At 42.2% G+C, this 144,179-nt stretch overlaps 2 protein-coding genes across 2 annotated transcripts; one reads left to right on the top strand and one right to left on the bottom strand.

The window, feature by feature from the left end:
* The first annotated feature begins 22,311 nt into the window (after positions 1-22,311).
* On the top strand, positions 22,312-47,146 carry LOC137381623 (galactosylgalactosylxylosylprotein 3-beta-glucuronosyltransferase 1). The gene is made up of 4 exons (XM_068054326.1): positions 22,312-22,429; positions 26,102-26,616; positions 38,819-39,115; positions 47,060-47,146. The coding sequence occupies exons 1-4, from the start codon at positions 22,318-22,320 to the stop codon at positions 47,144-47,146; spliced, it is 1,011 nt and encodes a 336-aa protein (XP_067910427.1). The 5' UTR covers positions 22,312-22,317.
* Positions 47,147-67,935: 20,789 nt separating this feature from the next.
* Positions 67,936-143,361, bottom strand: LOC137381382 (beta-galactosidase-1-like protein 2). The gene is made up of 19 exons (XM_068053886.1): positions 143,152-143,361; positions 117,734-117,931; positions 117,297-117,365; positions 116,103-116,198; positions 112,454-112,562; positions 111,311-111,403; positions 109,638-109,719; positions 108,925-108,986; positions 104,758-104,839; positions 102,657-102,794; positions 97,614-97,694; positions 96,542-96,648; positions 91,400-91,546; positions 86,967-87,038; positions 84,654-84,732; positions 78,492-78,579; positions 76,170-76,281; positions 69,983-70,099; positions 67,936-68,591 (listed from the first exon to the last, which is right to left on the bottom strand). Exons 1-19 carry the CDS (start codon positions 143,274-143,276, stop codon positions 68,508-68,510), a joined length of 1,941 nt encoding a protein of 646 aa, XP_067909987.1. The 5' UTR covers positions 143,277-143,361; the 3' UTR covers positions 67,936-68,507.
* Positions 143,362-144,179: the final 818 nt, after the last annotated feature.

Raw genomic sequence — 144,179 nt, 5'->3', positions numbered from 1 at the left:
TCTTCTCTGCTTCTTTACCAGAGATGCTGAATCTTATATAATATAAAATAGAAACAGAAAGTTCTGGAAATACTCAGCAGGTCTGGCAGCTTCTGTGGAGAAAGAAGCAGAGTTAACGGGCTGGATTTTACCTTAGGTGGACGGGAATTCACCATCGACATAAAAATCGGTGGCGAACCCGCTTCCGCCTGGCCTGGGGATCCGTTCCATATTTTACGGGTCCCCGGGCTTTAGTCAGCTGCGGGCCAATCAGCGATTGTCAGTTCTTAGTCCCAGCAGCACCACTGGAAACGGTGGCCACTTCTGGGACTGCAGCCCAGCCGACCAGATGGAGCCAGGTAAGTTGGGCATGCCTCACCAGGGAGATCGGTCTTTCCCTGGCGAGGCTGGAGTGGTCGTTTGGAGGAAGGGGGCTCCTTGGGTCCCGGGGGTGGGTTGGGAGGCGGGCGGCCCTCAATCGGGCACCCTGTGCCCGACTGCCATGCCCACGGCCCGGCACACGGCAAGGCCGGCAGCTATCGCTGGGCGGCCTTTCACGTCCCCAACACGCCTGCTTGCCACGGGTAAAATACCCGTGGAGGCGGGCGAGGACCTTTATGTGGCTGTTAAGTGGCGACTTAAGGGCCTTGATTGGCCTCGGGCGGCGGGCCGTTCTCCCCCCCGCCCCCCCACTCCCCCGCCCGACACCGTAAAGTTGACCGGACGCAGGAGCAGGGTGGGTAGACCTCCATCCGACCGGCTGGGGCAGCGTAAAATTCAGCCCAACGTTTCAGGTCTGTGACCCGTTCATCAGAACGGGCAAAGGTTAGAAATGTAATAGACTCTAAGCAAGTAAAGCAGGGATGGAGGGGGAAAGAGAACAAAAGGGAAGTTGTGTGATAGGACAGGGGGCCGGAGAGATTAACTGACAAAAGGTCATGGGGCAAGGGCAAAGGGAGTGTGATAATAGTGTGGTGAAAGACAAAGCATTAGCACAGAGAGAGTGTTAATGACAAAATAATGAACAGCCCTAGCCAAAAGCACAAACATGAAAAACCCAGTTTAAGGCAAGAACATGGTTAAAAAAAAGATAAAACAAAATAAAATAAAACAATAATAAAAAATCTTATCTGAATCATATGCCTAGGACTGTGCGCGAGTGATCATTCTTCATATGTGAAGATAGAAGCAAGTGCTCGCAAGACACCGAACCTCTGAAACAACAAACTCAGACTTCACCCTTTCCTTGCCTGTTCTCCACACATGCAAACTATGTGGTAATGGATGTTGATTCTGTGCAGGAATGCCGGCCTATTTTCCCTTTGGTTGCTCCTGGGCACGGAGGTCAATTATAGCACCCTTGTCACTGGCTGGCCTGCTGTCAACTAACTCACCACACACCAAGGATCAGACATGGATCTGTCTGATCTATATGGATAAGTACCACCGTCTGTCCAGTGAATCAGGGAAGCAGTGAAACATCAGTTCAGTGAGTGTTCATTGCAAACTTGGCTTTAATCTTCTGCTACCACACCTCTTAGAAATAAAATCTGCTTTTTTAGTTTCAAGATTGTTTCATGAATTCAAAATGGAGCAACTGATATACAGCAATCTGAATGTTCTAACTGATTAACACAAAATATGTTAGCTAATTGCTTCAAAGGTTTTTTTCAAGGATTTTCTATTATAATTATAGTTTGCTGTGACCCGATTTACAGCATTTTGTTGGAATTTTACCCCTCTGTTTTATTTAAGCAAATGTTACAGGGACAAACAGATGCATCCCAATAAGCTTTACCATTTTATATGAATGAATCTTGTTTTTAACCCCATATATACCGTGATAGAAAGAAAAAAAGTACAATATAAACAAAAATATTTCATATCATTCATTAGAAAAAGAAACAAATTACACACGCATCACTTGCAGTTTAAAGGGCTTTTATCTCTGCTCTGGTATTTTCTCCGTGCTTTTATAGTGTTTGGGATAAGTTCAGTTGGGCTGGGTCCTGGTGTGCTTCATATCTTTTCTCAGTGTTGCTTTGTGCCAGTATTTTGTGCGCAAGGGTGTGCGTGTGTCTATCTGTGTGAGTGAGTGTGTATATATGTGAGTGGGTGTCTATGTATGAGTAAGTGTGTGTATCTCTATATGAGGGTGCGTGTGTGTGTTTCCACCCTCAGAAGCTCCCTCCATGATGCTCGCTATCTTGTGGCAAAAACAAAAAGTAGCAGAAACGTAGAGGATGAATAACTATGAATGTAAATCAAGGCTGGAATTCAATTTTGCACTGAATTGGAGTCCAACACACTACTGTTAAAATTCCCTACCTAATATCATCATGGGGTACGAGCACTTCAGGGACTGTAGCATTTGATGAAAAAGGCCCACTACCACTTACTCAGGTAAATAAATGTAGCCTCGTCAGCATTGCCCACATGCCAGGAATAAATTAGAAAAAAGATCATTGTGTTGCATCCACTTTCCAAAGGCAAATGTTTGTGCTTGTCCTGATACTTTGAAAGTGTATGGAACGATGGATCTCTGCAAACACTGAGAGCTGGATTTTGTGTTGGAGGCAGGGTTCCCAACGCCAAGCCGAAAAGGTGGGGGAAACCCTCCCCTCGGCCTTTTGCGCACCCCCTGGAGCAATCCTCTGGACTTTTAACCTCCAAATTTCACAAGCTGGGATCCCCAACCCGTAAAATACAAGGATCCCGCCTCCAAGAACTGCTGGCCAATCAGAGGGCTGGCAGCTCAGTAGCATCGGTAGCGCCACCAGGAGCTGTGGCCACTGCTAGTACTGCAGGGACCATGGACCCAGGCCCAGTGCTGGAACCCTGGATCAGAGGTAGGTGAGGCAGGGTCACCGGGGCCAGTCTGGAAGGCCCCAGTGAAGGGGGACAGGATGGGTGGTCATGCAGTCCAGGGGGCGAGGGGGGGGGGGTTCCGGAGGGTAAAGTGGTTTCCGGCGGGGGCTGTCCGTTGGCCACAAATTTCCCATGAAGGAGGGACCCCCACCTTGAGCCCGTAGGGAGGGTGCCTCATGTTGCAAGGCATCCTCCCTGTGTGGCGGAGGCACCCCCCCGCCCCAACCTCTGGTAAGATCCTAGTGGTGATTGGAAGAGGCTCTTAATTGATTGTTAGTAGGCCACTTAAGGGCCTCAATTGTCCTCTGGGCGGGAAGACCGTGATCAACCTATCCAGCCCCCGGGAAGATCGCTTGGCAATCAGGAGGCGACGGGCTCTCCATGCCCGTCCCCTCCACCCCCTGCACCGCCTACCACCCATCGTGATACTCAGTGGCCCCCTACCTCTGAACCTGCCTAAGAAGTCACATAAAATACTGGCCTGTGACTCCATAGCTAAGGCAAGTTATTATTCTGTAATCTATTTTCCGTCTTAGGGAATACAGATCAGGTAATGTGGAAAGAAAAAACATCAGGTTTTTGACATTTCTTGTATGGGAGTTTTATCATGAAATACAAAGTTCTTGTGGGTAGAAAATCAGAAGAAAACATATTTTGTTGAAATAGTTCACAATAGAGAAATGTAAAGAAAAATCTTTGGATTCAGGTTGACAGCTATCTGATGTTTCCGATGTGAACTACCTCACTTCCAAGACTAATGACTACCCTTAGAATATTCAATTGGGTTGCCAAATCTGGTTGGAGATATTCCAGAAGATTTTATAACATGACTTCCTGTCTCCAATCACTACATTCGCACACTCCTGCCATGGGTTGTCTGACATGCCCATCCTCATGGCACACTATCTTCTCATGCCAATTGGAATTCCAACAGACTCTTTGTTGCATGACTGAATGATACTTGACTGCCAGTCAAACTATCCTTTTTCCAATTTCTCACTTTATTTTATGCTCCAATGACTTTTCTCGCAGGTTGTTCGGAGCAGCATACAGGAGATTAATCTTTAATTCCTGGAGCCTCCAGGACAATGCAGGAGGGCTGGCAACCCGATCTTCAACCATCATTTTAAAGTTCCCAATCATTCTTATTTAATGGAAAATATCGCACCATCCACAACATGATCTTCAGGTGCCGAAATGTTCCGCACCAAGGTGGCTAACACTAATGGGTAGAAATACATGTGGAGCACATCATTGAATTCCCAATGTGCATTCCTGGTGAACGAAGTTCTGTGCTGGGAGCAATATAGACAAAAATATAACCTCCCACCCCATCTGACAGCCCCCGCACTGTTTGGTTCCACTGGTACAAATTTTCCAAGCTGATTTTTTCTCAGGTGATCTTATTGAAACATATAAGATCCTGAGGGGACTTGACAGGGCGAATGTTGAAAGGATGATTCCCCTTGCGGGAGAGACTAAATCTAGGGGGCACAGTTTAAAAATAAGGGGTCTCCCATTTAAGACAGAGTTGAGGAGAAATTGTTTTCTCTCAGAGGGTTGAGTCTGTAGAACTCTCTTCACAGAGAGCAGTGGAGGCTGGGTCACTGAATGTTTTTAAGGGAAAGGTAGACAGATTCTTGATAAACAAAGGATAAACAAGAGTATCTGGGGTAGGCAGGAAAGTGGAGTTGAGTCCACAAAAAAATCAGCCATGATCTTATAAAATGGTGGAGTTGGCTCAAGGGGGCAAATAGCCTACTCCTGCTCCTCGTTCGTATGTTCGTATGGATGTATTTTCAATTATGTGAATTTATGAACATAAGAAAACATGGAACAAATACCAAATGCCAAGTGCTGCTCTCATAGGTAATGCTTAGTCCACTCTCACAAACTCTACCTGATCTATTTAATCACCTCAGGAAAGATGTGACCCCTGACTGTTGTGCTGTCATTGGCTACATTGACTTGAAGGGCTGAATTTTCAAAATGGGGTCAGGAACCTGAGGCCTGGATGATTTCAGGGTCCTGACCCCATGCCTCAGCTGCATTCCTAATGTGATGCAATCTTTGCATGTTAATGCCCTAATTGGACAGAAGACAAGCACAGCGCCCAATTAGTGGCAATGAGCGTATGCAGGAGGCGGGCGCTGCCTGCAGATCATGAGCAGCAAAGGCAGGCAGAAGCTATGATGGGGCCTGCTGCTGCCAAGCCGAAAAGAGCAGGCAGCTCCTTGGAGGTCCAGCAGAATAAAAGAGGCAGCCCTTCCAAAATAAAATGCCCTGCGCTTGGCCCAGCGAAAGATCCACATGGGCCCAAAACATTTCATCTTCCAACAATAAAGTTTGCCCTCTGCCCGCTGTGAGCCTGACAGCTGTGCACTATTGTGCGCCTGAATGGTTTGGCCCATTGGAATTCTAATTGAAAATTACAATGCGGACACCTCCCCCGGCCCCTTAATGAGCTCCTCCATGAGATTAATAGGCCCTTGATTGGAGGAGAGCTGCTTCTCCATTCACTACTAGAGTAGTGTTCATTTATTGTTCATTTGACATGTAGTGTATTGTTCATTTGAGGCTACCGTATATGCTTGGTGTACCATGCACAGTGTGTCACTAGAGGGAGTTGATAATAAAGTTTCAACTAACAGCAACAATCCAGAAAATTGTGGACTGTTCCAGAAGCGTGGGGTTCCAGAGATGACCTCCAGGACCGCATCCACACGTAGTCCCAATCCCTCCAGTATTTGAATATTCGGCCAGAATCTCACGCCCATTCAGATACTGCATGTCCTTGCTAAACCACTCATTCAGCAGCCTAACTGTAACATGGTTAATTAAAATCAGCATTTTACACTAGAACTGTCAAAAATCAGCAATGTTTTAAATATATCTCCATCTGCACAGGAAATATGGGAAGTTAAATAATATTTTTGTGTATCTTTGGTGCACTTATGCTGCATGTTTAGTATTGGAACAAAGTTTAAATATAGAATCAGGCCTCAACATGACTCTGGTAAGAACTGGCATGATGTTTTCTGAAGACTATCATTCACAGCACTTCAGCTTGACACAACATGGAAGGTAAATATAAATGCAATGTTGAACCTGCTTTACAAAAATGCTCAGGAATCCAATGGATGCTTTAAGCCCACCTGATGTTCAGCTACATATTTAGAGAGATAGAGCGCTTACCTCCATACACTCTATGCATCTAAATGTTAATTGTCTGGTGAGGGATTCTGTACATGCGTGTGGGTATGCATACTGGCTGATAATTGGAGTTTCAGTCAGGCAATATATAGGGAACCCTGACTGCCTGAAGACCATACAGCAGCTGCCAGTGGAAGGCCAGTTGTTGTAGTATAAATACAGCCCCAGTCAACATATTCGCTCTTTGTTACAGACATCTCAGTTCCCTTCTCCTGGATTCCAATCTTTTTCCTGTCTCTGTGCTGTGTAAATGCATAAGAGCAGATGGTAATGAAACTTTTATGTCCTCAGTTCATAACAATTCCTCTTGTCAAGTATAATCAATTGAGAAAAATAATTATGCATAATAACCCTTTTATTTAAGTTGAAGCTAGCCATGTGTTGCTGATGTATAGACACAAGAGTCCATCCTTATTGCTGTCTTTGGCAGCTATACAAAAAGCTTATTATGGCAAAGGGCAAGTTGGTGAATGGGTGATTTTCTTGATTTAATGAGTGACCCATATGCAATCAATGTTACAGGAGAGAGGCCATAGTATGGCAGAGAGTCATTGTGAAAGGAGAAATCATTCATGTTGATCTTGAGAACCCAAAAAATAATCCTTTCATTATCCAGTTCATTCCGGTCACGATGCTGTGTTCAGAATATGACATTCCTGTCCTTTCACCAGAGCCCTTCCATGTTTTTCCCCTTCAAGTATTTATCCAATTCCCTTTTGAAAGTTTCAACTGAATCAGCTTTCGCTGCCCTTTTCAGCAATGCATTCCAGATCATAACAAATCACTCAGCAAGAAAACAATTCTCCTCACCTCGCCTCGGGTTCTTTTGCCAATTACCTTAAAAGTGCTGGAAGATTTATGCACATTACCAATAAAATAAAACTGGCAAAGAGCATTAGTGAATTCTTCACATAAATTATAATATTTTTAGGGACCCTTGCACAATTTCCTGAGCCCCATCTGGTCTAAATTACTGCCAAGGGCCCATTTTGCAAAGCGAACAAAAAGTAAAAAAAACTGCAGATGCTAGAAACAAAAATAGAAATTTCTGGAATAACTTATACATCAGTCAGTATCTGACATGAGAACAGAAGATGCTGGAAATACTCAGCAAGTCTGGCAGCATCTGTGTAGAGAGAAACAGAGTTAACATTTCAGGTTTGTGACCTTTCATCAGAACTGGCAAAAGATAGAAATTTAACAGCCTTTGAGCAAATGAAAGTGGGGAGGGGGGTAGAAGAACAAGAGGGAAGGTTTGGTATCTGTCAACATCTATTGCGAGAACAGACAAGTTAAATATTTGCGCTTGAACCCTTATGCATTGAGATCATTGTGAAAAATTCATTCACATTTCCCAGAAGAAACCCATACATTTTACAGTGGCTAAACCTTCTCCCTCTCCCTGGCATATATTGAATATTTTCTTGATTTTTCTTTTAGGTTCTCAGTGACAGGTGGTGGATTTGTATAAGTGCAAGCTTTGTGAGGAACAGATCTAGATAGAAGGGCTTGGAAAGTGGTTCATGCACAAGTTGGTCCTGTTGAGTCATTGGGACATGACTGGCATGTTGGAGTTGTCAGTCTCACACCATTAGGCAGTACACTGGGTGTGAAGAGGAGAAAAGTTGACTGGCAGGGACATTGGCACTGGGACAGTGGGACCGGGAGAGTGGGGAGATTGAGATGGGGCAAGGTGTGAGTGGTGGCTGACAGTTTTAATGTGGGATCAGGAGGAGCATTCAGAAATGGAACATTTTTTTAAATAATCTTTTTATGGCAGCCTCCAGTGGTTTGGCTGCTGTGGTCAAGTGCAATCCTCATGGGCAAGAGCCTTGGATTTGCACAGAAATTGAGCCCAGCGCTGGTTTCAGCTGTGCTCCTTGATGACTTTAGGGTATCCTTACTAAGCTGGCGTGCGGTGCTCCCCTGGTGTAGAATGAGTGCATGCCATATCGCACATTTTCACCCCAAAAAATGGGCGTTATGCGATCCAGTTTCTAAGCCAAGATATTCAAGAAAACTTTGTACAAATATTCAGAACAGTCAAGTTGTAAGAAAAAAATGAGAGAGAATTGAAAAGGTGATTAACTGAAGGAGATCAGTTATAAATGGAATTTCAAGATTCATGGGTCAGTGATTGAACATTTGTCGAGCTGTATTTTAGAATATATTACACAGTATGTTATGTACTAGTAAAAAGCATCAAAGCAAACAAGAAGTGTCGTGATATTTTGAAATGGGATCTGAATCATCCTATTACTATTAAAAAAGTCTTCATATTAAACCTGCAGTATGTTGTTTCTCTGTGGCCTGTCATACGCACAATGATTCTATTCTTATACAGAGGAAAGGTAATAACACACATACTGCAAAAGCTATGGGCCCTGACAATATTACGGCAATAGTACTGAAGACCCGTGTTCCAGAACTTGCCGAGCCCCTAGCCAAGCTGTTCCAGTACAGCTACAACACTGGCATCTACCCTGCAATGTGGAAAATTGCCCTGTACACAAAAAGCAGGACAAGTCCAACCCGGCCAATTACCGCCCCATCAGCCTACTCTCAATCATCAGTAAAGTGATGGAAGGTGTCATCAACAGTGCCATCAAGCGACACTTCACAATAACCTGCTCAGTGACACTCAGTTTGCGTTCTGTCAGGGCCACTCAGCTCCTGACCTCATTACAGCCTTGGTTCAAACATGGACAAAAGAGCTGAACTCAAGAGGTGAGGTCAGAGTGACTGCCCTTGACATCAAGGCAGCATTTGACTGAGTATAGCATCAAGGATCCCTAGCAAAACTGAGGTCAATGGGAATCAGGGGGAAAACTCTCCGCTGGTTGGAGTCATACCTAGCGCAAAGGAAGATGGTTGTGGTTGTTGGAGGTCAATCAACTGAGCTCCAGGACATCACTACAGGAGTTCCTCAGGGTAGTGTCCTAGGCCCAACCATCTTCAGCTGTTTCATCAATAACCTTCCTTCAATCATAAGGTCAGAAGTGGGGATGTTTGCTCATGATTGCACAATGTTCAGCACCATTCGTGACTCCTCAGATACTGAAGCAGTCCATGTAGAAATGCAACAAGACTTAGACAATATCCAGGCTTGGGCTGATAAGTGGCAAGTAACATTTGCGCCACACAAGTGCCAGGCAATGACCATCTCCAACAAGAGAGAATCTAACCATCTCCCCTTGACATTCAATGACATTACCAGCGCTGAATCCCCCACTATCAACTTCCTAGGGGCTACCATTGACCAGAAACTGATCTGGAGTAGCCATATAAATACCATGGCTACAAGCGCAGGTCAGAGGCTAGGACTCCTGCAGCAAGTAACTCACCTCCTGACTCCCCAAAGCCTGTCCACCATCTACAAGGCACAAATCAGGAGTGTGATGGAATACTCTCCACTTGCCTGGATGGATGCAGCTCCAACAACACTCAAGAAGCTCGACACCATCCAGGACAAAGTAGCCCACTTGATTGGCACCCCATCTACAAACATTCACTCCCTCCACCATCGCGCACAGTAACAGCAGCGTGTACCATATACAAGATGCACTGCAGCAACGCACCAAGGCTCCTTAGACAGCACCTTCCAAACCCACGACCTCTACCAACTAGAAGGACAAGGGCAGCAAATGCATGGGAACACCAGCACCTGCAAGTTCTCCTCCAAGTCACACACCATCCTGACTTGGAACTATATCACCGTTCCTTCACTGTCGCTGGGTCAAAATCCTGGAAATCCCTTCCGAACAGCACTGTGGGTGTACCTACCCCACATGGACTGCAGCGGTTCAAGAAGGCAGCTCACCACCACCTTCTCAAAGGCAATTAGGGATGGGCAATAAATGCTGCCCAGGCCAGCGATGCCCACGTCCCATGAATGAATAAAAAAAGCACAGGGGACTGAATTCTAATTTGGTGTTATGAGACAGGACGTATCAGTGTTGGGTGGTAACATGCATTATGCAAGTGTATAAGTGAACATTGATGCAGACATTTTTGTAGAAATTTTTCTTTGGGATAGATGCGACATTTGAAAACTGGAAAATAGCCAATGCTATTTCACATTTAAAAAGAATGCACAGGGAATGATAGACCAGTTGCCTTCACCCGAAGAAGTCACTTGGGATTTCAGCTCACTGCCGCTAGCCTGTGTGTATTATTTGTTGCTGAAGTTGTTTATAAATAATACTTTTATTCAAAGTCCATCTTTTAATTTTGTGCAGTGATGTGATACAGATGTACATGGTATTACTGATAAGTTTGGTGTACAAGCATTGACTACAACACAAATTGTTAATTAACCCTTAACAAGTTTGCAATGTATGCTTTACACTTCTTTGGGTTACTTGATTGCCATTTTCTGCTGCACTCAAGTTTTAGATGTGGAGTGATACATATGGTGATATGTCCATGATTGACACTCGCATCGATGTTTTTGGCTCATTTGACAGATTTCTGCATCACTGAAAGAATCCACTGTGTCACAGGGAAAAAGCACGGGTGTCACCTCCTGGAAGCACGGGTCATTGTCTAAAGACTACATAGGCTGTAGTAATGGAAAGTCCTAGTATATATTTTTTTAGTTCCTTGGATGTGCCAGCACATCCACTAGTTTGGTTACAAAAAATGGCAAGGTTCAATGGAGTACATGATGAAGCAATTGGAACTCTTTGAATTGTTTGTTGTGTTTGCTTGGGAGGTGCCTCTTTCTGGGTGGATTTTTGTGTGGCACAAGAATGTTGCCATGGTGACTCGCACAGCTAATGCTTTTAGCCAACGTTACATAAAGAGTCATTTTTGGCAGGATGAAAAGTAATACGCTATCATTTGCTTCATACGCAGGAAAGTTAAATGTGACCGCATAACCCAGTTTTAGCTCAGAAGCTACGGAAAGGATTTGCTTATGGAAGTCACAGCTTTGGACAAAATTCCTGCAGAGGCAATTTCATCAGGCAATGGTTGGCTGAACTATTCTGTTGGCTGCTGAAAATTATGTGAACTAATAGAAGATTAAGGAAAGAAAGTTACTTTCCTGAGAGGGTTCCGATGAGCATCATAGCGAGTTCCAGCCAATTCTCTCATCTCAAGCAATAATGTACATTTGAATAAAATGACCCTGGGGGAGAAAGAGACAGAATTTCTCTGTACACTGGATCTAATGAAGTTGTAACATCACTTATATAAGAACTGAATTGTAATTGCATCGCACAGTGCAGAAGAAATATTGCCCACAAGAAAGGTAGCAATTTGAAATTGTGCTGCTCCTGTCGTTTTCAGGAACCGATAACATTTCTGATCTATGAGGGCTTCAGAGAATGAGAGATGTTTGAGTTTGGACACTGAATGAGGACAGGTTTAGGTTCAGCTGTGTCATCCTCAACAATTGACTATTCTTCTAACGTTCACTGTTTTGGTTTATACATGAAGCAGGGGGCTAACCGGCAATGCAATTCACTGGGAGAGAGTGGGAGGGGTGAAATCAGGCGATGCAGAAGTTATTAATGCCCTGCTGCTCACCCTTAAAGGAGTGATGTATTACTAATTGTTGTGTTTGGTTGTGGTTTCTGGGGATTAGTTAGATATGGATTTAGGGTTAGGAGGGCAGGAATGAGGGGTACGTGGAAGGTAGACTTACAAGTGGTCATATCAGTGGAGTTCTTTCTCCTTTCATGCTCAATGGGTGGCTAGCTGTGTTTGGTGTCTAGGCCAGTTTGCTCTGAATGAGCCTTCAAGAATGGACCCTAGAGTGCTTGTTATATTTCCAGTTCCAGACCGAGGTGGAAACTCGTTCATTCTGGTTGGATTACGCCCCACATGTACCTTCAGCCACATGTTTGTTGTGGGGAGGGCTGTACTTCACCCCAGCGTGAAAGCATCTATACACAGCTAGTAGCAAGGGCTAGGCAAGCATGCTCTTTCCACTGGAGTCCTGCAGCAAGAGTTTTACTGAAGTCTGCCAGATTGAGTTAGAGTCTTCACTGGGCAGAAATTGTTTGTAGGCCTCTCTCCACTACCAACAGTAATATGTAGGTGTTACAAATTTCAGGTCTGCTCCAGATATTTTCTCAGATTCAGCATTTCTACTCACTGCCTTAAGTGGATCCCATGTCACTTACAACAGGACTTTACTGCCTAATATCTAGTCATACGATAGCATGATCCAACAACAACTTGCATTTATATAGCAGCTTTAACATAGTAAAAATGTCCAAAGGCACTTCACAGAAGTGCAATCAGACAAACTTTGACACCGATCCACATAAACAGATAAGCTGAAGCTGGGACAGAGATGGGCGGAGGCTGTCCCAGGACCATAACAATGAAGCCCTTTGTTAAATAAAATGATTACTATAATCTCACATGTGCGTTTTCCAATCTTTTCAAAGGCCGACTGATTCACATTTCAATGAGACAAGGCCAAACACAAGTCGTGGATTCACACAGTGCAGAAGGAGGCCATTTGACCCACCGCACCTATGCTGGCTCTTGAAAAGCTATCCAGTGAGCCCCACTCCCCAGATCCCATCAAATCAACATTAACAAATTGGTTTGATTTGCAATTCTTAAGTGAACAAATAGTGAACATTTCCAATACATCCCACTGCACTTTGCATTGAGAGCAACAAAAAAAGAAATAAGTCCCTATTCGCGGGCTAAAGATTCACTTTTCTGGTTGGCCATTTCTCTGCATCTAACAGAGTCTATCTTAATGAAATGGGACTTGGACCCAGTCTGGCTATCTCTTTCCCACAGCAAACCTCCTGGAACTGACACCAAGCCATGTGTTTATCAAACTTTGTGCCTAGCTGGACAGCAAGCCAGCAGTTTGACCTCTTATTCGCTCTCTGTCTCCAGGTTGGCCAGTAAGGCAGCCAACTAAAATGGCTACTGTGCCTCTGGGCAGAGGTTCCCTTAGAAACTATCTCCTGCTGTTCCTCAAATTAATAATATCATCCAGACATAATGAGCAATGATAGCTCAGAGAAAAGAAGTTAAATCAGCATAATCACCCAATCTCTTATCTGGAATGAGTTAATGACTGTTACAGTCTCAGAGGGGAATGATACATTAGTAGCACCACTCCATACACTGGTTCTTCTAGCTTTACATACATATCTTCCAGGCTTCCTGCTCTGAATATTTAACTACTTGAGGACAAAATTTCACATCAAAGTAGCATTTTAATATAAATCAAACCAAACCTTTTCACTCTTTCCTGATAGTTATACCCTTTCAGTATTGGTATTATCCAAGGTGCAACAAAGATATACAAGGATGAGACCAAAACTGGGAGGCTCTAACTACCAGGAAAGACTGAACAGGCTGGGGCCCCTTTCTCCAGAAAAGAGACAACTCAGGGGTGATCCAATAGAGGTCTTTAAAGTCATGAAGGGGTTTGATAAGGTAAACATAGAGAAGGTGTATTGACTTGTTGAGGGAGACCAAAATTAGGGGTCATAAATACAAGGTAGTCATGAATAAATTCAATAAGGAATTCAGGAGAAACAGAGAGCGTTTATCATGTCAAACCTCATGAAGTAGATGAGGTGAAAGCATAGATGCATTTAAGGGGAAGCTAAATAGGTACATGAGGGTGAGAGAAATAGTAGGATATGTTGATAGGGTTAGATGAAGTAGGGTGGGGTGGGGTGGGGAGGTTGGTGCAGAACATAAACAAAGGCATTGCCCAGTTGGGCTGAATGGCCTACATTCATATTGTAATTTCTATGTTTTTTTTTCTTTGGCCTCCTTGTCTCGAGAGACAATGGGTAAGCGCCTGGAGGTGATCAGTGGTGTGTGGAGCAGCGCCTGGAGTGGCTATAAAGGCCAATTCTAGAGTGACAGACTCTTCCACAGGTGCTGCAGATAAAATTGGTTGTCGGGGCTGTTACACAGTTGGCTCTCTCCTTGCGCTTCTGTCTTTTTTCCTGCCAACTGCTAAGTCTCTTCGACTCGCCACGCTTTAGCCCCGCCTTTATGGCTGCCCGCCAGCTCTGGCGATCGCTGGCAACTGACTCCCACGACTTGTGATCAATGTCACAGGACTTCATGTCGCGTTTGCAGACGTCTTTAAAGCAGAGACATGGACGACCGGTGGGTCTGGTACCAGTGACGAGCTCGCTGTGCAATGTGTCCTTGGGGATCCTGCCATCTTCCATGTGGCTCACATGGCCAAGCCATCTCAGGCACCGCTGACTTATTAGGGTGTATATGCTGGGGATGTTGGCCACCTCGAGGACTTCTGTGTTGGAGATACGGTCCTGCCACCTGATGCCAAGGATTCTCCGGAGGCAGCGAAGATGGAATGAATTGAAACGTCGCTCATGGCTGACGTACGTTGTCCAGGCCTCTCTGCCGTAGAGCAAGGCACTGAGGACACAGGCTTGATACACTTGGACTTTTGAGTTCTGTGTCAGTGCGCCATTTTCCCACACTCTCTTGGCCAGTCTGGACATAGCAGAGGAAGCCTTTCCCATGCGCTTGTTGATTTCTGCATCGAGAGACAGGTTACTGGTGGTAGTTGAGCCTAGGTAGGTGAACTTGTGAACCATTTCCAGAGTGGTAAAATTATGTAATTCTATGTTAGAGATGCTTTTGTGGTAAAAATGGTCAGAACTTCCAAAGCTTACAACCTTTTCCCATCTTTCGCCAGCATTCCAACAATCATTGTCCTTTACACCAGCATAGATCAGACTTAATCATCAAGCCAAGCACCTTTGCTTAAATGCTCCTGCCTATTGCTTCAATATCCGATCAGCACAGAAATGTTGAGTCGCTTCATGTAACCATGGTAAACAGGATATGTCTTGGAAAATAATTTACCTGCTTAATGCAGAATGATATCACGAAGCACAATTTAAAAAATTAGATGATGTCAATTGAAATGAAAAGGTTGATTTTCTGACTCAGCACAGCTGGTGGAGAGACTTGATTATAGTGAGAGAGCACGCAACCAAAATGATTGGAAAATAATGGGCACTACATATCCGAATTTCCAATATTCTCAGCAGGCAAGACTCCCTGCCAGCAGCAATGTCAGAAAATGTACCTCAAAGCTTCACTTTTAAAGTAGAAGGTGAATCTTCACAGTACAACAGAAATAACATCTATTGCTGTATAATTCGTGTTACAGTCGTTGAGATAGGTTCCTGCAGCCAACTGTTTCTGGCTGCTCCAGGAATTAAAAAAAAATCTTGCATTTATAACCAAACGTCCCCAGTGAGATGACAATCTTTCTTTAACACCTCAAAATTACTTTCTCATTAAAACAAAGTCAAAGTCAATTAGAACCATCACTTCCAATGCACAGACTAATTATGGGGCAACCTTGTTATGGCAAAGCCTATTGCACACACCTCCCATGTAACAATTTCCTTAGCTTCTGCTATAGACAGAGGAAGGATTTCAATTTCAATAAGCCGATTAAAACTACTTTACCATCCCCAGAGCTCATAATAATCTCGCTTCAGTGTGATATAGCAAATAATATAATACACTTTCTATTAGTTGGTGTCACCTTGGCTCAACTGCAGACCTTGAGCTGATAAACAAATATGACACAGCAGAGTGCTGCTTTGTTGGAGGTGAAGTTTCTCGCATGAGATGTTAAATCAATGCCCCATCTGCCTGTTCTCGTGATTCAGGTGGATATGATAGGTCCTAGTAACTTGACTTCCCTTAATGACACCACTAAAATAAAAGGTGATTTGAAGATAAGAACATAAGAAGTAGGAGCAGAAGTAGGACATACGGTCCCGTGAGACTGCTCCACCGTTCAATAAGATTATGGTTGATTTTCCACCTCAAGTCCACTTTCCCACCCTATGCCATATTCCTTGATCCCTTAAGTGCCCATACACTGAAGTGTTTGGCCATTCATGTTATGTTTGAGGTCTCTCATTGAGCTCAAAATGCTATCATTTTTCTCAATGCAAAATGTTAAAGTGCATGGGGAAAGCACAGGGCAATGGAGCTCTTGAAGAGAGTTGTCACAAGAGTGATGGGCCAAGTGACCTTCTTCTGTTCTGTACACACACTCACACTTATAATAATAGCCACTAGATACAGAAGGAGAGCAAGAAGTGAGCTAATTTTTCCTTTCCCTAACTGTGGAAATATTTCAAAAAGATTTTTCTAAAAGAAAATTGCTCGTGCCATTCTCAGAGGACAAGACTGTATAAAATTCCAGTAATACTGATAGAGATGTTAAAACCTATTTTTGAGGTGGATTGGTTGGGTATAATAAAGTGTGAGTTTTATTTTTCTTCATCAATCATTACAGATGAGATACAATACAAGAGTAACCATTAAGCTAGTGAAACAGTACATTGCTAATATGGTTCGAAGCACAGGTTAAACATTTCACTCTTGTATGTATATCAGTATATGAGCTTTGCAGTTGTAAAACTAGAATCCTGTGCATAATATAAATTGCTACTATTTCTTCTAAATGGACTGTGGAAAAAGTCCACTTCTGCAGATGAGTAATGTGATCCCACAGAACAGTGGCATTTGTGTCTGTGCTCTATGTGGATTGCAATCTGAGAGGCCCGAGCAAGTGTGGGGGAGAGGGGTGTGTGGTGTGATTGCCTTTAAGAGTGATATCCCTTTAAGATCTTAGTAGGCTAATGAGCTGAGTACCAGGATGCAGTCATGTGAATACATGCCAGTCGCACTCTACTACTGTAACACCTCGAGTAAGGTCTGTAAATAGTTATCTCTGCACTATATATACTTGTTACATATATACAAATTAGGAGCAGAAGTAAGCTATTCAGCCCCTCTAGCCTGCTCCGCCATTCAATAAGATCATGGCTGATCACGGTTAATAAATCTGTTTGAGATCTTCAACAACTTGGACTCCACGCATCTCATCTATGTTGCATCAGACAACATAAAAAGCTTCTCATTACAGGGTGTTGGTGGGAGGAGGGGTGTGAGAGGAGATGAAAAAACATTCCTGCTTTCAGAAATGACAGCTTCTGAAAAAATTGTTATTGCTGTATAATCTGGTTGACTGAACTCTTTATGGCTCTGAAAGCTGTGCCTGCAGGATGTGATTTTCTCAATGTATGTTGGCAATAAAGGGACCTTGCCTACCATAACTACAAAAGGGAAAAATCCCAGGCCCACTTCCCATCATTTCCCACCAAATCATTTTAATGCCTATAAATTCCCTAAATGCGCTCCCGGCAGTGGAGGCTCCACATCTGGAGTAACCATCTGAAAAGTCACCTCTTTCCATTCATTAAGTTAACAGAAGTTCTAAGCTGAAGTTCAGAACTCACTTTTGGTTTATATTTCCCCGAACAAACAGCTGAAAAGTCTGTTATTGCTTTCTGGAAAAATAGCTTTTTACAAACCACTACTTTTTCATCCATATTATCATACTGAGAAAAATAGTTCCCTGTGTCAACACAGATCTGTCCCAGTGGACAAATGATTTCATGATGGTCTCAGCTGATCCTCAGTTAAAACATTAGAAGAGTTCAAATGTTAATAAAGGGCCGGAACTTATTGGAGGGGGCCATCTGATAAGAATATAAGAGCTTAAGAAATAGGAACAGTAGACCATTCGGCCCTTCAAGCCTGCTATGTCATTCAATATGATCATGGCTGATCTTCCGCCTCAACTCCATTTTCCTCCAAACTCCCCATATCTCTAAAATAAAAGCAAAATACTGCGGATGTTGGAAATCTGAAACAAAAACAAGAAATGCTGGAACCACTCAGCAGGTCTGGCAGTATCTGTGGAAAGAGAAACAGAGTTAACATTTCAGGTCAGTTCCGAAGATGCTGCCAGACCTGCTGAGTGGTTCCAGCATTTCTTGTTTTTGTTCCCCATATCCCTTGATTCCCTAAGAGATTAAAAATCTATTGATCTCAGCCTTGAATATGTTCAATGATGGAGAATCCACAGCCCTCTAGGTGAAGAAATTTCTCCTCAACTCAGTCCAAAATGATCAACCCCTTATCCTGAGTCTGTGCCCCCATGTTCTAAATTCCCCAGCCAGGGGAAACAACCACTCAGTGTCTACCCTGTCAAGCCCCTTCAGAATCTAGTATGTTTCAATGAGATCATCTCTCATTCTTCTAAACAGATACCGTTAGTTAAACTTTTCTTGCACCCTTCAGCTCAAAAATGTTTTGCATCGTAACTTGCTGGAAGCAATAGCTGATAACGATATGGCGAGAGCATCTAAACTGTTGACTGATTTGTGCATTAATAACTGTGTACGTTGCTAACACGCCATTATTTTTCCAGCAAGATCCAGCCCAATATGATTAGTATTCTTTTATCAGGCCACGGGTTTGTAGCAAAGTTGCACTGTATCTTTTTGTATGATTACTGCACAATATGAACAGTGAAAGATGGAAATTCAGCTGCTAACATTATAAGGTCATAGGATTTGATCCCTCATCATATTTTCACCACATTTCACGCATCCTTTCCTTGAGGTGCTGCAGTACAGTGCAACACACAACAGCAGGCTTTTGTTACTTCATGTCAGTGGCCATTCTTCATGAGTGAATATAGGCAGTGAGTGCCAGCAGGTCATTCAACTGTGGAAGGCATCACATTTGAGTCTGACTTTGCATTGATCAGACACCCATTACACAACCTTTCCTACTTGAGTCAATGCACAACAAGCAGGAATGGCAGATTTTCCTCCTCTCTAACTTGGGTCATTGTGACCAACATCAGAATCACAGCCTGACAGTTTGCAATTGTTAAAAAAAAACTGCATATTAATCCAGTTGCTTTGATCTGGCTCACCCTAATGATTGCCTCACTCAGTGTCTTCCGTCCACTAGCAGAAACCACCTCATAATGAATTAAACCCAAATGAGAGAATGCAACCTGGCATTAACTTTCACTCTGCCACTTTTTCTGTAATTTAACAATCAGTCATCATAATATGCCCAACCTGACCTGTACCTTCATTGTACAGGCTGGAACTGCTCATTTCCCAAACCAGCATTCCCTGCTCTAGGTAGTTTTAAGTTGTGGATGTGCTTCCATTGTGAACTCGGTTAAAAAACATCTACTGTAAATCTTAATTGAGTCTTGTTTTTGTATGTTCTGTGGTGTAGATGTTCCAAAATATACAGCTTAATAATTTATTGGTGTTTTGAACAAATTAACCTTATAATCAAACACATAGGTTTTTTCTTTATAAAAGCAAAATACTGCAGATGCTGGAGATCTGAAATAAAAACAGAAAGTGCTGGAAATACACAGAAGGCCTGGCAGCATCTGTGGAAGGAGAAAAACAAAGTTAATGTTTCAGGTGTTTGCTGCAGTCCCTGAAACGTTAACTCTGTTTCTCTCTCCACATAGGTTTTTATATTTACTGAAAAAAATAGCATGAGTTTTCATTAAATCTTCATCATACCTATCACATTAACTTCTACATTCACATTAATAACCCTTTCTAAAGTTCTGAGTGTGTTTGCAGTTCCCTTCTGTTTGTACGTGTGTAGTTGCCCTTGCGTCTGTGCGTGTATGTGGTTGGACAGGAATGCAAGTGAATTAGTGAGAATTCAGCAATCTGGGGCTCAATTTGATAACCTAACAGCACACAATGAAAAGTAATTCAGACACTTTTTCAAAGGTTTTTCAAAAAGATATCTAACTTCGAAGAAAAATTCCCTGTTTTCTGTGGGATATTGTTAAGAATTTCCTGGAATAATATCATTCTGGAGCTCACTTGATTGAATACTGCACAGTTGTACATAACACATAGAAAGTGTTTTGTGCAGTAATACGATGGGCTAGACGTTTTCTCGGCAGGGGTCCCACCGATGGACCCAAAAGTGGGGGGTGTTATGTTTATGCTGGGTTGCTGGATATATTATATTTATCTGATTTATCCCAGAGCAACTGGTTTATTTACAGCATTTAGAAATATCTCAGCACTAACAAGATCTCAGTACAATATCTTTTCAGAACAGTCTGTTTTCTATAGGAGACACTAGTAATTACTAGAACATTCGAGACCTGTTTCTTTTTAGTTTCAGTTTCAACCAGGCTGAAGTAATCAAACAATGAACGTTGACCAATGTTCAGAGTAATACAATCAAATCCAGATCAATCAAGCACTACAAAGGAGTGGGTGGGGTGGGGGTTGGGGGTTGGGGGGTTGGCAACTCTGCTTCAGCAGTCTGTGGGACCCAGAGCCACATCTTGTCAGCGGTAGCTAATTAATTCACTGCCGCCAGAGCAGATGTCTCTATAAAAGATGGCCACCTGCCCCGAGGAGCTACCGGCCAATCAGAAGGCAGTAGCTCAACAGCCTCAGGAATGCCACTGGGAGTGGTGGCCACTGCTGCGACTGCACCTGGAAGAAGAGGACTCCATTGATGGGCAACGCCTTCACAACCAGATGTGAGGTGAGGCAAGCCCCAGCAAGGGGAGGGAGTTGTTGAGGGCAGGCAGTGCTGTTGTTGTGGGAGCGGCCAATGCCGCTGGACCGCCCCCCCCATCAAGGGCCAAAGAGTGCCTAAGTAGAAGGTCCTCCCCCCACCCTTCCGAGCCCGCTGGGAGACCACCAGGGTTTACCTGGTAAAATCCCAGCAGCGGCAGGAGAAAGCCCTTCATTGGCCACTTAAGCGGCTCAATTGGCCTTTGGGAGGGAGGGCTGTCTGCCACCTTCCCCGCTACTGACAAGATGGCATGGGGGCAAGAAGACGATGCAGACTCCACCCCTGCCTTCCCTCACCATTTTATTGGACTCCCCACCTCCCAGCCTATCCCCAGAGAGCTGGTAAAGTTCAGCCTGATAAATCTGTTCTTTACAAATACACGTAGCGCACAGAGGAAACTCCATGAGGTGTGTAGTCACCCAAGTGCATTTAGGCAAAAAAATGAAGTGGGTGGGGAGAGGGACTCCTCCCAATATTAGTCTTACCTTACTTGGAATTCATACCTGAAGCAGTCTAACTGCAGCCTGGGGTAAAGTGAAAAGGTTCCCTGTTGGTTCACTGAGAATTGGTCAGTGGTTTAGCTCACTGTATGGCAGCACTAACAAACAGGCAACCTTCATTGTTTTATAGCCTTCAATGTTTTATAGTTAAAGGAGTCAGAAATGAATAGGTCTAAATGTTGAATATAATTCTTATCGTAATTAAGCTGATTTTTCCATAGCTATGATGACAGCAGCTACAATGCATTATTTAATGAGATGTAATGTATTTTACGCTAGTTCACAATACTGGCCCATTGTGTCCTAAATCTTCCAATAAGCATTAGGTTGTACATAAATAAAAACAGAAATGCTGGAAATACACAGCAGGTCGGGCAGCATCTGTGGAGAGAGAAACAGAGTTAACGTTTCAGGTCAATGACCTGTTGTCAGAACTCTATTAACTCTGTTTCTCTCTCTACAGATGCTGCCAGACCTGCTGAGCAGTTCCAGCATTTTCTGTTTTTATTTCAAAGTTCCAACACCCGCAGTATTTTGCTTTTGTATTATGTTGTACATATTGTATGTATGTTAGCTCACCCAAGCAATTGGGAAAAATAGCACTTAGATACTCTTATTAAATCATTTATTTATAATTATGTCAAGAGAATCCAAGATTGAGAAGTATGAGACATCATTGTAATCTAATATTTGAGAACAACGCTCCCTTAAGGCACATACTCTCCTGACTTAGCATATCATTCCTGCACTGATTTTGGTTTGGAATTTACAAAGGTTGAAACTGCCCCCGGTATTCCCCTAAGTTATTTTCTCCAGTTCGACACAGCATTGAGAGTCATAGAGTCATTTACGGCATAGAAGGAGGCCATTCTGCTCATCGAGTCCATGCCAGCTCTCTGCGGAGCAAACCTGTCAGACCCACTCTTCTAAAGCTTTGTCACTGCTTCTCTGAAGTGATCACTGGGAATGCCTGGACTAGTTCTTGTCCTGATTTCCCTTTGGCCTCAACTTTCAGCTTACATGAGAAACCAGGAATTTACCTTATGGGAAGTGTGGGTGGAAGACTACACCCCAGCATTCTGTATACTCCATTATGCTGCCATTGTTTGCCCCAAAGTTAGATAAGCAGCATCTCACCATTCTGGAATAGGAACTTCTGCAATGAAAGTCTTACATTAAAGAGCGTAGAAAATAGGAATGTCTTGTATACCTTGTGTAGAACATTTTGAACTCTACTTTCTGTTGAATGTACTGTAGTTCTGAACCTTATGGGGTTTGTGATAGGTGATGAAGAAATGTAGGACCAGCCCTGGAGATGCCGAAGAGACGAGACATCCTCGCAATTGTATTGATTGTATTACCCTGGACTCTGCTTATTACAGTTTGGCACCAAAACACTGTCTCACCTCTGCTGGCCCTGAGAAAGGGTAAGTGACAACCAGGCTTACTAATTCACCAAAATGGCTGTTCATCATTTTTAAAACAATTCTTAACATGAAGAAAGATGTTCCATAATATCCTCTTGATGTAGGAACCTCAGAATCTGAAAAATATAAATCTGGAGATGCTATATGAGAAAGCAAATAGTTAACATGTATGTACGACATTGCTCTGCCCACTATTTTAAAGGAGGCATTAACTGCATATCTTACCATATCCACTAAAATAGCAGATAGAGTAACGTAACAGGTAATCGAGAAGTATCAATAGCCATGATATTTTGTTTAGATTAAAAGTGAAATAGTTGATTGAACATTTAGAAACTGAAAAAGTTACAGAAATGTTATTAGATTTTGTATGGATATTTTGCTTTAAATAAACTTTTATTCAATTTTTCTAAATTATTTTGTTAAACATCATCCAGAGGACAGATTTTCGTCTTTACTGCCTATTTGTTAAGCATTGCCTTGGTGAAGTGCAGTGAGGAAAATGGATCACATGGCACTAAAAAAAACACCAGATTTTCCTTCTGTTTAAATTATTGGAAGAAAGATCAGACAGGTTCAGTAACAGGTGTGAGATCCTCCCTGCTGGACTTTCCGCTTTGTGCTCGATCCAAGATACGGGAAAGCTGAAAGTATCAGGCAAATGTCAGATTAATAAAACAACAGATTGAGGTGAATATGAATAAGGAAACAGTAACTGAATGAGAAAGGGATGTAGTATTGGAGAGGGTGTGCAATTGAAAACATTGGAACATAAATAACCTATCATTAGTTGTGCGACAGAGTTAATTAGAAAATTTATTAGACGCAGTCAAACATTCACAACAGAAAGAAAGAGAAAAGCAATGTGGCTGAAACTCTAGCACACTAGAGAATATTAAAAGATACAAACAGATGAAAAAGAGCAGCTGACTCATTGTCGTGTCCTATACTGTCATCTGCTCATCATCATCCTCATCCCCTCCAGGCCCTCCCCACAGCCAGGGAATCTCTTGGGAGAAGCAAAAAATCAGTGATAAAGGATCTTAGAACTACTTAGGGAGTTACAGCTGATAACTGGGGGAACCTCTGCTGAAATTCAACCCCAGTTCTAGGTGAGGCCAGACCAAGGCCTTGTACAGGGTCAGAATAGTACTTCCTGGGTTTTAATTAATTGACTTGGAAATATTTTCTAACATTCCACTTGCTTTTGCAATAGCCTCACAGTACCAGTCATGGACCTTCAAAAACTCATGCACTCTAACACCCAGCTCCTTCTCCCTTTGGGCGCACAACTTTGTTTGGTGTAAACATGCTTCGCATTGCCGCTAAACAAGTGTATAAAACAACATCTATCTTAAATTAAAACATCAGCCAGATATTGGCCCATTTGCCCATTGCATCTAGATCTGCCTGCAATCTATTTTTCTCATCTAAGCTCCTACACCTGCACATAACTTTGTATCAACCACAAACTTGTCAACAGTTCTCCTGATGCTGCCAACCAGATCATTGATAAAGATGGTGAAGATCATCAGCCCTAATAACAATCTTTGTGGGACTTCACTATTAACCAGTCCCCGCACAGAACCACTACTATTGATAACTACTCTTTTGTCTATGAGAATCCAACCAGTTCCTATCCCACCCAAAATCTGGCTGTTAATCCCATGGGACTCAACCTTATTTAGTAGCCTTGAAGACTAACCTGCTCTAAGAATATATGAGACCTACACATTGCTTACAATGAGTTTAGAGAAGCAATTAAAGCTTCCCTTAGACCTGAGTGCAGTTTATACAATATTACAGGGTTCAAATATTTGCACAATATTTGCAGGCCATCCTTTGACTCCTCAGTTGCTGCTACTTGATGGTCCAACCTGCTCATGTTGTACTTTTTTAATACATACATACATACACAGACATACCTAATAAGTACATCATATTTCATTTAGTAAATCTCATAATCTCTGGCCTGGAGTTGGATGAAGTTCATTACATGTATGAAAAAAGGCTGAATCTGGCCTCTGCCCAGTATTTAATTTTGCTGCCATGTGAATTTTGGATATACATTCATTTCACCTATTCTGCAGTTTTCCTTGGGAATGTTGACATTGCCGTAGATATAACCAGAATATTCAAGTCTCAGTTATCCTCTTGAATGGAGACAATGATTAAATCTAATTTCTATTAATCTCTTATCAAGTCTAATTTTGAAATGAATGTATATCCAAAATTCAAATATCAAGTATGAGGTATGAAGAATTCATAATGCTCTTTTATTCATTTAAATTAGCCCCTCAACTAATATAAGTATTAATCACTAAGGCCAATATTAGCTTGCTAGATATTGAACCTGCTCTGACCCGTCACATCCCTCCACTCTTGAAATGCACTTTGTAAAAAGTCCCATTGCTAGACAACATGTGAGGTAAAATGTAGGAATTCGTACCTGCCTGGGACAGTGTGGCTCAGACATGAATCAATGGAAGCTCCCATGCATGCAGTTTGTATGGTTGAAGCTGGATAAGTTGTATGATTGCCACAGAGCAGTTGATACTTAAGTACAGACAAGCAGTATTAGTGACGTAGGAGCTGCTATATTTTTTGTACAATCATTTGGACACATATAGGGTCTGCACAAATATATGTTTCTTGTAGAACAGTGTTAATGATCCTCTGCAAATGGGTTACTCCATATATCTACACAAATTAAATGTATCTGTGTTTTTTTGTAACAAGTAATAATTATTTGCCCTTTTTTTCCCAATACATCCAAGCCATCCACTGCCCTTGATCAAGGAGGTAGGGAACTGGGTCTGAAGAGTCTTCGAATGATGTTCTGTAATTAGGCTCCACAAAATTCACAAAACCCAGGTTGACTTGTCCTCAGATTATTTTATCATTTGGGCTAGCTCTCTATCTCGAGTCAGTTCCTGAAACTGAAATCAGACACTAGCTAGATGCAGAATTGTGATTGTCAATCCTTGTTCCTGCACTCTGTGGTGCCCTAATTTACCTGTTACACTTCAGAATTGTAAGTGTATTGGACACATCATTGTGTGTCAGCTTGGCTCAGTAGTAGCCTTTGGGTCAGAGGTTATGTATTCAGTCCTGCAACAGCACTTGAGCATATAAAGTGAGCTGACACTGCTGCGCAGTACAAACTGAGTGCCGCACTGTCAGGAGCGCCATCCTTTGGATGAGTCATTAAGGCAAGGTCCAGTCTGATTGGTTGAGTAGATGCTAAAGATCCTATAGCATTATTAAAAGAAGAGTATGAAATTCTCCTGGTATACAGGCTAATATTACCAAACCAAAGAGCTATTTATTTTATTTCAATTACCCCTTTGTGCAGAATAGCTCCTGCTATTAGTGGTTGCATTCCAAAGTAAGTCATTTGCTGAAATACTTTGATTTTATTTTGATCAGATAATATGCTATATAAATGCAAATGTACTCAGTATATATTATATCACAGAAACATGATACAGACACACGACGGGATCAGTGGATGGAGTAATGTGGAGCACCGTTTAGTGATGGAGTCTGATCTCCATTTTACTAGTAGCGAAAGTCATGAGGCAATTACCAAGAACAAATCAAGGCCAAGAATGTACCCAGTCCCTGTAAATTTTAGAAAAACAAAACTAAGTTTTACCATTTTTCTTTCAGATGATGGGAGTGAGAATGGCAACCGCCGAGATCTTGGTCAGTCATCAGACTCCAAGGAATATTGTCCATCAGATAAGGATATTGTGGAGGTGATCAGGACAGAGTATGTTTATACACGGCCTCCCCCCTGGTCAGATATCCTCCCCACAATTCATGTCATCACTCCAACTTACAGCAGGCCTGTACAGAAGGCAGAACTGACAAGGGTTGCTAACACCCTACTTCACGTGCCCAACCTCCACTGGATAGTGGTGGAGGACGCACAGAGAAGAACAACACTGGTGACCCAACTCCTCAAGGAGATGGGCCTTAACTACACACACTTGAATGTAGAGACACCACGCAGTTACAAGCTGAGAGGGGACATTCGGGATCCTCGTTTCCCACGTGGCACCATGCAAAGAAACCTGGCATTGAGGTGGCTTCGGGAAATGTTCAATTTAAACAACACACAGCAAGGGGTCATATATTTTGCAGACGATGACAACACATACAGTTTAGAGTTGTTTGAAGAGGTAAGTTATATCTCATTACAATGAATAATGGTGATTAAAGTAAGTGTCAAATATATGTTCTGTGCAACGGGTTCAGATGGTGTCTCACCCACGGGCAGAAATTAGGTTTTATGTACCAACATCTGAACCCTCAGGTTACAGACTTTAACATCCAGCTCATTTGTTCATGCAATCTCTCAGCTGCATACATCAAGTCTACAAATAGCATATGTCTATTGTCTAAATAGGTAGATATCCTGCATTCTCCTGTGTATACACTCTGGGGAGTAATTTTCTGTGCACGTGATTGTATCAGGAAACCTCATATTGGAAAGTCATGGGCAGGATGCCTGCAATTTCTCAATATTAGAGCAAGGTTCCGTACTGCCTGTACATAATTAGAAAATTATCCCCACTTCATACATATGCCATTGTTATATATCTCCCTAGATTGATCTGTTTATGAAAATCCAGTGCACATCAGCAGCCAGTAGATGTAGTTTACCTGAATTTCCAAAAGAGATCCAGCAAAGTTCCTCAATCCTCAGGGATTGTCAATGATTATGAAATTAGAATTTATCTAGATGTACTAAGAACTGGTTGACAACAAAAGACAAAAGCTGGGGATAAATGGGAAAAAGAAATAGCTAAAGTATGCCACAGAAGTCTCTCTTGGGTCTCTTGGCCATAGTGTTTGTGAATGGTATCAAACAGGGTATGGGTAGAATAGGTTTACTAAATTTGTAGATGGCACGAAACTATGTGGATGGATAACAAGAAGAAACAAGAAACAAGAAGAAAGAAAGAATCCCTTCAGAGAGACTTGGCTCAATTATATTGATGGTCTAAAATAATGTAGATAAATGTAAACAAATGTATTTCTATTGTTATGTAAGAGATATGGGTCGGGATTTAACCCTGGGCAGATGGGAGCCAGCCACCGACTGAAAAGTCAGTGGCGAACCTGCTTCCACCTCACCTGGGGATCCGACCCATATTTTGCGGGTTGCCAGGCTTTAAATGTTGTGAGGCGGGACTTCCACCCGCTTGAGGTAGGAAGTCCTGCCTAATAGATTTGCCAGCCAATCAGCGGGCTGGCAGCTAACTGTCCCAGCAGCACCACCAGGAGCGGTGACCACTGCTGAGACTACAGCCCAGCTTGGAGAAGAAGACGTCGGGGAGCCCAGAACAAAGGTAAGTTTTGGTTGCCTTGCCGGCAGTGATCGGACAGGCCCCAGTGAGGCAAGGGTGGTTAACTGGGGGGACAGGGGACGGTGGGGGGGGTGCGTGTTGGGTGTTGGGGATGGGTGGGGCAGCGGAGGCGGCCCTCCATCGGGCACAGGGTGCCAGATCATGAGGCCCCCCCCCCACTGGGCCATCAGAGAGCCGCCTGCTTTTGTCAGTCGGCTTCTCTCGGGCCTCAACCGGCTGATTAGGCATGGGTAAAATCCCGTGGAGGCAGGTGAAGGCCCTTAAGTGGCCGTTAAGTGGCTACTTAAGGGCTTTGATTGGCTGGGGCAGGTGATCCATTTTTCGCTGCTGCCACCCTGCATAAAGTGGCCGGAGCGGGTCGGGAAGGGCTCCCGGAGCCTCCCGCTCCATTTTATGCCACCCACCCCCCCACACCCGCCACCATCCCACTCTTTGGGGGGGCGTAGAATTCAGCCCATTGTAGTATAATGGTTATGTTACTGGACTAGTAATCCAGAGGCCGGGACTATTGATCTAGAGACTTGTTCAAATCCCATCATGGTAGCTTGGGAATTTAAGTTCAATTAATTAAATAAATCTAAATTAAAAAGCTAGTATCAGAAATGGTAACATGAAACTACCAGATTATTGTAAAAACCTATCTGGTTCACTAATGCCCCTTTAGGGTAGGAAATCTGCTGTCCTTACCTGGTCTAGCCTATATGTGACTTCAGTTAGCAATGGGATTGACTCTGAACTGCCCTCTGAAGCAACAGTTGTACCAAACTGCTTGCAGTAATTCAAGATGTTGGCTCACCCCTGCCTTCTCAAGGGCGATAAATGCTGGTCTTGCCAGTGACACCCACATCCTGTGAATAAAGAAAAGCAGTTAAAGAGTATATGATGATAGAAGCTGAAAACATCAGTTTGAAGCAATTATCAATAAAGTAAATTAGGTAGTGGGTGCATCAGCAAGATGTTAGGTTACAAGTCAGAACAAAGCTATAATTTCTATTTTTTCATGGGATGTGGCTGTCACTGGAAAGGCCAGCATTTGTTGCCCATCACTACTTGCCGTCGAGAAGGTACAGATCAGTGCTGAGGCCCGTCCCGGAATACAATATGCAGATTTAGTAACCCAGTCTCATAAAACTTAATTTAAAAGGGAAGTATGGCAAGAAAAATTCAACTTATATTTTTCTGGAGAAAAGGCTGAAGGGAGACAAGACACAGTCTTCAAAATAGTGAAAGTTTAGAGTAAATCATTAACTTGAATGATGAGCAAAAGACCAGAGGACAGAAGTACAACATTCACAAGCCTTAGAGGTGAGAAACTATCAACCCTCCCCCAACCAATCCTTGGGGCAATGGATACATGGAACAGAATCCCACAGAAGGTAATTAATTCAGGGTTGATTGACACTTCTTAAGAGGTTCTGGATGATATCTGTTGAGAAAGGTCATAGAAATGCTAATAACACTACTTGATTTTGTTGGGAGAGGTAGCAGAAGGAATTTAGTATTCCTTACAGACAGGTGATTGTGGGTCATGGGGAATCCATATTAGGATAATCATATATGGTGTCTGGATTGATCAGATTGCTGGGCCAAATGCCCTCTAGTCAGTCAGAATCTCTTATGCCCTCAAGTAAAATATATCATTGCTATATTTGGGAAAGCATCCACTTCTTATTATCATTATGTATATACAATGATATATAACCAGGAGTGAGTCACAAACTCGAAATGACTGGAATGCCAGATACCTGGGAGAGAGATGCAAATATCAAATTTAACTGAGTACCCCTGTTGATTATAATGCAACTGTTGCTTAAAGAATGACATATGAAATCCATGCACAATTTTAGTTAGCAAGAGCTTTCTTGTCAACACCTCACTATATTGTTACGACCAGGTGAGAAAGGTGTCTGGGGTTCCCTCTCAGCCTTCATCTGGTCTTACCGTAACAGGGTTTAATTTTAAACACACCATGTTTTTAGCTCCCCCTTGGTGAATCCTTGTTCACCACTTTCCAATTATAAGGCAAAGGAACCAGTGCCAACAGGTTTTCTTAGGTTTAAAGAAGAAAAGTTTAAATTTATTAAACTCAAACTTTAAACTCTAATTCGGTTAACGCCTTCAGATACACGACGCACCCAAGCTAGCATGCATACGCGATACGCACATGCAGATAGAACAGAGCAGAAGAAATAAAGTGGAAAGGTTTGAGGAAATCTCTGAAGAGGGTTTTTTGTTACTGATCTTCGAGCTCACTGTAGAGTCCTTGATTGTAGGTAGATCTTGCTTTTTTTTGGGGCCCAGTATTCTTCTTAAACCTTGTTCGCTGTAGGAGACTTTTCTCTCTTGGGATTCAGGTGTGTTCAGTGGATTCAGTGGCTTGTGGGAAGGAGATGGGAGCAGAGAGGAGAGATCTTCTCAGTTCAGGAGCAAACAGTCTTTCTGAGTTCAAACTCTCTGTGGCCAGTTCAAAAGAAAACCCTGGAACAGCCAGTTAGTCAGGTGACCAGCTGGTCTAACCAGTCCTGACCCTTGTGGATTGTATCCTCCTTAGCAGGCCCTGGAATGCACTTCCTCACCTTCGATGTCTGTTAGTATGTAAATGTTTTTTCCAGCCACGGCAGATCTGTTTAACAAGTCATTTCCTCATTCCAACAACAGTTAAAAATCAATGTTCATGACAAAATTGATATGCCTTATTCTTGGCAGGTGGGGGCCTAGCATGACAATATAAATGTGTATTTGCATGTTTTACACCCTCAGGTCCTTGCACTTTTACTCATTAAGTGCTATATTCCCCTGCAACCTATATCATTCTGCGGTGGTAATAGCAGCAATGGAAGGAGTCACATCTAAAAGGAGTGGGTAATTTGGGTCCGGAGATGGAGGATGTACTGCAAAACTTTTTAATGTTATTTGATGCAACATAAATGAGATGTGTGAAGTTCAATTAATTGAAGAGTTCAAGCAGGTTTATTAACAACTAACAAGTACATGCAATGCAGAGCTAACTATTTACATGACTTGCCTCTTGGTGTTCCAGTTACAGAGTGAGAGTGGCATGTAGTCACTTGACTGAATCCTGGCACATAGCTCATTAACATACTAAGATCTTTAAGGGACATCACTCTTAAAGGCAATCACACAACGGAGGAGGGTTCAGTTCTTTGTCTGACAGCAAAGCATCAAGGTTAAGGATATCTTCAATTTGCTCCAGTGTGGACAAATTGGGAATGGGTCTTGTTATTCATTCTTCACATACAGACTTGTTCAGACCTCATCTGGAGTATGTGTTTAGTTTTAGGAATACCTCAGGAAGGATATATTGATCTTGGAGAGGGTTCCGTACAGATTCACCAGATTTACACCAAAGAGGGCTAATTCGTGATGACAGTTTCCAGAAACTTTCATTCCATTGAGTATAGAAGATTTACGAGTGAGGGGATTGAGATGTTAAAGATATTAATGCATATGGTATAAGCTTTTTTCACACAAAAGGTAGTGGAAATCTGAAATTCTCTCTTCCAAAGAGGAAGCTATGACAATTGGAGCTTTCAAGACTGAGATTGATAGAATTTTGTTAGGTAATGGTATCAAGAGATATGAAACTAAGGAGTTAAGGTACAAATCAGCCATGGGAGCAGGTTTGGTGGCTGAACAGCCTACTCCTGTTCCTATGTGAACACAATGTACAGCCAGAATTACATGCTTGTGGTTTGTGTTGCCAAAGACTGACTTACAAGCAAGTGCCCATATGATTCATCCAATTTTTATGATAGTTTAGTGTCTATGTATCCTCCCTCCCAATTAGTTTGATGTTAATTTGCTTCATCTGCTTATACTTTTCTGTTAAATATTAATAAACTTCTTTTTCTCCTATCATCTGCAGACTTGTAATATTCAAGCTTGGCATCAAGTACACATTATTTATTGAATTGCCTAATCATTTCATCTCTTTCTTTTAGTTTTGGTAATGCCCTCCACTTTGCCAATGATGCTCTCCCAGGTTTCTCAGTAAAAGAACAAGATACATTTTTTCCTATCACAGCCTTATGTAGTTTTTTTTAATTTGCTGTTGGGATGTGGGTGTTGCCGGCAAGGCCAGCATTTATTATCCATCTCTAATTGCCCAGGAGCAGGTTGTTGTGAACAGCCCTCTTGAACTGTTGCAGTCCATATGGTGTGGGTACACCCACAGTGTTTTTAGGGAGAGAGTTCCAGGATTTTGATCCAGTGATGGTGAAGGAGCAGCAATATAGTTCCAAGTCAGGATGGTAAGTGTACATATAAGGTCATTTTAGAAAATCCTGTAGGCCGACTGACTTCCAAGCCCAATTCCTGACCTGTGCTCCCAGCACACAGAGCTACATAAAATCAATCTTCTGAGTCCACCATAAAACTGCAGATACTGCCAGCTACATCTCCATTCAAATGCTAAAAGCCATTATGTTTTCTACTCCTGCTCTTGTTTCCCATGTTCCTATGTTTCTCAAATGGTTATGCATTGTTGCATTACAGATGACTTTTATTTTATGATGACATGCAGGAGTATTTTACCTCATAAGAACAGAGCAAGTCAGTGATAATGCTGCCAGGCTAGTTTTTGCAAGTTCTTCTGCACTTTCTAAACGAGTACTTTGCATCGGTATTCACCGAGGAGAGGGACATGACGGATGTTGAGGTTAGGAACAGATGTTTGATTACTCTAGGTCAAGTCGGCATAAGGAGGGAGGAAGTGTTGGGTATTCTAAAGGGCATTAAGGTGGACAAGTCCCCAGGTCCGGATGGGATCTATCCCAGGTTACTGAGGGAAGCGAGAGAGGAAATAGCTGGGGCCTTAACAGATATCTTTGCAGCATCCTTAAACACGGGTGAGGTCCCGGAGGACTGGAGAATTGCTAATGTTGTCCCCTTGTTTAAGAAGGGTAGCAGAGATAATCCAGGTAATTATAGACCGGTGAGCCTGACGTCAGTGGTAGGGAAGCTGCTGGAGAAGATACTGAGGGATAGGATCTATTTCCATTTGGAAGAAAATGGGCTCATCAGTGATAGGCAACATGGTTTTGTGCAGGGAAGGTCATGTCTTACCAACTTAATAGAATTCTTTGAGGAAGTGACAAAGTTGATTGATGAGGGAAGGGCTGTCGATGTCATATACATGGACTTCAGTAAGGCGTTTGATAAGGTTCCCCATGGCAGGCTGGTGGAGAAAGTGAAGGCGCTTGGGGTCCAAGGTGTACTAGCTAGATGGATAAAGAACTGGCTGGGCAACAGGAGACAGAGAGTAGCAGTAGAGGGGAGTTTCTCAAAATGGAGACGTGTGACCAGTGGTGTTCCACAGGGATCCGTGCTGGGACCACTGTTGTTTGTGATATACATTAATGATTTGGAGGAAAGTATAGGTGGACTGATTAGCAAGTTTGCAGACGACACTAAGATTGGTGGAGTAGCAGATAGTGAAGGGGACTGTCAGAGAATACAGCAGAATATAGATATATTAGAGAGTTGGGCAGAGAAATGGCAGATGGAGTTCAATCAGGGCAAATGCGAGGTGATGCATTTTGGAAGATCCAATTCAAGAGTGAACTATACAGTAAATGGAAAAGTCCTGGGGAAAATTGATGTCCAGAGAGATTTGGGTGTTCAGGTCCACTGTTCCCTGAAGGTGGCAACGCAGGTAAATAGAGTGGTCAAGAAGGCATACGGCATGCTTTCCTTCATCGGACAGGGCATTGAGTACAAGAGTTGGCAGGTCACGTTACAGTTGTATAGGACTTTGGTTCGGCCACATTTGGAATACTGCGTACAGTTCTGGTCGCCACATTATCAAAAGGATGTGGATGCTTTGGAGAGGGTGCAGAGGAGGTTCACCAGGATGTTGCCTGGTATGGAGGGTGCTAGCTATGAAGAGAGGTTGAGTAGATTAGGATTATTTTCATTAGAAAGACGGAGGTTGAGGGGGGACCTGATTGAGGTGTACAAAATCATGAGAGGTATAGACAGGGTGGACAGCAAGAGGCTTTTTCCCAGAGTGGGGGTTTCAATTACGAGAGGACACGAGTTCAAAGTGAAAGGGGAAATGTTTAGGGGGGATATGCGTGGAAAGTTCTTTACGCAGAGGGTGGTGGGCACCTGGAACGCGTTGCCAGCGGAGGTGGTAGACGCGGGCACGATGGAGTCTTTTAAGATGTATCTAGACAGATACATGAATGGGCAGGAAGAAAAGAGATACAGAACCTTAGAAAATAGGCGACATGTTTAGAGAGAGGATCTGGATCGGCGCAGGCTTGGAGGGCCGAAGGGCCTGTTCCTGTGCTGTAATTATCTTTGTTCTTTGTTCTTTGTTCTTTTTTTTACATGGATCATTATGCCTCAACTTGAAAAACAATGTTCAGCCCATTAGGATTGTAACAATATGTAATGTAGCTTGTATAAATCACAATGCTTTACAGCTCTTGGTACCAGTATAATGATAAATATGGTAATGAGACAGTGACAAATGAAACATTCCCATCATTTGTTTTTCACCAATATTGCACTGAAGTTTGCATCTTTGACAGTTATAGTGTTCTTTCAAGATCTTGAAGCTGAATATCACTCAGGTAGTAAGAGTGAAAACTCTAGCAAAAAGCAAGAAACATAGTGCCTGTCGTTATGCAGGTGAAGAAGGCAGTTTATTTGTGTACAGCAAATTTCACAAACAGAACATGAAATGGATGACAGGTTTTGGTACTTTAAACTGAGGAAAGAGTGCTGGCCAGAGCACATGGGGAATTCCATAATCGTCTATTGAATAGAGCCAGAGTAGATCTTCTGCCTCCATCTTTAACATCTCCCCAATTGCTCTTGGGGACCATAGCACAAAATGGGCAATGGTGTGTCAGCAGCCCATTTTACAGCCGGCCTGATTTTATTTTCCAGGGAAGGTGTAAAACAAACTCTCAATGCACTATTGCTATGTTACGCTACTAACACCAGCTTCAACCCCCAGGGCGTCTGATAATACAGCTGTCCCTCAGTATTGCATTGGAGTATCCTGATTTGTGATATGTTTGTTCCTCACTGTCTCACATTGTTAGGGTGACATGTCCACGCCCGGCCTTTAGAGAGTATCCATTGTGAAGCATGTTTGTTTGTATTGGTTATTTAAGGTTTTGGTCTTGGCCCCTTTTCCAAGCCAAGACACCCAAGGATCAATGGAAAATCTTCCCTGGGCATCAGCACACTTGGTGTGAGCCGTGACATTGGTTGGGCATCCACCAGCAGCTCATTTGAGCAAAGACTTTAAAGTTGGGCTTTTTGTCACGACTTGGCATCATCAATACTGTCACACCTATTTCAAAAGTGGGTTTACTTCACTTTTGCCAGGAAAAATATAAATGACATGCTGCTGGGACAGAAGTTCTGTCTGTTCTTAATGCAGTCAAACACATCAACCATTTTATTTTGTTATAAACATATTTGAATAAAAAAGACGAGTTTCTGATTTCATTAGGAGTGATTTATTAAAAGAAAAGAAAGACTTGCATTTATATAGAGCCTTTCATGACTTCAGGATCTCCCAAAACACTTTGCAGCCAATGAAATACATTTTGAAGTGTAGTCACTGTTGTAATGTAGGAAACACGGCAGCCAATTTGCAGACAACAAACTCCCACAAAGAGCTACATAATAATGACCAGATAATCTGTTCCTGGGATGTTGATTGAGGGATAAATACTGGCCAGGACACCAGAGATGACTCCCCTGCTCTTCTTCAAAATAGTGTCATGAGATCTCGCCGGTCCACCTAAGAGAGCAGACTCATTTTTTTTTTAATGTCTCATCCAACAAATGGCACCTCTGACAGTGCAGCACTCCCTCAGTACTGCACTAGAATGTCAGCCTAGATTCTTGTGCTTGAGTCCTGGAGTGCGACTTGAACCCACAACCTTCTAAGGGTATGAGCTTAACTTTGATTTAATCCTATCGCATAATATGAAGAAATTCAGGTTACAGTTTTTAAAAAAAATCATATTATAAGTGAGCGTAGGGAGGAACATCCCAAGTGGTAGAATGAATAGTATGCATTAAGCCACAGGCTTTGCCCAGAATTACCCAGATAAACTACTCTGATTGACTCTTCAAGGGATCCATAGTGATTCACCAGCAGTTCTTCAGACAACTTGATTCCACTTTTGATCCTCATAAAAGGGCCGCTCACCATTCTAAGAATAATTCATGCAGCAAGTTGGTTGGCACTTTGTGCTCCCATGGACCTGATGGGCTGAATGGCCTCTTTCTGTGCCGTAAATAACTCTATGACTCTCTGTTGTTTCCTCAGCAATAAACCAAGCTTCGTTTAATGCTGCTCCTCCCCTTACGAAAAAGAAATCGCGCTTTTAAACAAAAAACAAATATATTAATTTAATGCGCAATTTCATTCAAAGTGTCATGTGAAACAGTATAGAATCTAAAACTATTATCGTATTGTTTAGTATTTTTTGATTGTGGGCAAAACACACAAGCGTGTGATCTGACCTCAGTCCCAAAATAACAGTGCAGAAATCTGCTATTAGTCCTTCAATATGCCAGCCATGACAGTTTTATGCTGAGCGTGGTTCCTGTTTATTCAGCTGTGTAAAGTTAATAGGAATATCCAATAAGTTTTCTTTATTTCTGTGAATGTTCCTGATATGGTCATATTTAGCAGTATGGTATCGTTAGCAGATATTGTTAGTTCAGAGATGCCCCCACATGTTTCATTGGAGTTCCAGAATCTTCACTCTGAATCTTCACCAAACAGTGTTCAAATCCACAACTGCAACTTTACGAGCCAATAATCTTTTCAAGACTTCATTTTCTGCTGAAATGTGAAAGTTTCTACAAAAACTAAGGATATGGGAAGAGGTGGGGAAGGAGCCTCAACTGAAAGGGGAGTAGCTGAAGACAGCACTTGACACTCCTTCCGGTCTGGACAGTTAATTAAAAGGGTCACTGACCCGAAACGTTAACTCTGCTTCTCTTACCACAGATGCTGCCAGACCTGCTGAGTGGTTCCAGCATTTCTTGTTTTTATTTCTGGACAGTTAGTTCTTCGTTCTGCAAGCTTATGACCCTTTTACTGAGCACTAAAAATTATTTTAAAATATCTACTTGTCAAATTGTGGAACTGAAAAACTATCAAACATCTTCAGCTCCTCTGATGCTTGAATGAGAAAATACACAATGAGGTGTGACATTGAGTCACATTGGCTGGGAGGTTCAAAAGCTCTGTTATCAGTCAGCATGGTGGTGGGGACACCCGGATTACTTTATACATTGCAGGTTAGAGAGGAATATAAGTCAGCGAGGTTTCACTCTCTTGATCACTGTCCACCAGCTACTGATCTAAGTGCATACACTTGTGGACATTGTGTGAGAACAAATACGGGTTCAGTTACAATGACTCTGACTGTTGAAAAGCCCGTTTCCACTTACTGGGCTGAATTTTATTAGTGCGCTGCAAATCGTGGCGGCATGCTTTGAAATTGACGCTTTTTAGACACGGATGCACCATCGCTGAGCCCCCACGGTGGCCCCCGATGACATAGAGGGGGGCGGTCGCTCTGTCCCAGGCAATGGCGTCCGGTGCCATCGTGTGGGTGCCAGCGCCATTTTTAAACGGCGTCAAGCCCTTAGAAAAATTATGAATTTTTAAAGGGAACGAAATGTGAAATTAAAATTATACATTAAATAAGATCTTCACTCCACTCATCCACACCGCCAAGGAATAATCTATTCATTAATAGCCCATTCCCCCCAAAATATACTTTTATTCAGATCCCGACCTTTCACCCGACCTTTAAAAACTTTAACCCCCCCAACCCCTTCCCACCATCCCCCCACCAATCCAAAGAGTTTTTCCCGCACACCCCTCACCAACTTGAAAATTTCACTCCTCCCCGCTCCCCATCAGTGCCACGCCTCGGAATTCCGAACGGAGTTCGGAAGGTGCAGGACTTCCTGCTGGCGGCCGTAATATTGGCGTGGGACAGCCACCGGGACAAGGTAAGTTGATTTAAATTTATTTCCATTGATTTTAATATGTAAATGAAGTCCCTGGGGCCGCACCTAGGCCTTGCTGCCGCCAGTAAAATGCGGCGGGCCCTTCTCAGCATCAGGGGTGGTAGCAGGCCTCTCCCGGAAGAATTTTCCGGGCCCACCTGCCACAAACGCCAACGCCAGAAGTCTCATAAAATTCAGCCCATTGTCTCACTCATGAAGACTGGCCATTTGGATGATGTCATCAGCACCTTCAGAGCAATACCCCAGCAAAGATCAGCACCTTTAGAGCAGGTAGATATAGAGAATAGTATGAAGAAATAGAAATATTAAATATTGAAAATTGATTAAAATATGATTTCACATAGGAAATAATCAATGTTGGCACATTTTTACAGATGTCCCTATAAATTCAGGCAAGGAAATTCATTATTATGATTTAACTCTTCAAGACAGATGTGGTGTAGTGATGTAGTGACCTCTAGGAAGGGTGAACAGCTTATGTTATAGTTCTTTATCGTAACTGAATAATAAACATTGACTGCTTCACATAGCGACACTTACCATATAGCACAGGCGTATCAAGTGGTCATTGACACTGTCATCTTATGTAGCCATTTTATTTTTTTCCCTTTTTTGGTTGGTGAAGCCAGAATTTTGGATGTGTACTGTTCAAATAAAACCGAGATGTTGGACATCTGGTGAACAATGCAACTGAAAGTCTTTACTTGTGTGCCTGGATAGCTGGCTCCGTTCACAAGTGTAGATACAACATATCCACAGTGAGAATGTTCTGACCTCTGGTCCATCTCTTCCATCCATGCTGATTAATGGGAGATTTTAAATTTGATGGGAGTGTTTGATAGCATGTTAAATCCTGTTAACATACACAAAGGACTAATCCTTTAGATGTATTTTTATGGTAATTCTGCTGTCTTGATTTCAATGAACAGAACTTGATACCACTCATTTTTTTTTCACTTTCCATTAGATGCGCACCACGAGGAAAGTCTCAGTCTGGCCTGTTGCCTTTGTGGGCGGACTCCGATATGAATCTCCAAAAGTGAATGCAGCGGGAAAAGTTTACGGATGGAAAACAGTGTTTGATCCGCACAGACCATTCGCCATTGATATGGCAGGGTTTGCAATAAACCTTCGGTTAATTCTACAGAGACCTCAAGCTTACTTCAAGCTCCGCGGAGTCAAGGGCGGCTATCAAGAAAGTAGCCTCCTACGGGAGTTAGTGACACTAAATGACCTGGAACCTAAAGCAGCCAATTGCACTAAGGTAGACCTTATGTATAAATACCACTTACTGCAGGAAGTTGACAACAAAAAGATATGTTTTCAAAGAAATAGCTTGATTTATATAGAAGCTTTCACTTCCTCAGGACATCCCAAAGCCAATTAATTACTTCTTGAGGTACAATCACTGCTGTTTTGTAGGCAAACATAGTAGCCAATTTCACACAGCAAGGTCTTACAAACAGCAATGTGATCATTGACCAGTTAATTTGATTTTTGAAGTGTGCCCGAGGGATAAATGTTGCACAGGACACTAGGAGTACTCCCCTGCTATTCTTTGATTATTGGAATGGGAATTTTATAACCACCTTAGAGAGCAGATTGAGCCTTGGTTTAACATGTCATCTAAAAGATGGTGGGGTAGAGTTTCCTCTTTGGGCGCAATCACCAATCCAAAATTGCATTTGAGAAGTGCTTTTTTTCCTCAAATGTCCACTCAAATTTATTTGCATATCACCAAACTTAAAATCTGCCAAGAACCAGTGCAAGTGGACAGTTTATAAGTTTTTTTTTTCTAAATTTCGCTTTAACAATATTCCTTGATATTTAAGAGTGGTAACTTAGCACAGTTTGATTATCACAGTTGTAAATAGGTTTATCACAAAACAATAAGTATTTAATCGGAGTGTCTGGTCAACCACCTGTGAGTAACCTGATTTTAAATTACTGAAAATGACTTTTGAAAACTATACAGAACCAGTTATATTGGTCTACAGCGGTCAGTTTCTTAGTAAGTTAAAAAAAAAAGTTCAAAAGCTTTTAAAAAGCATCCAAAAGAATCAGCTTAATTTTAAGAGCTTCCTTGAAGGCCCGCAAACTGGCATAATTAGTGGGAACTTGCCATGGCGATCTGGAGGGCTGTGGCCAGTTGTGTGGTTTCTCGTGCAATGCCTTTTTAAACAAGTGCCAAAATCCAATTCACCCTGGATGTAAATGTAATTCTGCAAACTTTTGTGCTGGTTTGGAAGAATTGCACTGAAAGAAAATAGCACAAGCTAGTAGAAAGTCCAGGCAAACATCTTGATTAATGCAATACTCTCTCAGCACAACACCAAGTATCAGCCTGGATTATGGAGTGGAATTTGAACTCATGACCATCTGATTTAAAGGCAAGAGTGCTACCACTGAACCAACACTAAATCAATGACACATTCCCCTTTATACAGAAAGCACTGCAGTTCAGCCTAAGTGTGCTAATGTGTGCTATCATGAGGGGTTTATGGAGAGTAATTCTCATGATTGCTCCATAAGTTAACTGGTGTGTTATAATTGGATAGCAATTAATGTACCTCAGATACCTCATATCATTTTTAATAGTATTAGAATATTTCCCATGCGATGTTATCTAATAAAACTTTAATACAAATTACAGTTAATCTCATGTAATACTATAAAATCATCACTGCCAAGTAATCTAAAGAATTTTAACCACCAGAATACCTTATCCCACCATACATGCAACGCCTTAGCGTACAGAAGTCTATTTTTAGTTAAGCTTATAAAACAGTGACATTATCTGCCATATTAAGATTCACAAAACACCTTGGGCTGAATTTTATGAGGCCTCCGGAGTCAAGGGTCATGGCAGGGGGCCCAGAAACTTCTTCTGGGAGAGACCCCCCACGACCTCTGATGCCGAGAAGGCCTCGCTGCATTTTATTGGCGGCGGCGAGGCCTCAGTGCGGCCCCCACCTGCCGCTCAGCGGTGGGGCCTTCATTTCAATATTAAAATGATGTTAAAAACATTCAAACGAACCAACCTTGCTCCAGCAGTCATCCCACGCTGATATTCTGGCTGCTGTTCAGAGTTCTGAGGTGTGATACTGGTGGGAAGGGGGGAGCAATGAAATCTTCAGGTCAGGAGGGGTGTGGGAATGGGGAAAACCGCTCTGATTGGTTGTGGGAATGGTGGAAAGGGGTTGATGGTCAAATGTTCTGAAGGTGCGGGGTTACAGTTTGTCATTTAAAACATTGTTTTTCCGGGGGTACAGGTAATTTTATTTATTGAGAACTCATTGTGGGGGAGGATGGGAAAGGGGATGCAAAGTTTGAATAAAATGTTATTCCTACCATTAGTGCGGTGGGACCTTTAAACATATAAATTTACCTGAAGGGCTTGAAACCCTTTAAAAATGGTGCCGGCGCCTGTGCGGTGGCGCTGGATGCCGTTGCCGGAGCAGCCACCCCCTCTACATCATCGGGGGTGGCCGCTCTGCCCCCTCCATTTAAATGAGCCCCCGTGTAAAGAGATGTCTGCCATTTTCTTCATGATTTATTGCCATTTGCCTCACGATGGCATCGTGGAAAAGTGGCATGACAATGCCCTCTGACATTATAAGATCAACTGTGTTAAAAAAAGGGTGGGCTCATCAACACAGCATTAATTCAAATTACAGAATTCCTTTTTTTTTATATTCATTCATGGAACGTGGGCATCACTGGCCAGGCCAGCATTTATTGCCCATCCCTAATTGCCCTTGAGAAAGTGGTGGTGAGCTGCCTTCTTGAACCGCTGCAGTCCATGTGAGGTAGGTACACCCACAGTGCTGTTAGGAAGGGAGTTCCAGGATTTTGACCCAGTGACAGTGAAGGAATGGCGACATAGTTCCAAGTCAGGATGGTGTGTGACTTGAATTAGCTAAAAGGATAATGTCATCTTTTAATGATGCAGAAATGCTACAGCAGTTGGCGAGGAGAGTGAGAAGGCAGAAAGGGCCTGGCATCAATCTCTGTGATTTTTGCATTACAATCACAAAGCATTTTGCGTGAGGAAAGTTGTAGGGCAAAAACGAAAATCTTTTTTTCCCAGAAAATGCAGTAGAAAAACTGGCTTTTTTAATACAATCACTCAAACACCTGTCAATTGTCCCATCGTTTTCCTGAAACTAAGGAGATGATTGCAGCCAAATACTGGGGTGCTTTAAAGTTCTACAGTTAATTACATGGTTTATTCCCTTCACCATCCCATTGTGTTTATTGAAAAACTCTTATTGCTGCACTAAGTGGCTGCTGTCAAGTCACGCTAAAAGCTTATTTGTTCATAATTTGATTATTTTTCCTGTAATAATTTCGTATGGCTTATATCCTGCTATGTCTGTCAGGCATGTTTTTTTCATTGTTTAGTGGCTTACTGAGGTTGTGTTTGGAATGATATTTATACCTCATCAAACCACATCTGCTCCAAATGTTATTTGTAATTTTTTTTGTATGGAGCCCATAAAGCTTGCATTAAGCTGATATTAAGACAGAATGAATAGTCTAAGAGGGAAGGGCAATCCCTAAGGCACAATACAGTGGTGAGAAATGGCATCTGTGTTATATGGTCCTGCTGCTGAGGCAACAAAGAAAACCTTGAAAACACGAGAGATTCAGTTACTGACTTTGTCTCACTCCTGGCTCAGTTCACGAAGCAATGTTTCAGGCATTTGCACAAGGGCACTCTGCTGGGTCAGTGTGGAAGGTTTCTCAGTATGAATAAAATCTAAGTGAAGAGTCGCGGTCCATTGTGCAGAACAAAATGGGAAAGAGGAATATTTGTGTGATGTATATCAACAGTGAGGTACATGTCAGGAAAATACTGGTAGCCCAATAACACAACATGCATTGACAGTAGCAACATTTTGTTCCATGTGGAATGTAGTGTAATTAGCACATAAAATAAATGATCTCCATCATTTACTTTGAACGTTCATACTTCAAGATGTTACACTTCAGACATCATCTTTCAGAGTTTCAGTATGTTCCTGGAGGGTTACCTACACATGTAGAAATATACCCCAAAGAGGTCAGTGGCCTCCCGAAAAAGCCTGTCCATACCTGTGAACGCTCAAGGTGGTAGAACTGCATTTACGAATAACCTATGGCTGCAACAAGTATTAATGTGTTGCCTCTGTGAAAACATTTGAAGTGCTCTGCTGGCTAAGGCAGCAAGCAGCTGATCCATACAGAGAAGGTAGGTCTTTTACCTGTATTGTGTTAGCTGATCTCATCTGAAAATACAGTAAGGACAACAATTGGCTCCAGTGGGTTGAGCCAGATTTTCATTCCTAATCACCAACACCAATTGATGCAAGTGCACTTTTGAGAACATTGGGTGAGGTCTGGCAGTGATGCCTCCTGTAGCCAGGTGGGTATAGGTTCACGAATTCAAATGGCATTTTAAGTGAGGGCGGCGCCCTGCTCGTGGAGTACTCCAGCGCCAAATTGGTGCCCGCAGGAGAGAAGGAAGGAGGGGAGATAACTGGTGGAAGAAAAGAGAAGATAAAAGAAATATTGAAAGGAAATAGAGGTTCCCTGGTGCTCCTTGCAGTTAAACCTACATATCCACCAAAGGATGAACTTTCATTCTTATAGCTCCCCGCATAGTCAGCTCAGCCAGAAAGGCACCTTTCTCTGGTGTGTGTATTGATTTAACTGCCTCACAATTCTTAATGCATAAATACAGTACAGAATCATTGAAGGGAGGAAAAAAAGCACAGGAAAGAGATGAAGGTGGCTTTGGGGAAAGATGAACTGTAGAAAATGAGTTATCTATTTTAAAGATTTATGTAAAACACTGTGTGGTAAAATTCAATTTTTGCAGTTCACATCTATGATATAATTTCTAACAGAATACTACAGTGATTCATGTTGCCACTTTAAAGCATTAAATACACAATATAAGTCACTCCAACATGGCTTCAGTATAATCAACCATGTCTTTTCTATCAAACAACACCTCTTCCCTTGCTCACTTTTCTACTGCAACAATTCCTTCAAATTTTGTTCCATTTCTCTTCCAATACTGAACTGCTCAAAGCACCCGAAATCTGGAGTCAGATGCCAGGAAGCTTTCTTTTGCCTTACACTGTAACTTGTCAAAATGAAAATGTCCACACTCCTGTGGTAGATACACTACAAGGAAGAAATAATTATTATGTATGCTGCTGAAGAATACATAACCATTTATCTCAACTAGAGTCTAGTGACATTAGTACATTTTAAAATTGGTGCTATTTGTGTTTGTGCTGGTTCTGCAATATCAAGACTCAAGCTTTCCTTTTATCTTTCGTCGTGTTTCACATTTAAATAATTTTCATAATGAACTTCATTCTTATTTACAGAAAACTGTAAACATGAACAGCTTGTGAAAGAGAAAGACATCTTAATGCTTTGCAGGGGCTCATTTACTCAAACTCTTTGGATGAAGGGTTCCCCACAAATTGTCAACTTGTCTTTCCTATTTCTGATTGACCTGCCATATATAATGGCTTTTGAAGTTTTTTTTACTCGTTTGCATCCAATTTGTGTTAATTTTCCAATGGCCTTTCTCCAGTAAAAGGAATCAGACTAGGAATCAGGGGCAAATTTATAACGCACTCTTCAGGGTTAAGTGGTTGTATGAAATATTGAGGCCTTGATATTGGGCATGACATCTCAGTTTAGTGTTGCATCTCCCAGATGTTATCGAGCACCTTGTTAGATGTTCAGCCAACAATTCTTATGGAATAAAAACAGCTATGTCCTTTTTCTCTTTAATCTTTTCCCCTCTTTTAGTTTCTCCTGTCTCTTGAGGTCACACACAATTTCTGTAAAGACGTAACATTAATATTTAGAAATACTCCTTTGCTTGGTTCAGACCAAAAGGGACAGGGGCACTGCCAGAACAGCTCCAAGTATCCCCCTGAAAGAACAATGTCACTAATGACCCATTGAAATTAAAATGTGTGGCAGTGATTTTAAATGATATTTTAGTAATTGCAGTTAATGAAACTGTTGATGCCTTTGGCTCCCACCGGTTGGTGAATGCTTCAAATGAACTACATGTTTCTATTCCATGGCCACCTGGGGCAGTACTATAGTTTGAGACATGGGTAAGCAGTTGGACAGCAAACCACCAGAACAAAAATTGCCTCCGCCAACTAAAAAATGTCTATCCCAACTGAACAGCTTTGGTGGTCTGTTTAGATAACAATTTGATCATTTTGCCATATAAACAATCCATGTCCTGTGACGGCCATCAATTGTGTAGGGCTTCAAGCAACCCTATGGCTAACACGTGACTGTAATCTGTTGAATATGTATATTGGAGACAATCCTTTACAATTAGTTAATTAATTTAATCAAGTGCTTTGAACCATACTACTGCAGACAGCGGATTGTAAGATGCTTTTCTGTTAGCAGAGCCTAAGAGCTGCTAGATGTTGCTGCATCTTATGTTGTTTCAAGACACGAATAAAGTTATTCCTTTATTGAATTACAAAGACTGCTGAAATCAGTTCAGAACAATAATTTATTTTCCCCAGCCGAGAGGATAGGTTGACAATCTCCGACTGGGCCTCTGTATGTGGCATTCGGTGACCCACTGCTGGTAGATCATAACAGTTTCTTGGCTTTGAATTTCTATCCCTCCAGGGGTATAGAGGAAGGGGTTGGCCTACACATGATACCTCCTTTGATGGCCCAGTCAAGTACAAGAACCCATAGCCTATTGCTATGTACCATATCACATTACTACAGCAAGTCATTGTACCAAACCATTAATAAAATCTTGGAAGGCAACTTACCTGAATTGATCTCACTAGCATGCAGGTCCTAATGATGCCAGATTATTGAACAATTTACATCCTATTAACACATCATAGGGTTGGTAATTGAAGGATACAGACTTAAGATAATTAGCAAAAATTTCAGGGGGAAAAATGAGGCAAAAATTAAATTACGCAGCAAGTTTTCTTAATTCATGGGATGTGAGTATCGCTGGCAAGGTCAGCATTTGTCGTCCATCCTAATTGACCTTGAGAAGGTGATAGTGAGCCACCTTCTTGAACCACTACAGTCCATCTGACGCAGGTGCACAACAGTGCATTTAGGAAGGGAGTTCCAGGTTTTTGACCCAACGACAGTGAAAGAATGGCAATATAGTTCCAAGTCAGGATGGTGTGCGACTTGAGCAGGAACTTGCAGGTGGTGGTATATCCTTACGTCTGCTGCCCATGTCCTGCTAGGTGGTAGAGGTCGCCAGTTTGGAAGATGCTGTCAAAGGAGGCACGGCAAGTTGCTAAAGTGCATCTTGTAGATGGTACACACTGCAACCATGTGTGCTGGTGGTAGATGAGGCACCGATCAAGTGGGCTGCTTTGGCTTGGATGGTGTTGAGCTTCCTGAGTGTTGTTGGAGCTGTACTCATCCAGGCAAGTGGAGAGTGTTCCATCACACTCCTGCCTTGTGCCTTGTAGATGGTGGACAGGCTTTGGGGAGTCAAGTGATGAGTTACTCACGGCATAATTCCCAGCCTCTAACCTGCTCTTGTAGCCACAGTCTAATCCAGTTAAGTTAGTGGTCAATGGTAACCCCCAGGATGTTGATGTTAAGATTCAGCGATTGAATGCCATTGAACATCAAGAGGAAATGTTTAATTCTTTTTTGTTGGAGATGGTCCTTACCTGGCACTTGTGTGGTGTGAATATTATGACCTGGAAGGCATTGCCTGAAAGGTTGGTGGAAGCAAATTCAAGAATAAATTTCAAAAGGCAATTGTATATACATTTGAAAAGGAGAAATTGTCAGGGCTATGGGAAAAGTGTCAGGGAGTGAGACTAATTGGACAACTCTTTCAAAGAGCAGGCACAGACATGATGGATTGTTTGATTCTATGACTCTATTGCCTTTGTTTTTTGAAAATACAAATTAAATCTAATTTTCCATGGATCCTTGATGCCCATAAACTTACACAATGTATCATAGAGAAATTACACAACTTAGTTTCTGTAATCTGCACTATTGGCACAGCTCAATGGTTCTGCATTGTTTTGACTAGGAACAGAGATCAAACCCAGTGCTTTGAAGGTAGAATTCCTATTGGGTGTTATGTTATTATGGATTCTTGTATTCTTATTATTATAAGAATTATTATTGTATTCTTATCTTCATCTTTTCTTTTCCACAGATACTAGTTTGGCACACACGGACTGAGAAACCTGTGCTGGTGAACGAAGGCAAAAAAGGCTTCACAGATCCAAATGTGGAAATATAAATGCACAGGTAAATATTAAGAAAGCCAAGGGACCAGGGGAGTGTATATTTACAAATCCTTGAAGGAGGTAGGTCAATTTGGTAAGGCAGGTAAGAAAGCATATGGAATTGTTGGGTTTGTAAATAGGGACACAATGCAAAAGCAAGGAAGTCATGCTAAACCTTTAAAATCACTGGTACTCCCTCAGCCGGAGTACTGTGTACAATTCTGGGCACCAGACTTTAGGAAGGATGGCAAGGCCCTGAAGAGGGGACAGTGGAAGTTTACCAGTAGGATACCAGGAATGAAGGAATTCAGTTATGTGGAGAGAATGGAGAAGATGGGATTGTTCTCCCTAGGGAAAAGAAGGCTAAGGGGAGACCTAATAAAGATATTCAATATTATGAGGGGTTTTGATAGAGCAAGTTGGTAACAGCGGTCATACATTTAAAATAACTGGCAAAAGAGCTAGAGGGGAAATGTGAAATTTCTTCACACAGAAGGTTGTTAAGATTTGGAGCGCTCTACCTGAAAGCGTCAGGGAATCATGTCCCATAGTAACTTTCAAAGGCCAATTACAAAGAAATACAAAGCATTTACAGCACAGGCCATTCAATCCAATTGGACATGTGCTTGAAGAGGACTAATTTGTGGTGTTATGAGGAAAATACTGGGAAGTGGAATTAATTTTATAGCTCTTTCACAGACACAATGGGCCAAATGGCCTCCTTCTGTGTTGTAAGATTCCACGATTCTATGAAGTGTACTTTAGCACATGTCTTCCCAGGATGCTGTATTGTTAGTCAGACACACTATATAAGTGAAGAATTGTTAGGATCACCACAGCTGCCCAAAGTCAAAAGACCAGGGGGCAGGGCAAGAGATAAGACCATCACAGAATCATACAATGAAGCAGCATCAAAGGAGGCCATTTGGCTCATCGTACTTGTGCTGGCTCTTTGAATCATGGGCCTAAATTTTCCAAGTGCGTATTGACAGGAAAGAAAGTTATACACTGTAAAACACATTGTGGTACGTTGCCTGTGATTGTTCAATATGCAATGAGTAAGATTCTCCCGTGAACGAGATGCCATCAGGAAATGTAAGCCATGGTTTTGAGTTCTAAAATTTGCTTTCCCAGTGACGAAAATTCTTTGAAAACATGATGCAATAACGAGTGTCTCCACATCATGAACAAAGAAGTTACTAGGAAAACTGAAATGTCTATTTTAAAATCAGATTTTTGTGCCCGTCCTACGCTTTAGAAATCTCCATAATGCCCAACCAAAAACTGAAGTACCTGACAAAAGCATACTGCAGAAGCTACATTGTCCCCATATGCTTGAGTAATAGATGAGAGAGTTTCTTTTCCAGTTGATCATACTTTCAGATATAAGGACTAACTTTGTGAGTCTGCATTGCTGACATGTGGGTTAAAGGTGAGGTTGTGCTGCTGATTCTACAGCTTGTGCTCATGTCTAACAAGGAGCTACACTAGCAAAAGAGCCTTACAAATTACCCCTATAATGTACCATTTGGTTCCTGAATTTGACACGATGCCTTGAAACCCATTTCTCATCACACTGCATGTTCTTTGCAACGAGTTAACAGGTAGCAATGTAGCAACCCAGACCTTGAGGCAGGTACATCCAGGTGATTGCATGGGGCAGAGGTGAATGCTTCAGTCACCTAATCTGCTGGAGCCCAAAGTATAACGGCCATTGAGGGCTGTGATGGAAAGGTCCTCTGCATTTATTTTTCGATTGAAGATCCTGCTGCCATCAGTGGTATGGGTGCTGCACACCATTTACATAGTGGTGCTGTTGCTGGCTGTGGCACAAATGACAAAACTCATGGTCCACTATACAAAACCTTGCATTTATTTGGTTCTTTTAATATAAAAATGTCGCATGGTACTAATATACTTATGCGGAAAGCAGACTGCAAGTCAAGAAGAGAGACTGCAAGTCAAGAAGAGAGACAGTTGACCAAAGCCTTGGTTGAAGAAATAGGTTTTGGAAAGGTTTTTAAAGGAGAAAAAGGTGAAAAGATTTAGCAAGAGATTCCACCCTGACTATAAAGACCCTGACACTAGTTTATGGGTGCGGGAAGTGAACGAGTGCATTAAAGGCCAGATTCAGAGAAGTAATTCTGCAGGAGAATGGAATATAGAGGTGGAGGAAAGTGCAGAGATAGGGTGAGGCAAGGCAACAGAGGGAATTAAAGATGGACTTGAAGGTTTAAATTTGATGTATTGAAGGAAGTCAGTATAGGTCAGTGAGAAGAGCGTTTATGGGGGTGAGACTTCAAGAACAGGATGCATGAAACTAAATGGTGTTTTTATTGTCTGCTTTCAACAACGCTCAATTTGTGTTCCATCTTTCAATCAGAGTGCTGTAAAATTTAAGATTTTTGGTCATTTAGATTTACTCTGATAAAAACATCAACATATTAATACACAAGAATTAAAGCAAGTTCACAAGCATTTGCGTTCAACTTATTTTTTTTCTTGCAGACAAATTGACCTTAAATCTGGCTACAAGCTGATTGCTCTGTTCTCTCACCACACATGCAATGGATAAAATGGTAGTGGTTTTATTTTTAGCAAAAGCAAAAATTTCAGATTATGTACTTAACGCGACAAGATAAAGAACAGGTCCTGTTGCCAGATAATTAAACTGGACAAAGCACAGAAGATATTCCTGAGAAATGAACCATAATAATTGAAATAGAGATTGTGTTCTGTGACTTCATTTGGCAAGGCTCTATGACTTATGATTGAGGAGGATAGGTTTCTTTGTATGTGTGAGTATATGCCCACAAAGGTGGCTCCGTTGCAATGCATTCTGTTGCATGGGAAAAGGAGGATGCATGCACTCAGTGTGAATACCAAACCAGAAATAAATACTGGCCTTAAAAAGCTTCCTACAAGATACAGGGAAGCAGTGAAGAAGATTGGGCCGTAATAGTGAGTTAACACAATGAACTTTTTCTACCATTTACCTGAAGAGACCTAAGGGATGGAATGTTCTGGTTTACATACCTCGTGAGCCTGTACCTACTTGTTTATTCCTTATATGTGTGCATATTGTATTCCACCTTCATTTAGACCACATGGATATTGACTCAAGGTTACCATGAAGCGTGTAACACTCTGTGAACTTGTCATGTTCATCCCCCTTTTTGAAGGGCTCTTTCAAGACTTGGTAATTCATGAGCTGGCACACCCTTAATGAACAAGGCTCTTATTTCTTCAGCTTGGTTCCAGTAGTACATATTCATACTTGGAAGATCACTGCAGTTTGAGAGGTACCTGTGTGAACCTTGTGAAGTTTAGCTTACTGGGCCAGATTAGCAAGAGAAAAGAGATCGTACACAAGGGTGAATTGTTTAGCTCGGCTGAGTCATCAAGGAATGCTACATTCAAAAGGAATGCATCAAAGATGCTATGTTTATATATTATATATATATAGATGAAGGCCATACCTAGTGGATGTGATACACGTACATAGACAGAGCAATGCTTTATATTAAGTGGACCTAACTAGTATTATAGGACCACATTTTTACTGCTACTTGTGAGTGATAGTCTCCCTGCCATTTCAGTAAGAAAATTATGGAACACATGGGTAATCTGCTTTTAGTTTTTTGTAGGTTTATGTGCACAAGAAAAGATTTCAGCAGATTCAGCATCATCTCTTCTAAGTATGGAAAGATGGATGATACGGGAACTGCAAAGGACGCCCTACTTCAGTACAAAATGATCCTAACCTGAGGTTACAGTATATTCACTGCGCAGAGAGGGACTCAGAATCACATCAAACCCATGATTAAATAGTAATGAAAAAAAATGCTGGAAATAGCAAGGCAATCAGAAACAGGAAGAAAAGGTTAATGCTTAAAGTACGATACAGTTTTGGAACTGGGCCCAATCTGATGAACAGTCCCAGCTGCAACATTAAACCTTTCATTTCTCCTTAGACATTATTGTAAGTAGCAATGTCATCTGTTAGTTGGCCTGTCATTCAGTAAGCATTCCCTAGTTCGGCAGGACTAGCCCAGCTAGACATAGATCAGAAGGTTCACACATGCATCTCAGAATGTGGTGTGCTGCAGCATTTTTGTGTGCCTTTGTTCTAACAATATTAGTGAATTTAACTATACAAAAGGTGCCCTGTAGGAAGAAGTGTAGCATATGAGTCCAAGGTCAGAACCAATGTAAATTTGGGTGCATCAAATACTCCAGTAAAAATTTAATTTGAGGCTCCAAACTTTAAGTCTGGCCCAAGTCCATGGAAATCTGAAAAATGGATTCCAGACGAAATAAGGAATTCTGGTCACATGATGAGATAAGCACCTTCAGATACCTGGACACTAAGCAACACCAAGTGATATTAGTAATAAACATGTTCATAGATTTGTATGAGATTCTAGTATTCTCTATTGTACTGAGGGTGATAACTTGTTAGCAATTATGCATAGTGTGATTTTAGTCCTGTTATGCCTTACTGATTGCATGTGGTTTGCTTATGTGACCATGGATTTGGAATTGGTGGGTTATCCCTGCTCATTCTGAAACTTATCCTGCCTCAGTAATCCTGGAGCACTTGTTGTGGACAGTCTAGTTAAAAGTAATATAAGAAAGGAACGATCCCTCGTTAAGCACTTCTTCAAATGAATAGAGCAGCTTCTCTGCATCTAGCCAATATCCAAGATAAAGCATTCTCAGTAAGTACTCCATGTTGGGCAGCAAGGTTGAGCACAAAAAATAGCAAAAAAATTGCAAAGTGTTCCAAGTCACATATCCATGTATTTATGACTCCATTTCAGCACACAGAAGCCAAAGGAAGTGTCAGCTTGCCTCGGTTTCATTCTTTCTTGTGAGTTTAAAAAATTGTGCATTGAAACTCCACCTCAGGACCAAAGCCCTTAAGTTAGAATGACACTTCATTTGCAATACTGAGGGAGCGCTACACTGTTGAAGATGCTGTTTTTGGATGAGATGTTAATCCAAGAACCGTTCTTCCCATTCCAGTGGCTCAGATGGTAACAATCCTATGCTATCATTCGAGGAAAAGAAACCAGTTTATCCAGTCAATATTTTCCGTCAACCAGTGCCACCAAAACCACATTAACTGGTCATGCATTTCATTGCTGCATGTCATATCTTGCTGTTTGCAAAATAACTGCCATGTTCACCTACCTAATAGTGATTGCACTTCAAAGTAAGTCCTTGTGTTTGGAAGTGTTCCTAAAGGAATATGATAAGGAGCTATACATCAATGTAAATGCTTTCTTTCAAGTTTCTTCCTTTTCTAGGGCAATTATAGTTTGCATTTAAGGGATAATTTCAAAGCTGTGCTGCCAGTGTGGAGCCTCGGCTGGTGATAGGGCCTATCAGAAATAGGCTTATGCTATTCACACCATTGATTCCAACAGTTAGAAAATCACATGCCGCATGTATCTATATTTCCAATCCTCATTCCTGGCAGGCCAGGGTGCCCATTGGGAGCGCAGTCAGAAAAGGATTCCTTAGAATGTCACCATGAACCAGTTTTCGTTTGCAGTGATAAAAAATGTGTAGTATGACTGAGGCAAAACCTGTGTTAGTTCAGCTTTCAGCTTTAGAGGCAAAATGAGCTGGCCAGGCTTCAAACTAACTGTTTAAGGTTGCACTGGACTGTGATTACAATTTCCAATTTATATGTTAGTACAGGGCTGTTCACTGGCATCAAAACTTTCACTTCCAGTTCACTTTCAGTTGGCAGAACTTCATCCATGAAGAACCTTCCTCCTAAAAACACTGTTGTGTTAAAACAGAGCACTTTAAAATATGCCTCCAGGCTCTGCAGTTATAACAAGGTATGGCTAAAGACAGCAATAGGCTGTGTGATATCAACAGCACACAAAAATGTTTCATCATGACCGTTGTGACTCAGAAATCAGAAATATGATTAGAGCAAAGTTCAAAGTTCATTTTCCTGAAAAATAAGACATCTCAGCCCATTCAGTCAATGTAATAAACAATAAGAAAGGGTGCAGTAGATCCTTGAACCTCAGATTGTTTTACTACAAGCTTGTAGATTTTAGTTTCCCAAATATCCATTTGTGCCCTTCCAGGATCAGCTACAGCAAAGCCTTTTCATCTCTAGGAGTTCTACAAGAAATGTGTTATCTGGATTAGCAGTCATAACCAATACCCATCATAGGAGACAGCCTTACATTGTTGTTTAATATCCCCTCATTGAATGAAGAATGTCCTATCAAGGTTTTGTTGTATATGTGCAGTCACTTATAAGCAATAATGGATAACAAGGAAGATATTTGCGCTGACACATTCCTTTATGGAATATCTGATGTCATCTATATGTTTCAGAATTTCCTACCTGCTTCCATCAAATGTTGTTACGCTGTGGCTTTTTCACAAGACTTTTACTACTTTGGACAGGCTAAACTCCTTTTCATGGACAGAAATGAAAAATAAATTATGTCACCACAAAGCATCTATTCTCAGGAAGATGCAATTGGTACAAATGACTTCCCCTCCTCCACCTACCGATGGGTCAGTTGGTAAATGCATCACATGGTGTAGCTTTAAGCCATGTTGACCCGGAAAGGTGAATGTTTGATCCCTGATATGTCATCAAATCTCTATCAGAATAGCAACTGGTAGTGTTACAATTGACTTCAGTGCCTCCTGGCAAAGGAAAAGAAAATCCAGCCAGAATTCCTATTCCCCATCACTCTTCAGTGGATGTTAATGTAAGACAGGGTTGGTTTTGGCATTGAGGCCTATTATTAAAATAACTATTAGACCAGGAGAAAATCAAAAGGAAATACTGAAGGGGAAAAGGAATCTATGGAAGCGATGATGAAGATTCTTAGAATAATTCTAACCATTAAAGGAGGTTGATTATAATAACTTTAGCTCTTGGAGAATGAGTTATACCTTCTCAAATCAGGAACAGTTCACCCTGCATTATGAACAGGGAAGGAGATCTTCCAATCTTACCCAGTCTGGCCTAGATGTGACTTCTGTCCCACAATAATGTGACTGATTCTTCACTGCCCTATGAAGTAGCCTAGCAAGTTACTCAGTTGGCCCACCACCACCTTCTCAGGGTAACTAGAGATGGGCAATAAATGCTGGCCTTGCCAGCAACATGCACATTCCAAGATTTTTGTTTTAAATCTAGCACTTATCCATTGTTAATTCTACTGGAACAATATATTTTTCGGTTTGGATGAATTTCATTATAAATTCTACCCCTCATAAAGAAAAAATTATTGATAGGATACGATATCAAGAACAGACAAGTCTAGTATCAACAAATTAACCACTAAGAGCAAATAACCTTTAAAGAGAGATGTCCTCAATCAGTACCTCGTCTTCACTAGCCAAGATGGTGTCATTCATGGCCAGCAACTTATTATTTGTGCCAAGTAATCCCTAGCTGTGTGTATCATTCTAAGGTACAATTATGCAGTCATGTGTAACATACTAACTGGAGGAGCATTGTGAAAGTGTATTACATTGACTGAAGGGGCTGTGGGTGACAGGAAATCAAATACACTGGTCTGCATGATCTTTGAATTATGCAAATAATTGGGACCGGCAGACATCTTGCATCCTAAATGAAATCTGCACGTTGGTAGAGCCTCAGGATGTGACATTACAATAACTGATGTTTACACACCTCATGGGGAGATAGAGCAACATCTGGACAAACAGAACATGCTGCAGATAATATTGTGGTATCGAATTTGAAAATGAGAAGCACAATTTTACTAGACGTAATCCTCAACACTTGACAAATTACAGCTTTTTCTTTTGTCCTCTTAGCACAGCTGATCAATCTCTTCTCATTTTATATGCTTTCTTTAGAATTAACTGAAGTTATCTAACACAATTGCTGTTTGCTAGCATCTGCTGTTTAATTTATTTCTATTTATAATTTAAGAAAATTGTTTAATGAAATCCTTTTGTTTAAAAGAGAAAATCTCTGAGTAATACCATATTTTACATTGTGATTCAAACTTGTGCTGGAAAATATATGCAGTCCTTGTGATGGAGGCAGAGATGATTGAGTTACTGTCCATGTTGTAGCAAGGTATAGACAAACTCCAGAGAAGGTGAAGACAAGTATAATTAAGGCAAGTACCAAAGCCAAACATTTGCTACTGTTTCAATACTCTGACAAAAAACAGGGCCTGAAATAATCCATAGCACACAAGGAGACATCATTGGACAACAACCCTCCAAACAAAGATTTAGTACAACCCAACAACCTCTCAACGTTTCAGCAAAATGGCAGAAGAAATCAAAAGGAAGAATTTGCTGAGGCATTAGTGAATTTTTTTCTTTTGATCTGAAATGTGTTTGTATTAATGGAATCTGCTAAACTTTCAATCCTTACATAACTGTATCTATTCAAAAGCAGTCTTCTAGTTCACAGTTGTTTTCTTGATTACAAGTCGATGTCTTATCAAAAGCACCAAAATAGTTGCACTGTTATTACTAATATGTTGGATTTGGCTTTGCAGTCTGTCCAATAGTGAAGGTGGTGTTACCTTTTACCAGGAACAGAGCTGACCCAGTGATAGTGCACACATTAGCACCAATGACATTGCGATACAGTTAGTTGCTTTTTGAATAATATTAATGCTAGTTTACCAATCACCCTTATCCAATGGAGATTATTTTGCTGCTTAGTCCAGAGTGGCTTTATATAGTTATATAAGTGGCCTTGTATTTCTCTTTCTCCTTTCACTATCATGATCAGCTACAGTTATGATACAAACAAAATCAGATTAGAACAGGAGAAAATGAAATATTAATGCTTAATACATAGTAAATTGCGTCCAGTAGCAAAAATGAATGAGGAAGACTGACTACTGACCATTCAGTGGCAGTGTCCAGTTCATGTTCTCAATAAGACTAACCAAACGTTTGGATATAGCTTAATCATTAGTTGAAAAGAAGCTATTTTAACTCTGTCACTCATTGGCAAGATGACCCTTCAAATACTGTGTGCCGTTCTGGATACTCCACCTTTGAATGGACGCGGGAACATTGGCAAGTTTAGAAAAGAATTAGTAAGCTGATTCCAGGAACAAAGGGCTCTAAGCCAAGTTTGTCTAACATACAACCCACGGAACAGAATCCGGTCCACCAAAAGTTTCCATCCATCCCCTGGATGTAAACTGTACCCCGGCCATTCCTCATCCTCGCCTGGGGTCCATGACTGGAGATGGGAAATTTCTCTTTGTCAGACCAACTTTTAAAAAAGATCACAAGTCAGTTTGACAGCTGCTGACAGCAGGAACAGCAGTTTTCCAAAACCCCGAACCTGCCCGAGGTTGGGAAACAGCTGTTCCTGATGTCAGCAGCTGTCAGCTGTCAAACTGACTTGCGATCTTTAAAAAAAAAACTGACCAACCATCTGCTGAGCGTACCCGCTCCCTGCAACTGTCACAGAGAAAGAGAAAGGGGACAGAGAGAGAGTAAAGTGGGGGGGGGGGGAGGGGAGACAGAGATAGAGAGAAAGGGGGGACAGAGAGGGGGAGAGAGGAGGGGACAAAGAGATGGAGGATCAGGGACAGGGGAAACACAGACAGCGAGGACGACACAGAGCGGGGAACAACACAGAGAGGGGGGACACAGGGAGGAGAAAGAGACGGAGAGAGAGTGATCAAGATCACTCCTGACAGAATTACATCTATCTGGAATACTACACATTACTACATCAAGTGTGTAGGCAAACATTGACTACTTGTGCAAGCAAAAAAATGCCAGATATCTCACTAAAACAGCATCCAACATAGTGAAGAAAAAGTAAGTCAATAAATTAGTCTTCTCATTTAAAGCTTCTTCACAAAAATGTAAATTTTTTGTTGTTTTGATTAATAGCAAGATACATTTTTAATGCCTTTATAGTTCCAAAATTATCTCACCGGCCCCCTTTATAAGACAAAAATGTAATGTGGCCTCCCCCTTGCAAAAGGTTTGGACAACCCTCCTCTAAGCTATGAGGAGAAACTCACAGAAATGAACTTATTATTGAAATGAAAGAGGACTGATTGGAGATCTGTTTAAAGTATTTAAAAGTATGGTTAGTGTAGAAGTAAGCAGGCTATTTGATTATAACAAGAAGACAGGATAGGGGAGGAGGAACAGGTAAAAACAGAATGAAATTCCAAATGGGTCTAAACACTGAAAGAATATTTCTCCACACTGAGTAATGGATCTGTGCATTAGACTCCCAGCTGAATAGGAACATGATAGAAGGACAAGAAAGGTCATTTACTCCATTGAAGCTCATCCCTCTCAATTCTGTTGTTGGCAACCACCTTGTAAAAAGCTAAATATAGAAGGGCTAAAATTACAGCAATTATACCACAGAAGAAAGATTTGTACACATCTCACACATGCTAGTTCTGCCTCTTTAACCAGGGCTATCTTCTCTAGTCCCATTTCCCTGCCTTTTCCTCCATAGACACAAATACATTTGGAACATGATGCTGTTGGAACTAGGGATGGGTCAATGTGGAATACAATCTAAATGTGGGTTGGGAGACTAGATTAATATTCCGGGTGATTACTTCTAAAGGTCAGTGATTTCAGAGTCTGATCCATTTACAGAATTACCTGCAGTTCGTTGTGTCCCTAGTGAGATTTAGTGGGTTGTTTAGAATCTTTGGCAGGACAAATGGTAGGTGGCATGTGGAGAGAACAGGCTTGAAAATTACCTTTACTTATATTTTATTAAAACATAAATAAGGAGGGTTAGTCACATCGTGTACAGCCCAAGCCAGAGATTGTTTTGCAGGTCACACATGCTTCATATAACATAGTGTCATATCTTCTATCACTCGTCTCACCCAGCTTGCAACAGGACTGATATGTTTGATATAAAAATAGAAAATGCTGCAAATGCACAGCAGTTACATCAGGACCTAAAGAAAAAAATCCCAACCGTTGTTTATTACCATTTGTATAAAAGCTACATTAAAGATGGTCCTACATTTGCTCACAGTCTCAACAATATTCAAGCTGGACGGTTTAAATTCTTACACGCAGCAGATGCTGAATATTGTGGTTATCATGATTATATTACACATGGGATAGTGATTAGCCTAGCATAGCACGCAGCTTAATTAACCTCATTGTTCACAACACCCAGGGTTATAGTTGGATGAACTAAGAGCCAGATTCCTGCATAGCACTACTGACATTCTCCTTGCTATAACACATACTGTGGCTGCATTTCTGTTTACACTTTGCACAAGTCCAAGATCACAGTCATTTTCAAACTGCAGTCCAGACTACTGAAGTTGCGTGTCTGAATCCATTAGTTGAGATTGATTTTAACAATTGTGCTTTCTTGCCCCTTCCAGCTGGTAGTTTAGGTGCACAATTTACAGGTTGATGATGTTAGGCTACAGATGTTACACAAAAATGCCTCGAATATTTGCATGAATTACAGTCATTAAAAGTTCTTCTTCCTACCATTCTGAACACGGGCAGTCTAAACCAATCCAAACACTCTGTGCTTTTCATATTCATTGCTAGTCTATAGTCACGAGAACCAGAATGTAGGAGTGAGAAAGGAGAGTAGCACCCTCAACCTCTGACGAAAATGAATCTTCAGGACAAATGTCACTGGAAAGAACTTCTAGAAAGATATATTAACAGGTGTGCTTACTTGCATTACCTATCAAAGTCCAATGACATTTTTTTTTAAATTTAGAGATACAGCACTGAAACAGGCCCTTCGGCCCACCGAGTCTGTGCCGACCATCAACCACCCATTTATACTAATCCTACATTAATCCCATATTCCTATCACATCCCCACAATTCCCCTACCACCTACCTATGCTAGGGACAATTTATAATGGCCAATTTACCTATCAGCCTGCAAGTCTTTGGCTGTGGGAGGAAACTGGAGCACCTGGCAAAAACCCAGGCGGTCACAGGGAAAACTTGCAAACTCCGCACAGTCAGTACCCAGAATCGAACCCGGGTCGCTGGAGCTGTGAGGCTGCAGTGCTAACCACTGCGCCACTGTACCGACATCTATATTACATGAAAAGACATGATACCTCTGCCATGTCTGGGGAAGATCTTCTGGCAGCTCTCTCATAATCCGAGACAAGATGCAAAGCTTAAAACCCAAGCTTAATGTTGTCTCTTTCAGTAGCTGCTGTACCATGGGCTTTGCCCCTTCACCTCGGCTCTCAACAAATATAACATGTCTGAGCTCTTGTGAACTTTAATTTATATCCCATATTTGCAATGTGCATTGTACATATTCACATCTGCACAAAACACATCAACAATTGCTTTGCAGTCACCATCAGAGTAAGGCACTCAGCTGTAACTAAGTGAATTCATGCTAATATTTGAAAACTCCCACCTACTGCCCTAAGCATCAGATGTGATTCTGCTGAAAAATATAAACCTTATTTTTGAAGAATTTAAACTTAATAATCAAAGTTTGTTGAAGTAGGAAACTCTTTCAAAAATACATAAATTAAGTGTGCCTCTTTTTCTTGTTGCAAGATCTTTAAATACCAATGCTTGAATTTCAGTGATTGTTTTGCTTTCGAGTTTATCTTGTTTTTAGCCAGGACAGGGCTCTGCAGCAGTATTACTAAGTACATAAAATAGGAATGTAAGTAATAGGAGTGGGAGTAGGCCATTTGAGCCTGCTCTGCCATTTAACAAGATCATGGCTGATCTGCTACCTTAATTCCACCTACGCACACTATCTCCATAAACCTTAATATCCCAACATCTATCTATCTTTGTGTTGAATATACTCATTAACTGAGCATTCACAGCTCTCTGGGGTAGAGAATTCCAAAGATTCACAACACTTTGAAGTGAAGTAATTTCTCATCTCAGTCCTCAATGGACGAAACCTTATTTTGAGACTGTGACCACATGTTGTAGATTCCCCAGCTAGGGAAACACTTTCGCACCATCTAACTTGTCATATCTCAGTTGACTCGATGGCTAGTGTGGTTCAGAACACTTCAACAGCATGGGTTCAATACCATTCTGGCCTGAGAAAGGCAATGGGAAACGACCTCATATTCCCTCTTCTCTAGTCACACTAATCTCTCCTTGATGGAGGAAAAAAAAAGGACCTGCCTTTGGGCAGACCAACACCATAGCATGGCACCCTCTCATAAGAATTTTATATGTTACAATTAGATCACCTCTCATTCTTGTAAACTCCAGGGAATATCGGCCTAGTCTACTCAATCTCTCCGCATGGGACACTCCCCTCATCCCAGGAAACAGCCTCGTGAATCTTTGTCGCACTCCTCTAGGGCAAGTATATCCTTCCTTAGGTAAACAGACCAAAATTGCACACAGTATTCAAGGTGTGGCCTCACCAATCCTGGATTTCCTTTTAAAAATAGCTTTTTTTAAAAAAAAAGTTCCTTCCTGGTGCATTTTTTTTAGCTTAATTCTGGTAGCTTTTTTTCCTAAAGGCTCTGGTATTAAATCATTGGCTACTTGATTTAGAATTATTTTCTTCCCCCCGATTTGGCTTGAAGGTATCATGAGGGCTGAAAAGGGAAACTGCAGCTTTCTTTATGAAACCACCAGGTGGCAGAGTAGGAATGCAATTTTGAGAGACTGGGCAAAAAAATAGGCACAAGATTAAAGACATAAGAATATAAAACTAGTTCTGCATTCAAACGCCTGAGTCATATACTGATCAATGTCTTCAGTGACAGCCCCAAGACTACGGCTGATAAACGATTCACACATTCTTTCGACCCAGGCTGCCAAAACTGCTTTTCCTAAACAGCTTTAATTTCATAAAGACGATGCTGAGAAGGCTGTCCTGATATCAGAATGATTTTTCTTTCTCGCTGTATAATAAATGTATTTGATTTCTTTCTACATAGATCGTAACATTTCAGTCTCTGTGACGGTTGCACTATTTTTTTTGCATGTTAATGTATTGCTGATTGCACACAATCCCCCATAATGTCATTTTAGTAAGAGAGAATCCTAAATTAAAAAAAATGACAAAGTACAGTTGTCTGCTGTGGTTGTTGAAAAGGGCTGATGCTGTTTATTGACCTACTCTTTATAGAAAACATTAAGGTATGTGGCAAATGGTAGCACCCAATTTCCAGAGTAATCTACACACCAGCATTCATGACAGGGTTTTTCCATTTTTGTTTTTGCAGAAGTGTCAGACTTTTTTTCAGATATCCAACGGTTTAATTATGCATGGTGACGAATCTGGTTCTATCCATGGTTGGGACTCTTACCTTTGGCTCAACAGTTGTTGGATTGAACTCTGTACCAGGAAGTCACTGAGGCAACACACATTCTCTGAGGTGCTCCTTTGGAAGAGATATTAAACCAAGGCCCTTATCTGCTGGCGTAAGTAGCATTCAAAGAGCAGGAAGTCCTCCGACAAAGGATTGCTGAGTTGGTCACTGTTTAGTTCCAATTGTCCATCTTGGAGTTACCTCAACTTCAGAGAGAGACCTGACTTACCTTCCAATGACCAAAGTAGAATATAGTTACTAGTCAATCATGACACAACTGATTGATGTGAACTGTGACTAAGCAGACTGCATGTCCTTTGAGTGCCTTTTGCCTAGCAGGGTGAGCAGTAGAACTTGCCACAAAACCGGAGCGTATCGCCACCATGACCACAACACAGACACACACATTAACACACCAAATGATGATTCTGTTAGTTGTTGGGACAAAGCTTCCACAGTTGTTTGCTTCTCTGCAAACCAATCATGAGGCATTAAGCCCTGAATATCCAAACACACATTGTCATAAGCAGCCTTGAGTTAAATTCCTCCATCAGCTGTCATCCCAAATCTCAGTTTCTTCATGAACTGGACTATGGTTTGTCTCCAGCTTAATGGAAGAACTACACAGGGCAGCTCATCAATGATCAATGTAGGACGGCTTGTCAACACGATAGCTGCCATGATGTTCAATATGCCCAAGTATACCCTCCATCCTGCACTTTAACCTACCTTTACTGTTCTCCACATAAAGCATGGTACACCTGCTCTTAGTAGCGTTCTTTAATGACCATGAAAAGGTCAGTGCCAGTTCATTAGCCACAATTAGTAATGGTCTGAGAGCTCCTCTAGGTAACTAATTTATAGGCATCATCCATATCCCCAAGCAATCGACTTAAAACATGCCCAGTTTATAACTACAACTTCCAGGAATTGGTGGCTAATTTTATTGGGGATCTCATATCAGCTGATAGTAGAGCAGGAAACAATGAACATTCTCTTTGGTGACAGGTCTATTTAATACTACAGGCCAAGATGATGGTGAAGATCAGATGTCCAAAAGAAAGGTGTTATTGGGAGACACTGATTGAAAAGTAGGTGCTTGCCCAGTGAGCGAGACAGAGCAGCACTGGAGTCCCCTAGCAATAGTAATTCAGCCTTCAAAGCCCTAGCACTTATTTTTAACTCTCTAGTTTGCCCTATCTTGATTTAGTAGACCTTAGAAAATGCTGCTTGCAGAGATTTAGCTCATTGGTGGCTAAGTCCTAAATTAGAAGTTCTAGATCTTGGTCTTGAGATTGGGATTTTGGAAGTGCTAAACAGTATATATTTCAATGCAAGAAGTCTAAGGAATAAGACAGAGTGGATATTGACAGACTATTACTAAGACATGGCTGAAAAAGCAGGAATGGCAGCTCAGCATTCCTGGTTACAGGGTTTTCAGATGAGATAGAGAGGGGGATTAAAAAAGAGTTGCAATATTGATTCAAGAAAATTATAGCTGTGAGGAAGGAATCATCAAATGAGGCCATATGGGTTGTATTGAAGAACACAAAAGGGGCAACCACACTACTGGGAGTGCACTATAGACCCCCAGTCAGAAGGAGATAGAAGAGCAAATAAATAGGCAAATCTCTGAGAAGTGCAAAATCAATAGGGCATAAAGGGGGGGAATTTCAACTACCCTAATACTAAATGGGATAGAACTAGTATGAAAGGCACAGAGGGAGCAAAATTCTTAAAATGCATTCAGGAGAACTTTTTTACCCAGTATATGGCAAGCCGATAAGGAGGAGGTGCAGTTCTGGACTTAGTTTTAGGAAATGAAGCTGGGCAGGTAGAAGGGGTATTATTTGGGGTGCACTTTGGTTGAAGTGATCAAAATTCAATTAGATTTAGGGTAGTTATGGAAAAGGACAAAGATAGACCAGGAATAAAAGTTATCATTTGTGGAAAAGCTGAGATGTGATTTAAAGTGGACTGCAAACAGCCACTTGAAGATAAATCAGTGCCACATCAGCGGGAGACATTCAAAGAAGAGATAATGAGTGTTCAGATCAAGAATGTTCCCTTAAAGAGTAAGGGTGGGACTAACAAATGCAGAGCCCCTGGATGTCAAGAGGATAAAGAAAAAAGGAAGCTTATGACAGTTGCCGAGAGCTCAATACTGAAAAACTACAGGAGTATAAAAAGTGTAGGGGTGAAATTTAAAGGAAATTAGCAAAGCAGAGAGGGCATGAAAAACTATTGGCAAGTGAAATCAAGGAAAACCCAAAGATTTTTTATAAATACATAAAGAACAAGAGGATAACTAAAGAAAGAGTGGGGCCTATTAGGGACCATTAGGATAACTGTACATGGAGACGGAGGACGTGAATATGACTCTTAATAAATACTTTGCGCCTGTTTCACAAAAGGGACACCTCAATCAGGGAAGTGGATTGTGAAATATTAGATGAAATTAACATAATGAAGTATTAAGGGGTTTAACATCTTTGAAAGTGGTTAAATCCCCAGGCCCGGATGAAATGTATCCTTGGCAGTTAAGGGAAACAAGAGAATAGCAAAGGGTCTGACAATTTTCCAATCCTCTCTAGCTACAGGTCTGGTGCCAGAGGACGACAACAGCCAACATTGTACTGTTTTTTTTAAAAAGGGAGAAAAGAATAAACTGAGTAATTACAGACAAGGAGGGCTGATGAGGACAGTGTATTTGATGTAGTCTATATGAATTTTAACAAGGCTTTTGATAAGGTCCCACGTGGCAGACTGGTCACGAAAAAAAAAAGCCCATGGGATCCAAGGCAAAATGGCAGGTTGGATCCAAAATTGGCTCAGATGCAGGAAGCTAATGGTCGATGGATATATTTGAAAGTGGAAATCTGTTTCCAGTGGGGTTCCACAGGGCTCAGTACTAAGTCCCTTGTTTTTTGTGGTATAAATCAATTAGTTTAGTTTAGAGATACAGCACTGAAACAGGCCCTTCGGCCCACCGAGTCTGTGCCGACCAATTACTTGGACTTAAATGTAGGGGCTATGATTAAGAAGTTTGCAGATGACACAAAAATTGGCCATGTGTCTGATAATGAAGAGGAATGCTGTAAACTGCAAAAAAGCTATCAGTGGACTAGCCAGATGGGCAGAACAGTGGCAAATGAAGTTCAATCTGGAGAATTGTGAGGCAATGCATTTGGAGAAGGCTAACAAGGTGGAGAATACACAATAAATGGTAAGATACTGAGAAGGGTAGAGGAACCTTGGAGTGCAAGTTCACAGATCCCTGAAGATGGCTGGACAGGAAAGTAAAGGTGGTCATGAAGGAAAACGAGATACTTGTATTCTATGCCTTGACTAATAAAGGTAAGAGCTCGGAGGCTATGCTGGAAATGTATAAAACACTAGTTAAACCACAACTGGAGTAGTATGCAGTTCTGGTCACTGAACTATCGGAAAGATGTGATTGTATTAGAGAGGGTACTGAGGAGATTTACAAGGGTATTGCCCAGTCTGGAGAATTTTAGTTAAAAGAAGAGAGATTGGATAGGCTAGGGTTGTTTTCTTTGGAACACAGGATGCTGAGGGGAGACCTAATTGAAGTGTATAAAATTATGAGCAGTCTAGATAGAGTGGATAGGAAGGCCCTATTCCCTTGGTTGATGGGTTCATAGATTTGGGGCAAGAGGTAGAAGGTTTAGAGAGGATGAGGGGGAGGAACTTTTTCACCCAGAGGGTGGTGGGGATCTGGAACTCTCAGCCTGAATGGTTGGGAGAGGTTGAAACCCTCATAACATTTAAAAAAAATACCTGGATATGCACTTGAAATGCTGTAACCTACAAGGCTGTGGTCAAAAAGCTACAATATGGGATTAGGCTGGATAGCTCGTCAGCTGATGTGGACATGATGGGCCGAATGGCCTCCTTCCTTGCTGTAAATCTCTTTGATTCTATGATTGCCATAAGCAAATTAATGAGAAGGTGGCTTTCAATCCATCTACACAGCACAGGCTTGGACACACCTACCATAGGAGGTGAACAGCTTGAAGTTTCCATAGCTCTGTCTGCAGAATCAATAAAGATCTTGAGTCTCAGAGGGCAACTGTATTTTCAGTCTGTCTTTATTGAGCTGATCCAGGTTTGTAACTCATCCACTCTCCCAGCAGAAAACATTAATTTTTTTGTGTAGTTGTGAATTCTAAGGGGTCCTGCATTAATTTATTTCAGTGCTAGGTCTCATGCAGAACCTGAAAGCTGCTTCAAAGGAGGCCTGGCTTTTCCTTTCAGGCTCCCATCATTAATCAGAGGACTCGATAGAAATAGTTTGTAATGAAAAATTAAGAACAATGAGTGCAAAATAAACACACTTTAGCAACAAGAGGTGGTGAGTGGGCTTTTTTTTTTAAAACCTCAAATTTTTATTCAATTGTGCAAAGTTTACAAGCTTTCCCTCGTCAGATACAAACGTTTTAGAAACTTACAATGCTGTGAATATTTGGGCAGCTTGATGGGGTGGATGTAAAACATTAATGGAGAACCTAGAGACATTAATAACTGAAAGAAATGCAACAGAAAGGAAAAAGAATGCTCCTTTCTGTAACAAATAAATTCTTACATTAAAGTGTGCATGGCCCAGGGATAGGAAACTATAGCTATGAGGAGAGACTTAAATGTTTTGAAGAAAGGCTATTTCCTCTGGTTCAGAAGTCATTGACAAGGGTTTAAAATTGTGATTAAGAAAATGAGGACTGAGGTTAGAAGAGTAATTACGAGCATGGAATGTTTTATCAGAAGCAATTGAGATGAGAACAAAGTTTTAAGCGAGGAATAATCAGTTGAAGATTCAGAGCAATGGGGAAAGGATAGGACACTTCAATTAGTTTTGAACTGCTTATCAAATAATGGTGTACTATGATCACATTCTCAGAGGAAGTCATTTGTGTCATTAATTAGGGGCATTTCAATGACATCTTTGAGGGTGACCATGATGCACTATCCCTCCTCGCTCTCCCTGTAGACTTCAAAAGCACCATTCTCCTCCTATGCTTCACCTCCATTGTTCAACTCAACAGGCTTGCCCTCACTTAATTCCACTCTTATCTATCCAACCAGCTTCTGTGAAGTCATTCCTCTTTGTATATTCAAATTTTGGTTTAGATTTCTGTCTGATTACTTTCCTAGAAAATACTGAAGGAAAGTCCTAAGGTGCTTTTTAAAAAATTTGTTCATTTGTGGGATGAGCTCGTCGCTGGCTAGGCCAGCATTTATTGCCCTTCCCTAATTGCCCTTGAGAAGGTGGTTGTGAGCTGCCACCTTGAACTGCTGCAGCCCTTGGATGTAGGTACACCAACAGTGCTGTTAGGAAGTGAGTTCCAAGATTATGACCCAGTGACAGTGAAGGAACGCCAATATAGTTCCAAGTCAGGATGGTGTGTGGCTTGGAAGGGAAAGTGTAGGGGGTGGTGTTCCCAAAATGTCTGCTATCCTTGCCCTTCTAGGTGGTAGAGGTTGTGGGTTTGGAAGGTGTTATTGAAGAAGCCTTGGTGAGTTGCTGCAGTGCATCTTGTAGATGGTACTCACTGTTGCCACTGTGCGTCAGTGGTGAAGGGAGTGAATGTTGAAGGTGGTGGATGGGGTGCTAATCAAGTGGGCTTCTTCATCCTGGATGGTGTCGAGCTTCTTGAGTGTTGTTGGAACTACACTCATCCAGGCAAGTGGAGAGTATTCCATCACACTCCTGACTTGTGCCTTGCAGGTGGTGGACAGTCTTTGGGGAGTCAGGAGGTGAGTTATTCGCTGCAGAATTCCCAGCCTCTGATCTGCTCTTGTAGCCACAGCATTTACATGGCTGGTCCAGTTCAATTTCTGGTCAATGGTAAACCCCAGAATGGTGATCGTGGAGGATTCAGCAATTGTAATGCCATTGAACATCAAGGAGAAATGGTTAGATTCTCTCTTTGTTTGAGATGGTCATTGCCTGGCACTTGTGTGGCACGAATGTTGCTTGCCACTCATCAGCCCAAGCCTGGATGTTGTCCAGGTCTTGTTCAATATGGAAATGGTTTGCTTCAGTATCTGAGGAGTCATGAATGGTGAACATTGCACAATCAGTGCACATCCCCACTTCTGACCTTATGATGAAGGGAAGGTCATTGATGAAGGAGCTAAAGATGGTTGGACCTAGGTCACTACCCTGAGGAACTCATGCAGTGATGTCCTGAGACTGAGATGATTGCCCTGCAACAAAGGTTGGTTTAATTGTAAGTTGCAGTTACTGGATTGACAGGAAGTTGAAAGCACCCATTTAAATAAGGGCTTCCTCCTGTGTAACTCATTGAAAAATGAACAACCCCTGTAGACCATCACAGAGAAAAATTTGCAATGCTAAGACGAGAGTTGTAGGACAGCAACTGTCTCCTGGCACAAGAATTAATGGCACTGTGCCCAACTAGTTTACCAACTTAATATGTGAGGAAAGGCTTCTGAAAGACACAGGAAGAGATTGTTACACAGTACTTCCAAAGAAAGCCATAAAGGACTTTACTGCAACTCCTCCAGTTTGATATTTCACACTATTTTATAACATGGAGAGATCTGTGGATGGAGAATTCATCCAAATGTCAAGATTATTAAAATATAACCTCTAATGAGAAAATTAAATGCAAAACAGATGAAATGGATTTTCGTTAACTATTATACAAAAATAGATTAATCTTGCACATTTCAGCCTTGAAATTATGCTGCTGGTTAATAACATGGAAGCAATTAACACACTTTTAATTCTTTTGCTCACTTATTCGACGAAGGTATCAACACATTTATTTTAAACAAGTTAACCTCTTTACTAAAATTGTGGGGAACGAGATTTCAAACAGCGTGTTAAGCATTTCTACACTCCCACTCAGTGTAATTTTAAGCACTTATAAATTTTAAACAATTCTACAATAGAACAAATCAACTGAATCATAAGTTGTTCAAGTATTTTTCAAAAGTTTTATTCCGATACTTCAATGTTGTGTTGATCAGACATCGGTACAAAAGTTTAAAAAGTTAATCAGGAATAGTTGAGAAAAATTTTGTTCTCATCTTCATACATGTTGAGCTTGTCCTAAGTCAGGCTTGTCTAAAAACTCAACTGTTTGTCCCGCACTGCTCTCTTCAAAAATTACAATCTAATTTAAAAGGGAAAAATGTGAAAGAAATGTGGTAATAGCACAAAAGGAAAGGAGAGTCTGTGATGCAGACTTACTGTTCAGTGCCTATGACGAAAAATATTAAAATAGGTGTTAGTTTAAAAAAAAAGTAACTTCAATATTTTTCCCCCAACATAAATCCTGCCCATCAGGCTTCCTTCCTTCGAGAGCTCTTAGCAACACCAGTGACAGGAAGGAGAATTGGTCTATATCTCAGAGCACCCCATTGATTTTAATACAGGTAGCAAATTCAGAAGGCTCTGATTGTGGACCAAGGGCATATTCACAATCGTGAGTACTTCTAGATGTTCCTTTCCCTTCACAGCAGCTTTTCTTCCTTCTTTTGTTCATTTTCTATGGTTGTATGCTGCAACACGCACTCCGGGTTACCAGTTCGCAGTGGACAACATCAATTCTATATATACAGCATTTTAGCATCCTCAGGACATCCCAAAGTGCATTACAGCCAATAAATAATAAAGTGCCGTCATTACCGTTTTGAAGCCAATTTACACAACCAAGCCAACAAAAAGCAATGAGATAAATGACCAGTTAATCTATTTTTGATGGGATTAATTCAGGATGAAATATTGGTCAAGACACCAAGAGAACTGCAAATGGTCTTGTTCAATGAGTGCCATATTCACCTGAGCAGGTAGACAGGGCCTTCATCAACACATCAAGCAATGCAGTACCACATGAACGTCAACCTAAATTGTGTTTAGGTCTTGGACGGGCTTTTAACTCAAAAGGCGAGAGTGCAACCACTGAACCACTGCTTACAGTGCTGTGAACCTTTGGAGCCAATGATTGTAGATCAAAGTCCACATTGGCTTTGTTCAAGATCAACAATGATTATTAATTATTAATAATCAAAACCTTCTTCCACAAAACATAACTTATCTTTTCATGTAAAGGAAATACAAAAAAAGGTGTGAAAGTATTTCAACAAAGTGTTAGAAAATGGAATTAGAAAAATGGAGAGCTGAAGAATTTTTCATTCAAAGCATTAGGATGAAATACAATTTTGAAAGTTTTTTAAAAATTTGCTGCTGAAATTTTGCTCCATTGCTCAGAGAGTAAAGTGCTCAGCGAAGAGGCACTGGAACATCATTGCTACCCTACAACACAGATCAACCTAATCAGTAAAATAAAAATGCAGTTATATTTTTCAGCTCCACATCATTTCTGTTCTAACAGATAATTGGAAGTCCAGGTAACATTATTGTGTCAGAACTGTTGCAATAAAAGGTGGATTTGAATCAAAAAATATTTCACTTGTGACACTCTCAATGATCACCCACAAGGGGAAGGAAAGGAATCATGGATTCCAACAACTGTGCAAAGAGTTGCACTCTGTTTGGACTTACCTCATTATTGCCATGCTGTACCCATGGGGCTGGTAAGTACAATGCCTGTTGTGGCCCTATTTCCCAGTAGCGGCCTAAATTCATTCCATTCACAAAAACTACACCTTTTTTCCAGCCCTGAAAGTTACAAGAACACATAAAAACTTAATTCTAAATGTTTTGCAAGAATACAAATTGCACTGACAAGAAAACACCATATGCCAAATGAGAAATATTAGACTTTTAATGGAGAAAATATTACAGTAACCTTTAAAAAACTAGCAGCCAAGATGGCCACTGCAATTTGCACCCGAGATACCAAGAGACTGAACTGGAGACAAAAGTCAACAAGAAGCCCAGCCAGGACAATGGCTTGCTCCAAGTGACTGAATTACCCAAAAGGGCTTCTTTAGCACAGCAGTCAAGGAAATCCTAACATACTGACTTTCAAAGATCAAACCCCCTCCAAGTGTAAATTGGCATTCTGGGGCATGTAGAGTCAATTCCTAACCTTGAATTTCATTATATGGTTCCAGAAAACCTGAAGCAGCCATGTGACCATCTGTCCATCTCAGGAAAGCTCAGGTTTTGTTTCCTTTAGACAAAAAAACAAGCAGTAACTGAGACTGTAGCAGCAGAAAAGGCTGTGTACTTCCCTTTCTCTCACCAGAAAGCATCAAGTTTGAAAACCATCTGCAACTGTGGACCCTCCAAGCCCACAGATTGCTACAGCCAGAAACCAGGGAAAGAGAGCCAATTACAATTCTGCCTTCAAGAAAACCCTGAGCAAAGCAGGCCAGCCGAAGTGTACTTTGACCAGCTGAGGACTTCAAGAGTACAACTCCAGTTGGAAAATCACCAAATTATCCAACCTCAAACTGTGGATTTAACTTATTTATTCTGGACTTTAATCCAACCAAAAACCCAATTTCCACTTTGTAATCTATTTGTGTGAGATTCTCATGTGAATGTGAGTGTGAACGTGTAGCATTTTTTATTATTTTTAAATCGGGGTTAAAGTGTTAAGAATAATAAACTTACCTCTCTTGTTTAAACTCAAAAAAACCTGTCCGATTGGTTCTTTCACGATCACAGTACAGGTAAAAGGTAAAATACTCACAGAGGTGGTAAGCACAACTTATTTAAAAAGGAATAAACCCTGTTGCGGTCAAACAAGAGGAAGGGCAAGAGGGGAGCCTGAAAACCCCTCCCCTCCTGGCCGTAAGAGTACTGTCAGGCAATTCCCCCACCTGCCAAGACTGAGGCACATATGATTTCGCCACATGAACATTAAAACTTAAAATTGCAAGCCCCTGACTGGAAAGACATTTGCACAGAACGAGCAGTGTTGGAACAAAGGGACCAGTCCCTGCCCCAATACACAGAAGAGACCTGGTCAAACCAGTCAGTCACATGGTCACCTGCTGGCCAACTAGGGGAGTTTTAAATTGGAAAAACAGAACTTCAACAGAAAAAGATCCTGGCTTGAGAACATCTCTCTTCTGTCTGCTTTCATCTCGTTTCTCACCAGCTTTGGAATCCACTAAAGACACATGAACCCCAAGAGAAAAGTCTCCTCCGGTGAACAAGGTTTAAGAATAATACTGTGCCCCACGAAAAGCAAGAATTATCTACAAGCAAGAACTACCTACAAAAGGGCTACAGTAAGCTCAAAGCACAGTAACAAGAAACTCTTCAGATATTGCCTCAAACCTCTCCATTTTATTTTTCTTCTGCTCTGTTCTGTCCCTCTTTGCATGTGTGTATCGCGTATGCATGCTAGCGTGGGTGCGTCGTATATCCGTAGGCGTTAACCCTATTAGAGTTCAAACTTAATAAATTTCACTCTTTAAACTCAAGAAAACCTGGTGTGCTCATTTCTTTGCCTTATAATTGGAAAGCTGTGAACAAGGATTCACAAAGGGGAAGCTCAAAATACTGTGTTTAAAAATTAAAACCCTGTTACAATAAGACCAGGTGAAGACAGTAACAGACCCCTAGACACCTTTCTCACCTGGTCGTAACAGTACATTGGGGGGGGGGAACGACGAAAAGGGGAGGAAAGACGAAAAGCTGAGAAACCTGCCAGAAATACCACTGCTGCCTATATATCCCATATTAGAATCATAGAATGGTTACACAGCACAGGAGGCGGCCACTCGGCCCATCATGTCTGTGCCAGCTCTCTGCAAAGGCAACTCAGCTAGTCTCACTCTCCTGCCTTTACCCCATGGTCCCATAATTATTTTCTATTCAGGCGCTAATCCAATTTCCTTTTGAAAGCCACGATTGAATCGGTCTCCACCACACTCTCAGGCAGCACATTCCGGATCCGAACCATGTGCTGCATAAAAAAGCTTTTCCTCGTGTCGCCTTTGGTTCTTTTGCCATTCAGCTTAAATCAGCGTCCTCTGGTTCTCGACCTTTCCGCCAATGGGAACAGTTTCTCTCCATATACTTTGTCCACACCCACATGATTTTGAACACCTCTTTCAAATTACCTCTCAACCTTCTCTTCTCCAAGGAGAATGACCTCAGCTTCTGCGCTCGATCCTCATAACTGAAGTCCCCCATTCCAGGAACCATTCTCTTAAATCTTTTCGGCTACCCTTCTAAAGCCTTCACATCCTTCCTAAGTGTGGTGCCCAGAATTGGATAGAATACTTCAGTTGAGGCTGAGCCCGTGTTTTATAAAGATTCACTATAATTTCCTTGCTTTTGTCCTCTATGCCTCTATTAAGAAAGCCCAGGACCCCATATGCCTTGTTAACTTTCTCAACCTGCCTGCCACCTTCAATAATTTGTACGCATCTACCCCCAGGGCTCTTTGCTCCTACGCCCCCTTTATAATTGTATCCATTATTTTATATTGCTTCTCCTCGTTATTCCTACTAAAAGGAATCACTTCACACTTAGTTGCATTAAATTTCATGTGCCACATGCCCATTTCACCAGCCTGTCTATATCTTCTTGAAGTCCATCACTATCCTTCTCACAGTTCACAATACTTCCAAGTTTTGTGTCATCAGCAACTTGAGATTGTGCCCTGTACACCCAAGACAACTTCATTAATACAGGTCAACAAAAACAGTGATCCTATTACTGACCTCTGGGGAATCCCATATTCTGCCAGTCTGAAAAACTGTTCACTACTACTCTGTTTGCCATCACTCAGCCAACTTCATATCCATGCTGCTACTGTCCCTTTTATTCCATGGGCTTTAACTTTGCTGACAGGACTGTTATTTGGCACTTTATCAAACGCCTTTTTACAGCACCAAAGGCGGCCATTCGGCCCGTTGTGTCTGTGCTGACTCTCTGAAGGTGCAATTCATTAAGTGCCACTCCCCTGCCTTCTCCCCATAGTCCTGCAGATTCTTCCTTTTCAGATAACAATCCTATTCCCACTTGAATGCCTCGATTGAACTTGCCTCCTCCACACTCTCAGGCAGTGCATTCCAGATCCTAACCACTCGCTGTATGAAAAGGTTTCTCCTCATGTCGCCATTGCTTCTCTCGCCTTGAATCTGTGTCCTCTTGTTCTTGATCCTTCCCACAGGAATAGTTTCTCCCCATCTACTCTGTCCAGACCCCTCATGATTTTGAGTACATCTATCAAACCTCCTCTCAACTTTCTCATCTCCAAGGAAAACAGTCCCAATTTCTCCAATCTATCCACGCAACTTAAACTCCTCAACCCTAGAACCATTCTCGTGAATTTGTTCTGCACCCTTTCTAAAGCCTTCACATTCTTCCTAAAGTGTGCCCAGAACTGGATGCAATACTCCAGTTGAGGCCGAACCAGCATTTTGTACAAGTTTAGCATAACTTCCTTGCTTTTGTACTCTATGCCCCTATTGATAAAGCCTAGGATGCTCTATGTTTTAATAACCCACACTCTCAACTTGTCCTGTCACATTCAATGATTTATGCAGACATACCCCCAGATCCCTCTGCATCTGCACCCCCTTTAGAATTGTATCCTTTATTTTATATTGTCTCTCCATGTTCTACCAAAATGAATCACCACTATTCTCTGCATTAAATTTCATCTTCCACTTGCCCACCCATTCCACCAATGCATTTGGGAAGGGCAAATAAAGTGAGGGAATACACAATAAACAGGAGGATATTGAGAGAGGTAGAAGAAGCGAGAGGCCTTGGAGGGCATGTCCACAGGTCCCTGAAGGTGGCAGGATAGGTAGATAGAGTGAAGAAGGCATACGGAATGCTTTCCTTTATTGGCTGACGTATAGAATTCAAAATCAGGGATGTAATGCTGGAACTGTATAAAACACTGGTTAGGCCACAGTTGGAGTATTGCATACAGTTTGGGTCACCACAATGCACAAAGGACATAATTGCTCTGGAGAGAGTACAGAGGAGATTTACAAGAATGTTGCCAGGGCTCGAAAGTTGCAGCTATGAGGAAAGATTGGAAAAGGCTAGGGTTGTTTTCCTTAGAACAGAGGAGGCTGAGGGGTGACTTAATAGAGATGTACAAAATTATGAGAGGCCTCGATACAGTAGACAGAGAAAAGGATGCGTTTATAGGACATAATATTTGCAGCTTAGGAGGAATAAGAAAGGAGCAATGATCAGTTACAAGACCTGTCAGTAAATAACTTCAGAACAACCACTTCCATTTTTATAGTGCCTTTAACATAGTAAAAGATCCCAAGGTACTTCACAGGAGCATTATCAGTCAAAATTTGGCACCAAATCACTTCAGGAGATATTAGTACAGATGACAAAAGCTTGGCTAAAGAGGTAGTTTTTAAGGAGTGTCTTAAAGGAGGAAAGAGATGAATTAATATTGACTGGCATTCTTTCTAGGTGCTGTTAGGGATACAATCTCTATTTTACCCTGGTTGTGTATGGAACAGAAAGGATGCTGTCATTTTTGTGGAGCCACTCTCCAACAACACTAACACCTGAGATCAGATGAATGGCTCCTTGCTGAATTGTGAAATGCCAGTTCGCATTGGGGAAGAGAGGGAAAGAAGCAGTAATTTTAAAGTCTCTGCTATCAGGTAGGAGTTTTTTTTTTCATTAAAAAGACTGTGGGCACTTTGAATTGTCAGTACTGTATGCGCCCTGTGCATTTACCTTATACTTTGAAGTAATGCTACAGTGATGCTCTACTGAAGCAAGATTTACACATTAAAACATTTTCTTTTAAAACAGTAAATTAGGTACATTGCTGAAGTAACTGGTTCTCTAGGATTACCAGCTCCTCTCACAAGGCATACCATGCAATCACTTCACAATGAAAATCTTACCTGTTCCTCCACCTTGGAGGTTGCCCGACTTCAGTGAAGAGAGAAATTCATGCAGTCCACTTTATTTACTATTGAGTTGTTTTTTAAAAAAAAAACTGGGTGAATTCTGCTGGGGTTATGCATTCCCCTGTCCGATTTTCCTGTATCTGCTGTGCCCTGGGTTATTCAATAGCTCCAGGGGCAAGAAACAGGAAAATCGTTCCTATAATTTAATGTACAACTTTGTATTTATTAGAAGAGGAGAAGCAGATGTTAAATGGTAGCATAAACACAGCCTGAAGATTAAACAAAATTAAAACCTGTTACTTCAAGGATTTAAAGTAGATTTCAAAACAAATGGATTAGGGTCGATCTGAATCGATTCCCTGCCTCCCTCCGTCTCTGCTTCACTCACTACTTTCCGTCATGTCTCAGCTCACGGCACAGGCTGGGTAAGGAGAATGAATTGAGTCTGGATCAATAGAATGCATTCTCTGGTCTAAACTGGGTTGAAAGGATCAGAGTAACCAAGAGCAAAGAGCAGATTTGACAACATTTTGACAAATTATGAAGAAAATTCTGCCAGCACAACAGCAACAATACCATAAAGTAATTCAGAGATCAGTTCAGTTCTCAAACTATTCAGAAACAAACACCCAGAGGAGTGAATCCTCAGTTAAATCAGATTTCCTTCCATAACTACAATGTTTTAAAGTTGTGTCTGATACCTACACCTCCTTTAAAAAACATTGTTTAAAAATTTCAGTATCATATTTTCCCACTTTTGTTGGGATGAATGAGGTCTAGTAGTTCTATAAGTTGGTGTTCTGTTTATTTTTCAACTGCCTTATTCAGTTTATCTCACATCTCAGGACATAAGTTACACATTTAAAAAAAAATCACTACCTGAAGCAGGAAGCTGTATTGGACAAAATAATTTTCCTCACCTTAAGTTTTACAAAAGTATCGTAAGGCAACGAATCCACATGTAGTATGCCATAGAAAAAGGCGGGAAAGATAGGCTTTTCCGGATTAGGTTTCAACTGGATAGCTGAGAAACTTCAACCCAGGAGAGACAAACAAAAGGAAACAATGTCATTCCCAATGGTTAGCATTCATTTACCATTCAACAAAAGTCACCATCTTCAATCCTTTGGTGTGGATGTCATTTTGCAGCATTACACTGGCTGATGTATGCAAAATGAACATTGGACAAAAATGGACCCACAAACTCCACATTTTATTTTGCAAAGACACTGCAATTGCTCTCAGTACCCCTGGGATTCCACTCCTGAAAGCTATACAATGACTCCTGCTGGGAGTGTGCGCGCATGCTGGGTAAGAACAGGATCAGGCTCAGCTATAATACACTCCAGTCAATTAGCTTAGGCTCCCACACAAAGAATCAATGAGGTACCAAAGAGAATCTCGAGTGTGTGATGCTGCAACACTGGAAAGAGATGCTTTTAGTAAATAAGGGTTGGCAGAAGGAAAAATACATATATGGTATACATACAACAGTCCAGAATCTCTCAATAAATCAGCAATAATTCTTGTGTGTGATCATCACATGTTAATTAGACACAAATTCATGATCGGTCTGAGTTCAGTTCATAATGGTAACGTGGTTAGAAAGAAAACAAGAGGGGCAGTAAACTGGCAATGCTATCTGGACAGTGAAGATTATTGGTGTGGGAAGTAAAAAATATTCACAGTAGTATGGAGTAGCAGGAGCATTATCTGGCATTTACCTAGGCTGGGAGTATTTAATATTAGCAGTGGGTGACCAAGGTAGAAAACTCAGATTCCTCCCACTGTTGATTACAAAATCCATACAAGATTGTGGAGTAATTTGTAAAGAGTGATCTAATCTCACTGTACAACGAACTGTTGTAAAAACTGTAAGAGTCTTGTTCATCTCGTTTTTATTATCATCTGAACTACTGTAGCATTCACTCAGGTTATTATTTAAGATTAACTTAGGGAATGAGCTCTGGAAACTTTAATTGCTTTAAAATAAAAATACCAAAAGAAATGAGTAGATTAACATGCTGATATGTTTGCCCATGTGTTGATATTTTGAATATCAGATGTACAAATGTTGGATTATGAATAATCTTATCAGGGACTCTGGAACAGCCACAATGATTAATGCAGTGACTGGAGCCAATTAAGAGTCAAAATACCATAATGAAAACCCTCTCTGAAGACATGACTGCCCCTGTTATCCTGATTCTAGCACTTCACATGGTGGCTCGGAAACGCCTCCAAAATTTTAAGCGTGATCGCAACTATTTGTAACAGATTTTTAAAAAGTCTTTTATTTAAGGTAATTTATCCCTTTTAAGAAACCAATCACATTAATAATGGAACAGAACAGACAGTAGTGTAAAGATTTATAAGGAGGGGACTGAAGAAACTAGTGCGACAACTAGAATCAGGCTCACTCAAGGTCTGGGTGTGGTCAGCTCACAGGAGAAATAAATATCACTCCCAATCAGTTAGCAAACCTTCCCAGGCCATAAAAGGCGCCATCATGATAGGAGGGGGAGGCAGCGGAAATATTCTTTTGCAGACAGGTGATGGTGCAGCTCCCCACAGCAAGGTGTACTATGGAAAAGGGGGGGGGGAATATAAGGAAAATCAGCAAGTACCATGACTGTCTTTGTCAAACTCGTGCTTGCATCCACCAGAAGTTGAATAGTGACTAACAGCCTTCAGAGAACAGAGATTTGAGTTGGAATTTGAACTCTGGTCTCTGCTGAAAGTAACAGGTCTAGATAGAGTACACAGGAAGGACCTGTTTCCCCTAGGAAAGGTCAATTACCAGAGGGCACAGATTTAAGATGGATTAGAGGGGACACAAAGAAACCTTTTTCACCCAGAGAGTGGTGGGTGTCTGGAATTCACTGCCTGGATTGGTGGTGGAGGCAGAAACCCTCAACTCTTTTTAAAGGTACCTGCACCTGAAGTGCTGTAACTTGCAAGGCTATGGACCAGGTGCTGGAAGGTGGCATTAGTTTGGGCAGCTAGTTTCTTTCAGCCAGCGCAGACATGATGGCTGAATGGTCTCTTTTTGTGCTGTAACTTTTCTATGGTTTTAAATGATTGCAACACACTGGGACTAGAGCATAGAGAAAGTACACTTCCAGAAGCCCAAAACAATAAAAAGTAAAAACATCTTTACAAGAGTTGCTGTAATTATACAAATCAGCGATTGCATAACATAACAAATCATCTGAAAGCATGCTGAATTCATGTTACTTTACCTCTCAATAAAACTGGTTTTCATCTCCAAGGGGTAGATTGTAAAGCCATTCAAAGGCTCTTTATTCAGAAAGATATCTCCTATGAGACCTGAACATCCAAAACAAACATTGGGTATTTTAACAAGTCGCCTGATTTAAATGAGGTGGTATTCATTGTAGTTTCAACTGAGGTATATCACAGTGTTACACCAATGTGCTTTATTGAATGATAATTTTCCTTAATCCACTGACTGGAGATATGAATTTATATTTTTATTTTAAAAGACATTTAAAAAAGAAAAACTACAAAGATGACTTTGCTGGCAGCTTAGGATGGTGACCTAATTTGCAAAACTGTATCCTACACTGCAAGGCTTGTGAGGAGGGAGACGGAATGGCTGCATTTCCCAGCAAGAACTAAGACCCAGGAAGTTTAAGGGAACTGCCTGTTCTTTTTAGGAAGAGAGAAATACTGCTATGTTTTGAATCACTGAGTGGCTGTCATGTGACAAGCCACTACCCATCTGTGGTTTTAAACTTGTGTCTTTCTGCAGCAGAGAGGAGAAGCAACTGGACTCTGACATGTCCAGACCCAAGTGGAGGTCCCTCTCTCCCCATTCCAGCTTGAAAGTTTTCAAACCCTGCCTGTTGACTGACCACCTTTGCATACTCCAGCTACAGCCAGAAACCCCGTTGGAGGAAATCATTTGCATTGCTATCTCCAAGAGAGCCACCGAACCAGTCATCTACCTCTTTAAATTAAAAGCCTTAGGACTACTGATTTCAGCTAGAAGCCAGCCGATTCACCAAACACACAGACTGTATAATCTTTTTTCTATGGACTCGAAGTCAACCAATCTACCTTTCCCCACTCTGTAACCTATTTGCGCATGTGTAAATCTCTAGTGTCTGTGTGTGAGAGAGACAGAAAGTTGGCATGCTATTTATTATTCTATTAGTTCAGTTTATGTACAATAAAGTTAACCTCTTTCTTTGTTAATTCAAGAAAAGCTGTCCGATTGGTTCTTATGCACACAGCAAGTAAGTAATCAAATACCTACTGAACTGGCCAGTACATCCACTTTAAGAAAGAATTAAACCAGTTGTGGTCAAACAAGGAGGAAGAAAAGAGGGAAGCCCTTCGACCCCTCCTCCCTTGACCATAACAATCGAATCACAATAGTTATAGCACAGAAGGAACTGTTTGACAAAATTATGAGAGTTATTTTGAAAATGTAACTAGTAGGGTAGATAAAGGGGAAACCAGAAGATGTAATATTAGATGTAACTTAGACTTCCAAAAGGCATTCTATAATCAGAGGGTTAGATAGGGTGGATAGTGAGTCTTTTTCCTCGGATGGTGATGGCAAACACGAGGGGACATAGCTCTAAGTTGAGGGGTGATAGATATAGGACAGATGTCAGAGGTACTTTCTTTACTCAGAGAGTAGTAGGGGCGTGGAACGCCCTGCCTGCAACAGTAGTAGACTCGCCAACTTTAAGGGCATTTAAGTGGTCATTGGATAGACATATGGATGAAAATGGAATAGTGTAGGTCAGATGGTTTCACAGGTCGGCACAACATCGAGAGCCGAAGGGCCTGTACTGCGCTGTAATGTTCTAATTCTAAAAAATAAAGGTGCCACACAAAAGTTTAATATGCAAGATAACGACTCATGGCGTTGGTAATATATTAGCATGGATAGAGGACTGACAGACAGAAAGCAAAGAGTAGGAATAAACGGGGCATTTTCAAGTTGATAGGCTGCGACCTGTGGAGTGCTGCTAGGATCAGTGCTGGGACCTCAGCTATTTACAATCTATATTAATGACTAGATGAAGCGACAGAGTAATGTATCTAAGCTAGATGAGGATACAAAGATAGGTGGGAATGTAAGCTATGAGGTGGAGACAAAGAGACTGTAAAGAGATATAGGCAGGTTAAGTGAGTGGGCAACAAGGTGGCAGACGGAGTACAAAAAGGCATGATACTTGTAAATGTTAATATTCAGAGGACCTGGGTGTACTCGTACAAGGAACGCAAAGTTAGTATGCAGGTACAGCAAGCAATTAGGAAGGCAAATGGCATGATGGCCTTTATTGCAAGAGAATTAAAATACAAGAATAAAGTATTGCTACATCTGTACAGGGCTTTGGTGAGACCTCACCTGGATTACTATGTGCAGTTTTGGTCTCCATATTTAAGGAAGGATATATTTGACTTGGAGGCAGTACATCGAAGGTTCACTAGATCGGTCCTCTGATGAGAGGCTGAGTAAATTGGGTCTATATTCTCTGGAGTTTAGAAGAATGAGAGGTGATCTCACAGAAACATACAAGATTCTGAAGGGGCTTGACAGGATAGACACAGAGGCTGTTTCCCCTGGCTGGGGAAGCTAGAACATGGGGACATAGTCTCAGGATAAGGGGAAGATCATTTAGGATTGAGCTGAGGAGAAATTTCTTCAAAGGGTTATAAATCTTTGGAATTCTCTACCTCAGAGGGTTCTGGATACTCCATATTTAAGGCGGAGATAGACAAATTTATGGTCTCTAAAATAAAAGCAAAATACTGCAGATGCTGGAAATCTGAAAAAAAGACAGTGTGCTGGAAATACTCAGCAGGTCAGGCAGCATCCGTAGAGAGAGAAGTAGAGTTAACATTTCAAGTTTGTGACCTTAGGTCAGAGACCTGAAATGTTAACTCTGCTTCTCTCTCCACAGACGGTGCCAGACCTGTTGAGTATTTCCAGCACTGTGTTTTTATTTCAGATTTTTGGTCTCTCAGGGGAGTGGGCAGGAAAGTGGAGTTGAAGCCAAAGATTGTACTGAATGGTGGAGCAGGCTCGAGGGGCTGTATGGTCTACACCTGCTCCTATTTTTTTTTGTTCTTATGTGTCCGTGGTGGCTCTCTGCAAGAACAACTTAGCTAGCCCCACTCGCTCTCCTTTTTCCCTATAGCCCTGTAAATCTTTTTAATTCAGATAATTATCCAATTCCCTTTTCAAAGCCACAATTGAATCTGTCCTCACCACACACTCAGGCAGCATATTCCAGATCCCAACCACTTTCTGTGTAAAAAAAAATCTTCGTCATGTCGCCTTTTGTTCTTTCGGCATTCATCTTAAATTGGTGTCCTCTGGTTCTGGGTCCTTCAGCCAATGGGAACAGTTTCTCCCTATCTATTCTGTCCAGGCCCCTCATGATCTTGAACACCTCTATCAAATCACCTCTCAACCTTTTCTTCTCCAAGAACAGCCCCAGATTCTGCAATCAATTCACGTAACTGAAGTCTCTCCTTCCTGGAACCATTCTTTTCTGCATCCTGTCTAATGCTTTCACATCCTTCCGAAAGTGCGATGCCCAGAGCTGGACACGATAGTCCAGCGAAGGCCAAACCTGCGTCTTTTAAAGGTTCACCATAACCTCCTTGCTTTTGTACTCTATTCCTCAATTTATAAAGCCCAGGATCCCATATGCCTTATGAACCACTTTCTCAACTTGTCCTGCTACCTTCAACGATCTGTGTACATTTACCCCCGTGTCCCTCTGCTCCTGCACCTTTAAAATTGTACCCTTTATTTCACATTGCCTTTCTTCAATCTTCCCACTTCACAGTTCTCTGCATTAATTTCAGCTGTCACACGCCCACCCATTCTACCTGCCTGTGTATATGCTCTTGAAGTTTATCACTATCCTCCTCGCATTTCACAATACATCCACATTTTGCCTCACCTGCAAATTTTGAAATTGTGCCCTGCACAACGCAACTATGAGGAAAGATTGGATAGGCTGGGTTGTCCTTGGAACAGAGAAAGCTGAGGGGAGATCTGATTGAAATGTACAAAATTTCGAGGGGCCTGGATAGAGTGGAGGTGAAGGGTCTATTTACCTTAGCAGAGAATTCAGTGACTAGGGGCATAGATTTAAAGTGATTGGTAGAAAAATTAGAGGGAAGATGAGGAAACATTTTTTCACCCAAAGGGTGGTGGGGGTCTGGAATTCACTGCCTGAAAGGGTAGTTGAGGCTGAAACCTTCAATTCATTCAAAAGGACTCTGGATATGCACTTCAAGTGCCGTAATCTGCAGGGCTATGGACCAAATGGGATTAGAATGGATGGATTGTTTTGTTTTTCGGCCAGCACAGACACGATGGGCCAAGTGGCCTCTTTCTGTGCCTTAAACTTTCTATGATTCACACCCAAGTCTAGGTCATTAATATAGATCAAGAAAAGCATGCGGTCCTAATACAACCTCTGTTGAGCCCCACTGTATACTTTTCTCCAATCTGAAAAACAAACAACCATTTACCTGACTGTTCTGTCAGTCACTCAGCCAACTTCATATCCATGCTGCCACTGTCCCTTTTATTCCATGGGCTCTAACTTTGCTGACAAACCTGTTATGTGGCACTTTATCAAATGCCTTTTGAAAGGCCATGTACGCCACATCAACCGCATTACCCTCATCAACACTCTGTTACCTCATCAAAAACACAATCAAGTTAGTTTAACACAAATTTTCCTTTATAACAAATCCGTGTTGGCTATTCTTAATCAATTCATATTTGTCCAAGTGACTGTTAATTTTGTCCTCGATTACCATTTTTAAAAGCTTTCCCACCACCGAGGTTAAACTGACTGGCTTGTAGTTGCTGGGCTTGTCTTTACACTTTTTTTTGTGAAGAGTTGAACATTTGTATTTCTCCAGTCCTCTGGAGGATTGGAAGATTGTCAGCAATAAAACTCGTACTTCCTTCAGTCTCCTCGGATGCATCTGATCCGGTTCTGGTGACTTATCAAGTACAATCACTCTTTTTAATACTTTCTCTATCAATTCTTAGCCCATCTAGTGTTTCAACTACTTCCTCTTGCACTATGACTTTGGCAGCATCTTCTTTTTTGGCAAAAACAGATGCAAAGTACTCATTTAGTACCTCAGCCATGTCTTCTGCCTCCCTGCGTAACTCCCCTTTTTGGTCCCTAATCAACTCCACTCCTTTTATCACCTTTTTAATTATTTATATGCCTATAGAAGACTTTTAGATTCCATTTTATGTTAGTTGCCAGTCTCTTCCCATATGTGCTTTTTGCCTCTCATTTCTTTTTTCACTTTCCCTCTGAACTCTATATTCAGCCAAGTCAAAGCAGCTCTGAATAATTCGTAAGTGACTCTAAAAGAACAGAAATTTTTCCGGTGACCATCATTCAAACAATGTTCATTGTTGCAAACCAAATAACAACAACTTGCATTAACAGAGCACCTTTAACAAAGAAAAATATCATAAGGCCTTTACAGAACAGTACCCAAACAAAAATGGATGCCCAATTAGAGAAACTATTAAGAGAAGTGACGAAAAGCTTAGTCAAAGAGCTGGGTTTTAAGAAGGGTCTCAAAAGAAGAGAAGAGGGAGTGGAGAGGCTATGGAAGAGAATTACAGAGCATGGGACCTGGTGGCTGAAGGGGAGGCAGGAGTAGAGCACAAGAAGCCAGAGTCAGAGGAACGCAAAGCTCTCAGAGGATAGGGAGTGTTTTAAATTGGAGGCATTGGGCGGGGGTCAGGAGCCAATACAGCAAGGACAGACATTTTGAGACACTGCGATTTGGATGAGCTGAAGTTTACGAAGGGTGAAGGACAGTGAGGAGAATATTGGAACAGTTGAGTTTGGACATAAAGAGAGAAATCTTATGGGTTAGAGCTAAATACATCACCCGATCACTTGCAAAATCAGGTAAAGGACTGCATTAATTTGGACACCTTAGCTGAAGGCCGAGAACAGCAATTTACCCATTGAACCATACCCCAGCATCTTTAAAACCCAGGAATAGTATTCACATCTGATGTTTACTTAAGCTGTAGAAACTGAGATTCCTTAAATGATCAGAGTTCTGGCCTCAGTCCCACATCTAGCTATCAAAGTATGGCATTTACAATCATAGTGAAATCTTTCCAATGACTGAAATGTAACCCAGTTAATATTTTAGGTGTACGAGTATATCAATTTTCTATGGATTTGTATTTCTGGTACATTTAACCCAATTCTTCCTGTTGGGCAGACTTTGTACATTAAAATTAATAATTTAATAGACTGACTCAGATATATGCGCTGGTTGCAAATGTTGACTGATTATGTACTACATAGCACTGACTACTTTGTTAATCACCATCTCACAAAAATCACCTTTTCGCTGGTCATCAAGTTTGTCGCCATAGTTAACTCTGCCACGATTTTCCACCAAAAGGCTCAGATTTCGCTTACCCTGTGAGAAAAAGAGATCAGTTACAAAGCACTGGAACATCTCAGAACCTTACCATCAATTTATTTAACTAGAGCAACCAGGGGAGTTCTTAAATAAATGATATATACTGCTCCCTAATGATATTTAAGATTAGTGTTGTCGTGGATTTATAAAGGAGTTAACAATTTAAATACGGACAATACAAAACACTGCATGACGGCAGAGTTAAACCAGAACATAGAAATCCTACCTTTTATATTTTTAAAAATTGCTCTTGGAATAAAATATTAATGCAATAAACCTACAGGAGACATTTTATTTTATTTTTATTTAGAGATACAGCACTGAAACAGGCCCTTCGGCCCACCGAGTCTGTGCCGATCAACAACCACCCATTTATACTAACCCTGCACTAATCCCATATTCCCTACCACCTACCTACACTAGGGGCAATTCACAATGGCCAATTTACCTACCAACCTGCAAGTCTTTGGCTGTGGGAGGAAACCGGAGCACCCGGCAGAAACCCACGCGGTCACAGGGAGAACTTGCAAACTCCACACAGGCAGTACCCAGAATCAAACCCGGGTCCCTGGAGCTGTGAGGCAGCGGTGCTAACCACTGCACCATTCTGCCCCTCGAACCTGCTCCACCATTCAACTAGATCATGGCTAATCTTCTACCTCAACACCATTTTCCCCACAGTATCCCCATATTCCTAGATATCTTTAATATCTAGCAATCTATCGACCTCGGTCTTCAACATGCTCAATGCTTGAGCTTCTACAGCCCTCTAGGGTAGGGAATTCCACAGATTCACCACCCTCAGAGAAGAAATTCTTCTCATCTCAGTCCTAAATGGCCTATCTCTTATTCTGAGACTGTGTCCCCAGGGGTTCTGACCCCACAACCAGGGGAAACATCCTTCCTCCATCAACTTTGTCAAGCCCTGTAAGAATTTTGTATGCTTCAATGAGATCACCTTTCATTCTTCTAATTTCTAGAGAATACAGGCCCAGTTTCTGCAATCTCTCCTTACAGGACAATCCTGCCATCCCAGGAATCAGTCTGGTGAACCTTCATTGAACTCCCTCTATGGCAAGTATATCCTTCCTTAGGTAAGGAGACCAAACTGTACACAATACTCCAGGTATGGTCTCACCAAGGCTCTGTACAATTGCAGCACGACTTCTTTACTCCTGTACTCACATCCTCTTGCAATAAAGGCGAATATACTATTTGCCTTCTTAGTTGCTTGCTGCACCTGCATGTTAGTTTTTAGTGACATGAACAAGGACACCCAGGTAATCACTAGATGGAAGATCGAAGAGGTTTTTACAATGCCCATTAACTGTGTACAGGATTTAGCATGTTGTGTGGGCTTTCACTATCATTCACCGTGCTCTGATTCTTCACAATTATCAAACGATGCAACCCAGACTGGGGCGCTTATAAACTACTTGCCATTTTGGAGCAATTGAAGACCATGTTAAGTGCAGTTTTGGCCATTGTCTATGTTCTATGTTTTCATGGAAATCTAAGAAATGTCATTGAAAATACCACTGAAAATCATTTATGGTGCTCACCCTTTTTAATACTATTACTTCCCATCTGTTTCCACAGAGATTCTGTGACCCAGTTATACAAGTCACTTCCTTACTAGATGTACTAAAAACTCCACAACTTCTGTTCTTGACTTTTTCCAGTGTTGTTCTTAAACTACCCCTTCTGAGTCAGAAGATTGTGGGTTCAAGCTCCTCTCCTACTCTAGAGCACATAATCCAGGCTAACACCATGGTGCAGTACTGAGGGAGTACTCCATTGCTGGAAGTGCTAACTTGTGGATAAGAGTTTAAGCCCTATTCAGATGGATGTAAAAGATCCCACGACTATTAAAAAAAAAGAGAAGGGACTTCTCCCTGGCTAACATTTATCCCTCGTTGAGCACTTCCAGAAACAGATTAACTGGTCATTTATCTCATTTGCTGTATATAAATTGGTTGCTGTCTTTTCCCATAAAACAACAAAGCACTGGTTGAGAAGCAATTTTTGCATGTCCAGGGAAGATCAATGGCACTATACAAATGTAAGTTTTTTCTTGCTTTCCTTCATCATAGTTTCACAAAAATAGTGACCAACAGTATTAAAAGCCTGACTATATGCTGCAACCTTCAAAATGAGCAATATTGCGAGAGAAGTATTTGTTTAACTATCTACAAACACATTTTGGAGGCTTGATATTTAATGGCACCTACCGTAGCAGCTGGGATTGCCAATTCCACATTTTTGTAATCCAAGAATCCAATTGACTGACCATCAACAAACACCTGAAACATCAGAAAATAAGCTCATTTGTGCAACTAAAAAACACAAAGTTGTGTGTGAATGACAGGCTGTGCCCTTCAGCAACAGGAGGAGTGCAGCAGTGATAAGAGCAACCTAAAGCAGGAAAAGCACTATGGAAGTTACTGCTGGAGTATGTTTTAATATTACAGCAGCTATGGCCTCTTCTTCCTATTTCCTTTATAGGATGTATCACATGGTATATCTTTAGTTCCTTTCAACTAAGCATGGTTAGCCTAAAGATAGTAAAAGAAACAGATTTGCCTGGAATTCACAGCAGCCAGTACAATCGCCAATGCCTCTGAGAATTGCTAAAAGACTCCCCTTCTCCTCACTGGAGTTTCAACCCTACTATCTTTATACTCGATAGTATAGTCACAAGCCTTGTTGAAGATTAGTACACTCTCTATCATCACTGATAGTGGGATGTGATTAGAATGAGCAACTGTGATGGAGATAGCTCTTGTAATCTGCTTTACATGTTCCTGTTGCAGCATCATCCAATTCATGTGTCCAACGTGGGTTTAGTATCAGTCCAGAACAGTCTGTGGATATTACTATAGAACTCAAGCAACCATAGTTACTAGTAGAATTGAGCATGACTTTCTGCCCAGTTCAGAGTAATTGGCATTCAATGAAGACAACAAATATATAAAATTCAGCTGCACCATTGGCCCCGATATTTAGATAGAGGCTGTAGCGGCCGATAAACCCATAAGTACTGGCTTCCCAGAAGTCCTTCAGGGGCAGGTGGGTCCAGAGAAGACACTGGGGTGGGGAAAAAGTGGAGAAGGCATGGGGTGGTGGGGGGAGAGTGTGTGCAGAGAAGATAACAAAGGTTGGGCATCAGTAGATCGGGGGCAGAGGGTGGGTGGGTAGCCTGATCGTGGGGAGGAAAGTCAGTTGGTGCAGGGGGAAAATACTCCTGCTGCTCCTTATCTGGAAGCTGTGCTGATGGATCCAGCCCTTTTCACCTTCTGGCAGCTGTTCAAGTAAAACTCTGGCTAACTATATGAGGCAAGCCACCTCATTAAAAGATTTTAACGATGGACCTGCCTCCAGAAAGCAGTTTAGATGGCTGCCTCCCAACCCGTCTTGGTTAAAGCCGGCTGTAGACACACTGGAGACAGGTTTCCCATTTTTGGATTTTCTTAACCACACCCCCCTGCCGTGTCTGTCCAAATTTGGCAAAGAAAGAAAGTTATTTTTTTTGCCAATTAGTGGAAACTGATGTTTAGAATTGGGCAATCAATTTAACAGGAGATTGCTATCATTACAGTCCTGACTGCAGCAGCATCCACAGAACCACAGAAGTTTACAGAACAGATGGAGGCTATTCATCTCTTGGTTCCTATGCCAACTCCTAACTAGAGCAATTCATAACTCATCTCACTGCCCTGCTCTCTCCCCAAATCTTTCAGATAACTGACTGTCACTGTCCAGGTGCACATATAAATCATGACCACTTGAGCAATGCATCAGAGAGCACTGTGAAACCACAACCAACTTGAGTCGCCACCTGCACACATAATGGCAGAAAAAATTTCAAACATTCAAAGCCTGATAGCAAAGAAAGTGCAGTGAACTCTTTTCTCACAAAAAGCGTTTAGCAATTTATGACCCAATTTTAGTGGTTGGGGGTGGGGGGGAAAGAGACTGTCAATCACTAATAGCCACAGCACCTTCCAACAGGCACCTTACAGGGCTCAGTGCTTTTGAAAGTACCTAATGTAAATCAAAGCTAGGTTGTCAACAATTGTCACTGCTTCAGATTTTCTACAACAACAGTATGAGATACGTCTGTGCTCTCCATTCATAAATTCCTAACTCGGCTGCTTCAAACTCCCACAGACAAGCAGTGGAAATGCAAGAGAACAGAAAAATGAAGAAGTCTTTTTAAAAACAGGTTTCAGCATATAGCAAAATGTGACACCATTTCATGCTGAAGAAAAAGCTGGATTCACCATTCATTTGACAAACTGGCAGCCTCCGAAGTTTGTGTAAACTACAATTATGGAAATAATTATTTAACAATGAATGCCTGATTCCTATAGTTAATTATAGATGAGAGAAAATAACTGAAATGTAGTTTCAAATTTACAGCAGATAAATCTTTGTGTTTGGCAGCCACTGTGGAGAGCAAAACATTTCAGGTTGATGACCTTTGATCAGAACTAGAAGACTAGAGATTCTAACAGGTTTCAAGCAGAGCCAAGGGAAGAGGGGAAGCAAAGAGCAAAGGGAAAGGTCTGATCTGCTGGAAGGCAGGAGTGATTAAATGACAAAAGGGATGATGGTGCAAGGCAAAAGGGGATGGCAATGGGACAAGTAAAGAAACAAAAGATGGGTTGAGAGAAGGTGCAATTGGCAACAGAATCGTTACCAGCACCTGCCCTTTCAGACAGAAAGCAGAAAAATAAACAAACATGCACATTAGCACATCACCATCAACATTGCGCATGTGTCACGGACTTGTAATTATTTTTCTCCTCAGATTTAAAAAAAAGTATGTGGCTTTAAGACTCTGTTAAAAACTGTGCATCTTTAAGGAGGAGAAGGTTTTGGAGATACAGTGTGCCACAGCTGCATTTTTGTTACCCTAGACAACATCATAAGCGAGAGCGAGAGGCCACATGGTAATGTTTCCACTTGGCTGTGTGGTGAACTGGCTGAAACCAGTTAGTTTGGAGAGACTTTTCAGTGAAGCATATTGAAGAGATGAAAGCTGTCTATTACCTCTCAGCAAAAATTCTACAAGGACCTACAAGCCAAGTTAATTCCCTCAGTAAAGAAGAAAAGCCTTCTTTTTCCAAGAAACCGTTTGTATTGCTGTGCTTACCGTTCAAAGGACTGTTTAATGCTTGCTGCAGCTGAAGAGTTGAATGCCTATCTACTGAAGGACTATTTTCATCAAATCCACATGAAGACTTCAAGTGACCTTGGATTATTTTTACATTAAAAGATCTCATCCATCAGGAACATAACCTACAAAAAACTTATTTCATTTATTCTTGAGCGCGTTAATTTTCAAAACTCCACTTTTAAAACCGGATAACTATTAGTTTTTGAGTGTGTGTGTGAATGAACGTGGGAGTTAGGTTCAAATAAGTTATAACATCTTTAGACATCTTCTTCTTCTTTGGCCTCCTTATCTCGAGAGACAATGGGTAAGCGCCTGAAGGTGGTCAGTGGTTTGTGGAGCAGCGCCTGGAGTGGCTATAAAGGCCAATTCTAGAGTGACAGGCTCTTCCACAGGTGCTGCAGAAAAATTTGTTTGTCGGGGCTGTTACACAGTTGGCTCTCCCCTTGCACCTCTGTCTTTTTTCCTGCCAACTGCTAAGTCTCTTCGACTCACCACACTTTAGCCCCGCCTTTATGGCTGCCCGCCAGCTCTGGCGAACGCTGGCATAGGTTTTTAGACATAGGTTTATCTTAATAGTGTTTAAGATTTAGTTTTTTTAATAACTAGTTAATTTGTTGTTGTTTAAGGATACGCGGTTTGGTCAGTTTCATTCTGGGGTTACTAGAGTGTTTAATTTCGCGGTTTTCAGATTGGGTGTGAAAGCTTAATAATATGCTGCGACCTGTGGAGTGACAGGGCTGAACTGATGGTGCGTTGCTCCCGCCGTGGTCGTAACATATGGGGAATGGGAGCATATGATGTTTTGTAACAGTAAGAGTCATATCAACAAAGGAGATAGTGAGAGAGGAAGTTAAGTGCTCCAAGTATGCACTGCAGGGGGCACGCAGGACCTCTCAGCTCGAATTTCCTCAATTAAATCAGCATCAAATGCCATTACTTGGGCGGGAAGGTGGAATTTCTAGTGGGACCTGGCTGTGCTAGGTCTCCATTCTTTTGTCACCTGTCAAAAGGCACAAAGACGGGCCCATATATGGACAATCACATTTCGCTGTGACGTAAATAAGGAAAATATGCTTTGCAACATATTTCCTATCATTTATGCTGTGGCAACACTGAGTGCAAGATATGTCTATGCATCCCTCATGTCCAGTGTTACTAAATTTAGGGGAGGCGGGCATTAAATTGTGCCTGGACCATTTCCCTACTGCAAACTAACAGGACTAGGAAAACTGCTAAATTCAACATTTGGCAACATTTTTTATTTTTTTAACACGAACAATACATGCTCAGAGCCCCTCCACTGGAATGACGACTTAGCATATGCACAACTTCTTTTCACACAATTCTCTTTCTCCTCCACCTAACTTGTCAGTGACAGATACTGAGTGCCAAACAGTGGGTCTTCCTCAGCACAGACATCCTTCATTTTGGCAAATACAAACAAACATTCACCAAAACCGTAAGAACAAACTTCTTGTTTACCTGTGCTCTGTCACGCACATTCTGCTCAGAACGAAGTATTCCTCCGCTATTTATTACTGTGTTATATAACGTGTACCCATAGGCTTGTCCACTGCCATTGTTGATTGGCAGGTTTTCCATATTAATAGGTCTTTCACTTTGAATTGGCTATAAAAATAAAGACAGCGGAATGTGTTACACCTCCCATAACTTCAAGCATTTGTGTATAGTTCACGTGCCAGCCATTTCATCCCTATACCTAACGAACCTCCAACAGATCAAGAGTTAAGTATTTGTTGAGTTTGACCTGATGACCTTGTGTAGTGAAGCACCTCTCGCTGTAATAGTCAGCAAAACAGACCATAGGATGTGCAATAGCATAGCTTGAGAATTCAAATCCCAACACGGAAAGTTAGGTTAATTCAATTAGGTTATTTATCAGCTAGCATCAGATACAGTAACCACAAAAACTTTAAACTGCATTACTCACAATACTACTACTGTTCTGAGGTAGTCTAGCAAGCCAATACCAAAACAGAGAAGACCTTAACACATTTCTAAATCAGGAAAAAGGTGAGTGCCACAGACAGAGATATCAATAATGGATAGGAATTAGTAGCTGGCTCTGTAGGGAGTGGCACTGCAATCAATAAAACAATGTACTGCTGGTAAACTTATTATGTTCTGATGATTTCAAATCTCAAGCAAGATAACTATGTTTTAAATTTCAATAAAATAACTATTGGATAGAGGGACAAATTCTATTCTACAGGATAGAAATTTAGAAATTGATTTATGGGTAGAGTTTAGGAATAAAAAAGGGACAGCCACATTGCTAGGTGTTTATTATAGACCCCCAGATAGTCAACGGGAAATTGAGGAGCAAATATGTGCGCAATTCGCAGAGGTGTGTAAAAATAATAATAGGGTAATTATATTAGGTGATTTCAACTTTCCCAACATTAATTGGGATAGTCATCATGTTAAGGGCTTCGATGGAGTGGAGTTCTTAAAATATATCCAGGAGAACTTTTTAGCTCGATAGGTAGAGGATCCAACAAGGAAGGGTGCAGTGCTGGACCTAATTCTGGGGAATGAAGCCGGACAGGTGGTTGATGTGTTGGTGGGGGTGCATTTTGGTGATAGCAAACACAACATGGTACAATTTAAGCTTGTTACGGAGAAAGAAATAGACAAGTTGCAAAAAAAGGTTTTGGATTGGGGGAAGAGCGAATTTTAATAAAATAAGGCAGGATCTGGCCAAGGTAGACTGGAAAGAGTTACTTGTCGGGAAATCTACAGAAGAGCAGTGGGGGGCATTCAAAAAGGAAATGGGGAGGGTACAGGACTAACATGTTCCCTCTAAGGTAATAGGTAGGAGCAACAAGCCCAGAGAACCATGGATGATCAGAAACATTCAGGGTACGATGAGTAGGAAAAGAGATGCTTTTAGCAAATACAAAGAGAGCAAATCAACGGAAGTATTAGTGGAGTACAGAAAGTGTAGGATGGAGCTTAAGAAAGCAATTAGGAGAGCAGAGAGGGGACATGAGAAAGCTCTCGCTGGTAAAAGTAGGGAAAATCCCAAGATATTCTATATCAATGGGAAAAGGATAACCAGGGAAAGAGTAGGACCCATTAGGGACCAAGGGGGAAATCTGTGGGTGGAGTCAGAGGACATTGGTAGGGTGTTGAATGAATACTTCACATCTGTCTTCACCCAAGAGAATGAGGAAGTAGATATGGAACTGAGAGAGAGACTGTGAGGTTCTTGAGCAAATTGTCATAGGGAGTGACAAGGTATTGGAGGTTTTAGCAGGCTTAAAAGTGGACAAATCTTTAGGTCCGGACGATGTATCCCAGGATGCTGTGGGAGGCGAGGGTGGAGGTTGCAGGGGCTCTGACCCAAAATTTTAATTCCTCTCTGGCCACCAGGGAGGTGCCAGAGGACTGGAGAACAGCTAATGTGGTCCCACTATTTAAGAAAGGTTGTAGAGATAAGCCAGGGAACTATAGACCAGTGAGTCTCACGTCAGTGGTAGGGAAACTACTGGAGAAAATTCTGAAGGAGAGAATCTATCTTCCCTAGGAGAGGCAAAATTTGATTAGGAATAGTCAGCATGGCTTTGTCAGAGGGAGGTCACGCCTAACAAATTTGATTGAATTTTTTGAGCCTATGACCAGGTGTGTAGATGAGGGTAGTGCAGTTGATGTAATTTACATGGATTTCAGCAAAGCCTTTGACAAGGTCCCACATGGGAGACTTATCAAGATAGCAAATGCACATGGGATACAAGGTAACTTGATAAGGTGGATTCAAAATTGGCTTAGCTGTAGGAAACAGAGAGTGATGACAGACGGCTGTTTTAGTGACTGGAAGCCAGTGTCCAGTGGCGTACCACAGGGATCTGTGCTAGGTCCCCTATTGTTTGTCATTTATATAAACGACATAGATGACTATGTGGGGGGTAGGATCTGTAAGATCGCAGATGACACAAAGATTGGCCGAGTGGTTAACTGTGAGGTTGAGTGTCTTGGGTTACAGGAAGATATAGACGGGATGGTCAAATGGGCAGACAAGTGGCAGATGGAATTTAACCCTGAAAAGTGTGAGGTGATACACTTTGGAAGGAGTAATGTGACATGGAAGTATTCAATGAATGGCCTGACACTGGGAAGTTCCGAGGAACAAAGGGACCTTGGCATGTTTGTCCACAGATCCCTGAAGGCAGAAGGGCAGGTTAACAGGGTGGTGAAAAAGACATATGGGACACTTGCCTTTATCAATCGAGGCATAGATTACAAAAGCAGGGAGGTCATGTTGGAGTTGTATAGAACTTTGGTAAGGCCACAGCTGGAGTACTGTGTACAATTCTGGTCGCCACATTATAGGAAGGATGTGATTGCACTGGAGGGGGTGAAGAGGCGATTCACCAGGATGGTGCCTGGAATGGAACACTTAAGCTATGAAGGGAGAACAAAGAACAGTACAGCACAGGAACAGGCCATTCGGCCCTCCAAGCCTGTGCCGATCTTGATGCCTGCCTAAACTAAAACCTTCTGCACTTCCGGGGCCCATATCCCTCTATTCCCTTCCTATTCATGTATTTGTCAAGATGTCTCTTAAACGTCACTATCATATCTGCTTCCACTACCTCCCCTGGCAGCAAGTTCCAGGCACTCACCACCCTCTGTGTAAAAAACTTGCCTCGCACATCCTCTCTAAACTTTGCCCCTCGCACCTTAAACCTATGTCCCCTAGTAACTGACTCTTCCACCCTGGGAAAAAGCTTCTGACTATCTGTCCATGCCACTCATAACTTTGTATCTATCATGTCGCCCCTCCACCTCCGTCGTTCCAGTGAAAACAATGCGAGTTTTTCCAACCTCTCCTCATAGCTAATGCCCTCCAGACCAGGCAACATCCTGGTAAACCTCCTCTGTACCCTCTCCAAAGCCTCCACGTCCTTCTGGTAGTGTGGCGACCAGAATTGCACGCAATATTCTAAGTGTGGCCTAACTAAGGTTCTGTACAGCAGCAACATGACTTGCCAATTTTTATACTCTATGCCCCGACCGATGAAGGCAAGCATGCCGTATGCCTTCTTGACTATCTTATCCACCTGCGTTGCCACTTTCAGTGACCTGTGGACCTGTATGCCCAGATCTCTCTGCCTGTCAATACTCCTAAGGGTTCTGCCATTTACTGTATACCTCCCACCTGCATTAGACCTTCCAAAATGCATTACCTCACATTTGTCCGGATTAAAACTCCATCTGCCATTTCTCCGCCCAAGTCTCCAACCGATCTATATCCTGCTGTATCCTCGGACAATCCTCATCATTATCCGCAACTCCACCAACCTTTGTGTCGTCCGCAAACTTACTAATCAGACCAGCTACATTTTCCTCCAAATCATTTACATATACTACAAACAGCAAAGGTTGGATAAGCTTGGGTTGTTTTCACTGGAGCAGAGAAGACTGAGGGGTGACCTGATCGAGGTGTACAAGATTATGAGGGGCATGGACAGGATGGATAGGGAGCAGCTGTTCCCCTTAGTTGAAGGATCAGTTACCAGGGGACACAAGTTTAAGGTGAGGGGCAGGAGGTTTAAAGGGGATTTGAGGAAGAACTTTTTTTACCCAGAGGGTGGTGACAGTCTGGAATGCACTGCCTGGGAGGGTGGTAGAGGCGGGTTGCCTCACATCCTTTAAAAAGTACCTGGATGAGCACTTGGCACGTCATAACATTCAAGGCTATGGGCCAAGTGCTGGCAAATGGGATTAGGTAGACAGGTCAGGTGTCTTTAATGCATCAGTGCAAACTCGATGGGCAGAAGGGCCTCTTCTGCGCTGTATTACTCTGCGATTCTGTGATTCCACATTTGGAAATTCATCTACTTTGGAAAAAATCTAAATGATTGCATTTCAAGGTTTTAAACATGCATTTATGCCTCTTCTTACATTAGAAATCTCAGGCAACAAGGCTATGCAAAGCTGATCAGATGATCTAATTTCCCACAGGTGCAACCCCTTGTGAGCTGGGGCAGTGGGGGATATGTGGGTATGGATGGGTTGAGAGGTATGTGAATCCCTTAATTCATTTGCATTACCTCATGTTTTTAACCCACTAACCATTCCTCAGCTGAGAGCGCTGGTATACACCAGGCTTCTGCTACAATGCCTTGTAAGCAGCTCCTGGGAGGTGGGCGAGAACAGATTGAGGTTACTTGCCTTCAGATATTTCAGTAGACTCATTAGGAGAATTCCTAGTCTCTGCATGGCACATTCTCTTGAAGAAATGAGGGATACTGGAGACTCACTTGGGTAGAACTTCTGATTAGTTACTACAGGCGTTTATTTTAAAAATGTGTACCAATAACATGCACAGGAACGCAGTGCAAGTGATTAAGTGCTCATAACTGAACTCCCAGAATGGAAGTTCTATTCTATTAAGTGGGAGAAAATTTGCCATTTTGTAATACATGCTGCTGGGAGGTGACCAACACAATAACCATCTCTAAATGCTGTCTACTTAAGAACAAGACTCAGTTTTCCAGACCAGTTATCATCTGAATCCAAATTGTACCAGCTTCACTCACCTCCAGTGTGTAATTGGCCTGGACAGATACACAGTAAGTTGCAGTCACTAAAATATACCTTTTCTAATTGACTGAGAGCTTCCCACAAAGGAATGTATTCCTTTAGATGAATCGTAGCATAGCTTGATTTATACATTTGAGTAGGTTGTTCAGGTAATTCTTGACCTGTGATAGAGTGAAAACAAAAATTAGCCTAATTTTTTTAATTTATGAATTAATATCAATAAAAACCATTTTGGGGGTAGGGTGAAGAATGGTACTAGAAAAAAAGATTTTGCATGAAAACATAGAACAGAATCATAGAATGGTTACAGCATAGGAGGCTGCCAATCAGCCTGTTGAGTCCATACCAGTTCTCTGCAACAGCAAATGAGTTTGGCTTTTGACTTTCCAAATTCTTGTTTGAATTGATTATTTTTACTGGCAGTCACATGATCACATATTACATCCACCATCTCTAATTTAAATTCCTAAAACTGTACTTTCAAAATGTGAGAGAAATTCCAGTGCAAGGATGATGCAGTATTAAACTCAAGCTGTGACATGGGCGGAATAGGAGAGGGCAGAGAGTTGGGATTATCAATCATTCCAAAGCCAGCTATGGCAGAGATTAATTGCAGAGAAAAACTCCTTACAAATTGTGCCTTAAATCCAAATTCTCCCTCCCACTGCAACCTTTCTCACACTAACCACCCAGGAAAGCTGCCTTATCTGTAATCATGAATCAAATGATAAATTAAGGGCATTCTGTACTTTGGGTACCAGAGCAGATACTTTACTCCCAGAAGCATGACCATGATTCAGACACAGTTACCAGTCAGCTGATGAAACATGTTTTAAGGAACATACTTCAAAGTTAAGGTTTACCAAATACAGGCAGCGAAACAGATAGCCTAACAGAAATTTCCATGCTTTCAGAAAGCATGCTGAAGTGGGTACCTGATCATTTACATTACGTTCTACTCATGTAACGCAAAGAGAGAAGTTTAAACAGAGACGTTATTGCAGGAGGGAGCTAAGGGACAATTATACCCTTTCGATTTCCATGCCTAGAGTGAGGACAAAAATCTGTGAAATTCGTTTTTTGCAATAAATAGCATATAATATTCATAAATGTATTGTGTATTTACCCAAGTACTTCATGTAAAGCTCCCGAATTTGAATGTATTTTTCTGTGTAGTCTCCTGCTTCGGACAAAGGTGCATCGTAATCTAGCGTACAGGAGAAAAATTAAGCCGGAAGAAGAAATATCAACCGACAGGTTCGACATTTTTCTGTACTTAAAATAAACCACAAGTGAAATCTGACCTTGGTCAGTTACTTCCAAAATAATAATAATTGAGGCTAAATAATGCAACATAGAGCTCAACTATAGTATTATGAAATGCAACTATAAACCACCCATTTGACTGAAAAAAGAAAAGGACCCACAATCAAAATCTAGAAATAATCAGTTTGGGAATGGAGTGCACCTCAAACATCAAAAAAGACAATGGCCGCAATTTTACGTTGGGCGGGAGGCCCCACCCACCAGCCAAAAAGTAGGGGGCGAGCCTGCCTCTGCTGGTCCTAGGGAGCCACACCATGACTTTATGCCTCCCAGGCCGTTAACTGAACTTGGACAGGACTTCCACCTATCTGAGGCAGCGAGTCCTGCCTCCAAGAGCTGCCAATCAGTGGGCCAGCAGCTCTCAGTTCCAGCAGCGCCACTGGGAGCAATAGCCACTGCTGGGACTGCACCCAGCCAACAGCAGGATCGTGAACGTCGGCCCCGGAAGAGGCCAGGCCCTGGGGCGAGGCAAGGGGGGATTGGGGGAGATGACTATTTCAGTGGGGGCAGGTGCGGTCCTCCATGGGGCACAGGTTACCCAATCAGGAGGGCATCCCACCCCCCTACCTGCTCGCAAGGCGGCCACCAGATTACGGCCGCTGGCAAAATACCAGCGGAGACAGGAGGAGGCCTTTAAGTGGCAGTTAACTGGTTACTTAAGGGCCTTGATTGGCCTGGGGTGGGTGGGCTGTTTGTCACTGCTGATAAAATTGCAGTGGGGCAGGAAAGCGCCAGGAATGGCACCCCCACCCCCACCCCCCCCCCCCCCCCCCCCCCCCACACTCAATTTTATGAGCCCCACTCACCAGCCCGCTCCTGTGGAGGGAGCATAAAATTCCATCAGATTTGCAAAAGATAATTCTATGCATTCGTGCCTGAATTTTGCGCAACCCTGATTTACACCGCACCACCATTGGTGGCTGTCCCTAGATCCGAAAGTCCGGAATTCCCTCCCTAAACCTCTGTCTGTCTCTCCTCCTTTAAGGCACTTAAAACCTACCACTTTGGCCAAGCTTTTGGTCACCTGTTCTAACAGCTCCTTATTCAGTATCAAATTTTGTTTGATAACACTTCTGCAAAGCACTTTTGGATGCAAGTTGTAGCTGAAAGAATATGCTTTTAACGGTTCAGGTCTGAAAACGGGCTCAGGAGACCTGAAGACCTACTCCAACAACTTCCTTGGCAAGGTCCATCTGACATTCTCCTAATCAGGCACCAGCATCTTTCCCATTCATGGATAATGCTGGTATTTGGATGCAAATTTGGATGCACTGACCAGTGTGTTCAAGTGCAGGAGCCAGCACGATAAAGAACACTGACCCAGACCCAAGTACTGAATAGCTTGCTGCAGATGAACCCAACAAATGAATGAGTCTTTTCCATCGAGAGACTAAACATGGCAAGATTCCCAATATAATCTCAAATTTGTGCCTCTCAAGATAAACAATCTCTCTTTCATGCCAAATTCAAATGTTCATTTTGCTCCCATGTTCTTTCATTCAAGAGCTATTATAGTCATTTTTCATTTCTCTCATGCCTTTTTCACAGGCTGACTGAACTGATATTTCATTATCTCACCTTTTTCTATCTGTTTATTAAATCGGTTTATGGCCAAACATATCAGCTGCCTCTGTTATAGCAGTTAGTGTTTCTGTGCACTAATCTTCTGTCTGCTGTTCTCGTTCCCTTCTCTGTTTTGCTCACTACATTAAAGGGGTTCTCCTACCAACTATAAGAGGTCTGAATAGATACATTCCAAAGGGAGGACCCATCATCTGTGGTTAACTAAAAAAGTTAAAGATAGTATCAAACTTAAAGAAAAAATATATAATTGCACAAAGACAGGTCAGAAAATTGGACAGAATATAAAAAACAGCAAAGGACGACTTAAAGATTAATAAGGAGGGAAAAATGAGAGAGAGAGAAAGCTGGCTAGAAATATAAAAACAGATAGTAAAAGTTTCTATAGATATTTAAAAAGGGGGTCAGTTAGCTCAGTTGGCTAGACGGCTAGTGTATAATACAGAAAGATGTCAGCAGCACGGGTTCAATCCCCGTACCAGCTGCGGTAGTTCATGGAGGCCAGCCTCCTCGCCTCATGCTTGAAGAGTGGTGACCCTCAAGCTATATATCACCAACTGTCTCTCTAATGGGGAGAGATGCCTATGGCCCATTGGGACAATGGCTACAGCAAGCAAGATATTTAAAAGAGAGTTAACAAAGTGAGCACTGGTCCTATAGAAAGTGAGTCTGGGGGCAAGAAATAAGGGAAAATAAGGAGATGGCAGATGAATTGAACAGGTATGCTGCATCGGTCTTCACCATAGAGGATACAAGTAACATCCCAGAAATAGCTGTAAATCAGGAAATGGGAGGGAGAGGGGAATTCAAGAAAAGTACAAATCACCAGGGAAGTGGTACAGAGCAAATTGTTGGAGCTGCGGGCTGACAAGTCCCCGGGTCCTGCTAGACTTCATCCTAGGGTCTTAAAAGAAGTGGCTAGTGAGATAGTTGATGCGTTGGTTTTGATTTTCCAAAATTCCCGAGATTTGGAGAAGATTCCATTAGATTAAAAAACAGCCAATGTAATTCCTTTATTCAAAAATGGAGGGAGAGAGAAAGCAGGAAATTACAGGCTCGTTAGCTTAACATATGTAATAAGGAAAATGTTAGAAGCTATTGTTAAAGTCATCATAGCAGGGCACTTAGAAAAATCCAAGGTAATCAGGTAGAGACAACATGGTTGAGACAGGGAAATCATGTTTAACCAATTTATTGGAATTCTTTGAAGTAGTAACATGTGCTGTGGATATAGGGGAACCGGTGGATGTACTGTACGTAGAATTCCAGAAGGCATTTGATAAGGTGCCACATCAAAGGTTATTGTGGAAAATGAAAGTTCTTGGTGTAGGGGGCAATATTTTGGCATGGATGGAAGATTGGTTAGCTAACAGGAAACAGAGTAGGCATAAATGGGTCATTTTCTGGTTGGCAGGATTTAACAAGTGGTGTGCTGGGGCCTCAACTTCTTACAATTTATATAAATGACTTCGATAAAGGGACCCAGTTTGCTGATGACACAAAGATAGGTAGGCAAGTAAATTGTGAAGAGGACATAAAGAGGCTACAAAGGGATGTAGATAGGTTAAGTGAGTGGGCAAATATTTGGCAAATGGAGTATAATGTGGGAAAATGTGAAATTGTCCATTTTGGCAGGGAGAATAAAAAAAGCATATTATCTAAATGGTGACATATTGCAGAACTCTGAGATGCACAGCAATCTGGGTATCCTAGTGCATGAATCGCAAAAGCAGGTACAAGCAAGTAATTAGGAAAGCTGATAGAATATCATTTATAGCGAGGGGCACTGAATACAAAAGTAGGTAGGTTACGCTTAAGTTCTACAGGGCATTGGTGAGACCACATCTCGAATACTGTGTACAGTATTGGTCTCCTTAGTTAAGGAAGGATGTAAATGCATTGGAAGCAGGTCAGAGTAGGTTTACTAGACTAATACCTGGAATGGGCAGGTTGTCTTGTGAGGAAAGGTTGGACAGGCCGAGCTTGTATCCGCTGGAGTTTAGAAGAACAGGCAACTTGATTGAAAAATAAGATTCTGAGGGGTCTTGACATGGTGGATTTGGAGAGGATGCTTCCTCTTGCAGGACAATCTAGAACTAGGGGTCACTATTTAAAAATAAGGGATCACCCAGTTACGACAGGAGATGAGAAATGTTTTCTCTCCGAGGGTCGCGAGTTCTTGCAATTCTCTTTCTCAAAAGGCAGTGGAAGCAGAGTCTCTGAATATTTTTAAGGCAGAGGTAGAAAGATTCTTGATAAGCAAGGGGGTGAAAGGTTATTGGGGGTAGGCGAGAATGTGGAGTTGAGGTTACAATCAGATCAGCTATGATCTTATTGAATGGTGGAGCAGGCTCGAGGGGCCAAGTGGGCTACTCCTGCTCCTAATTCGTATACTCTGTTGTTTGTTCGTATGAAAGATCTCCGTCGAAGACAATTTTACTTTTTACAGATGGTAATGTACCTGCTGTGTTTTTCCAGCATTTTCTGTTTTTTTAGTTTAGATTCCTATAGAGGACAGTGAAGTCACATGACATTTGACCACAAAACTATCATGCAACCTATGTATGGTCAAATGGATTTCAGGCACTTTGTCAGAGAATGTGATCAATTCCAACAATTTTTTTTAAACTAATACTTTAGAGTCTACTTTGCTCTGACAGTGCACTGCTTAAATGTACCTGTGTAAAATGTATTTGTTACTACTTAATTTAACACAATCATATATGACTACCAAAATAGTATACAAAGGAAGTTTACACAAACTCATTCAGCAATGTACTACCTGAACAAATTAAATTCTTTCCCGTTATCCAGCTTTACTTAATATTTCCACCTGTGCATTCATTGGGTACACACAGGGTACTTGATTCGCAGTTATTTTGCTTTCACATTCTTAGGACAGGCCTCACCTGCTCGGCGAGTTGCCAAATGCACTTCCCAACGTGATCCTGACCCCTACAGGTCAGGAAAGGTATCAGGTTTGACTGCACTGATCGTAATAGTAACAGATGCTTAAAAAGCATGTAGTAACTTTTGTTTCCGTTGCAGACACATCTGCAAATGGTTTCTGGCTGTCTGATTTCCCCATTAAGGCTGATTGAAAAAGTAGCCCTGCTCCAACAACGATTATATGGAGAAACTGCAACTAATTTGACAGTACTTGCCTGCTCTGCATCCAGCTCTAAAGCAGAACAGGATGCCTCCCAAAATGAACAGTTACCAAACAGTGGAGGGAATATAGCAACACCTCAAGTGTACTCACCATAGCTAGTGACATCAGCAATATAGGTGCCAAAGTCCTGAGCACCATTCATAAAGCCAAAGTTAGTTCCTCCGTGAAACATGTAGAGATTGATAGAAACACCCTTGTTTAAAAGTGCCGCAATGGTATTCAAAATTCCTGCAGAAGAAATTAACTGTGACTTCTTCATGGAGTGAGATAGAGAAGAAATACATCTGTCAAGACCCAAACACAGTCTGTTCCTAAAGTACATAACGACTTTGCTATACGTATAGCCACAAGTAAAGAAAACTTAGAAAAACATAGACTGATCTACTGACGTACAAGGCTTACATTTGTTTGGAAAATAATACAGGCAGATTAAAGCTTGTATTATTGATAGCAGATCCAACCTTACCTCTTTCTATTGTAACCATGCTCACCTTTCCCCATTTTATCTATAATACCATGATCGATGCTCCTCTTAAACTTTTCTCATTTATTCCTCCAAGATTCATTGCATGTCTGCGCCCTCTAAATCATTCTTTCCCAGGTGTTTAAAACCATGCAATTGCTTCCCTTCATCATTCTTCCACTTCTCCCACAATCTACAGGTTTCAAACGCATAAATCTTGGTGTCACCTAACCACTACTTCTTGCAGATAGGGTTACTACAATGACTGGATATTTGGCCAAGCAGCACTGCCAGCAGTCATCTTTTATCTTGCAGTAAGTACTTGCTGATCCTTGAAAATATCTCTAAACTACAGTTCAAGACTCATGTGACAAAAAAATTGTGAGAAGCAAATTAAGCGTTTGTTGGTAACTAGAGTGCATCAATTTAAGATCTTCAACACAAAAATGAAGGGAGAGATAGGGAGATTTTTTTTAATCAGAGAGTTATTAGGACATGGATTGTCTGACCAGAAATAGTTGGGGACAGCAGAATCCATAAAAGCTTTTGAAAGGGAAGGAAATAAATATTTGATCAATTATTTTAAAGACTGCAGGGAAAGAGCAGAGAAATAGATGTAGAACTCCGAGTCAGCACAGGCATGATGGGTCGAAAGGTCTCCTTCGCTGCTGTAAAATGCTATTTAAAAGATTTTCCTTTAAAAATAAAAACTATTCCCCAATAAGGCAACTTGTTGAGGTAGTAAGTGGCTAACTTAGAGAGTCAGGTTCAGTTTCTGTTTTATCCTAAGCCCACTCCAGAGGCTTGAGCACATACTGCAGGCTGACACTTCAGGGGAATACTGAGGGAGCGCTGCAATGGCAGTGTGCTGTCTTTGGATCAGACGTTAAACCAGTCTCCTCTCTCAGGTGGATATAAAAAGATTCCATGGTACTATTTTGAAGAAGAGCAAGGAAGTTTATCCCAGTGTCCTGGTCAATATTTATCCCTCAACCAACATCACTAACAGATTATCCAGTCATATGACATTGTGGGAGCTTGCTATGCACAAATTGGCTGTCTTGTTTCCTACATTACAACAGTATATCCACTTGAAATGTGTTATTGGCTGCGAAGTTATTTGTGACTGCCTGTGGTCATGAAAGACACTATAATAAATGCAAGTTCTTTCCTTTGTTTCTTTTATGCCCATATCATTGGAAAGTCTAAAAGTGTTTCACACAATTAATTACTATGCAAGAGAAGTGACTCTTGTTGGACATTTGCTTACACTCAGCTGATCTCAGTTAGGGCAGCTATATTTGTCCTAGTGTTTGAGAATTCCACTAGGATATAGTAATTCATCAGTGCTACAAAGGTTTGGGTAAAATCTCATTGTCTTCATGTTCTTGGCAAGTTGATGGTAGACTGTAAAATAAGAATTTTTCACAAGAGGGAGCCAAGAGCCAATTTCACACATTTTAATTTCCATGATTAGCTTGCAATCTCCCAACATTATTACCAGACAAAGATTTGGATGGGCTTTATTGTTATGAGAAATTAGTTAACAAAACTCATGAAAATAAAATCCAAGCTAAACAGTGAATTGCTCTCAGCAACTCCAACTTTCACAATATTTACAACAGATAACTGAGGGGGCAGAATAAATCATTTTCTAAAATGAGAACAATGAAATGAGGAAAAGGAGACAAACTGAATTACAAGAAAAGCTCAAACAAATGCACATACCTTCCCGATAGATGTGATGATGGCTTCCCCAGTGATCAAACCAGCCACTCCAGTACTCCATTACCATCTGAGGTTTGCCAGGCTAGAAAGGGAGGGAAAAAGACTGGGGACATTATAGTGAAGTAATATTGAAACACAGGAGCCCGCTCGTAAGTTATAACACACACAGGCAGAATTTTGAGTGGGTCGAGGGGGGAGAAGACAGAGACAGAGAATGAATGAGCATCAGCACAAGAGATTTACTGGCAACTGCCCAGAGATTGTAACTTTCTGCTTCCACAATTATTAACATTCAATCTTCTTCCCCTTTCTCTCTTCTTGAAGGTGCTAACTCTCTGGTGAGCTGTGTTTCCATAATGCTGACTGCTCAGTGATGCTTCATCCACTAGACAACGTAAACATTAAATACTGGCACATGGACACATTATTTGGCTGCGGAAGTCATCACAGCCAAACCCAAACCTGTTTACAGTGGAAATTCACATATCCACACACAGGCACACATGCACCCCTGGCTAGCGATAAATCGCAGATTTTGTTTTTTAACCCTTTCCAGCACAAGGCTCTGATGCTAACAATAGCATCCCTACCATTTCCTGGCTAAGATCAAGGCAAACCAAAAATTCACGATGGAGGTTCTAGGTTCTGTAGTCTAATATTGTTCCGAGCTACTGATTCCTTGATTGTTGAGAAGCTCAGAGGCTGAACTGCTAAAGCCTCTACTCACGAAAGGTTGCTTCGGAGCTACAAATGTTCTCAATCAAGATTTGGAAACATTTATTGGCAGAAAATCACAATTTGACAATATCTAAACACTTAGAGTGGATTGGTTTCACATCTGCATTTAAAAAAAAAATTCAGTACATCAGGATGTATGGTTTCATACAGATTTTAATTTCAAGGAATTTGTATATCCTAAATAGACAAGAGAAGAAAATGTGGAATAACAAAATGTAATTCCACCACCAAATGTCCACAGATCACGACCATCCATGGGCCTCTTCCTATCCATTTGATCTCCTGCTGCCTTCAAGATAAAATCAAGCAACACTTCAAAAAACACTTGAAAAACAGGACTGTCCAGGCAGACCCATTGTGTCAGCCTGCTCCTGCCCCAATGAACCTATTTCTTCCTATCTTGACTCTATCTTTTCTCCACTGGTCCAGTCTCTTCCCACCTACATCCGTGACTCTTCTGACGCCCTACGTCATTTTGACAATTTCCAGTTTCCTGGCCCCAACCGCCTCATCTTCACTATGGACGTCCAATCTCTCGACACCTCCATCCCCCACCAGGACAGTTTGAGGACTCTCCGCTTCTTCCTTGAACAGAGTCCCAACCAGTCCCCACCCACCACCACCACCCTCCTCTGCCTGACTGAACTTGTTCTCACATTGAACAACTTGTCCTTCAACTCCACTCACTTCCTTCAAGTACAAGATGTTGCTATGGGTACCCGCATGGGTCCTAGTTTTGCCTGTCTTTTTGTGTGATATGTCGAACATTCCTTGTTCCAGTCCTACTTAGGCCCCCTCCCCCAACTCTTTTTCCAGTACATTGATGACTGTATCGGTGCTGTTTCCTGCTCCCGCCCTGAACTGGAAAATGTTATCAACTTTGCTTCTAATTTCCACCCTTCTCTCACCTTTACATGGTCCATCTCCGACACTTCCCTTCCTCGATTTCTCTGTCTCCATCTCTGGGGATAGGCTGTCTACTAATATCCATTATAAACTCACCGACTCCCTCAGCTACCTCGACTACACTTCACACCCTGCCTCCTGTAAGGACTCCATCCCATTCTCCCAGTTTCTCCATCTCCGACACATCAGCTTTGATGATGCTATCTTCCATGACAGCGCTTCCGATAGGTCTTCCTTTTTCCGCAAACAAGGATTCCACCCCACTGTGGTTGACAGGGCCCTCAACCGTGTCCAGGCCATTTCCCGCACCTCTACCCTCACCCCTTCCCCTCCCTCCCAGAACCGTGACAGGGTTCCCCTTGTCCTCACTTCCCACCCCATCAGCCTCCATATCCAAAGGATCATCCTCCACCATTTCCGCCACCTCCAGCGCGATGCCACTACCAAACACATCTTCCCCTCCCTTCCCGTCAGCATTCCGAAGGGATCGTTCCCTCCGTGACACCTGGTCCACTCCTCCATTACCCCCACCACCTCATTCCCTTCCCACGGCACCTTCCCATGCAATCGCAGGTGGTGTAATACCTGCCCATTTACCTCCTCTCTCCTCACTGCCCAAGGCTTCAGACACTCCTTTCAGGTGAAGCAGCGATTTACTTGTACTTCTTTCAATGTAGTATGCTGTATTCGCTGCTCACAATGTAGTCTCTTCTACATTGGGGAGATCAAACGCAGACTGGGTGACCACTTTGCAGAACACCTCCGCTCAGTCTGCAAGCAGGACCCTGAGCTTCCAGTTGCTTGCCATTTCGACACTCCCCCCTGCTCTCATGCTCACACCTCTGTCCTGGGATTGCTGCAGTGTTCCAGTGAACATCAATGCAAGCTCAAGGAACAGCATCTCATTTACCGATTAGGCACACTACAGCCTGCCGGACTGAACACGTAATACAATAATTTCAGAGCATGACGGGCCCCCCATTTTACTTTTATTTTTAGTTATTTTTTTTATTTTTCCTTTTTAAAAATTTTTTTTGTGTCTATTTTATTTTATTTCAGCTTAGTTTGTTCAGTTTGCTTACCCACTGTTTTTTTCATGTTTGTACTTGCGGCTGTTCAATTTTCAGTCCGTTAACACCCTTTCTGTACTAATGCTTTGTCTTTCAACACACCATTACCATATCTTTGCTCCATGACCTTCTGGTCAGCTATTCTGTGACCTTGTCCTATCTACACCTCCTTTGTTATCTCTTGCCCCACCCCCACTTTACTTGCTTATAACCTTTGACATTTCTAATATTTGCCAGTTCTGAAGAAGGGTCACTGACCTGAAACGTTAACTCTGCTTCTCTTTCCACAGATGCTGCCAGACCTGCTGAGTGTTTCCAGCATTTCTTGTTCTAATTACTTAAAAAACATCTATCTAAATACTTCAGCCTTCACCAGTTGCCTACCTCAGCAAGTATTTCCATAGTCTCAGAAGTGCAGAAATTATGTTCCACAAAACATTAAATCATTTGAGATTGACAGTTATTTGTACAATCCCCAATCTCCATCCTTACTCTGATATTCACTCTACTCCTTTATAAAGGTGTTGAACATAAAATACTTTTGATCCCAAGTAACGTTTGAGGCTCATTAATTTTATACTTATTGTCTATAGGTCTGTATCCACAGTCCAAACTGGATAGCCTGGCTGCATCAATGTTAACTATTCCTTAAATAATTTTAAAACCTTATGCCATATTTCCTGCCTGTCTGTGATCATTCTTCCCATGCTTCGCTAAATGATTTCCAACACATCAAACTGTTTGGGATTGTAGGGTGCCAAATATTTTCTGAATGTGGTCACACTAATGGGTTATAACCAGTTTTAACATGATCTAACACTTTTACATTACAATGTAACTGTTGTATCCTGCTTATAGTACAACACATACACATTTTTTGGATGACAGCTGTTGATGGTGATTCTGCTTTTCACATTTGGAGCTTCTCTAGACCCACCTTTTGTTCCTTTACTTGCCCCATTATTATCTCTTTTTGTTTTTCACTTTCATCCCTTTTGTCATTAATCGCTCCTGCCTTCCACCCTATCACAGACCTTCCCCTTCTGTGCTTTCCTCCCCTCCCCCTTTCCCTGCCTAACTTAAAAACTGTTACATTGCCAAATACTTCCAGTTCTGACAAAGGGTCACCAAACTGAAAAGTTAACACTCTCTCTCTCTCCATCGACGCACTAAAATGTTCAACTTTGCTACTGGTACTCAGAACTTTCTGCCGCACTTCAGTGACTCCCTGAAAAGCACTGAACTGCAGAGTTACCAGGAGCTGCAGCTGGAAAGCTGAAATTTTACATCTCAGTGTTCCTGAGCTTAGAAACAGTCAAGTTGCCTGACTATGCCTTTATTCTTTTTAACAATGAAAGAGAGAAAAACTACAAGTTCTGAGTTAAGGACATTGTAGAAGCTTGCCACGAATGAGTATTTTCACCAAATGAATGAGAATATATAAAAATCTTACTTGCAGACTTTTCAGAAGCCTTTGTCCAGAATCCAGCTTCTGAAAGTTGATAGTTGGCAAAGCTGTAAGTGTATCAAAATAGATTAGCAATCCAACATATTCACACAAACAAGAAATTTACTTTTACACCTAACTTTACAGGTTAATAATACAATGTATTGGAAAACTTTTCCTTGTGTAAGGGAGGATAACACTAGAGTCTAGAGTGTAAGAGTGTAAGACTTAAGAATAAGAAATGCCATTTGGACCAATAAAGCTCATTTTCTTGCACCCCAACTCCTTCATGAGAACACCTAGCTGCATTCTGAACATCACAAACCTCCTCTTCCGCCCACCACCACTGTCCAACACCAAAATTGGCACTTATCTCAGTGCTTTCAATTTGGTGGATAAGGACCCACATGTTCTATTACTTGGGTAATCCTATAAAAAGTGGTAGCATGCCTGGACAAAGCCAAGCCAATTCAACTGAGCCACCTGAATACAGATGTTTACTGTGTTATGGCTTAGTAATGCCATATGCTTTTTGCAACGCTAGTCGGTTGCATCTGAAAGAAGCTTTCCTAGTTTTTGTGCCTGATCAAAATTAATTGAAGCTGCTTCATACATAACTGCAGAAGTAGGAGTTTTATTTTAACTTGTATTCCCTGCGCAATAATTATTAAAATTGTCAAGAAATCATTTATCTCCCTAATCCCCAAGATACTACATACCTCCTGCGATTGATCCTTTACTTAATCCGTCTTTGTTGTCAGAAGTCATGAATAATTCCACTATCCCTCTGTTCAACAGGGCCTTTCAGGATTAAAACAAAAATCACTTTGGGTCTGTTTATTCAAACTGCCAACAAGGATCTCAAATATGTGGCCTGCACAATACATACCATGTGGATAAATCACTATCAACTTCAGTGGTTAGAACCACAGAACCACAGAAAAATTACAGCACAGAAGGAGGCCATTCAGCCCATCGTGTTCGTGCCATGGTTTTAGGGAAGAAACACACATATTGCTGGAGGCTCACATTTGGTCTTTGAGAACATACATAACAGTTAGTGATGCGTAATGCTTCAACATTTGTAATGGCTGGATGTACAATTGGTGAGTGAAGTCACCGGAACCAAATTTAGGCAGGCTGTGCACAACCACCTCACATACTGCTGCAGCATAACCAATACAAGGAAATGTTTAAATTCCACGTTCAAACAAACATTTAGCATTAGCAGGGAAACAGCTGTTCCAACAGGTCATCAGTAACATTAACAGTCCAGGGACCTTCGGAATATGGTGAATGGACTCTTGCACATGTAAACACGCAGGCACGGAACCACATTATCCTTGGTCAGGCAGCTATGGGACGTCAGCCATATCAGGAAAATTCACCAATCCCAGCAGGTCGGAGAATCAGCACAAGGCTGCAGCGACTATACTTCCAACCTGCGCTTCCTATGAGCATGGCTCTCCTGCTGGAGCTCAAATTCATAAATCTACTCATTTCAACCATAAACTTGATAAACAGAAATGACAATGTGCAACAGCAATAAATGAATGCTTAGCACACCTGCTTTACATCACTTTGCTCAGTATTTCAAGCGCTCATCTATTTATTATGTTCAAGCTAATGAAGGAGTTCTTCACGGTGGCAAAATTTGCTCCGATCTCATGACACAAATGTCACACAAGTACTGAGTATCCTGTAGCATACACATGTTATAATAGTTCAATATTGCATCAGAGTGGTAGGATACAGATTTGTTCCCCATATAGCAAAATCCAAGATGCCGAGTAGAAGCTTGGAGCCATAATGATACAAAGGGTGAGAAGATATCTCAAACCTCCTCTCCTTAGTACAGTCCACTTTTTCAGCCTGGCATCACAAAGACAAGTACAGATGAGGAAAGTCATCTGTCTCATGGAGCTCATCCTTCTGCAGAAACCTATGGTTTGCTCTTCCCAGCATCCAACTATCTCTCCAGGGAGTCCAGAGCTTTTTCCTCCACTGTTCTGCTCAGGAGACCATTCCAGGTATTGATCACTCATTATCTGAAGAAGTACTTCCTAAGATCAGTCCAGAATATGGCCTTTGTATAATTTATTTTAATTATTTTAATTTATACAAAGCTATTAAAAGCTAAGAGAAAATGCAAAGCCACTGACCCCAAATTCGGTTACTGTAGGAGGCTGTGTAGTCTTGCTAGAAGCTTTTCCAGGGTGTAATTAGTAGAGGCCTAGGATAAGATCACACACCACCTGCCACCACCACCCCCCTCCCCTCCCCTCACCTGTTCATCCAAAGAATGTTCTTGAATGGACAGAGAGTGAGGAGCAAGAATTAAAATTACATTACGTTACATTATTTTCATTCACATAGATAAATAACACATTACCTCATACACAAAACCCATGTACTTCGGATCTTTGGCGTAGCCACCATATTCATTTTCTACTTGTACAGCAATGATTGGGCCTCCTTCTTTGTACTACAAATCAAGGAAACAGGATTGGAAGCTATTTCAATGATTAAAACTCACTTTTATCATTCCCATTATTTTTCCTTTCCCCTTCCGTCAATTGCCTCCACTCCTGGAAGTGTTGCCATCTTATGGGGTACAGTGCCATGTTATGGGCACCATCCAATACTTCATCCAAGTGGCTGCTCTTCAACTGTGAGCTTAGATAGGGAGCATCAACAATCTACAAATCTGCTACCAAGTCTGATCTCGCCAGCGCCAAACAATTTACTTTTTTTATTCTCAATGTCCAAGCATTGCAGATGAGGGCAGCATTTATTGCCCATTTCCAGTTTCCCTGAGAATGCGATGGTGGACCTTCTTCTTGAAAGAATAGTGGTTGGATACAACTGAATGCTTGCTTAGACTACCACATTTATGTGGGACTGGAGTTACATGTAGGCCAGACCAGGTAAGGACAGTAGGTTTCCTTTCCTAAAGGACATTAGAAAATCAGTTTGATTTTTATAACGTAAAGCAACCTCAAAGGATTTCACATTGGTAGAATCAAAGAATTGGATTCCAAGCCAAAGGAGACGACATTAGGAAGTGTGATCAAAAGCTTGGTCAAAGAGATGGGTTTTACGGAGGGTCTTACATGAAAAGAGAAGGTGGAGAGGGTGAGGGACACAACACTAGCAGCAAGACTTGCTGGATATCAACCAGGAATGGTAAAAGATGGAAAATCAGCCCTAAAATCATGCGGGAATGAATGATATCTTCACAAGGCTTCTGCCTTAGTACAGTTAACTTTAAGAAAGCCAGTATTTGGCATAATCCTGGGGGGGATGAGCAGATTAGTGATGTACATCTTTTCCATTTAAAGATATTTTATGTTGATGACTAACAGGTTGCACATTGCAAATATCTGAATCAGAACAAACGCTGGTTGCTAGAGTGTTAGTTTGCCAAGTGCAAACAATAAAAGGAAATGGGGGAACCTTACCAAGTACTGCAAAATTAACATTTCTTAGAGACACGGCTGTACATATCAAGAATTAATGAACTGCTCAGGCTCACCTGAAAGGGAATAACTTTAGGAATCAGTTCATCAAAAAAATCATCAACCGCATCAGTAAACCCGAAGTAAGTCGTGCGCAGTTTCATGTTCTTGTCTCTCAGCAACCAACTGCGGGGGCGGGGGGGGGGGGGGGCAGGGGAGAAAACACAACACATTTAGTGGAATTAATTAATCCCCTAAAATAAATAGTTTCCTGTACCCAATGCTCATTTCTCCTCAGTGTTAGTACTTTTATAAATGAAGAACATATTCCCCTGTATCAATCAACAGGAAAAAAAAAACTGGATATTCCTGCCTTATAATTTGGAGTGTTGGCTGTCACTGTCCTGTAAAATATTTCACTAGTGCGAAAATATTAATGGTCAAGAAATTACTAAAAGTCTAGATTTTCTTCTACTCTGGAAAAAGGATTTTTTTTGACTCAGTTTTTAATGACCAGGGCTGACCACAATGCTCTTACAGTCATTGTTGTTAAGGCTTCTGTTAGTAGCAACATAGCCCACTACAATACAGCTAAATAAAGAAAAGATCTGTTTACTGCAGCTATATTCCAGCAGGGAGACGGTAGCGCAATGGTAATGTCACTGAACTAATAATTCAGAGGCCCAGGCTAATGCCCTGAGGACTTGAATTCAAAACCCACCATGGTAGCTGGTGGAATTGAAATCTTGAGTTGAAAGCTAGTCTCAGTAATGGTGCCTTTAAACTATCAATTGTTATAAAAACCCATCTGGTTCACTAATGGCCTTCAGGAAGGAAATCTGCTGTACTTACCTGGTCTGGTCTACAGGTGACTCCAGACACACAGAAATGCGGTTGACTTTTAACTGCCTAACAAATGCTGACCTTGCCAGCAATGCCCACATCCCATAAAATAATAAAAAAATTTGAATAAGAATTTTCTTACCCTACACTAGTTGAACAAATTCAGGATGTGAGTGGTGTATGCGGTATAGAATGCGTGTAAGCATCTGATCACAACTAGTCACAGGCAATGTGCCCACTAAGCTGCGCAGGTATGCAGCCACACAGCAGCCTGGAAGATACAGTGATAAATACCACATTTACAAATATATTCAAAAGGGATCGTACATTGAAAAAACTGGCCACGCACAACAACTAAATTTTAAAGGGAGCATGGTCGTGGCTATCAATTCTGCACTCAACCTAGATTTCAATGCACCTGTAAACCATGTGTAGACTCACTGCATATGGACACATACTCTCAAGGTGTCGCAATAACTACCAAACTACATGACTATATGTGGAAATTACAGGGATTTATTTACATGTGCAAAACATTGACTGGAGCTGAACTATATGAGGTGAAATTCCACCATGTTTTATTTACACTACTTTAACACATTTGTGCAAAGTTCTCTTGTCCACTATAGAAGTAACAACGTTGCTATAACAGTGAGCAGAAGACCTTCACATGAAATCATTAACAAATGCAGTGCAAATTAGTTAAAGCCCCACCCTATATAGGAGTAACCTCAGTCGATTTCAAATCTAGAGGATACTACGTCCAGCTGAAAGCAAGTCAACAGAAAAAGATCAGAATTGTATATACTGATTTAAAAGCTTACTAGGAAAGCAATAAACCTATATATTAATAATCTTACATCGATGTGCACAAACATGAAAAAAAAAGTGGGTTTCATGTTTGTGTTTGGGGCCAGGGCTGTTCATTTTACTGTCAATTGACACCCTCTCTGTACTAACACTTTGTCTTTCACCACACCATTAACATACCATTTGCCTTTGTTCCATGACCTTCTCTGTGACCTTGTCCTATCAACACCTCTTTTGTTTTTTAGAATTAGAACATTACAGCGCAGTACAGGCCCTTCGGCCCTCGATGTTGCGCCGACCTGTGAAACCATCTGACCTACACTATTCCATTTTCATCCATATGTCTATCCAATGACCACTTAAATGCCCTTAAAGTTGGCGAGTCTACTACTGTTGCAGGCAGGGCGTTCCACGCCCCTACTACTCTCTGAGTAAAGAAACTACCTCTAACATCTCTCCTATATCTATCACCCCTCAACTGAAAGCTATGTCCCCTCGTGTTTGCCATCACCATCCGAGGAAAAAGACTCTCACTATCCACCCTATCTAACCCACTGATTATCTTATATGTCTCTATTAAGTTATCTCTTGTCCCACCCCCGCTTTACTTGCTTAAAACCTTTTACATTCCTAATTTGTCAGTTCTGAAGAAGGGTCACTGACCTGAAACATTAACTGTGCTTCTCTCTCCACAGATGCTGCCAGATCTGGGGAGGCGGTGGCGTACTGGTACTGTCACTGGACTAGTAACCCAGAGACCCAGGTATTGCTCTGGGGACATGGTTTCGAATCCCACCACAGCAGAAGGTGGAATTTGAATTCAATTAATAAATCTGGAATTTAAAGCTAGTCTAATGGCCATGAAACCATTGTTGATTGTTATAAGAACCCATTTGGTTCACTAATGTCCTTTAGGGAAGGAAATCTGCTGTCCTTACCTGGTCTGGCTGACATGTGACTCCAGACCCACAGCAATGTGGTTAACTTTTACATGCCCTCTGAAATGGCCTAGCAAGCCACTCAGTTCAAGGGCATTTAGGGATGGGCAATAAATGCTGGCCCGGCCTGCGACGCCCACATCCCATGAAAAAATATTTTTAAAAAATGAGTATTTCCAGCATTTCTTGTTTTTATTTCAGATTTCCAGCATCTGCAGTATTTTGCTTTTATTTGATTAAAACAATGCATTTTCTCCCATCCCAAGCTGAACCATGTAACAGTTCCACCCTACATACTCAATAATTTAATATGGTTATCATCTGCTTTCAATGTATCACAAACATCATTTATAGACCAGAATTTAACTTCTTGTAATAATCTTGGGCACTACTTCGACTTCTTTTAAGGTTTCCCTATGTAAATAAAAGTATAAATAGAATATAATTAATTGTAGAACATCTTTATCAAACAGGCACCAAAAGGAGGAAAATCTTTTGACGCCAGCCATGTCATCGTTGTGAAATCCTGAATTCTTTCTGCTCAAATTAACCAACTCCTCTTCTGAATCTCAAAGTTACAACTCATCTTATCCCGGCTCCCACAGTGAGATGCTCTATAGCTTTCTCTGCAATGGTCTTTACTAGGGTTTTTAACAGTGTTTTAAAAAGCAAGGTTTTCTTTGCTAGTTTAGTGAATACATTTTAGGAGGGAAGCATGATCCAGCACAGCTGGACAAACACTGCTATTTTCCATTAACCCTGCTGGCTTATTCATATCCACATTTTGTGAAGATTAGCATGCAGAGTCCCTACATTTCTATGCAGTACACAATCTGTGGTATTTTCTAAAGCATTAATACAGAGAGAAATTTTAATTATAGCAACTTAAGCTTTGCTTTCTCAGCTTACGAGGTCATTTGAGCCCATCATTATATTCTTATCTTTTAACACACTATAGCCTATTTTTAGACCTAACTCTAAGCAAGGACGGTATCCACACTGACGGCTAGAAACATAAACACATTTTCAGCAATGTGAGCAAAGACTCTGTAGATATTGCTGCATTAAGTTTCACCTTCAGTCTGGATGATTTGAAACACAGATTTTCTATAGTTATGATTCCTGCTGCATTTACCTGGGTAAACCGCCAAGATCCAACTCCGAGCAGATATATGGTCCTGGACGTAAAATGACCCATAAATCCAAATCACTGGCCAGTCTGAGATATGCCCTGCGACACAAAATAATATTACAGTAAGTTCAACTTTTGAGCAAAGTGAACTTGTGGTATCTTTCGAGATGAACTCTAAATCCTGCACTCACCGGTGGTTTTTTATCCTTGGGCTCTTAAGAGTATCTAAATTCTCTCAGCTCAGGTAAGTGGGATATGTCCATATGGGGACAGAGTATGTACTTTATATTGGACAAATAAAAGCAATTAATGTTTTCTACAATACATCAGGGCCTAAATTTCAAAAGTACTTAATTTGCTATGATGTGCTTTGGCACATCCTGAGATCACAAAAGGCACTATAAAAATAGACATTTTTTCTTCTCTGTGGATTCCTTAGTAGTTTTGGTTTGGAGGTAGTTAAGCATGGTGTTGGTTTTCCATGGGTGTCAGATACCTAGCTGACCAAAAATAATAGTCATACAGAAATCATATGTGCAGTGCTATACAGAAAATTGGACAGTTCCAAAGAGATCAAATAAAGTACAATAAGCAAATCAGATATTCTAATAATAAAATCAAATCCAGTGTTACAAATAAATTTGAATATACTAAAAAAAACACTTTAGAAAGTGCGTACGTATATTTAAATTTTGCACGAATGCTATTGCACTGTGTCCATTCGCAAATCCGACATAAGTGTTTGGCCAAACATGACTTCAGAACACAACCAACCATTTATAACTATAACTGTAATATAACAGGAAGTGTGCATGCATATTAATGGAAGCCTGATGCCTAGTTGATTTAAGATGAGGAATGTTCCACAGAATTAGGCGAGTGGCAGGTTTGACTGCCAGTCTGAGCTAACCTCACTCGAGATGGTGGTTGGGGCAGTAAAACGGAACTCAGTAGCCTCGGGTGGACCCTTGCTGGAAATGCATATGGAGGTTGGATGAGGACAGGGACAGAATTGTCTTATTATATTTCCTGTGGTCATACAGTTTGCAGACATTCACTACTGAGGTTTACATATGAAAGATGATCCATCAGAAGTTGACTGATGTCCAGAAAAATAAATCAATGCTTTTGAGAGAGGAGATGAGGAGTAAAAAACCAACAAGAATCAAAGTGTTAAAAACAGCAACAGCTACTTACACAAGATCAAGATTATCCTTAAAATTATATATTCCCTTCTGTGGTTCATGGAGATTCCATGGTACATACCTGTAATGAGAACACAGATACTGATAATGTATATAAAACAGCAAGAAACGCTCAGTAGAACATCCATGCAGTCAAACTACACATTTGATGCTACCATATTCTCAAGCTCAAAATGCTCCAAAGCCCATTCCCAGCAGTGGACAAGAACTGCAAAACAGTGCTTCCTAAGCTTAAGCCAGGTCTTTGCATGTGGGTCTACTTCAGAATCTACCAATCTTAAAAGTTCTTTAGAGAATACCAGCCACAAAGCTTTCCAAAGTTTCCTGAAATTTCAACACAACAACTTCTGTGGGAACAGAAAATTAGCAGAGAAAAATTGGCAAAGTGACAATGACAGAAACTAACATATATATAGAATCATTACTTACGTTGTTAAAGTGTTCAAACCTAAAGCTTTCATCTTCAACATGCGGTCAGTCCAGTACGCCCGTGGAACACGAAAGTAGTGCATCGAGCCACCTAGGATGAGAAACTTATTTCCCTCCAACTGGAAATATTCCCTGTCTGCCTGCAATCCCAATTTTCTGCTGTTCATTCTTGTCGGAGTGAGTGGTATCCAACGGAACCTAGAAGCAGATGAAAAGTGTCTTAGTGCAAAGTATAATCGTAGCTGAGCAAGGCATTTACGGAGTAGACACATGCTGAGTTCACCTACGAGACCATAAGTGCCAGAAAACTTTAGCACAGATAAGCTAAGATAGGCCAAAATGCCTATTCCTCTCCCATATCTCTCCTGTGATTTACTGGTGTTTAGTCATCATATGGCCGAAAGATTGGACTGGGGTGGGGGAGGGGGGGGGGGGGGGGAAGGGGCGGAGGGTGGTTGGGAGAGTCAAAGGCTTACAAAACAAAGACATTTATCCATTTTACTACCATCACAATCATCTTTCTAAAGGCAATTGTTAGAAAACTATTGCAGACACCCTGCAAATTGTGCATAGCTCAGCACCAACACACTTCAATCTAAATGTGTGCTGAGCTAAACAGTTTTTTTCACTAGCATTACAAAAAGTACACCATATTGCACTTAAAAACAAGTACGTGTACATCTGGTGATCTCTATAATACTCGATATTTCTAAAGGCTTCAAAAGTTTTCTCCATTACATCATTGCTGCACTTAGTTAAAAGACTATGCTAACTGCAGCCTCAAATTGTCAATTTTCAAAATAACCAAATATGCTCTATTTGTTTTAGAATCTCTATTCCTCTTGACAACTGGTGTCCTTTAGATTCCTAACATACTTCCTCATTCATTTAACTTCATATAAATTGAGCTACAGAACAGTCTCAATTCTGAGATTTTTACAATCTACGAAAACGTGCACGATTTCAATTAGCATGTTGGTTACTGTCGGTTGAAAGCCTTTTTTTGTCCCTCCCAGTGCCTCATGTTAGTTGATTTACCAAGAAATCGTGAACTGCTGGCAAGAAAATAATCTGATGTTCAGATTGTCACTCTTGAGAGTGAGAGTCATAGAGAGTTATATGCATTTGTGAATTTACTAATTCTTCTAATGCATCAATCTTACTACTCAAAATGCTTTTGTATTTGCAGTCATTGCAAAACCTACAACATTCGACCCTCTGTGATGTTAATGCGGATCATATATTCTAAACATAGATCCAGACCCTTATGAAGTAATCAAGATCACAACAGCTAAGCATGGGTTCAGTTCTTTGTGGAGTAGTCACCATATCACACATTCATCAGGTCCCTATGGTGATGTAGTGGATCAAAATACATGGGGGAAATTTTACATAAACTTTTAAGAGTCCACATTTGGCAGGGAGGGATAAATGGGCCTGAAATGGGGACTGAATTAAGTCTGTGTGCGTCCTTTTCCAATTATCCCCGTCGTCTAATACAGCTTCACTCAAAGATTAGACTTTGCCTTTACTCTCAATCTTTAACACTACAAGAGGTTGACAAGTAATTAAATGTTACAGATATTAGCGGACAAACAGTTGCATGACATCGCTAATATTTTAATATAAGCATTTACCAGTTTATTTAAATTGGTTAAGTCTCCTGCTAAAATAACAAATGAATATCACACAAATGCATTCATCCATTAGTATGACCAATGATCTCTAGGCATATTAATGATTGCGATATATTGCATATTGTACACACAAAATTATTCCTGCAATTTTTCCTCAATTTCCCATGCTTCTCAGAGTTTTGGCATTCACTGCTTTAACAAATCACCACCACTTATACTAATGAAGATTAGAGATCCATGACCCCAATGTTAAGGGTGAGCTTGGAGCAACTTTACATTAATATGATGTGGAGTCCATTAGCATAGAAGTTATCCCAAGGCACTTTAGAGAGGAAATAAAGGAACAAAACACCAAGCGAAGATGGAGAGTTCAAAGAGATGATCGCAAGCTTGGTCAAAAAGATGAGAATTCTTTTTTTAGATGAGGTAGAGTTTTAAGTGAAGAAGTGAAGGGTTTCTGGAAGAGAGTGTGAAGGCATATGGCACTAATGGTGCCAAAAGGAAAGGGGATGAGAACACAAGATTTGAGCACTCTATTGGCTTGTTGACATGGCCCAATCGAATGAAAGGCATCCGATAATGTAGTCACTAGGATCATGACTGCATACTGTACAGTGCATAAATTTCCCATTACCGAGAGGCCTTGAATGAGGAAGACCTCTCATAGGCAACATCAAGACAAAAAAAATAAATTGAAGATAACCTGTAGGAAACGTTTGTGCCTTTCTCATACAGGAGACCTTCTCTATATTTCCACACTTGGATACTGCAGAGACAGTCCTGTCTGGGCCTTGCCCCTTCCATCATAATTGCTTGTATAACCTATAAACACTTCTCCATCCGTAACTCACCAAGCTCCCATTCAAAAAACTTCCAAACTTTAACAAGAACAATGCCTGCACGCACTTCATTAGTTTCTAATTAAAATTATGGTGGCAAAGAGAGCTGAAATTATTTCTTACAACCATGCTTCCTCTAAGTATCAGTATATGAAGTATGTATGCTAAACTCTACTCTTGTGCTTCTTTAGGTGCTAGCTCAGTAGCAAGAGGGTATGAAGTGGCTGGTTGCTGTGTTGCAATAGGAGCATCCTGAAACTGAGGTGGTCCTTGGTTCTAAGCACCAAAGGTCCTAGATAGACCGACTGCAGGCGGTGGCCCTTCTCCTGCTTTATGGGCAACCAGGCCCTGCTTTCTTTCTTCTACACTTGTAGGCATTGAACAGGACCATTACATGCAGCCATGTTGAGAGAAAGCACCATCACCTCTGACCATTCCTGCAATGCCACTGGTGTTAGGTTCTAACTCAACATGGCTACTGATCTTGAGAAAGCAGAACTATTGTTCCCAGAGATGGTGAAGCCCAGAATGATGCTTGGCAATAACCCAGCTCCAGTCTTTTGGGAGGTCAGAAGAGGCAGCCATCTCCATTCTGACACCCGGGCTTCTATGATAAAAGTAAAAACAGAAAATGCTTGAAATGCTCAGCAGGTCAGGCAGCATCCATGAAGAGAGAAACAGAGTTTCTGTTTCAGGGTAATGATCTTTTGAGGTCACAGACCTGAAACGTTAACTCGGTTTCAGTCTCCATGGATGCTGCCTGACCTGCTATTTCCAGCATTTTCTGTTTTTATTTCACATTTCTAGCATCTGCAGTTTTTCGCTCTTCTGTGCTAGAAGTCTGGATATTGAAGGGTGTAGACTCCATCATGGACTGCAGAGATGTAAATTCATTTTCCAGTGCCTTTCACAGCCTACTTGTGGGCTCCTCCAGCTGAGCTACCACCTACAGCATATTGCCTGCCATGGGCACAAATGCCTGCACCAACATTCTGCTCTGGCTCATTCTCCAACTCCTTGGCTTGGATATCTCCAAGGTAACGACTGACATGTATAGAGCGAGACTTTAAGGTGTGAAGTGCTGGGAGGGCTGGACACACTGTGGACTGTGTGACTTTTCTAAGGCAAACCTAGAAGAGGAAAATAGGAAGAGGGATTATTATAGTTTCCTGATGAGCAGCATTCACATGTTGCTTACAGTTGGAAGATGTGACATGAGGGTTTCATGCGTTTGCTGAGAGTTAATGTGAGTCACAAGGATGAGAAGGAAGAGATCATGAAGCTGCATCAGGAAGATGCCCTTCTATGTCTTTGTCTCTGATGCATTCTATGGCCTCGCTCCCCAGCATATAAGCATATCTTTCTCATTGGAAATCTAAGATTTTTGGGGGGGGAGTGGGGGGGATGCCGCATCCTCTGTCCTAGCTCTCAAGTATAACTGGATGTTTGATCTTGAAAAAGATGCAATAAATGAGAATTATCTTGTTATTATGATGTGCAGTGACACTCACCAATCAATATGAAGTCCAAAACATGTGCAATAACAGCAATATGCAACAACTACATTCCATGCAAGCCATGTGGAGTCAATACGTGTCAAGTTATGGGTGAGGTGAAAGCTGAGGGTATCAAGCTTCCTCACTGATGATAAACAATTTAAAGCACTTTTAACACAATGTGACGTGGAAGTCATAGCAAACGCGAGAGGTGCTTAGTACAGTGTATTTGTGGAAAATGTGCCTGGCTTCTTTTACCTTGCCTGATCTGATAAGGACACTAAATTTATACCTACCACTGTCTGGACATGTATGGAGTGGTTGGTTGGTACTCACTGCCCTAGGCATTCACTTTTGCTTCTCAGGCAGCTCTCCTTGGGATTTTTCAGGTGTCAAAGAGGATTTCCCTTCTCTGCCTGAGTTCCTACAATAGCACTTCCATTGTTGCATCTGTGAACTCTGAAATTCTACCTCCCTTCTACAGACTGGTCAGAATTCTTTCTTCTCTGAACTTCTGTTAACTGCAGATAGTCATAATGTCCATTTCTTTCAGCTGCTGCAGGCCTTTAAATCCTGCAGATGCTCATTAATTCTCAACCCGAACATGAGAGCTCTCAATCTTCAGACATCTTACACTGATTATAAATGAGGCTAACTACAGATGTTATGACTGGATCAGACACGCTCAGACTACCTTCTGTCCCACTTGCAATGGGGTTTGTGTCTGAACGGAAAATCCAGACTTTGTGATCTTTTACGCATCGACCTCTTGTTTCAACACTAAAGTAAGAGTCTAGAGTATTTTTTTTTGCACTCATTGTTTCCCCGAGGTAGACTAAACTCAGGTACAGTCTTAGTCAAAAAAGTACAGCTTTGGCTTGACAAGTGTTCTACCTTCATGCCAAACAATGGAGCTCAGCCAGCATGTACTATGAGCAAGCAAACTGACAATTTCAATTTTAGGTCCAAATGGCTTGGAATAGGTTTGTTTAAATGCAGGAATCAAATCTTAAGAAGGGAAGATAGACAAATGAATTTGGACAGTGCTAAATTTGCCAACTGAATTTCCAATCAAGAGCAGGCAACATTCAGAAATAGTGGTTTACTGGACACTAGTAATCATGGTCTTAGAGCCTGAAACAAATAGGGACTTTTTCTGTATTTTGTATGGGTTTAAATAGTTAATGCCAAAATGGGCAACACTCTAATCACTTTGCATTTAAAAAAGGACAGGAGACATGTCTATAAATGAATTACAGCTAGTTCATCAGAAATCATGTTAAAAAAAAAACTCAACAAGTTGATTACATTCTGGTATTCCATATAACCATGCTTGCATAGCATACCTCAGATGTGGTGCAAGAATTGAAACTTGCATCATTCACAGGATTAGACCGTAAAGAACAACTTCCTGGAAAAAGGCGTATTCACCCTTTTTATGGAGTTAGTCTAGTTCTTTTTAAGTTTTCTGCTATTTTGTATCATGTTGCTATGTATTTTCCTTCTGCATTTTCGCCTATACACAACGCTGAACAAATAGTTCAGCCTGTACATATAGTTTGGTAGTATGTGGTTTTCCACTTTGAGGTGGCGGCAGAAAATGATGGGCATGTTCTCTTGAATGGTTTATTCCAATGAGATTAATTATTAAACCAGGGCTGCAGAAATCCATGCAAAGATGTAGACTTTGAGATTCAGACTGCTTATTGAAACTGCCATTTAGTCAAGGACACCAGTAAAGGTGCTGAGAAAAGTCTGACCTGGAACCGCAGCAGGAAGAAAACAATTAGGATCAGAAGTATTTAAAGTGAAGGTAACCCTTATTTCATGTGAAAAACCATCACAAAAGAACATAAACTCTGTTCTTTGCAAAGTACATGCACTGTGCATTCATCATCTGTGATGCTACACCAAGATGACAGTAAATTATTATGTCGATACATTATAAGCTATTATACAATTAAGTGACCTGTGGGTATGCATACTTTGGTAACCTTCCTGAAGCCAGCGCATTTCTTCTTCCCCTTCTCCCTGGTTTAGGGCACAGGAAAGACTGTATTCACTCAGTTACCTCCATCCAGGCTCTGACGCCCTTTCCACTGATGGATCGGCTGTCACCTCCCAAAATGGCCACTCTTCTTTGCAAGATCTTCAAAGCTGCTTCGACGAATGGAGCATTTCTGACTCATGCCTTTGCTTCAGCCATTTCAGGCTCTCTACAATAGGGCTTTAAGGACAACCAGACATCGTTTCCAAGTTACAACCCTTTTCAAATTGCTGGTATTGGATTATCCAACCCTTGACCCTGGTGCTCTCCCAGCCTGTACGTGTGGCCCCAGAGACACTAGAGATTTATATTAATGAGCTGACTCCACAAAATAGAACCCAAAGAGCAGAGGTCCCGCCAGCACTCTGTGGAACTGCAGGTCCCTATCTGTTTCTGCTTTCTTTTAAACTTACTCAGATGTTATTTTTGTTGCTATAATAAAAGCAAAATACTGCAGACGCTGGAAACCTGAAATAAAAACAAAAAGTGCTGGAATACTCAGCAGGTCAGGCAGCAACTTTGGAGAGAAAAGCAGAGTTAGCATTTCAGATTGTGACCTTTTATCAGAACTGATGTGTCAAAAAAAAGATAAAACTTCTCCTTTCTTGCGTATCCAGAAACCAGCCAGGACTGCTGCAAATTTGCCTTTGCAATAGAACAGGGTGGGGAAAGGAAATAATGGAACAAAATAGGCTCATTACAGTCACACCTTTCACAGATCATATGCTATCATAGCCTGTATACCACCTAGTCAATCCCCCAAAATTCTTCCTATTCTCAATGGTAATTAAGCAACACTCTTGATTGCCTAAGAATCCCTAAATTTTCACTATTCAATCCGAACTGTTTCCCATAGACCACTTTATTGCTATAACAGCCTAAAAACCATGGAGTTACACGAAATGTTCAAATATCTCCATCGATACTTAATCCAAAAAATTGGCAATGCCATTTCTATGTATTCAACCTTTTCCTAAAGGTGTTAACAGATGCTGTACCACGACATAACATTAACTTTACAGTCTTGCCTTATAGTTTATTGCTACAGTCCAAGTTAACCATGAATCATATTGTCATCTTATAAATTGGAGCATGTCCCCTCCTGATGCTATTTGTTCTAAAATGACAATCTTCAGCCTAATGAATCTCTCTTCATAAATCATGATTCGCGTGGCTATTCTACAAAAGCCTCTCCATTGCATTAGTCTTTTTTTAAAATGCAGGTACACAAACTACCAAATGTACACAATATTCTAAATGTAGCTTTGCCAAACATTTATACAAGGTTAGAATATGTTTTCTCCTAAGTAGAGGTGGAAAAGAACTTAGCACACAACAACTTGCATTTATATAGCACCTTTAACATATTTAAAGGGTCCCAAGGAGCGTTATCAAACAAAATTTGACACCAAGCCACAATCAGGTGATCAAAAGCTTGGTCAAAGTAGTAGGTTTTAAGGCACATCTTAAAGAGAGAGGTAGAGAGGCGCAGAGGTTTAGAGAGGGAATTCCAAAACTTAGGGTCCAGGCAGCCAAAAGCACGGCTGCCAATGATAGAGCAGTGAAGTCGGAGACGTACAAGAGGCTAGAATTGCAGGAGTGCAAAGATCTTGGAGGAATGAAGGGCTGGAAGAGAGAGATTGGGAAGGGTGAAGCCATAGAGGAATTTTAAAACAAAGACGGGAATTTTAAAACCGAGACATTGCCAAACTAGCAGTCAGCATAGGGGTTATGGGTGAACGGAACTTGCTGCACATTAGGATATGGGCGCAAAACTGTAGACCAGCAGTTTGATGCTTATGAAGAAAAAGAAAATAACCACTGGCATTAAAGAGGGTGCAGGTTCAGTGTGTGCTTCTGTGCTACCAACCATGACATATGGGTGGAATCATAGCCAACTACAGAATATGTAGAACAAAAACTGTGTACAGCTCAGAGAGCAGTGGAAAGGCAAATGCTGCACATATCCACGTGCAGTCAAATGAGGTGTAATGAAATATGCCAGAAAATCAGAGTTGAGGACATAATTCAGAAGATAAAAGAAGCCAAATGGAGAAAGGCTGGGCATGTTGCTTGAAGAAATATCAACAGGTGGACAAAAATGCTAAGGGAGTGGCAGCCAAGAACAGGAAAATCAAGAATGCAGACTGAAAAGATGGAGAGATGACATAGTATCATACCTAGGGGTCACATGAGCAAGAACAGGAAGGGACAGAGATTATTAGAAAAGGCATGAGCAGGGCTACATCCTACAGTGGATGAACACTGCCTAAATGAAGAAGAAAAAGATTGTGCATCCAAGTGCTCAATTAGTCGAATTGATAATAGTTCCATATTCTCAGGAAGCTTCTCATGAATCAAGAGTCATCAAATCCAAATATTCTATTCTTGGTTTATGGTCATCATTTCATTGCAACACATCTCCTGACCCAATATGTATTTGTCCAAATCAAAAGCCGGTAACATTCCTTACCCTATCTACATAATTAGTTCAGTTTGGATGCCTTCATCCTGTCATTTACTCATAGCTTAGCATTATTTAGCAAATTTTGTAGTATCAAAAGTAGTATTCCCCCTTACTTACCATCAGCAGGGTATTCAGAACAGAAAGCTCCAAAACTCCCCTAGTCACAGTCCATGGCCAGAACTTGTAGCATTTATCATTGCTTTCCAGTTCCCTACTGCATATATTAGTCATTTCAGTTTCCTGGGCTCCATATAAGATTAGTTTTGAGCCTTTTCAATGTTTTGAGAAAGTGGATTTTTCTACCCATGCTCTCCCAGCAGTAAAATATGGAGCACTGGGCAGTGTTTATAAATTATTAGGGAGCCACAGTCCCTCAGCATGGACTGCAGGCCATCGTTTGATTAAACTGACAACACACATTCTTACTAAAGACAGGATAACAATTTAGCAGCCAAAGACTTGCAGGTTGAGGTAAATTGGCTATTGTAAATTGCCCCTAGTGTAGGTAGGTGGTAGGAGAATGGTGGGGATGTGGTAGAGAATATGGGGTTAATATAGGATTAGTATAAATGGGTGGTTGTTGGTCAGCACAGACTCGGTGGGCCAAAGGGCCTGTTTCAGTGCTGTATCTTAAAAAAAAAATAAAGATTCCTCAGGGAACAGCAGAATAACTGACTATTTACTTTAGACAGCAGCACTATTAGTAAATAAATATGCTGACTGGCAGGATACTCATTTCTTTCTAAGCTTTTTGTTTTTGCCTCCTTTTTATTTCTCCTGTTACTCCGGTCCATACAGTCTGTCAAAGAGGGCAAGCAACCTGCTCCCTTATCCCTACCACTTTCCTCAATGCACTAAAGCTATGTGGGACAACGTTCCCCATTGATAATCATGGAACACAGTATCTGCTTGACATCTTTCCACAATGACATGACTAAGACCTGGAAGCAACCAACTGGGGAGTAGGGGGAAAACATAGATTCAAAGTCACATTTTACCATCCCGTGGCACTGCATATTGGAGCAGCATGCAAAACATTAAACATGCCATAACACGTGTGCCCAAACATGGAGGCCTCAAAATAACTAAGTAAACCGGCATCCACAGACTTCCTCTGTATTCCATTATGGCTCAGCGCAAGCAGTGAGTTTCTGAAAATGTACTCTAATTGGCTAAACAATTCTACCAGTGGACACCAGCCAGTACAGTCAAAGAAAAAAACCCAAATGACTGCTTAAATCTTTCAGATTTAAAGAGAGGAAGGCCTCTTCCTGATCATATAGGACAGATTATTGCTGGTGGTCACAATAGAAGTGATGCTGCACAAATTTTCTCTTTCAAAAAGGAAACTATTATAGCTACATGGTTAGATACAAGATGGAAAGTTAGGATAGTTATAGAGACAAATGATCAAATATACATTTACGATGGGATGGCAGTGTTATGGGAGAGAAAAAAGAAAATACCATGCCCCTAATTAAGTCAGACACAACACTCCAGGGGCTGAATTTTACCAGCCCCTCGACGCTGCAGATCACGGCGCGGGGCCGATAAAGTTCTGCGGAGGTCCGCCTCAACCCGCAACATCGAGAAGGGCCCACTGCAAATTACCAGTGGCGGGGGGACCTTGGTGTTCCACCCACGTACAGCGGCAGCACCACAATTAGCATATGGTCAACGGTACTTACCTTTGCTGACTATGCAGCCTGCCACCTCTCCATTGACACTTCCTGATTTTCCCATGAACGGGAGGCCGTCACGTGCCGTCCTGTTCACGATTGGAAAAGCCGGCGGTCCACAGAGGCAGAAGGTTTCGCAGCAGAGGGCAAGTTTCTTTTCAGGGGTCTCACTCTACATTCCTAAAGGGAGGAGGGAGGGGGGCATTACAGGGGTCTCACTCTGCATTCTTAAAGGGAGGAAGTCTGGGATTACTGGAGGGAAAGCTCTACTGGGATGAAGGGAGGTACTAAATGCCATCCCTCCATTAACAGTGTACACTATGTGCTTGTTGGTGTTTAACAAAACAAAGAACAGTACAGCACAGGAACAGGCCATTCGGCCCTCCAAGCCTACGCCAATCTTCATGCCTGCCTAAACTAACACCTTCGGCACTTCCGGGGCCCACATCCCGCTATTCCTTTCCTATTCATGTATTTGTCAAGATGTCTCTTAAACGTCGCTATCGTATCTGCTTCCACCGCCTCCCCTGGCAGCAAGTTCCAGGCACTCACCACCCTCTGTGTAAAGAACTTGCCTTGCACATCCCCTCTAAACTTTACCCCTCGCACCTTAAACCTGTCCCCTAGTAACTGACTCTTTCACCCTGGGAAAAAGCTTCTGACTATCCACTCTGTCCATGCCACTCACAACTTTGTAAACCGCTATCATGTCGCCCCTCCACCTCCGTCGTTCCAGTGAAAACAATCCGAGTTTTTCCAAACTCTCCTCATAGCTAATGTCCTCCAGATCAGGCAACATCCTGGTAAACTTCCTCTGTACCCTCTCCAAAGCCTCCACGTCCTTCTGGTAGTGTGGCGACCAAAATTGCACGCAATATTCTAAGTGTGGCCTAACTAAGGTTCTGTACAGCAGCAACATGACTTGCCAATTTTTATACTCTATGCCCCGACCGATGAAGGCAAGCATGCCGTATGCCTTCTTGACTACCTTATCCACCTGCGTTGCCACTTTCAGTGACCTGTGGACCTGTATGCCCAGATCTCTCTGCCTGTCAATACTCCTAAGGGTTCTGCCATTTACTATATACCTCCCACCTGCATTAGACCTTCCAAAATGCATTACCTCACATTTGTCCGGATTAAACTCCATCTGCCATTTCTCCGCCCAAGTCTCCAACCGATCTATATCCTGCTGTATCCTTGGACAATCCTCACCATTATCCGCAACTCCACCAACCTTTGTGTCGTCCGCAAACTTACTAATCAGACCAGCTACATTTTCCTCCAAATCATTTACATATACTACAAACAGCAAAGGTCCCAGCACTGATCCCTGCGGACCACCACTAGTCACATCCCTCCATTCAGAAAAACACCCATCCACTGATACCCTCTGTCTTCTATGACCAAGCCAGTTCTGTATCCATCTTGCCAGCTCGCCTCTGATCCCGTGTGACTTCACCTTTTGTACCAGTCTGCCATGCGGGACCTTGTCAAAGGTTTTACTGAAGTCCATATAGATAACACGCCCTTCCTTCATCAATCATCTTCGTCACTTCCTCAAAAAACTCAATCAAATTAGTAAGACACGACCTCCCCTTCACAAAACCATGCTGTCTCTCGCTAATAAGTTCATTTGTTTCCAAATAATTCTCTTTAATAGTTTCCCTACCACTGACGTAAGGCTCACCAGCTTATAATTTCCTGGATTATCCTTGCCACCCTTCTTAAACAAAGGAACAACATTGGCTATTCTCCAGTCCTCTGGGACCTCACCTGTCGCCAATGAGGATGCAAAGATTTCTGTCAAGGCCCCAGCAATTTCTTCCCTTGCCTCCCTCAGTATTCTAGGGTAGGCCCTGGGGACTTATCTACCTTAATGCTTTGCAAGACATCCAACACCTCCTCCTTTTTGATAATGAGATGACTGAGACTATCTACACTCCCTTCCCTAGGCTCATCACCCACCAAGTCCTTCTCTTTGGTGAATACTGATGCAAAGTACTCATTTAGCACCTCGCCCATTTCCTCTGGCTCCACACACAGATTCCCATCTCTGTCCTTGAGTGGGCCAACCCTTTCCCTGGTTACCCTCTTGCTCTTTATATATGTATAAAAAGCCTTGGGATTTTCCTTAATCCTGTTTGCCAATTACTTTTCACGACCCCTTTTAGCCCTCCTAACTCCTTGCTTAAGTTCCTTCCTACTGTCTTTATATTCCTCAAGGGATTCGTCTGTTCCTTGCCTTCTAGCCCTTACAAGTGCTTCCTTTTTCTTTTTGACTAGGCTCACAATATCCCGTGTTATCCAAGCTTCCCGAAACTTGCCAAACTTGTCTTTCTTCCTCACAGGAACATGCTGGTTCTGGATTCTAATCAGCTGACGTTTGAAAGACTCCCACATGTCAGATGTTGATTTACCCTCAAACAGCCGCCCCCAATCTAAATTCTTCAGTTCCTGCCTAATATTGTTATAATTAGCCTTCCCCCAATTTAGCACCTTCACCCGAGGACTACTTTTATCCTTATCCACAAGTACCTTAAAACTTATGGAATTATGGTCACTGCTCCCGAAATGCTCCCCCACTGAAACTTCGACCACCTGGCCGGGCTCATTCCCCAATACCAGGTCCAGAATGGCCCCATCCCTAGTTGGACTATATACATACTGTTTCAAGAAGCCCTCCTGGATGCTCCTCACAAATTCTGCCCCATCCAAGCCCCTAGCACTAAGTGTGTCCCAGTCAATATAGGGGAAGTTAAAATCACCCACCACCACAACCCTGTTATCTTTACATCTTTCCAAAATCTGTCTACATATCTGCTCCTCTACCTCCCGCTGGCTGTTGGGAGGCCTGTAGTAAACCCCCAACATCATGACTGCACCCTTCCTATTCCTGAGCTCCACCCATATTGCCTCGCTGCATGACCCCTCTGAGGTGTCCTCCCGCAGTACAGCTGTGATATTCTCCTTAACGAGTAATGCAACTCCCCCACCCCTTTTACATCCCCCTCTATCCCGCCTGAAGCTTCTAAAGCCTGGAACATTTAGCTGCCAATCCTGCCCTTCCCTCAACCAAGTCTCTGTAATAGCAACATCATATTTCCAAGTACTAATCCAAGCTCTAAGCTCATCTGCATTACCTGTTGTACTTCTCGCATTGAAACAAATGCACTTCAGACCACCAGTCCCACTGTGCTCAGCAACATCTCCCTGCCTGCTCCTCCTCTTAGTCCTACTGGCCTTATTTACTATGTCTTCCTCATTTATTTCACTAGCTGTCCTACTGCTCTGGTTCCCACCCCTCAGCCACACTAGTTTAAACCCTCCCGAGTGACGCTAGCAAACCTTGCAGCCAGGATATTAGTGCCCCTCCAGTTTAGATGCAACCCGTCCTTCTTGTACAGGCCCATCTGTCCCTGAAGAGAGCCCAATGGTCCAGATATCTGAAACCCTCCCTTCTACACCAGCTGCTCAGCCACGTGTTTAGCTGCACTATCTTCCTATTTCTAGCCTCACTGGCATGTGGCACAGGGAGTAATCCAGAGATTACAACCCTAGAGGTCCTGTTTTTTAAACTTACTACCTAACTCCCTAAACTCCCCCTGCAGGACCTCATCACACTTCCTGCCTATGTCATTGGTACCGATGTGTACCACAACCTCTGGTTGTTCACCCTCCCCCTTCAGAATGCCCCCTGTCCGTTCAGAAACATCCTTGACCCTGGCACCAGGGAGGCAACATACCATCCTGGAGTCTCTTTCACATCCACAGAAGCACCTATCTGTGCCCCTGACTATAGAGGCCCCCTATAACTATTGCTCTTCTGTGCTTTGCCCCTCCCTGAACAGTGCCAGCCGTGGTGCCACTGCTCTGGCTGCTGCTGTTTTCCCCTAATAGGCCACCCCCTCCCAACAGTATCCAAAACGGTATACTTGTTAGAGAGGGGGATAGCCACAGGGGATTCCTGCACTGACTGCCTGCCCCTTCTGGCGGTCACCCATCTATCTGCCTGCACCTTGGGTGCTTGCACAATTAGGCAACCTGTGTGTGGGGAGGGTGCCAGAAAGGGCCAGAGCATTAAGGTTATATGGATGGTGGGGGCAATCAATTCAGCTGGTAAGATCTTGATGTGGTCATGCTGTGCCACTCTGTGTTGGCCAAGATGGGCAATGCCATGGCACGCCACATAGTTGATCCAGGAAAGCAGCTGATGTACCTGTCAAAACTAATCCCTGCCCTGTTAGGAACCTTCGAATACATGAAGGGTTCAACTTTATTTATCACATGGAAATAGTTATGACTCATCCTACATCGTGGATCCTCTGCACTTGAGGATCCGTATGTGCCAAAGGCAATATTAACAGACAGGTGCGATCCATGTAGAGGCCCCTGGTCGTGAGCAGCAGCCCCCAAGGGGAGCTCGCCATTACGTTTGCCGTGCATCCACAGGCCCCACATGACATGCCATCGGATGTCAGAGCACCAGTGAGAGAGAGAGGGTGGCGACACGTGTCTGTGCCCTGCTCAAGGATGACCTGCAGCCCATGGGCTCCGGTGGACATCCCATTTGTTCCTCATAGTGGCAGCGGTTCTCAAACCTGACGCCTCAACAACTTCTTAGGGGCCCACCAGAGACCTTTGTGGGGGAACATAGTCAGCAGTGCACCGCTGCATCAGGGAGGTCACCAATGCCCTGCACCTCAGGGCCAGTGAGTATGTCCGCTTCAGGACGGACTCTCACTGCCAGGCCCTGGTTCTGCCACCATTGCCGGAGAACCATAGGTTGTAATGTTTATAGACTACACTCATGTGGCCATCAGGCCTCCCACAAGCTACCACTTGCAGATGTCACCATTAAAGCAGCCTTCTCAATCTAGGTGAAGCTGGTATGTGATCACTGCAGATGCTTGCTGCGAATGTGTGACCGCTTCTCAGGAAGCTGCCATGACATCTGGGTCTTGCGCCAGTACTGGCTGCCCCACTGTTCACTGAACTGGCTCAGATGGAGGGGTGGCATCTTGGAGATAAGGCCCATCCTTTGTAGACATGGCTCCCGACACCTGTGAGACCCCACTACTGCTGCAGAGGAGAGATACAATGCCAACCACTGAGCTACATGAACCACCATTGAGCAGGAGATCAGCATGCTGAACGAGCGCCTCCAATGCCTGTATAGATAGGGTGATGTTCTGTACTATGGACCTAAAAGGCCATCTCCTTTCTTTGCTGTTCTGCACAACTATGCACCCAATAGGGGCCAGGCCTGGCATGATGAGGAGAGACATCAACAGGATTCCTCCTCAGACTACAAGGACGCTGAGGACCTACAACATGAAAGACTCATGGGAGAGCAGATGGCACCCAGGCTCTGCATGCAGGGCTAGCAGTGAGGTAGGGATGTACAGAAGTGGCTTATCAGACAAAGGCTGTCTGCTCCACAGGAACCGACATGAGCTCCACAAGCTACACATCGTCCTCGCTCACCTGCTGTGCACCCGTCCACATCTGCGGCATCCCTGTGTAAACCATTAGAGGCAGCAGCTGACTGAGCCAATGTCCATGTCACTGCATCCGTGGAGAAGCTCATGAGTAATGATGGCATGGCAATGATGTTATTGCATACGTTAGCTCTCCTGAAGGGCCAATGCAAAGGGATCTGACATTGGCGCTACGTGCTGGCACACATCATTTGCACAGAGAAAAGGACACACATGTTGGCAAGGAACACTTAGTGAAAGACATATTTACATTACTGTGACACCCATGCATTCCCATTTGTGTCTGTGTGTTCTCTGTAAACCTCTAATACCTTTTATGGTCTATTTAAGACTCACGTCCTGGAATGTGCAAATTTAGGATTATTCACCGAGGTGCGGCATGCCTACAAGGAGGAATGCTACACTTGAGTAGGAGAAGAGGATCGCAACTTCACAGGACACTGGGAGACGGCAGGGTAAGTATGTGGTAGCAAAGCAGAAAGTGCTGGGGTCACTCAGCAGGTCAGGCAGCAATTGTGGAGAGAGAAGCAGAGTTAACTTTCAGGTCTGTGAACTTGGCCAAGTTAACTCTGCTTTTCAGAGTCACAGAGTCAGAGAGATACAGCACCCAAACAGGCCCTTCAGCCCGCGCCGACCATCAACCACCCATTTATACTAATCCTACATTAATCCCATTTTTACCTTCTCACATCCCCACCTTCCCTCAATTCTCCTACCACCTACCTACACAAGGGGCAATTTTTTTTTTTACAACGGCGAATTTACCCATCAACCCGCAAGTCTTTAGCATGTGGGAGGAAACCAGAGCACCCAGAGGAAACCCACGCAGTCACAAGGAGAACTTGTAAACTCCGCACAGGCAGTACCCAGAACCGAAGCGGAGCTGTGAGGCTGCGGTGCTAGCCACTGCGCCGCCCACAGATGCTGCCTGACCTGCTGGATTTCTACAGCACTTTCTGCTTTGCTGCCAGATTGACAGCAGCCCCACTCTTCAGCAGTCAAATATTTTAAGCTGTCAGGAAGCAGCTTAAAATAGGGCCCCAGCACCTGGTGCGGGGGTTCTGTGGCAGCCGCTAAATGCGGGCACCCCGATGAGTTGAAAGGGCTCGCCGCACAGCATGGCACCCGAATATAATTCAGCCCCAGATCACCATTTCCAAGCTATGTGGCCTTGTCCAATCTACACCTTCTCCTTTGTTATCTCTTGCCCCACCCCCGCCTCACTTGCTTATAACCTGTGACATTTCTAATATTTGTCAGTTCTGAAGAAGGGTGACTGACCCGAAACGTTAACTCTGCTTCTCTTTCCACAGATGCTGCCAGACCCGAGTGGTTCCAGCACTTCTTTTTATTTCACCATTTCCTGTCTCCGTGACAACTTCACAATTCACTGTACTGTGCAATGTATCACACTATTGCAGATACATTTGCTTTCTCATGCTCTAGTCTAACCCAGCAGGGTATTTCTGTTCTGACAGGATCATTAATGGTAAAAGTTCCAAATTGCACCAGTACCTGCAGGCAAATTTTTCTGCAGGGCGAGGTGGAGGAGCAAGGAAGGCCCAAGGCCCATAATGCAGGTCACAGTCACAGTTGGAAAAGTAGAACATGGTAAATGATGAATTGTTGATTATGTGATGGGAAGTTTGGGTTCCAACAGCCTCTAGATTGTAGGAAATGGTGAAGATTAAACTAGTAGCCTTACATCGATCATTGAGAAAATGCTACAATCTATTCCAAAGGATATGATAAATGGACACTTGGATAATAAAGATCTGATTGGGCATTGTCAACAAGGATTTAGATTTAATATTTAGAGATACAGCACTGAAACAGGCCCTTCGGCCCACCGAGTCTGTGCTGACCATTAACCACCCATTTATACTAATCCTACACTAATCCCATATTCCTACCACATCCTCACCTGTCCCTATATTCCCCGACCACCTACCTATACTAGTGGCAATTTATAATGGCCAAATTACCTATCACCCTGCAAGTCTTTTGGCTGTGGGAGGAAACTAGAGCACCCGGAGAAAACCCACGCAGACATAGGGAGAACTTGCAAACTCCACACAGGCAGTACCCAGAATTGAACCCGGGTCGCTGGAGCTGTGAGGCTGCAGTGCTAACCACTGCGCCGCCCATTTATGAATGGAAATCATGTTTGACGAACCTGTTGGAGTTTTTTGAGGATGTTACTAACAGAATTGATAAAGGGGAGTTGGTGGATGTGGTATACTTGGATTTTCATAAGGCTTTTGATAAAGTACCCCACAGGAGGTTGGTTAGCAAAATTAAAGCACATGGGTTGGGGGTAATATACTAGCATGGATTAAGAATTGGCTAACAAGCAGAGAGTAGGAATAAACGGGTCATTCTCACGTTGGCAGGCTGTGACTAGTGGGGATCAAATGTAGTATTTCCAAGTTCACGGATGACACAAAACTAGGTGGGAATGCGTGTTGTGAGGAAGATGCAAAGCGGCTTCAAGGGGATTTGGACAGACTTAGTGAGTGGGCAAGCATGTGGCAGATGGAATATAATGTGGAAAAATGTGAGTTTATCCATTTTGGTAGGGGGAACAGATGTGCAGAGTACTTCTTAAATGATAAGAGATTAGAAAGTGTCAATGTACAAAGAAACCTGAGTGTCCTCGTCAATAAGTCACTGAAAGCTAACATGTAGGTGCAGCAAGCAACTAGGAAGGCGAATGGCAAGTTAGCCTTTATCGCAAGAGGATTTGCGTACAGGAGTAGACAAGTCTTGCTTAAATTGTATAGAGCCTTGGTTAGACCGCACTTGGAGTAGTGTGTGCAGTTTTGGTCCCTTTACCTTAGGAAGGATATTATTGCTATAGAGGGAGTGCAACAAAGGTTCACCAGACTTGTTCCCGGGAAGGCGGGACTGTCCTACGAAGAGAGATTGGGGAAACTGGGCCTGTATTCTCCAGAGTTTCATAGAACATAGAACATTACAGCGCAGTACAGGCCCTTCGGCCCTCGATGTTGCGCCGACCTGTGAAACCATCTGACCTACACTATTCCATTTTCATCCATATGTCTATCCAATGACCACTTAAATGCCCTTAAAGTTGGCGAGTCTACTACTGTTGCAGGCAGGGCGTTACACGCCCCTACTACTCTCTGAGTAAAGAAACTACCTCTGACATCTGTCCTATATCTATCACCCCTCAACTTAAAGCTATGTCCCCTCGTGTTTGCCATCACCATCCGAGGAAAAAGACTCTCACTATCCACCCTATCTAACCCTCTGATTATCTTATATGTCTCTATTAAGTCACCTCTCCTCCTCCTTCTCTCCAACGAAAACAACCTCAAGTCCCTCAGCCTTTCCTCGTAAGACCTTCCCTCCATACCAGGCAACATCCTAGTAAATCTCCTCTGCACCCTTTCCAAAGCTTCCACATCCTTCCCATAATGCGGTGACCAGAACTGCACGCAATACTCCAGGTGCGGCCGCACCAGAGTTTTGTACAGCTGCAGCATGACCTCGTGGCTCCAAAACTCGATCCCCCTACTAAAAAAAGCTAACACACCATATGCCTTCTTAACAGCCCTATTAACCTGGGTGGCAACTTTCAGGGATTTATGTACCTGGACACCAAGATCTCTGCTCATCTACACTACCAGGAATCTTCCCATTAGCCCAGTACTCTGCATTCCTGTTACTCCTTCCAAAGTGAATCACCTCACACTTTTCCGCATTAAACTCCATTTGCCATCTCTCAGCCCAGCTCTGCAGCCTATCTATGTCCCTCTGTAACCTACAACATCCTTCGGCACTATCCACAACTCCACCGACCTTCGTGTCATCCGCAAATTTACTAACCCACCCTTCTACACCCTCTTCCAGGTCATTTATAAAAATGACAAACAGCAGTGGCCCCAAAACAGATCCTTGCAGTACACCACTAGTAACTAAACTCCAGGATGAACATTTGCCATCAACCACCACCCTCTGTCTTCTTTCAGCTAGCCAATTTCTGATCCAAAGCACTAAATCCCATACTTGCGTATTTTCTGCAATAGCCTACCGTGGGGAACCTTATCAAACGCCTTACTGAAATCCATATACATCACATCCACGGCTTTACCCTCATCCACCTGTTTGGTCACCTTCTCAAAAAACTCAATAAGGTTTGTGAGGCACGACCTACCCTTCACAAAACCGTGCTGACTATCGTTAATGAACTTATTCTTTTCAAGATGATTATAAATCCTATCTCTTATAACCTTTTCCAACATTTTACCCACAACCGAAGTAAGGCTCACAGGTCTATAATTACCAGGGCTGTCTCTACTCCCCTTCTTGAACAAGGGGACAACATTTGCTATCCTCCAGTCTTCTGGCACTATTCCTGTCGTCAATGACGACATAAAGATCAAGGACAAAGGCTCTGCAATCTCCTCCCTGGCTTCCCAGAGAATCCTAGGATAGTTTCGAAGAATGAGAGGTGATCTCAGTGAAACCTGCAAAATATTTAAAGGGATAGACAGGGTAGATGCAGCTAAGTTGTTTCCCCTGGTTAGGGAGTCTAGAACCAGGGGACACAATTTCAAAATAAGGGGGAAGCCACTTAGGACAGAGATGAGGAGAAATTTCTTTACTCAGAGGGTTGTGAATCTTTGGAATTCTCTACTCCAGAGGGCTATGGAAGCTCAGTCATTGAGTATGTTTAAACAAGAGATTTACAGATTTCTAAATACAAATGACATAAGGGGATGTGAGGTTAGTGTGGGGAAAAAGGCATTTAAGTGGATGATCAGCCACGACCATATTGAATGGCGGGGCAGGCTCGATCGGCCGAATGGTTTACTCCCGCTCCTATGTTCCTATGTAAAGTCAATGTATATTTAGAACATGGCACAATTAGTCTCCATTTCCAACACAATGGACAGGATCTTTACGAACATAAGAATTAGGAGCAGGAGTAGGCCACTCAACCCCTCGAGCCTGTTCCGCAATTCAATCAAGTCATGGCTGAAATGATTACTCCACATTTTCACATACCCCGATAACCTTTCACCTCCTTGCTCATCAAGAATCTATCTACCTCTGTCTTAAAAATATTCAAAGACTCTGCTTCCACTGCCTTTTGAGGAAGAGAATTCCAAAGACTCACAACCCTCAGAGAAAAAATTTCTCCTCATCTCGGTCTTAAATGGGCAACCCCTTAATTTTAAACAGTGACCCCTAGTTCTAGATTCTCCCACAAGGGGAAACATCCTTTCCACATCCACCCTGTCAAGACCCCTCAGGATCTTATGTGTTTCAATCAAGTCGCCTCTTAGTCTTCTAAATTCCAGCAGATACATGCCTAGCCTGTCCCATCTTCTCTCATAAGACAGTCCACCCATTCCAGGTATTAGTCTAGTAAACCTTCGCTGTACTGCCTCCAACACATTTACATCCTTCCCTAAATAAGGCCAATACTGTACACAGTACTCCAGATGTGGTCTCACCAATGCCCTGTATAGCTGAAGTATAACCTCCCTATTTTTGTATTCAATTCCCCTCGCGATAAATTATAACATTCTATTAGCTTTCCTAATTACATGCTGTACCTGCATACTAACCTTTTGTGGTTCATGCACTGGGACACCCTGATCCCTCTGCATCTCAGAGCTCTGCAATCTCCTGTGGGCCTCTGAACCCCACTGTTTGTCTGTTTCCCACATTTCATCCTCTCATTGTGATTTTTCTTGGGTGGCCAATTTATAGCCGGAGGGTAGACTCGCCCTCCAAGTAAGGAGGGTTGGTGGGCTCTTGAAGTTGGAGGTGCCCTCTCTCCAACCTTTTTGGAATTAAAAAAAAAAGGGTTTTGCAGCCAGGCCACCATTGTGCGTGATGTGGGTTGCTTAGGGGAGGCCTCTACAGTGGGGCCTGAGGCTGCTGCTGCACCACAGCAGGCAAGCAGGGCCACTAGGCCTGCCTGGAGCACTACCACCCCCAGGTCTGCTGCTGGGAGGTTACCTCCAGGCATCGAAACTGGTCCCGACTGCCTGCGGGAGCCTGGAGGGCGACTGGAAAATCCCAGTTGACCTTTTTTTGGCCTTAAGTGGCCATTAACAAGCTGTGTCACCTACCCACCAACCCACCTTCACAAAAATGGCCCAGGCGAGGAATGGACCCAGGAACTGGCACAGCAGCCAGCGGAGCTATTTTTAGCTCCCATCCACCTCCGATCCTAGCCCTGGTGGGGACTAAAAATCAAGCCCAACGAGTCTACAGCTTAGAATGCAGAGAGGGAAATCCAGATTACCATTGAGAAGAGATATGATGTTAATCAGAATTGGAGATACAGAGAAAGAGGTGAAGAAATTACAAATTTACAATGAACAAAAAACAATTTTACTTCATAAGTTTTCTGGCCCATTTGATTTCATCCTGATACCAGACTCACCATCTCCTCATTCCAGCCTTCTAATTGTGTCTTAAGTAAGTCCATTGCCCTGGCCCTATCACACTCCTCTTGTAAATCTGTTCCAGCTGTTGATAACTTGTGCATAAAATTAAATTCCTGATGTTCATCATAAACTTGCCTTTTGTATTCTTGAACCTGTACCCACTTATTCTGGTACCTTGGCATATGCAAAAGGTACTGCTCAGCCATGGCTCAGTTAGTCGCACTCTCACTTCTGAGTCAGAAGGTTGGGGGTTCAAATCCCGCTCCAGGGACTGAGGACAAAAATCACAGCCGACACTCCCATGCAATACTGAGGGAGTGCTGCACTGTTTGAGGTGCCGTCTTTTGGATGAAACGTTAAACCAAGGACCCATCTGCCCTCCCAGATGCACATAAAAGATCCCATGGCACTATTTCCAAGATGACCTAGGGAGTTATCCCCAGTGTCCTGGCCAATATTTATCCTTCAATTAACATTACCTAAAAAGATTATTTGGTACATTCCTACACTTCAAAAGTACTCAATTAGCTGTAAAGCACTTTGGGATGCCTTGTGGTCTCAAAAGATGCAAGTCCTTTCTCTTATACAATCTCCTCTGAGGTATCTCCTTTTAGGTCAAAGCCTGAGTTTATCTCATTGCTCCTCATAGGTCATCCTTCTGACAGTTCTGGGGTCAGCCTCATTACTCTTACTGCTTTTCGAGTTGGATGTTGCAACCAAAACAATACAATCAACATCTGGCTTCATGAATGCTTCTTCCCATTACGTAACCCAGATATGTAATAATATCCGTCAATTGTTTCACTGATTTTCCCCTTTGCTGTTTTTCCTCCCTTCCTACTTTCTTTCATAGCCATTCATAAAGTAGCTCAGTTTGTTTTTTAGTTCTGAAGACAGGCACAAGCCCAAAACATGAACTATCTGGTCACCACAAATACTAAGTGGCCTGCTGTGTTTCCAAATTTTCAATTTTGTTACACTACTCCAGATCTGGCCCAACTTTAGACAGACGGAGACACAGACAGACACGCAGACAAGACACACACATGCACAAACACACCCCAGGCATTTGGAAGAGACACAGAATGCACATTTTCTCAATTTGTCATCACCTCCATACTCTGGAAGGTGCCGACTGAAGCAGAAGTCTCTGAAACTATCAACTTTCTACATTTGTGTTTTAACTTATTCGTAAGTTATTTCTATTACTGTTCTAATAATAAGGGTTTCTACAGGTATAGTCCTATTTTCCTTTGGGTAGATGAATGACACTGTCTTTCAGACATTGAAGGAGAACAAAGTCTGCAACAAAAATTTGTCAATCAATGTCTGGCTATGCAAACGTTCCTAAAATTTGCTACCAGGTGGATCAAGAAGTGCACTTTTTAACGTAACTGGGGTTTAGGGAAAACAACCAAACTCCACAAACATCAGTGTTACTGTGCAGAAACACACTTGGCTCCAATTCGAGTAGCCAAGGTACGACAAAAGTTGGGCATGTGGGGGCAGCGATCTCTCTCCATTGTGGGTAAGAACCTGGTCATCAGGTGCGAGGCGCTCACGTTGTTGCTCTACGTGGCGCAGGTCTGGCCCATACCCCACTCCTGCGCCGTGGCAGTCACCCGAGCCATTTTCCGCTTCGTCTGGGGATCTAAAATGGACCGGGTCCGGAGGGACACGATGTTCAAATCTCTGGACATGGGCGGGAAAAATGTACCCAACGTGGCCCTCATCCTGATGACCACCTTCGTGTGCGGCTGCATCAAGCTATGTGTAGATCCCCAGTACGCAAACTCCAAGTGTCACTACGTGCTGAGGTTCTATCTGTCCCCGGTGTTGCGAAGGATGGGCCTGGTCACATTGCCGCGGAACGCTCCGTGCAGTTGGGACGTGCCGTACCACCTATCCTTCGTGGAGCAGTTTCTGCGGAAAAACACCTTTGACTACCGGTCCATCAGGCAGTGGTCTGCACGGAATGTCCTCAAGGCCCTACGGGAAAAGGAAACGGTGGATCCTGTCGGATGGTTCCCCGAGCAGACCGTCAAAGTCATTTGGCGGAATGCCTCATCACCAGAACTTTCAAACAAGCACCAAGACGTAGCTTGGCTGGTGGTGAGAAGGGCCCTCCCCGTCAGATCCTTCATGCACACCCGAAGTCTCGCCCCCTCCGCACAGTGCCCCCGCGTTGGCTGTGGTGGGGAAGAGACGGTCGCCCACCTCCTCCTGGAATGTGCCTTTGCAAAGCAGGTGTGGAAAGAGATGCAGTGGTTTTTGTCAAGGTTCATCCCAAGCAGCTCTGTAACACAGGAGTCTGTGCTCTACGGGCTGTTCCCAGGGACGCACACCGAGACAAACATCAACTGCTGCTGGAGGACTATCAATTCGGTGAAAGACGCCCTTTGGTCTGCCCGAAACTTGCTGGTCTTCCAGCGCAAAGAGTTGTCCACCACCGAATGTTGCAGACTGGCACATTCCAAGGTCCAGGACTACGTGCTGAGGGACGCACTAAAGCTTGGGGCAGCCGCAGCAAAGGCTCAATGGGGAAAGACCACAGTGTAAGGTTCCCCCACCAAGCTGGACTGAGGGGCTGGAACCATGGGAAGCCCCTCGAACTGTATCGTTAATATTCTCAATTGCTGTAAATGTAAAACTGTAATTGACATGACAATTGTGAAACGGAAGGGTTGGGAAGAAACTCATGACATTATTGAAAGAAACTGATCTCTCTTGCAATGTTTGTATTTTTTCGTGCTGTTTGGAAACTGTTTGGCAATGTAATTTTTACAGAGTTTTATGAATAAAGTATATTTTGAAAAAAAAACTTGGCTCCAATTCGGAAGCTCATGACTCAAACACATCTTCCAGGCTAAACCTTCAGTGCAGAACTGCATTGCCAAAGGTGGCAGCGGTCAGTTGTAAAAGGACCAGTGGCATAAACTGAAGAACACAGGGGCTGTGTTGGCCAACTTACATCCCTCAACCCAACACCACCAAGAGGGATTAACTGGTCATTTAGTTCACTGCTCTTTGTGGGACTTTGTTATACTCATATTAGCAACCATGTTTTCCTGCTTAATAGTGACAAACTTGAGCAGCACTTAATTGGCTGTAAAGCACTTTGGGATGTCCTGAGGGTGCGAAAGTTCGAGAAACACACAAACACTGTATCTTGCAAAACTTCAGCAAACATTTCCAACACAAAACATGAACTTCGAAATAAAAGAGCTGAAGGAGAATTAACAAGCAAATGCGCCCGCAATAAATGGGAGCGTAATCACATTATAAAGTGTGGTGGACGTGGTGCAAACTCCCCCTCAGTACCTGAGTCTGTACAGGACCACGGCCACTACAATCAGAAGCAGGAGGCCAATTCTCCGCAGATGCTCCCTCCTCACCGCAATGATCTGCATGGATTTCGATCCTTTCTGCGCGAGTAACTTTAACATTACAGCCAGCACTGTCACCTGCTCCTGCAACCACTTCTCCCTGCGCCTAGGCCCGCAACACAGCCACCCCCCACCACTCCAACCGCCGCCCCTCCTCCACACTCCGACACACCCCGCCCCCACACAGACACACACACCCCCCCGCCGCTTCCCATTGGCTGTCCGCCCCTCATGCTGCCTCCCCATTCGCCCAGATCTTTCCGTTCCGCCCGCACCATTGGTCCGCGCTGACCCTGTCTGCACCGAATCATGATTGACGCTCTGGGACGTCAATTAACAGCGGGGAGGCTCTGATTGGCTATCCATGTTGTGACGGAGGGGAGGGACTGGGGAGAGAGGGGAATTTAGGTTAAGGTGTAATATGGTCTAAGTTTTCAAGATATTAAGGCGAACAGATGGGGTAGATGGAGAGAAAATATTTCCTCAGGTTGGGGAGTCTTGGGGACATAGTCTAAAATTGGAGCCAGAGAGAAGGGGGAGGGAAGGGAGAGTATGTGTGTAAAGAGAGTGAGTGTTGGAGAGGGAAGGCAGGGGAGAGATAGGGAGTGGGGTACAGAGAAGGAGTGTGGGTGGAAAGAGAATGTGGCAGAGTGAGAGAGAGAATGTGGTGCAGGGAGAGGAGGAATGTGGAAGAGAGGTTTTGTGGGGTGATGGGCTTTCTGGGATGTGCCAGTTTCTTGCCCATTTTTTCATTTTGTAAGGGAGTCAGTGAGGCGCCTCCATCTGACCAGGGATGTGCTGTGCCAGGAGGTCGCTAACAGCCGGGCAATAATTCCCTTTCAACATATAGAGCTGCTCTTTTAAGGAAGAAGTCTACAGAAACATAATTGCAGGTCACGCCCAATGTTGTAAAGCACAAGACCAGTTACAACTTTAAGGTGTGGCATTATATCATTATAGTCT

The sequence above is a fragment of the Heterodontus francisci genome, chromosome 22 (assembly GCF_036365525.1).
Source record: "Heterodontus francisci isolate sHetFra1 chromosome 22, sHetFra1.hap1, whole genome shotgun sequence".
Taxonomy (NCBI): Eukaryota; Metazoa; Chordata; class Chondrichthyes; order Heterodontiformes; family Heterodontidae; genus Heterodontus; species Heterodontus francisci.
This window is presented reverse-complemented; position numbering and strand designations above follow the sequence as displayed.

What these genes read in the sequence shown, in the direction of transcription:
- LOC137381623 (XM_068054326.1), top strand. Translation starts at nt 22,318, where the DNA reads ATGCCGAAGAGACGAGACATCCTCGCAATTGTATTGATTGTATTACCC. An exon ending in TCTGCTGGCCCTGAGAAAGG is followed by an intron (nt 22,430 to 26,101) that starts GTAAGTGACAAC and finishes TTTTTCTTTCAG; the next exon opens with ATGATGGGAGTGAGAATGGC. An exon ending in AAGCAGCCAATTGCACTAAG is followed by an intron (nt 39,116 to 47,059) that starts GTAGACCTTATG and finishes TCTTTTCCACAG; the next exon opens with ATACTAGTTTGGCACACACG.
- LOC137381382 (XM_068053886.1), bottom strand. Translation starts at nt 143,276, where the DNA reads ATGTTAAAGTTACTCGCGCAGAAAGGATCGAAATCCATGCAGATCATT. An exon ending in GGCTTCTGAAAAGTCTGCAA is followed by an intron (nt 104,840 to 108,924) that starts GTAAGATTTTTA and finishes CTCCCTTTCTAG; the next exon opens with CCTGGCAAACCTCAGATGGT. An exon ending in TACAGCATGGCAATAATGAG is followed by an intron (nt 68,592 to 69,982) that starts GTAAGTCCAAAC and finishes CTTTTAAATTAG; the next exon opens with ATTGTAATTTTTGAAGAGAG.